At 39.4% G+C, this 144,179-nt stretch overlaps 1 protein-coding gene across 3 annotated transcripts; it reads right to left on the bottom strand.

Moving 5' to 3' along the window:
* Window positions 1–29,581: 29,581 nt before the first annotated feature.
* SPATA6 (spermatogenesis associated 6) lies at window positions 29,582–132,953 on the bottom strand. 3 transcript variants are annotated; one of them, XM_037043325.1, is made up of 13 exons: window positions 132,696–132,953; window positions 108,825–108,962; window positions 107,552–107,600; window positions 92,956–92,997; window positions 91,793–91,917; window positions 85,212–85,292; window positions 80,647–80,940; window positions 73,626–73,713; window positions 62,981–63,021; window positions 53,763–53,947; window positions 49,019–49,118; window positions 42,073–42,164; window positions 29,582–31,264 (listed from the first exon to the last, which is right to left on the bottom strand). In XM_037043325.1, the coding sequence occupies exons 1-13, from the start codon at window positions 132,945–132,947 to the stop codon at window positions 31,084–31,086; spliced, it is 1,668 nt and encodes a 555-aa protein (XP_036899220.1). In that variant the 5' UTR covers window positions 132,948–132,953; the 3' UTR covers window positions 29,582–31,083. The 3 variants fall into 3 exon arrangements, with proteins under 3 accessions (XP_036899220.1, XP_036899221.1, XP_036899222.1); XM_037043326.1 differs by having other exon boundaries at window positions 49,067–49,118; XM_037043327.1 differs by having other exon boundaries at window positions 132,686–132,763.
* Window positions 132,954–144,179: the final 11,226 nt, after the last annotated feature.

Genomic DNA, 144,179 nt, shown 5'->3' with positions numbered 1-144,179 from the left:
GGGGAAGGAAGCCCATGGTGGCACACTGGGGAGGGCTGTGCAGGAGGCAGAGGGGCGGACAACTGCAGCCAGGGCCCGAGCAGCAGCGCGGAGGTAGGCTGAGGGTGTGCTGGGGGTGCGCGGGGGTAGGCTGAGGGTGTGCTGGGGGTGCGCGGGGGTAGGCTGAGGGTGTGCTGGGTGTGTGCGGGGGTAGGCTGAGGGGGTGCTGGGGGTGCGCATCACGGGGGACTGATGGGAGCAGACACTGAGTCGTAGGTCCCCAAAGACCCCTTTTGGGGATCACTGGGAATGGAATCTCTACAGAAGTCCAAAGAATATCCTTCCTCCCTTCCCATGTAGCTATGAACTATTTGAGGTATAAGACAAACAGTAAGGCAGAGGGGAGCCCAAATATTGCCCTCATTACCGGTGAAGTGTAGGTGGAAAGATGTGGCTTAGATCCATGGGGAGGTGCACTGCCTAATCCTGAACCCCAGCATTATTCGGAGGGACCCATAGTCTCCTCCCCGTGAGCACTGCACTGCCCTGCCAAGGAGGAGGAGGAAAAGGGAGGGACTGAGCCAAGCATGCTCTCTTCATCCTCCTCAGATCTACAACAGGGAGGTCCCCTCACCTTTCCTGGGTTGAATGAACCTAAGGGCAGAAAATCTCAGGGTGTTACAGTAATTGGGCTCCATCCACATGCAAGGAAACATCAACTGTGGCAAAGAAACAGCCCCTCACCCACACACATATTTTATTATTTATTCCCCACTGGGCTTAGTAATCTGCCTAGAGTCACACAAAAGCCAGGCCATCCTTCCCAGGAAGAAAGCAGGTTTGTCCATAGGGTGCTGTCTGTGTTCATGAGGTTCCTTCAGCGCTACCACCCTTTCCAGGGGAACCCCTGGGGGCTGCTCAGGGGCAATATGAATGTTGCCTCCTGGAGTTTTCAAATGTGTTAGAACAGTGTATGAATTACATGTACTCCAAGACCATGTCGCATCTAAAGTTGACAAAGACATAATGTAGCTGTTTGAGATGCAATGCAGTTATAACCTTCCTGTATGTGATTGAATAATCATGTTAAGATATTCTGATTTCAGGACACCATAGAGACTGCCCAAAGTATAAAATTCCCAAGGAGAGACTGATGCTAAAAATGGTACTTCAGTTTGCAATTTAGTGCCCTACATCAATTTCTCTTGCCCTTGTGAGTTAAAAATTTAGTGAAATGTAAGTCCTAAGGGAACTTCCTGCCTCTGGCAGAAGGAGCCCCAGTGATCAGGTGGAGTTGGGGCGCCTTCAGTTACTGTCCCCTCCTATTGGGTCGGGCAGAGCTCCACTGGGGCCTCAGAAAGTATCTTAGTTCCACCTCCATCATCTGGTGAGCCAACCCTAATAACTCCAGCAACTTTAAACCTTAAGTAAGGTTATCCAAGCACCGGTTATTGGACCTGCACGGCTGGTAGCTACGCCCCTGAGCTCCACGTCTTTGCCAGGTGCTAGGAGCCTGGTGCTTTCCCAAGGGCTGAGGTACCTCCCACCTTTCTTGAGCCTTTCACCTTTGCTTAGGGCTCTGATTCCAGGGAAACAACCACTTGCCCAGGGTAATGACCATAAACTCTAGAATATGAGCTCCACCAATATCTAAGACCCCAAGCTTCTTGACCTGTTTGCACAGGGAAAAGCCAATGGTCCACTACATATATAAATATATATACATATATATTCATAATGGGGAATACAATCTTTTATAAAGTCCAAGGCCCACTTCAGAAAGTACCAACAGGACTTCCAGCCAAGATGGAGGCATAGGTACACTTTGCTTCTTCTCATAATGAAAAGGACAACAACAAATTTAAAGGCAAAAAATACCCAGAACTGCCAGGAGGTCAAACTGTATGGAAGTCCAATAACCAAGGAGTTAAAAAAGAAACATTCATCCAGACCAGTAGGAGGGGCAGAGACAGGCAGTTGGGTGGAGAGGACTTACGTCAAGGCAGTGGCTGACAGAGTAGGTGGTCCCACATTTGTATGCAGGTAAGCCAGGAGTAACAACTGGGGAGCAAGACAGACTGCGTTGCAACTCAGGGTTCCAGGGAAATTGACTGGGGAAATAAAGCCTCAAAACCTCTGACTGCAAAAACCTGTGGGGGTTGAAGCAGCAGGAGAAATTCCCAGACTCATTGGAAAATTCATTGGAGGGACCCACAGCATCCTAGAATGTACATAAAACCACCCACCTTGGAATCAGCACCAAAAGGGTCCAATTTGCTTGTGGGTAGTGGAGGAAGTAACTGAAAGCCAACCAAGAGCTGAACAAGTAGCATTGTTCCCTCTCAGACCCTTCACCCACACACAGCACCACAGCACAGCAACCTGGGCTGCTCCGCCCTGGTGAATACCTGAGGCTCCGCCCCTTACTACATAACAGGTATGCCAAGACAAAGACATATGGCTCAAATGAAAAAAAAGATCAAAGCTTCAGAAAAATACAACTAAGTGGCGAAGAGATAGCCTACCTATTAGATGCACAGTTCAAAACACTGGTAATCAGGATGCTCACAGAAGTGGTTGAATATGGTAACAAACTAGAAGAAAAAGTAAAAGCTATAAAAAGTAAAATAAAGGAAAATGTACAGGAAACCGACAGTGAAGGGAAGGAAACTGGGACTCAACTCAACAGTTTGGACCAGAAAAAAGAAATAAACATTCAATCAGAGCAGAATGAAGAAACAAGAATTCAGAAAAAATGAGGAGAGGCTTAGGAACCTTTGGGACAACTTTAAACATTCCAACTTCCAAATCATATTGGTGTTAGAAGGAGAAGAGGAAGAGCAAGAAACTGAAAACTTATTTGAAAATATAATGAAGGGGAACTTCCCCAATCTGGCAAAGGAAATAGACTTCTAGGAAGTCCAGGAAGCTCAGAGTTCCAAAAACATTGGACCCAAACTAAGGAAGCACACACCAAGGCACATTCATAATTACAGTACTCAAGATTAAAGATAAGGAGAGAATCTTAAAAGCAGCAAGAGAAAAGGAGACAGTTACCTACAAAGGAGTTTTCATGATACTGTCCTGATTTCTCAAAAGACACCTTGCAGGCAAGAAGGGGCTGGAAAGAAGTATTCAAAGTCATGAAATGCAAGGACCTGCAACCAAGATTGCTCTATCCAGCAAAGCTTTTATTTAGAATGGAAGGGCAGGTAAGTGCTTCCCAGATAAGGACAGGTTAAAGGAATTTGTCATCACCAAGCTTTTATTATATGAAATGTTAAAGGGACTTATCTAAGAAAAGAACCTAAAAAAACAAAAACAAAAATAAAAGCACACTAAGTAAACAACTAGAATAGGAACAGATTCACAGAAATAGAGATCACATGGAGGGTTACCAGCAGGGGCAGGGGGAAGGGGGAGAATGGAGGAAAAGGTACAGGGAATAAGAAGCATAAATGGTAGGTACAAAATAGACAGGGGGAGGTTAAGAATAGTATGGGAAATAGAGAAGCCAAAGGACTTACATATGTGACCCATGGACATGAACTAAGGTGGGGGAATGATGGTGGGAGGTAGGGTACAGGGTGGAGGGAATAAAGTGGGGAAAAATGGGACAACTGTAATAGCATAATCAATAAATATATTTTTTAAGAAAAGAAAGCACCAACAAAGCTCAAAGTCACCAGCCTTAGTCTAGTCAATTGCCCCAATGTTGCTTTGCAAAATGTAACTCCTTACCTCTTGTTTAAACTTTGTGGTCCATACACCAGATCCGGGGTCTCAAAACTGCTTCTCACCCCATGATAGCAAGGACCTGGTCCTGGTCCTGGTGAAAACTTACAGGGTGGAAGAAGCAATCTGAGAGCACGGGTCTTTGCACAGGTCAGGCAGCTACCAAGGGAGAGGAAGAGCAAGGGAAAGAGACTGCAAAACAGCTCCCAAAGCTGAAGCAGGGAGGGCACGGCTTATACTCTCCATGGTGGAGCCTCAGGACCAGACAGACTTACAAGATCACCAGCTGTCCTTCCTGGTGGCCCCCATGTCAAGGGCAGAGCCTGTCTCTGGAGAATCTGGGAAATGACTGCTCCCTATGGGTGGCGTGTGCCCAGAAGGGACCTAGGAGGCACTGACTCAGCCAAGTTCAATGAGAGAAATCCCTCCCAAGCCTGAGGAGATGGAAAGGGCAAGGAGAGGCAAGTGCTATAACACACAAGAGCCCCTTCCCTGCCAAGGGGAACATCAGAAATGGAGCACAAGCACCTGTCTCTCAAAGGGCAGCAGGCAGATGGAGACTCATTTGTGCTGTACTCAGTTAAAAAGCAAAATAGCAGTGTGCTTTTGGGTCCTGCAGAAAGGAAGTTCACAATGAATTTAAGGACATCAGAGCAGATCTGAAAGATTATTGATACATCCCAGGCTGTAGACAGGTTTAGGTTTATTAAGTCATTGCTCCCCAATAACTGCCCAAGTGACTCGGGAGGGAGAGCTGGAACCGCTGGTGGAAAGATAGAGCTTAGTGCAATCAGAGACCTGAAGTCACCTTACTGCTCTTCAAGCAGGCCTGCAGCTCTGTGACTTTAAGGAAGTCGCTTCCTCTCTCTGAGCCTTTCCCTCCTCTGCACAGTGAGGGAGCCAGACCAGGGTCACCACGGTGTCTGCAGCCCAGAGACTAGATAGTCGCACTGAACTCACCCAGTGCCAAGTGCCAGAGCCATTAAGATAACGAAGCATTTCCAATGGGCTGTGTTCAACTTCAGTGAAAGGATTTTTACTGGAATTTTATTTTAATATACTACTGATAATCAAAAAACCTTTAAAAATATTTACTCTATTCGTTCCTTTAAACTTAGTTTTTAATGAATCATGCTCCTTTTTAACCTCGGGGCGAGCCCCTTCTCCACTCTGGGACCTGCGTCCCCACTGCAGTCTCACGCACCTCACTGCTCCAGCGCTGTACCTTTATGGTGCTGTCAAAGCCGCATTGTAATTTGATAAACAAACCACCTGCAAACAGGACACACTCCATTAACTTGTTTGGGAGGGAAAGACCCCACTGCTCAGAGAGGTCATGTGATTTGCATGTGGCCTCAGTCAGGCGCTGGCTTGGCCAGAAGGCCCTGGAATGCAGCTTCCAGCCCATTGCCCTTCCCATAGCAGAGATCGAATGAGTCTGCCTGACCCAGCTGTTGCCTCCCTCCTCGGTGGGAGCATTATCTCCCTCCTGGGCGGGATAATGCTGCCCACTGTGTCCTCATGGGGGCGTGTGATCCGAACTGGGTTGAGCAGCATTATACACACCTCCTCACCTGCACCATGGAGAAGCTTCTGCTCCACGACTGTTTGGATGCTGTGGCCGGGCTCAGAGCTCAGGGCAGAGGCCCAGCTCGGCACCCACTCTGTGGCTGATAGAAGGCTAAGGGGATTATCCCACATCTCCCCTCTCTTCTTCGTGCACTTCCTCCCTTTCTTTGATTTCTCACCATCTCTCTCCCTTTCCTGCTCCCTCCTCACTCTCCTTTCTGCCCTTGCCTTGCCCCTCCCCTCCTCCTTCCCTCCTCCTTCTGGCTTTTGTCTCTCAGCCCCACGCAGATCCCGGGGAAAGCTGCTCTGGGGCTGGTTGTGCGGGCTCTCTGGGGCCCCGCTTCGAGCCCGGAGCCCAGCAGAGGAGGCCGAGCTAGAGCAGAAGCTGACCAGCCTGGAGGAGCCGCCGCTCTGGAGAAGCGTCTGCAACATCAATGCTGTCCTCCTGCTGGTCATCAGTGTTTTCCTCTGGGGCTATTTTGCGTGACTCTGGAGACCCGGCTTCGGCTGAGACAGATGAAACACAGCCCCAGTCTGGCCAGCCACGGACACTGGCTTTCCTCCCACCTTACTGTTCAAACCGGAGACCATGGAGGCTGAGGCTGAGGCTGCAAGAGTGCCGGCAGAGCCCCTCATCCAGCCTGTGCCCTTGACTGGGGGTGAAATGGAGGCCCAGAGAGAGCGCTGGGCCTGCCCAGGGCCACACAGCCGGATTCACACCAGCCTCCTGACTCCAGCTCTCTCCCCATTACATTGCCTTAAAGTCCTACCTCAAAAATGCTGTTTTCACCTTCTTGGTGAGTCTGCTCAGAGGCATTGACTCAACATGTGCCTTGAAATTAAAAAGTGGATGACACAAGCAAAGGAATAGCAAGCAAGTTGCAGAAATCCACGTGCATCTTTGCTCACCCATCTCCCTCCGTCCTCCCCCTTTTTCCCTCCCTCTACATCCCTCATTCCCAATCCCCCATCAACTATTTTTAGCAGGCATCTACCCAAAGGACCTCAAGCTTCCATTCGTGGCTCCACATGGTGACCACCACACCCAAAGGAGGGGCCCGGGAGGAATGTTGGCATGGTGACGGATGTGTTTGGGGCAGGGAGCACAGGGATAAGGGACTCTCACGGGCACTACTCAAATCTGTCTCTTCCTTCTCTCACATCCAAACACGTGCCAGTCTCCATGGCCTTGAGGAGCTGGGAGTCCAGCTGGACAGACGTGACTTGTTAAAAACAGCAGGGACTGAGACAGGCTGCTCTGCTTCATCACAAGAGCCACTGCAGCTGGGCCTGTGCCCGACCCTCTCCCTTTGCCTGCCAGCAGCTCCTACCCTGGAAAACACATGCCCCTGCTTAGCCATCCCTCCTCCAAGAAGCTGCCTGATGCCCCAAACTGGGTCAAGGTTCCACTCCTGCTCCTATGCCCTCTGGACTTGCTTCTGTGGCAGCTCTGATCACTGGACTGTGATGTTTATCTCCCGGCTAGACTGAGTCCTCCAAGAGGCAGGAATCGAGGCTGTGCTCTGGGGCTGGCTGCGTTGTGACTTGGGGAGCCTGCTGGTGCGGAGGACTCTTCAGCTGGTGTTTACACTCTGAGTCTCAAGTGGCTAGAGGGGAACCACCGTCCGGCCCTCTGGCCTGAGGCAGATGAGGTGCCCCTTCCTTTGTCTAGCTCCCTGTCTGGGCCACCCCTGGTCTCACCAGATCCACTATAATGCTGCCTTGGGTTCCCATAATCAATCATCATAATTAAATCCAGATAAAATTCTGGTTCTTTGAGGTTTCAATATAGCCGATTGATTCTATGACTACCTACTGTCACTGCTGCCTCCAAACTCGTGTCCGAGGACCCTTCGACCTCACCCGTGTCACCTCACACGGCTGCGCTTGCCCTCCCGACCCTGCCTGGGAACTCACTCTCTCCCCTGATTTCCCCTGAAACCACAAGTTTTTGTGATTATACTGAAGGTTTGGGGAGGGGAGAATTCTAAACCACAGAAGCACAATTTAGAATTAAGCACTGAACATCCCTGATTTCAAAAGCTCTTCCGCAGGCTGCTCTGAGAATTCCCACAGGTCTTCCCAGCCTCCAACCTCCTGCCACCTGCCGTGGTTCTTAGTCCCCCGCCCGGCAGAGCCTCTCACTGCTCCTTAGTCCCCCACTTAGGGGTCTCCTCCCCCATTCCCCACTCCCTTTGCTGTGTTCTCCTCTGCACCCCAGACTTACCTCCTCCCGCCCAACACCTCATGCGCATGCTGTTAACCACAGCAAGACTGACGCAGGGGTGGCTGCTCTCCTCTACCCTCTTTGCCTGGTTAATTCCTGCTTATTCCTCACACCTTAGCACAAAAGTCATGTACATCTTTATCATTCCTATGACGACCTTACCGTGGCCACCTGCACCCCAGAGCAGGTAAGTCCCCACACCCAACATGTAACCTCACGGTCCCCTGAATCTACCTTCAAAGATGATGTTGCCATAACATAGCTGTATACTGATTTCATGAAGACTCAGCTTGTCTCCCAGACTGGAAGCGCCCCTACCAAGTCCCCATCATCTAGAACAAACAGTACCTGACACAGGGTGGGTGCTAAGATGTACGAATAAGTGAATGAGTGAAAGAGCATTCTTAGTGGAGAGAAAACCCAGAGGGAAAATCATAACACAATCGGGAAGTGAGAAATAGTTTAAGACATCTGAATTGGAGGGTCACATGGGCCGGGCCACGGCCGGTCCATCTGTCTTCTTTGTGTGAGCGAGCAAAAGATGCCCTGCCTTCTTGGTGTGGCGCTCCTCAGCAGGGCACACGGTAGCAGCCAGAGCTCAAGTGCATTTGTGCAGGGAATTACCGGCACCCCAGGAGCGGCAGCTCTGCTGTGTTGGGGAGAGACTGCTGCGGGGCCGGGAGGTCAGCAGGGGTTAGCTCAGGGACAAGGTTCCCTGCTAAACTCAGGGCATCCTTGTCTTGTACCCGGATGGGTGCTCCCAGTCTCTTGGCTGTTATCTCTGTTCCCAGTTCTCCTCTTCCAATTCACCCCTGCCCAACGGCAAGAGAGATCTTTGTAAACACACACCTTGGGTCATCCACATGTTTAAGGTTCCCCACAGAGGCTGTTTTGTAGCCTGGCATGAGGCCCTGTGAGAAATGGCCCCAGGGTTCAGTCCTTGGGCCTGCTCCTGGACCCCACCCAAAGAGAGGCTGTTCTCTGCTGTGGTTTGAGCGGGGACTTGGACACCTGAGCCGCTGAAACCCAGTCTTCGCCCTGCCAATTGCTAACTGTAGCTTAACCTCTCAGTCTCCATCCTGCACAGTTGAGCTGGTCATTGAAGCTACATCGTGGAGTTGAGGGGATCAAATGAGTTATTCACATAACATATTTAAAACAGTACCTGGCACATAATTAAAGCACTCAATAGACATTAGCTGTATTACTACCCTTGATGGCAGGGGAGATGGGCACACAAGGAGGCATGAGCAGAAAATATGCTGTCAGAGTGCAGGGGATGGGGGAGCGACTGATTTTACCTGAGGTGTCAGAAAGTTCATATTGGGAGCTGGACTTTGGAGGATGAACAGGAGTTTTCCAGAAGTCATCCAAGGTAAAGGGGTAGGGATAGGGTGTGCACAGGTGGGTAAGGGGCAAAAGTGCACTCAGAGGCCCCACAAAAGAGGGATATTTACTCATTTGCAGGTGCCCTAATTTCCCCTCATGAACCATGTTTCGTTAGCTCTGCATCTCCAAGGCAGTGAGGCGCACTGAGCAGGGACAGGTGAGGAGCAGCATTCGGCTCCTGCGGCAGAGGTCTCGCTGCCCCACCCACGCCTCCTAGGCACTCACCAATCCTGAAAGCCCTGCCATGCTCCCCTGAGGGCTTCCTCTGGCTGTAGAAGCATTCCTGCCATGGAGCAGTCTGGAAGTGCTGGCAATTCAGTGCCTGGGAGCAGCCCTCAACCAGTGACAGGGAGCTGGTGGATGGGCACTGCCGGTCCCATGCCCATCTCAGGGGACAAACTCAGAGGCTTGTTATAAGCCATCTCCAGCGGTTCTTGGGGGATTGAGCCTCAGTTTCCCAGTTAGCCTGCTTCCTACCACATCCTGAATAGCTGCCTTCCCTTCCCTGTCTCATGCCGGCCACGCCGTCTCCTACTGGGTTTACCTAGGATCGCCTCCCAAATAAACCACTGAACTTGCACCTGGTTTCATGTACTGCTTCTGGGGAAACCAAATTGGAGAGTCTTTTACGACTTGTGTCCCAGCTTCAGTTTGCTGGGAGTTGCTTCCTGACACCCTCCCCATCCTCATAGCTCAGTTTCAGCCTCCCTAGTAAGAGAGTGCAAAGGCTGAGCTTCACTTTGACGAAATCCAGGAAGCCTTCTGGTGCTGACATTGTGTACTAGATTCATTTCCACATCTGCCTCCTGGGGCAGAGGGTGAGTGGGGGCGGAGGTGTACAAAGCGAGCAAGCCACACGCCAGCCCACGAGTGGAAACTGGGCAAATAGAAAATCTCTGGAAAGTGGTTTTTAGAAAACTGAAATGGGTTTGCCATGAGCAATAACAACATGAGGCAGTAGCTTTGGGCTGTGAAAGGGCGATGTTTAAAAACAAATAGTACTCTTAAAAATCCATGAAGGAATGTTTTTAGAAGTGATTTGCAATTGAGCTGGGACCACAGAAGCACTCCATTTAGTATGTGAGGCCCAGAACCACGTCCCTGGGTGTGAGTTCCCATCAGTTAGAACTGATGTCTCTCTAGACTCCCAGCCCTGAGTAAGATTATTGTCATTTTTTCTTTTCTCTAGGGTGAAAAGTTGGGAGCACTTTAAAGGTTATATATAAATATAAATCCTAGATACTTAAATTGAACTAGTTACAGTTCACTTTCATATTTTAAATCAAATATCAGCTTTCGCCTGAACTCACAAAGTAGAAATGCCCAATTTTGACTGTATGTGATCTTACATAAAATCTATAGCCTTTACTTAAAGAAGGAAAAACCCACCATTATACTTTATCCCCTGAGTAGAACACAGAAGCCCTGGTCTATCGGTCAGTATAGGTTGTATGTGAATTTTAGAATTGCATACAAATTGCATTTAAAATGGGAAGTGCCCTCAGGAGTCAGCGAGTCTGCCCCCTGTCCCTCCTCAGTGCGGGTCAGCATCTCCCTGAACAGCCCCTCTGACAGGTAAGGTCACCAACACTGGCTTGTACCCCTCCTCCAACCCCTGAGACACAGCATGGCCCACACTGATGACTGGGAACTTCTCTTTTATCGCCTAAACTCTGCATCCCTGCCTTTCCAACCACTTGTACAAATAAAGCAAACAATGTAAATATACTCAAATGAATGATCCACTCAAAAATTACATCCCTGCTATTTGTGATCTATTCTTAAAGGAATAATTCCAAAACTAGGAACTCCCTGCAGAAGTACAAGTTTATCTGTGATGAGACATACATGAAGACAAATAAAATGTAGACTTTTACAGGCCCTCGTGATTATTCTATAAATCATATAAAGCATTTCCACATCAGTTATCTTGCTTAGTTCTCAATACCACTCTAAGGTGTTGAATTATTGCAGATGAGGGGGAAACTCAGGGGAGTGAAGTGCCCAAGGCTTGCCACTCAGTAGTGGAGCTGGTCTTTGAACCCAGAATTCTGACTCCACCTCCATGCCTCTCCCCTTACACTGCTCTCACATACATATTTGTGAGTGCTGCATGTCTCCAGGCATTTGGAATTAGTGTGTAAATAATGTACAGTCCAATCTATCCAATCAGAAGCCAATCTAACAGACAAAGGCAGGCAAGTAAGCAAGTTAATGCAGTGCATTGCAATAAAGACTGAAATTAGAAACAAAATACTTTGGAAAGACAGGGAAAGGAGCAACAAATTCCCTGAAAGAGTGAAGGAGGGCTTCACAGGCACAGCATTTAACTTGGGCTTTGAGGGATGAGTAGCGACTGCTGGGTGGGAAGTGGGATGGGATAATATTGAGGCACAAGGAACAGCACCAAGCAAGACAAGTAGGTAAGAGGTCATGGCAGGTCTGGGGCAGAGATTTGGTGTGGCTGAAGCATCCGATGTGTAGGGGGACGAAGCAGATCCGTTTGGAGAGGTGGGCAGAGGCAGCCATAAGGACAGGGAGGGCCACTAGGAACTGAGTGCCACGGTGTAGCCCAGAATGGAATAAAGTTGGGAGGGCGAGTAAGGGCAATGAGCATATACCCAAGGAGCATCTTACTGTTTGTTTTAGAAAGATCATAATAGCAACAGGAGAATAAAGGGCTAGGGGCTGCTACTGGATGGCAGTTTATAAGATTGTTGCTATATCATGGGAGAGAAATGAGTCTATCAACAGATGAACAGTTAAACAAAATGTATATACCCACATTTGGATACTATCCAGCCATTTGAATGTGATACATGCTACAATGTGGGTGGACCCTGAAAACACTATAGTAAGTGATATAAGCCAGACAGGACAAATGTTGTGACGTTACACTTTCTAGAATAGACAAATTCAGAGACACAGAGTTGACTAGAGGTTACAAGGTAATGGGGAAATGGGAGGCATATTGTTTAATGGGTCCAGATCTTATGTTGGGAATGTTGAAAAAGTATGGATATAGTGATGGGTACACAGTTTAGTGAATGCATTTAATGCCACTGAACTGCACACTTCCAAATGGTTAACATTACATTGTTATGTGTTTTACCACAATACAAATAAGACTTGGTGGGTAGAGGGACAGGCTAAAGCAAATATAGTGAAATGAGAGTTCAGATCTGAGCACACTGATTTGTTGGGGCTCCTAGGGGGCGTCTCACTGGGCTCGCCTGGTAGTCATGTGTATCTGTGGGGGTGGAGCTTGGTGAAGAGGTCAGGGCTGTAAGACTACCTTAAAATTCCTGCTTGGGAAAGGCCACCTACCTCGCAGAACCAGTATTAGATCTGTTTTGGTGTTTGGGGTGGTGGTATTGCCCATCGGTGTAAGTAGTTCTGGGATATTGAGTTGAGATCTTATTTTGTGGGGGAAACAGGGAAGGGGTGAGGGTGAAGCTCTTTGTCCAGTCAGGTTTCTGGGAGCTGGTTTGCATTCCCGAACGTTGTAACAGAACTCCAAGGGGGAGAAGTGAGGACAGGAAGGACTGGTCCCAGCTGCGGGCGATTCTGAGAGGAGGCAGCCTTCAGCTGTCAGCCCCAGCAGGGGCTGCCTCAGCTGCACAGTCACCAAGCCCAAGGTCTCAGCACCTGCCCCCCCACCACCCACCAAACACAGCCCATATCTGAGGACTAGCAAGTATAAAGGCACAGCCATTTCAGCCCGATGTGAGACAACTCTGTAGGCCGTCTTAGCTCCAGAGGCCCTGGTAGGGGCGGCTGAGGCTGTGATCAGGCCCATCGCTGCCCATCTTCTCCCTTGCCCAATCCATGTCGTTCCTTCCAGGGTGCGGATCCAGAGCCCGCCCTAGTGAACATCCTGCACACTAACTCCAGTCTCAGAGTCTGATCCCACCATGACGGGGGTCTACACGAGGCTCTTTTCCTGCTACCAAGTGCTAGTCCTCACTGCAACCCCTAACTCAGCCAACGAGACCCCTGAAGACAGAGCCTACCTGAACCACACAGCTTTGCACATATACTGGTGAGTAGCTCATGGCTATTTTCTGTTCTACAAAAGTGTTAACAGGCTTCAGTTAATCCACTTGGACCAGTAACAAAAAAACTACCACATGTTCAGCAAGCAATTCCACCCAAGCTGCCCAAAGACCTCCAGAGCGAAAGCCATTAAACCTTGTGTGTTGTATTTTCTCCCTCCTGCCCCTGAAGTGTTTGCTGACACTGAAAGTCTGGGAAGAGTCACGGGCCCCATGTTTCTGAATCTTCAGGCAAATGCACGGCTGCCCCATTTTCTGAGTCCGATGTTCTAATCAGCCAATCCATTCTCAACATCCTTGTTTCTGGACAGAAAGGCAGAAGAAAAAAATAAACCTCTCTAAACTTCAAGGTCGCAAAAACTGTGCTAGAAAAAGCGCCCAGCAGAAAAACTCGATGGCCACAAAAGACAGGTTTTACTAGTAAAAAATAAATACATTTGAGACATCTATGCATTGGCATGAATTGAATGAACCAAGGTTGGTGACAAAACATCACTCATTCAAAACCTTTTCAAGGGATTTAATTTTTTGTTTTGCTTTGGTGTACTTGTTTTTGTCTTTGTATACTTCATTGACAACCAATCTAAAACCCAATTAAACAAAGTTGTATTCAACTTTGCATTGTACGCCAATTCCTCTTTGAACACATAGTTTGCTTAATAAGCATAGAGGCGCACACACCTTCGTAAGTAAGAGGATTTCAAATGAATTCCTTCTTTAAAATGCAGCTGCCAGAATGACCGCAGCCAACGGGAACTGAGCACCACGTGCCAGCCACTTTGCTAGGCATCTCTGGGAACCATCTTGATTACTCCTCCCAGCCCACCCGAGATAGGTAGGACCTCTGTGTACAGTGTGGTTGAGGCCTCCCTCAGCCGTGCTATGTGGCAGCCCCGGGGACAGGTGTTACTCTCGCTTTTTCAGAGGAAGAGGTACAGAATGGCTCAGCACTGTCACCAACTCACCCAGCTGGTGCCCAGCACTGACGGGCTGCTCTGACCCCGCCGGGCTCTTTACTGCCCTGCACTGTGTCTTCTCCTCTGCTGTTAGAGGACTGACTGGTGGTCGGAGAGACGGTCTCTATTACCACGACTTCCTTCGTTCCAGCTGTTCTCATGGCCCACACCATCCTGTGTGCCACTACCTGCTGAAATCCCATTCATCCTTTAAGGCCCCGCTCCAAAGTCTGCGAAAACTCTTCTGGACCCATCTTCCATCAGGCAGAATTAACCATATTCTCCCTTTGTCCCCACAGCACTCCAAACATGGGTGTTTCCTATTTCCCAAGATGGAACAGTAACAGCCTTCAAAAATGTCTACTAAGTGCAGCTCTAATGCTGAGGCGAGGGCAGGAGTTCCTCTTGTTGCTCGGGACAGGAGGGACCACCCTCTCCTTCCCCCTTCCCTGACAACCCCTACCTCTCCTTTTTTTCTCAACCCTTTCTTAATTCTCCAAGTTCACCGCTGGATTTGTTCATACTTGTTACAGTATTTTCAGGTCGAAGCGTAATGCCCCTATTTGTCCCTTTCTCCTTGGGACTCAAAGCCCCTCAAGAACAGGGCTGAAGTTTCACTCGTCTCTGTGTCCCCCTTTCCGCAGTGCCTGGAACTGTGCCTGGCATGTGCGTGCTCAGCAAGGGTCAAAGCAAGCCTTCTGTGACCTAGTCTGCATGTGCAGGTATGTCCTAGGCTCAGGAGAGAAAAGCTCTTATCAAGTGTATAAATGTACAGCATATAATTCAGAATGTATTTATTGACGTGAAGGTGAAGCATTACAAAGGAATAAAAAAATCTGTTGGCCCATTTAAAGTGACTGCCCAGCATATACAAAGTCCTATATTTTAGCTCTTTCACTTGTGTTGTGATTGAAGGAAGTTTTCCATTGCAGAGAGAAAAGGCTGTGAGCTTAAACAAAATGCATTATAACGTCTGTACTGGGGTGATGATGCACCTTGCATCATAGGCTATGTGATTCCAAGACATGCATCCTGGGACAGCAGTTGTGTGATACAATAAAGTCTCTTACAAAGGAATCTCAAAGGAGCCTAAATGCATTTGTTTCTATCATATGAAAAACTTATATGAAGTTAGAATGTTAGGTCAAAGTAACTTTATACTTAAATGTTTAATAACTGAATTTGGAGAGACGGTTGCCATACTTCCACTCTTTGGACATAGCAAGTTCGCCCACCTAGAAGGAATAGAGCAAAAACTCGTCCTAGTCCAAGGTGACGATACAGCAGCAACACTTATGAGGTCCCTGACAGGGCATTTTCATGCTTATTTTATAAGGTCACATGGTCATATGGTCATATGGTCATATGGTCATTTCCATATGGTCATATCAAGCCGACTCTAGATCATAACAGAACATTGGAAGAGGAAAAGGAAATTCTGGCATAAGATGATGTGTCGATTGCCAGCCAAAGGAGGAACAAACATCAAAGTAGCGTAATAAAAAATGAACGACAGAGCCCTGTCAGCGTGGAGGCATCTCTGCCGGCACACGGCTCTCCTCTGCCGGCACACGGCTCTCCTCTGCCGGCACATGGCTCTCCTCTGCCAGCACACGGCTCTCCTCTGCCGGCACACGGCTCTCCTCTGCCTCACAGCCCTGCATTTTACCAGCTGATGCAACTACTGAACCACAGAAAATGAATCAAGACGTGCATATATCTCAACATATATATTCATACATATTCAGTATCCTCTGTTTTATTGAGGTTAGGAAATATGTGATAAGTTTAGATGTTCAAAGTTAAAGGAACAAATATTTTGAAGTATAAAAATTATTTGAAAAATTCAGGGATTCAGAACTCAGGGTTCGGATGGTGGCGGTTTTACTATCCTGGGACTTCATTCTATGGAGAATGTAGAGCCTGTCGTGACTTAACTGTTCCATTAGTTCTCAGAAAGGCAAAGCAAAGTTTCTAATGCCATCACAGATACCACTGACGTTCTAACTCAGATTCAATGTCAACCTCATGTTCAACTTATTTCACCTCTGACTATACCTAACTTGAAATATAACACAAGTTACCTCAAAAACCACTTACACGGTGGGGACAATCCTGCAAAAGGACTTTCAGATGACAGGATGGTGGTGTGTTGCTGAAAGTAAAAGAATGTGACTTTAACGTTTCCTTCCCGCCCCACTGATATAGGGTGCAGCTAAGGGGGGGCCCAGAAAAGATTTGGAATGGTGTCCAGAACTCAAAGTGTACAGGAATATTGGAGGAAATATTAAGATGTCCTCACCCCACCCCCAGGTGTCAGTTGGGGGAAGGGACCAATGGAGCAGGGCCATTGAGAGCTGTTTTGCATAGCAACAGTTTTGCAGCTAACCTCTAGAATGGTCATTTAACATATCTATAACCTTTAACTGGTTTCATAGATATGTTAAAGAGCTGTGGCCAAGTTTTGGGCCAGGGAGAAGTGAGTGGCAGCTAACCAGGCTGGGAATTGGGGGCTGCTTCTCTCAGAGAGTGCCTGTGAGAGAGGCTTGTAGCTTTAGCAGAGTGAGGACAACCCTCTTGGCCAGGTGAGGGGGAGACCAACGCTGTTTTGGAAAGATGTAGACCCCTGTAGCCATTAGGAGAGAGAGAGCCACACGGATCTCAGCAGGGTACAGACCCCCTCTTGGCCAGGTGAAAGGGAAGACCACGCAGCTTTGCCAGAATGGAGATCCCTGTGGCCAGGTGAAGAAGAAAGACGCGCTTTGGGTGGAGTGCGGCTTTGGTAGAAGAGGCCCACACGGCTTTGGCGTGCTCCCTTTGGCTGAGTGGCCTGGAAAGCAGGAGAGACTTTGACTGGAACTTGGTACAAAGAACTCTTGCCAGTGGAAGGTGCCACATGACTTTGGATTAATTGGAGATCCTGCCTGGACAGCCGACACAGCTCACGTGCCAGCAACCTAAAAAAACGGCCATGTGCTCTTTTCCTGATTTACGGTACCCGGAGCTGGGACAGTGGGAGAAGGGAGCGCTGTGTGTGTATGTGTAGGTGTATACCCTTAAAGACTTTAATATTTTAAGGAAGGCATTAGGCCTGAATAGCATTAAATAAACATTTTGTTTCCTTTTCACAAATCTCTGGCATTGAGAGATGTCTTTCCAATTGGCGGCGGACAGAAGAGCCCTATAGACATTAGTGTATGGTCCTTGGGAGGGGCCCCTGTTTTCTGTAGCAGTTTTTGGCATCCCTCGGTGAGCCAAGTATTGCCCCCCCTCAGACCCTTGTTCGGTAACACCACCTTCACATTCAGCCTAATAATCAACACTAAAAACCGCACAGTATACAACATGTGCCCCCGCCAAGTAGCACCAGAAGTATCTTCACTGTAAGTATTTACCCCTGGCAAGACTTCAGATCTCACTGGACACATTTTCTCTCTATGTCCCATAAACATTAGGAGCCTAAGGCTACATCCTTTACCATCACGTCCAACCTAACCAGCCAGAGGATCGTCCGGCATCTCCGGTTTGCTCCTTTACCTCTGACAAGTTCTGTTGGAGAGAAGGGAATGGGCCGACTTGCATTCCATACAAGATGCTGCCTGCGCCGGTGCCAGGAAGGGAAGCAAAACGAGCAGCCGGAACATATGGCCGTGAGCTGACAGCAGAAAGAAGCGAGTTCTGCATGAGCAACGAGGCACATCTTGAAATGCACAAGACATATGTGTTTTAGGAAGAAGACTGAAGTGTTTCATAATAAAAACAGGACAAAGCGAACCATGGGTGCTGAATAAAGTTTTAATTAAAAGTGGGTTTTAGCCGTCACCGTGAATACACAATCTGCTTCACAGATGGGTTTTATATTTAAAACTTCTCCAAACCAAAAAGTAAGCGAGACAAATCAAGCTTCTGAAAATGGCAGAGGCTGAAATGTGTGTAAACAACACAGAGCGCGCCAGTACAAACAAACACGGAAGGAAGGGCCGCCTTCTGTCTTCCGCTTCTCGTGCCTGCGCGGGGCTCAGGCAGGTTGTATCACCTACCGTTGGTGCGAACACCATTCTCCGCAGTTTAAATACACGACAGACGCAAACAGTTAGGGAACAACCCAAGTCCACGCACAGAGATGTGGGTAAATTATCTCATAGTATACCAATGCATCATTAGATAACCATTAAAATGCATCATTTTGTGGAAAAATGTGTTTGCATTAACATTAAACTAGTAAGATACAAAATTTGTAAAAATCTAACAGCTTTGTAGAGGTGCATAAATATCACAATATACAAAACTATTGCTAAGTTATCTCATTTTTACTTTTATATGCGTACTCCTATAAACCTTCGAGTTTTATACACTATTGCTTTTAAAAAAATAGTTAACATTTGAAAGTCCAGTTAAAGCTGAAATAGCCACCTAGAAAAACTGTTATAAAATAACAATGAGTTTTAAGATTAAGTTTATCGGAAAATGTTTTGTCTTTGATGGGTAAGTTATAGTGGTCCTTATACATATATATATAGTTTCATTCATGATCCAAGGTGAGAAGGAATCTTCCCCAAAGTTCACGGACTATAGACAAACAACGAGAGGAGCAAAGACACACAGCAGATGGAAGCGTGGCAGTTACTCTCTGGGCACACAGGGCCAATGGCTGTCCTTTCCTATTTTTCCTTTGAGGGGAAACGTCTAAATTGTCTGAAGCTCTTTCCAATGCATTTAAACAGCACAAGTTCAAGCTGGAAAGTCTCTGGCAATGACTTTAGTGTTTGAAAACTATCTTAATGCCAGGAAATACTCTTCTGTTATAGAGTTATTTATTTTTTAAAGTTCAGTTGAGGATTGCATTTTATGTGAGATATTTAAGATGGATCAAAAGTAAATTCAGGAAAGCCTTTCTACTAGGTTTCCAGGATTCATTTCATTGGGCAGCTGTATTTATTATCAGTACTTACTGACATTCTCCCTACATGAAACCCGAACTCCAGGCGCACGATGTGAGTTGCCCTCAATTTCTTGCAACTGCTCAATTTTTTTTCCCTTTCCTACTTTTCTCTTCCTTTTAAGTACACTTAAAGTACTTTTCTCCTTTCCTACCTACTCCCGATCCAACCCATTCTTCAGATTGAACTCATCCCTCCTCCGTATTCATGAAACCTTTTCAGGTAAATGGCTTTGTTCTCTCCATCTTTTGAACTCATCACTCATTGACTCTTCAGCATTTATAAATTCCTTTGTGGTATCTCTTACTGTGAGCTTTTCAAGAATTTCTATCACATGTGAAACTGAACTGAATAGGTGGTCCTACCTGTATGGTGGATAAAATGAGGAGAGACGCCTTGGGAGTGAGTGATCCCAGCCCCGGGCCAGAGGGCACAGCCAGGGTTCCAGGGTGGGGGAAAATAAAGCCTCACACAACTTCTGGCAGCAAAAACCAGTGGGGGTTGGAGTGGCAGAAGAAACCACTGGTCTCTTGAGAGGGGCTGTTTAAAGGGCCCACACCCTCCTAGAATGAATGCAAACACACCCACTCTGGGAACCACCACTGGGGTAGTGGCTGGAGGGGCACTAGTCACATATAGGAAGTGGGGGAAGTGACTGGAAGCAGGGTGAGGGCTGAGCAAGACTCGATGGCACTGTCCCTTCTCTGACCCCTTCCCCACATACAAAGCCACAAAGCGGTGAAGTGGGTTGTTACATCCTGGCAAACACTAAATACCTAAGGTTCCACCCCATAAAACTTAGCAGGTGCTGTAAGACAGGGAGTCAAAACAGCTCTACCTATTACACAGAAACAAACACAGGAAGGCTACCAGATTGAGGAGATAAAGAAATATGGCTCAAATAAAGAACAGAAAAAAATAGAAAAAGAACTAAGCAAAGCAGAAATAGCTAAGTTAACAGAGGCCAAGTTCCATTTTACTGGTGATAAAATGGTCAGAGAACTCACCAAATACAGCAAAAGTATAAGGAAAGAAATGAAGGCTACACTAAGGGAAATAAAGAAAAATCTACAAGGAACCAACAATGAAGGGAAGGAAGCATTTGTCACATTTTTCAAGCCGGGTTCAAACCAATGATTTGGAACATAAGGAAGAGATAAACAACCAGAACAGAATGAAGAAACAAGAATGAAAAGAAACAGGAAAAAAACCCAAGGAGAGATGCACGCCTCTGGGGCATCTCCAAAAGTGCCAGCATCCAAATCATAGGGAAGGCAGAAGGAGAGGAAGAGCAAGAAACTGAAAACTTCTCTGAAAAAATATTGAAAGAAAATTTCCCTAATTTGGTGAAGGAAATAGACATAAAAGCCCCAGAAGCACAGAGTCCCAAACTAGTTGGACTCAAAGAGGACTACGCGAAGACAATCATAATTAAAATGCCAAAGGTTAAAGAGAGAATCTTAAAAGTGGCAAGAGATAAGCAGAGAGTTACCTACAAAGGAGTTCCCATAAGACTGTCAGCTGATCTCTCAAAGAGACTTTGCAGGCAAGAAGGGGCTGGCAAGAAGTATTCAAAGTAGTGAATAGCAAGGACCTACAAACAAGATGACTCTACCCAGCAAAGCTATCATTTAGAATGGAAGGACAGATAAGGGCTTCGCAGACAAGGCAAAGCTAAACGAGTTCATCATCACCAAGCCCTTATTATATGAAATATTAAAGGGACTTAAGAAAAAGATCAAAACCATTAACATTAAAATGAGAACAAACTCAGAACTGCCAGCAACTGAATCTAAAAAATAAAAACAAAATCAAAGCAACCAGAACAGGAACAGAATCATAGGTATGGACATCATTTGGGGTGTTACCTGCTGGGAGGGGGCAGGGGGAAAAAGCGGGAAAGGTCCAGGGATTAAGAAGCATAATTGGTAGGTATAAAATAGACAGGGGGATATTAAGAAACATATAGAAAACAGAGAAGTCAAAGAACTTATATGCACGACCCATGGACATAAACTAAGGGGGCAATTGGTGGAGAGAAGGTGGGTACCGGGTGGAGGGGGGCAAGGGGGCAAGAATTTGGACAACTGTAATAGCATAATCAATAAAATATACTTAATGACAAGAAATGGCATTACGGCACACAGATTTTTTGTTGTTGCTTTTGATGAGGATACAATTCAAACCTGTAGTAAAGGTATAGGAAGAAGGACCGTCTGTTGAAATGTGACTTCAACATACATTCCACCCTCATATTAGGCCCCAATTTCACCACAAACCCTCAAACTCTAACCCTTCCAACCTCCTGCAGCCCCTTGAGAACACTGTGCGTCTCTCACATGCAGAAGCTCTGATGCCCTGGCTCTTCTTCTGATAGAACCGCCCACTGAGACCCAGAGGAAAGGCTGATTCCTTTGTGGTGTCTTCCTCCACTCAGTAAGTGATTACTTCCTCTTTCACATATTTAATTGTATTGTACATATCTGCAATACAGTGAACATTTTACAATACACTGTATTATAAAGTGTGTGTGAGCGCTCAGGATTTACCCTATATTTGCCCAATGCCACTCATAATATCTAGTTTATAGTAGGTTTGCTTAATTGATACATAATAAATGACCTTGATATCTGTTGACACGAAAGAGAAAAATAAAACCCTGGTATTTAAAGGTGAGCCATGAATAACCCAAAAGCTATTTAATTCACATGGAAATCAAGAGCCAGTCATTATCTCTCTTGGAGCTCAAGGTATTTTGTGCCTAAAATTAAAAAAAAAATTCAGATGATGAAGAGATTAACAAAGTAAAAATGTTTTAAAAGGCAAAATTTAAATGAGGAAAAAAATCCCTCTATGGTCCTTACTATAGCAGAAGCCATACAGGAGGAGACCCCCGGTTCTCACCTGTGCAAGCATCACAGTCAACCAGAGACTCTTAAAAGTGCAGCAAAACTGACTGCATCAGGGACTCCATGGGCTGAGATGAGGAAACTATTTTTTAACATGAATGAGTCTGATCAGTCAGGCTTTAGAGCCACTGAACTGGAGCGNGTCTTCCTCCACTCAGTAAGTGATTACTTCCTCTTTCACATATTTAATTGTATTGTACATATCTGCAATACAGTGAACATTTTACAATACACTGTATTATAAAGTGTGTGTGAGCGCTCAGGATTTACCCTATATTTGCCCAATGCCACTCATAATATCTAGTTTATAGGAGGTTTGCTTAATTGATACATAATAAATGACCTTGATATCTGTTGACACGAAAGAGAAAAATAAAACCCTGGTATTTAAAGGTGAGCCATGAATAACCCAAAAGCTATTTAATTCACATGGAAATCAAGAGCCAGTCATTATCTCTCTTGGAGCTCAAGGTATTTTGTGCCTAAAATTTAAAAAAAAATTCAGATGATGAAGAGATTAACAAAGTAAAAATGTTTTAAAAGGCAAAATTTAAATGAGGAAAAAAGCCCTCTATGGTCCTTACTATAGCAGAAGCCATACAGGAGGAGACCCCCGGTTCTCACCTGCGCAAGCGTCACAGTCAACCAGAGACTCTTAAAAGTGCAGTGAAACTGACTGCATCAGGGACTCCATGGGCTGAGATGAGGAAACTATTTTTTAACATGAATGAGTCTGATTAGTCAGGCTTTAGAGCCACTGAACTGGAGCGTAACCAAGAATTTCACCAGCTTTACACCTGGATGCTATATAGTCACGTGTTTTGCACTTCTGAGTCCAAATTATGGCAATTTCCAACTACTTGTAGTACCCAGATCACTGAATTCTTGCAATCCCATAGCAGCCTTCACTGCTAAACATTTCTGGTAGGGCTGCTCATAAGTCACAGGTTGGCTGGCTTAATTTCCTTTGCTGCTCAGCGGAGCAGAAATGTGTTAATAAGTAAGTGAATTGGTCAACAGGTAGGACAGAGCAGGAAGTGGGGAAAGCCAATGTTTGGAGGTATTTACAAACATAGAAATATTTTCAATAATGGAAAACAGTCCTCCTCCAAATATAGAAGTGGATCAATCACTGAGAATAAGTATCATCTCTTAGCATGTAGTACCTTAAGAAAATCAGACAATAGGAGGAAAAAGTTCTACAGACTATTCATGAGAAAACACTAACATCTGGGTTGAAGTCCTAATTCAGCCACCTGCACACCCACTGTGCGACCTGCAAGAGACACTTAACCCAAACTTGAGTTTTCTCATTTGTAAAACTGAAGATTACAATCCTGCCTTCCCTAACTGGCAAGGAAGGAGAAAGACAATGAAATAACTTAGGTAAAATGCTTAAAAATGTTGAGGGGCTATGTAAAATACAGGCTACTATTTATCATAAGATATTAGTGGAAATTTCCAAGGCTTTAAATGTTTACTAGGCAAAAATTCACTGAAGTTAAAAGTTCTTTTTCTTCCATTTTCTCAACATAAACACTTGAAAATACTTTCTAATTCAAAAGCTGGCATCTTTTCTCTCATTTGGCAGAAACAATCCCCCTCCTTAGGTTTCCAGTGGAACTGAAATGAGTTTGACTGTTTTTGTTTAAGATTATCAACAAAAAGCTTTCCAAATGATGCAGTGGCTGTGCCAAGACACATTCTTTATGCAGCACAGTTGTAGCAATATCGTCTGTGAACAACTGCTGGGCCACAAAGGAGAGTTGGGACAGCTTATTTTTTTATCCTTTAGGAAACTGCAAAATGTTTTTAACACATTCTTGCTGAGTAGAGTGGTAGATTCCTTTCAATGTAACTTTTTATTTAATAGAATATTATTAAAAACAGGGTTTAGCCCTGGCTGGTGTGGCTCAGTGGATTGAGCACCAGCCTGCAAACCAAAGTGTCGCCAGTTCGATTCCCAGTCCGGGCACATGCCTGGGTTGTGTGCCAGGTCCCCAGGAGGGGGCATGAAAGGCAACCACACACTGATGTTTCTCTCCCTCTCTTTCTCCCTCCCTTCCTTCCCTTCTCTCTAAAAGTAAATAATACAATCTTTAAAAAAAAAAACAGGGTGCAAATCTTTAAAAAAAAACAGTGCTTGTTTTAGCAAACATGTTTCAGGTGAATCCAACATGTAATCCCTCATATACATCATCTTCATCATAAATAATATCCTTTATAGAGCCCTTACTATGTGCTAAGCATTGTTTTAAGCACTTTATATGTGTTTACTAATTTAATTATCATCATGATCCCATAAGAGGAGTAACAGTATTTTCATTTTACAGATGAGAAAACTGAGACACAAAGAAATCAGGTAACTTGCCTAAGATCACAGTTATTAAGTGGTTAAGGGGTGAAAGGGCAGTTTGAATCTCGCAGCGTGACTCCAGAAGCGGTGTGTTTATCCACTAGGCAAATTTTCTGGGCAGTGAATAATTTATATACAGGAAGATGCAATAGATAAAACATAATACTCATCAGCTGGCAATTTCTAAAAATACATAAACCTGAGATGGGTCTACTAAAAAAGGTATGCATATGTGACACACACAGATCGTCACGTGCCCCAGAAACAATGGTTTTGTCAGGGAGGGGCCAAATACACAACACGATCTCATAACATTATAATGGAGCTGAACAATCCCTCACTCAGTGACATCACAGCCATCGCAAGGAAATGCATTCGGTGTTTGTGGTGATGCTGACCTAAACAAACCTACTGCCCTGAAGTCAGATAAGTATAGCACATGCAATTAAGTACATTACACTTGCTAATGATAATAAACAGCTGTTACTGCTTTATGTACATACCCTACTATGCTGTTATCATTATTTTAGAGGGTACTCTTTCTACCCATAATAAACTCTGCTGTAAAACAATATGCCATGTTATGCCAGCATCTCTTGATGGCATCACTTCTGTGCTCGATTTAGTCTCCTGTTGTTTTGCACAGTAGCTCCACATGCTTGTCACTTAGGAGCCACAGGCCCCACCACACAGCCTCCGGGTGCAGTAGGCCAGACCATCTAGGTCTGTGTAACAGCACAAGGGGGAACTGCCTACAGACAGATTTCTCAGGGTCTGCCTCCATCATCAAGCAGCGCACAGCTGCACACATACCTCTGTGACTAGTGTCACACCATAGAATCTTCTGCAAAAGGTGGCGATTGCTCAGTGACATCCCCTACAAATCCTTCAGGGCTATCGAGACGTTCCCCCAGGCGAGATGGTCAGGGCTCCTTCTACTGCATTAGGGGGATGTACTCCAACTCCCACCTCCAACATCTCCCAAATCAAAGGAATAGGATTAATTTGTAAAATATATCAGTACAAAGTTAAAAAATAAACAAAGGACAAAATAAACTTCCCATGTCAAAACTGGCTTAACAGAATATGCTCCCAATTAAGTTTAGTTTTATTTTTAAGATAATGCCTTAAGAAGTGGGAGACATCATACATAAAATTTAAATAGATAATATTCTTGGAAACTGAAGCCACGCACTTAGTTTCATTTGTAAAATCTACATAAAACCTCTACATAAAACCTGTGCGCTCATAAGCGCACAGCATATGAGTTAGTAGCGTAGCAGCTGTCTATGTCCAGGTGGATTTACACACAAAACTATCAAACCGACAATGGGGGTGGGGCACTAAATCATTTTTGAGCATGTACTTCCTGTCAGGTACAACACTAGTCACTGTGCTTCATTTACTGAATACATCTGTGTTTCATAGTAACAATCCTAGGTAGGTGTCATTCCCATTTCATGAAAAATAAAATTAAGGTTCAGCACCCCCAGATAACAGCACAGCACAGAATTCAAACACCGGCTTTTTCCATAATTCTGCACAACCTACATACATTCAGTAACTAGCAAATTTAAGAGCCATGTCCAGAATCTAACTACCCTGATCTCATGACTTAACATAATTTTGAATTTTATACACTTATTCATACAACACGTATTCCATTGTTCTCCAGTCAGATCCTCCAGCTCTTTCGGAATTCCACCTGCACGTTGACTTGGAAGTTCAGTGTCAGCGACCCTTCACTGAGCACTGCGTATCACACGAGGCGCCGCACACGCACTGACTCCGCAAATGATCACGGCACCGTGAAAACGACTTTCATTTCACAAGTGAAAACACAAGTTAAGAAAGGTTAAGGAGCACAGGGGTGACAAATCAAAGAAAGAAACCCATGGTTTGTTCAACTCTAGAGCCAACAGTATTGCTATTATGCCAGATAAAATATTTTTGAAATTGCAAATTCCTTTTCCAGACCATTTCCAAAAAGCAATTATGAGAATGCCTAATACATGTCAAAGAATGTCCACATTTATTTTTCTCTTCAGTCCTAATACTTCTCTGAGGAATGGAGGACAATGTTTATTAACATCCTATTTCACAGGTACTGAAAAATAGGTTCAGAAAAGTTATAAAGAAGTGTTTTATCTCCTATGAAATATTGCTGGAAACAGAATTTTCTGAAAACCTATATATACATAAATTCTTCAACATTCTGTTTGCATGTATCACTACTTTTACTGAAAATCAAACACAGATAAAAACTCAGGTGAAGAATGAGTTTCATTGATAAAAAGGAGCCTCTAACACAGGGTGTCCAACTCATTTTAACCGGGGGCCACATCAGCTTCACGGTAGCTTTCAAAGGGCTGAATGTAATTTCAACTCCTTAACAGTTAAGAAGTAGTTACATTTATACAGTCCTAAAATTATTTCTGCCCTTTGAAGGCAACCATGAAGCTGACGTGGCCCCCGGTGAGAATGAGTTTGACACCGCGCTCTAACAGGATACACTTATTCTCAAGCCTATTGCATTGGTTCAAAGACACTAAAGGCTATCTCTCACCTTATTTCTGAACTATGTCATAAACTCCGAAGGCTACACTTCTCTAAACTTGTACTGCAACACAAGTCTATGCTTGTGATGTTTGACATAAAGTCTACTGTTTCTGGCACCCCTACAGCCACCTGTGCTCTCCCCTGCTCACTGTTTGCGTGGAAGGCCGTGTCCAGTTCTTTCACTTGCAGCCTGTGTGTCCTTGAGCCTAACGTGAGTTTTGTAGATAGCAGACCGTGGGGCCTCGTTTTATCATCCCTTCAGCCATTCTATGCCTTTTGAGGAGCTCACTCCATGTATGTTTAAGGTAATTATTTATAGAAAGGGGCTTGCTTGTGCCATTTTGTTGTTTTGTTTTGTAGGTTTTTTGTTCCTCTAATCTTGCTCTATTCCTTTATGTTTTGTTGATTTTTTTGTAGTCATGTTGATTCATTTTTCTTTTTATGTATCTTCCATATTTTTGTAGTTAACAGGTGGCTTGTTAAAATGTCCATACTACCCAACTGATCTACAGATCACTACCCCCATCATTTCATTGCTATACCCATCAAAATCTTAATGGCATTTTTTACAGAAATAGAAAAAAATCATAAAATTCATATAGAACCATAAAAGACTCAGAATAGCCAAAGTGATCCTTAGAAAGAAGAACAAGCCCTGGCTGGTGTGGTTCGATGCATGGAGCACCAGTCTGCAAACCAACAGGTCACCAGTCAGGGCACAGGCACGGGCTGCGGGCCAGGCCCCCGGTAGGGGGTGCACGAGAGGTAGCCACACACTAATGTTTCTCTCTCTGTCTTTCCCCTCCCTTCCCCTCTAAAAAAGAAAATACAACAAAATCTTTTTTAAAAAAAGAAAAAAGAACAAGGCTGGAGGTATCACACTTCCTGATTTCAAACTAAATTACAAAGCAGTAATAATAAAATAATATGGTCCTGGCAAAAAGATGGGCATATAGCCACAAAAAAGAAGAGAGCGCCCAGGAATGAAGCAACACACACACACAGTGAACTGGTCTTTGATAAAGGTGCTGAGACAACACAATGGGGAAAGGAGAGTCTGTTCAAAAAATGGTGTAGGGAAAAATGGACATCTACATGCAAAAAAAATTTGAAATTAGACCTCTACCTTACACCACACACAAAAATCAACTCGAAGTGGATTGAAGATTAATGTAAGACCTGAAACTATGAAATTCCTGAAAGAAAATTTAGGGAAAAAGCCTCTTCACATCGGTCCAGGCAATAATTTCTTGGGTATGACATCAAAAGCACAAGCAAAAGAAGCAAAAATGGATCAGCGGAATCACATCAAATTAAAAACCTTGTACAAAGGAAACAGTTGATGAAATTAAAAGTCAGCCTATGCCATGGGAGAAAAATATTTGCAAGCCATGTATCTGGTAAGGAGTCCATACCCCTTTTATTTGTTTGTAATAATAAAGTCTTAGTTATACAAGATGAATGAGTCCTAGAGAACTACTGCACAGCATGGCGCTTATAGTTAATGAACAAAAAACGGGACACAAAGAACTCCGGAAGGTGTGGAATCTATGTCACCTTGAGTACGATAATGGTATTACAGGAGTTTGTGTATGTCCAAAATATGCAAATTCATCAAAATGTACATACTAATTATGTGCAGTTCTTTGTCTACCCATTATACCTCATTAAGCTGTTAAAAAGCGCAGTGTTACGAGAGTGTGTGGTCACTAAAGCAGAGAGTAACTGGGGCTCCACAGAAAGAACTTCGCACTATCCCATACACCCACTCTGGTCACCCTGAAATCTTGTGTCAGTTAAAATAAATCTTCCGTGATACTCTTTTCATATACTTCCTCCAACTTCTTAGTTTACAAGGTTTCCTTATTCATTTTTAGTGTCTGAATGTTGGAAATCTGCCCCAGGTTTTACCGCATTAATGTGAGTTCAGTTTGTGATGTAATTTACTGAGGTTCTCTCTGTACATAACTAGCTGCACCATTTAAAAACTTATGAACTGTAACAAGCTTAGCTTTTAACCATGTATCTGGTTGAGAAGCAGGGTGGGGTTGGATTCAAATCCCAGCGTGACCATTTCCTGGCTGAGGTTCTCACTGGCCAGCTGCAGCAGTGTGACCCTCGGTCACCTGGCCAGTAAAACTGAGATCACTTACACCCATGCTGGTTTACAGTTGTGAAGATCAGATAAGATAATGCATGAAAATCAACAAGTACAAATGTGGATCCTTAATAAATATTACCTTAATTTTCTTGTTTTAAAAAATTTCCAAGATAACACTACGGTGGGGGTGGGAATAAAAAAAAATGTCCTCAAAATGCCAGTGCACATTCATACGCTATATAAGTATTAGAGCAGAATACATTTTCTCCCACCAGGCTCATTTACGTGAATTTTCAGAGCGTGAATGCAACCTACTAAGATTAAGACTTAGTAGAAAGGAAAAAATGCATTTCATTGAGACAATTTTGCTTAAATATTCACATAAATACTTTCATTATCATACTAATTCTTAATCAAAAGAACCATAGTTTCTAGGTCGTTTACATCTGAATGCTAGAAGACAGAGAACTCAAGCCCTCGGTCAAAAACGCACAGCTTTGTGAGCGGCAAAAAAGATAAAGATCCTGGGAAAGAAGAAATTATTTAAGGCTCATCTTGGGAACCAAGACATTTGCATTTCATAGGAGGGAGTTATATGTCATTGGAACATAAGGTGCCGGAAACAACAGAGGCAATTACGTTCTTGGCCCACTGCCCAACCCTGCACTTACCACCCTCTGCAGGAGCAGTGTGGGAGCTGGCCCTGGTCACCTGAGCACTTTATACCTGAGTTGGTTAGCCAAGTAACAAGCAACAAGGCAGGCCATCATATTATGACTTTTTTTTTAATTTAATAGTACTCTTTTAAAAAATAGATTTCACTACAGAAACACCAACTCTCTCAGCTGAGGAAGCATATCTCTCTTCTTGAGGACGAAGATACAGCTAAGCTTTTTCACTTATCTTTTCCATTTTTATCTCTCTGGCTACAGGTATAAATAAACTAGCTGACTGCTAGTCTTGTCAGGGCATCTTATTTCTTAGATACAGAGGGTTAGGCTTTGTATTGTTTTTAGTGGCCCTTCATGTATTTTTTTATTTCATGCAGTTATTTAACAAACATTGTGTATCTACTGTGTGCCTCAAATGCAGAGGAAAACCAAGAACGATAGAAAGAGACACAAAAGTCATGGATAACTCAGTTTTTCTTAAGTGCTATAATAGAGATATGCCTAGGCTGTGGTGGGGGGCTACAAAACTGATACAAAAATGAAGAAATATATAGCTATATAAACATAGAGTAGAACTTAGGAAATCCACAGATACTGCACGATAACTATTTATTTGCCTGAACTTTCATCGTAGTCAAAGTGAGTTCCTAGAATTCAAGAACCCTGGTTTATGTCACTCGCTGGTGCCTTCAGATCTTCGAAGTGTCACTGGACTCACACGTGTGTGTTTGGGGGTTGGGGAAGGAGCTAACTTTACCAACCGACGGACTTTCCTGTGCCCACTGCCAGAGTACTGCTACAGTACTTTACTCCCTTTTTGGTTCCAAGTATCCTCTAGAGTAAGGATGCTACTTTCTTGGGCCATGTGGTACCTACGAAAACTCTAAATAGATTACACTACAATATAATCCCCACCCATTTTTTTTGAGTCTCTACATGCTTACTACAAAGGCTATTTTCTGATGCTGTTTGCACCAAATGATACAGCCTTAGAAGAAAATCAGGCAAAGAATTCTATCTTCAAAAATAAGTTATTCACATTTTGAGTTATTCATGGCCTCTCCTGTTAACCGTTATGCATTTTAGGCAACTTAAAAAGTTCTTTTAGGGAAAATGAATGGTTATATAAACATTAGGAAGAAAGTGACTTCTTATGAGCTAAAAAGGAAAAAGTAGAAAATACCAGTTAAAACAGAGTTTCAACTGTTGGGAAATTCATTTCTGCATAGTTACCAAGAAAAGGGAGTTAATAGTAATTAAATCTTACTCAGACAAGATAAGCAGTTAAGTATATCAAAAGAAAATTACAATGTGTTTAAGGTGGAACATTTTCAGAGAAAACCTACTCTTGGATTTGTAGATGGTGATGCGATACCCATGTTACAACATCCTTGTAATCACAGTGGACATTGTGGTTTTGCTGCGGGGCTTTGACTTCTGGAACACAGCACTCTTTGCTGTGACTAAAAAGGCTTGCCTGGGATAATTTACCATTTGAAGTGACAAACTTATTCAAGTCTCACCAGTATACCCAATTAGAGCAACCTGGTTAAAAAAAGGAATACAGATATCGATCGCATCAAACGTTTTCATTGGGAAGTTGACACGGACATTCACACGGTTTATCGTGGGTGGCCTCAGAAGCTTTCTTGTGTATGAGAAGCAGAACTACAGGCCTTCTTGTACAAGTTCCTGTATAGCTTTTCCATGCTGTTCTCAAAGATGGGTCGGTGGGATTTTCCTTTGTAAGTGGCTGCCCTGTTGGACCAGTATTCACCATCATCCAAATGGATTGTGCCATGTGGCCGCTGAAATGAACTATAAGAAAGGATGCACACGATTAAAATCATGGTGAAACAGACGAGAGGCAGTACTATAGAAATCACACATTTATGGAGTACTCCACAGGTGTGTATGCTCTGTTTAGACAGTGAGAGACAAAAGACAATAAGGCCTGTGCCCTCAAAAAGTGATGCTATTTGCATGAAACAATCACAAAACAATAAAGGGAAAATTGTGATGAGACACAGAGCTAAAAAGGAATCAGAGAGAAGACACAGGTGGGACATGGTGAAAGCAGAGCACAGACAGTGTCAGGCTGTCCAGTGACGAGAGTGCCCGGCTTCCGAAGCCAGGCACACCTGGCACTGAATTCCACTCAATCCTCCACAGTCTGGAGACCTTGAGCAATGTTTCACCTGCCCGGGGTCTCAGCTTCCTTTACTGTATTTTGCAGTATTGTTTGAAATCAAAGAGAGTATACAAAAGTTGCGTAGTATAGTTCTTACCTTGCACACAGAAGTTATTAATCGTGGGGCATTGGACTACTAGGTATTTTATACATTTTTTATATTTTATCAAAAAAACCTCACAACTCTCTGAAATTAGTACCGTGGAAACTGAGACTTGGTGAAGTGAAGGGACTTCCTGAGACCGCTCAGCTGGTAAATGGCAGAGCGTCTGGGGCTCCGAAGCCGTCCTGCTCCGGCAGGCTACTGTCCTCGGGGCGGGAGGAACAGCAGATGCGACAGGGACCACTTTTGGAAAACGGGGGAAAAGCAAAGGAGTGTGTACCTAAGTGACAGGGATCCACTGTAAGTTTTAGAGTTTTGAATAAAAAAAGAGAAAATGATAGATAGGAAGCTACAGAAGAGTTGTAATGGGGATGGGGGAAAAGGCACCTCTTTCTGAAGGCTGATAGCACTTTGAAAAAACATACCAAAGCTCTAATTTTACTATCACAAACACTGTCAATTCTGGGCTTACCATGCCCTTCGCCAGAAATAAAATGCTGCCTTCTTCAAAGACTCAGTTGATTTTATTTTTTAAATACATAATTGACTTACTTCAATAAATTAAACACTAGTTATAGGTAAGACCTCTCAGGCATGTTAGAGATGGTTTGTGCATTATAAAACTACATGTCCTGATATTAAATGCTATAAATATTTTGTCCATGTATTGGGAATCTCACTCCACAAAAACAATCTCTTCCCGAACTTATCGGTCCCTGATGTCACCTCCGCTGTCGACTGTGCAGCAGGGGCTCTCGGAGCCGCACACACATGTAGTTGTTTTTTGGCTTGAAGTCGGTGTTAGCACCTGAACACAGCGACAGTGACAGTGAAAAAAGGCATGAGGTGTCTGTGTTATCATTTCTAGGGCTTGACACAGTGTCGGTGATGAGGTAGGGAAGCATTTATACACTTACTTTGGAAAACTGGCATGACCCAGGAAGCTTAAATGCGCAACTTCAACCCAGTAAATCAACTGCTAGCTGCCCCAGCAAGACGCCTGCCCATGCACACGTGTACCACGTGCAAACATGCTCGCGGTAACGTTCTTCGCAACGGAACTAAGAACTAGAAGCAACCTGAATATCCATGCACAGTAACACAGATAAATCAAATTGGGGTGTAGCCTACAATAATATAGTATGCAGCAGGGAAAATGAATAATCTGTAACTAACTATAAACATGGATGAAACTAAAAAATCAATTAAGGGGAAAAGCCAACTTCAAACAATTCAAAGTTATAATTACATAAAGTTTAAAACAAAGAAAATTAAATAATTGACTGATTAAGGCTAGATACACGTGTGGTATCACTGAAGAAAAAACGGTTAAGAGAAGAGTCACCACAGCCGTCATCCCCGTGGAAGGAGGTACCATTGTTTAGGGGAGTGAGGGGGCTTTGCAGGTGTGGGTTGTGGTCTACTTAGCTGGATGGTGAGTAAGTGGTTATTCACTTACGTTTATATTTATAATAATAATAATAATTATTATTATTATTTAGGATAGACAAACCTTAAAATGAATTCCTTTGTTATACTTCATACAATTAAAAATTAGATTAAATTAAAAAATTCACTTAGATTAAATTAAAAAATTCACTTCTATGAACCATGATAACAGGTCTCTCAACTTCCGGCTGGCTGGGCTGAAACAGGATCCTACTTCCTGCTTCCTAGCAGTAGTTACTAGATCCTGTCAAACTTTCTTACACTTAGCACTACTGCTGGAAAAGATTTGAAAATTATAGTTTCTGGTGTAACAAAGGTATTTTAAAATATGATTCTCATTACTTCTATCTTGTCCACTCAGTTTCATAGATGTAATTAAAACAGTTTCTAATAAGGTCAGCATAATCTTTAAAATTTTTCGAAAGTCCTTAGCCAAGCCTCAATATACTTTGATATAGTTAACTTCCTTCATTAGCTTTGGTCAACCAATTGTCTAGCCAACGGAATATATTTCATGCCATTTCTCACCAGGCCTAACTCCTGTTGTCACTTGAAACAGTTTTCTGGGGGGAGGGAGATTTAAGTCAAGTGATAAATCACACACACATATATTTTTCTTCCTCCCTCCCTCCCCTGCTCCCTCCCTCCCTTCCTTCCTTCCTCCCATCTTTTTTATTTATTTATTTATTTATTTATTTATTTATTTATTGCTTTTAGGTTTGCAATTAGCAAACCCAAATACACACACACACACACACACACATTTCTGCATGTTCTTCATATCTCTGCAAATACATCCACTAGACTGAGTCCCCGCAGTGGCCTCATTCTGCATACTACGCTAGGGGTCCCACATATCGTGTTTGTTTGGTTGTCTCTTGTATATTTTGATTTTGCAGCAAGTCATGCACTAATTGATATTTCACAACACACAGGTTTGTCCCTATCTCCCTACTGTACACAACCATCAGCTTCACTGCATTCTAATGGCCAGATAATAATGTCCTGAATTTTGTTTAGTCACCAGATTAGTTATACTACAGTAAACCTACTCAAGATAAATTTGAATTTCTAGCACACCATTACCAAACTATCAGAAAGGTAACATTAAAAATTAATGTGTAGGTTTGTCCAAGGTTGTAAACCAAATCCCTAATCCCTATATAAATTATTACATTTAATGTTATTGGGCACAGGTTTGCTACTGCTTTGGTTTCATTAAAAAACACTTTTTTCCCCATGTCTCAAAGCCACCTTAAAATACCACCACAATACCTTGCAATGAATAAATAAAATTCAGAAAGCTTTTTAGCTTTCTATTTACAGAACCTGCTTTGTAAACAAAAGCCAACATGGCCAAAACAGATACTCTAATGCTTTTAGATCCTGCAAATTTGGCAGGAAGTTTATTTCTATTTAAAATTGCAAAGTTTACAAGTTTAGTAAAAGCACTGTGGTTCTCTGGAGACAATTTGTAAATTGGTTCAAAATGGAAGTCAGAATTGCAAAACAGAGATATGAAGACAGAAAGGGTTCTAATGTGGACCATGGATAGGTAGGTGCAAACAAAAATGATCAGAATCTTAAAAGCAACATTTACTTCCAGACATGGAAGCACTGGCTCTCTAATTAAGGAACTGTTGACATACTGAGTCAATTCTGATTTTTCATTATTGGTATATTAATTAATTTAAAATGTGTAGATGGCACTGAAAATCTTATTATAGTTATGGGCTCTTAAAGACTATACTTGTGTTTTACCATGAGTATCTCCAGCTTTCATTCATCCAAAGCATTTATAAACTCCTATATATAAAATAAATACAGCTCCAATGCTATATACTATTAAATGGTTATCTTCACAACAGGGACAATATTGTTATTTTATTGAAATGCAATGCATTCTTTTTCAGCAACTTATACTCTGCCTACTTCAAATAGGGAGACTTCTATTTAATTACAACAATGCTATTAAGAAAAAAAGACAAAAAAGAACATTGAGACCAGGATAATATCTGAGAAATGGGCAGTTTCAAGTCCTAAGTGTTAAAAGGTATAAATTAGAATTTAAGTCTAGCATATATGCAAAGAAGAAACACATGTGTTAGGTAGCTTAGCATGGAGTAGGAGACAAAGAGCAAGACTCATTAGAAAAGGGTGAAACCCTGATGGTGTTTTCTCTGTCAGTATCAAGTGGAGGCCAACACATATTACTCTACACATAGACTTCAGATAAAATAGCTATAAGGTGATGTACACAGAAAAGAAGATCAGGTGGATATTCTACCCAAAGAACATTATGCTAAGTGAAGTAAGCCTGGCAGTGAAAGACAAATACTATATGATCTTACCTGTAAGTGGAACCTAATCAACAATACAAGTAAGCGAGCAAAACAGAGCCAGAGACACGGAAATAAAGAAGAAACTGACAGTGACCAGAGGGGAAGAGTAAGGGGAATAACACGGGAAAGAAGGGGAAGGGTCATCAAGGAACATGTATAAAGGACCCCCGGACAAAGACAATGTGGGGGGTAGGACTGAATGTGGGAGGTTGGGTGGGTAGGGCAGAGGAGGGTAATGGGGGAATAAGGGGAACAACTGTAACTGAATAACAATAAAAAAGATAATTGAAAGATTATGAGAATAAAAAAATTGGGGAACTGCTATTTTTGCTCAAAGAACCAGAGTTGAAAGTGACTTTAAAAGATGATTCATATTCTCTACTTTAAACTTGTGTGACCTAAGTGTCAATATAATGAGACATTTTATACTACAAGAGATGAATTCCTTTCCGTAACACTCACTAAAGGTTCATATCAAACAAAACTTTGGCTAACAAAACACGCAGAATCACATGGAGAATGCAACGTGTGTTCTATACATATTGGATGGATGGGTGGCTGGCTGGGAAATAGTAAGGAAAGTATTCAAAGTCTGGAAATTCAAATATTCAAATATCATCTGGACAGATGATACAAGTTATATTATGGTGTAATAAATCTAAAAGGCATTTGTATCTTTTAAGATACCATACAAAGATAAAAGTATCATTAAGGACATCAAATTTTATGGATAAATTATAGCAGTAGTTCTCAAACTTTAACATATGCATTAAAGTCATCTGGAGTGCTTACTAAATTAGTAATTCTGTAGTTGAGGCTCAATAATCTAAGTGGTAACTTACATTAGTTACCACAAATCTAAGAAGATTAGTAATCTAAGTGGAAACTTAGAGTATTGAGCCTCAACTACAGAATCACTAATTTAGTAAAGCCTCGGGGGCTCAAGAGTTTGAATTTCTAACAAGCACCATGATGCTGCTGATGCTGCTGGTCTAGAACCAAAGTGGAGAAAGCACTGAACTAGAGGGTTAGATTTGTAGAGGGAAAAAAATGTTTAAGCTTAGGGAAAAAATTGCATGTTATTATTTATCTTCTATTAATCAGGAGGAACTATATAGTAAACATTAAAAGAAACCTATTCAAATGTATTTACTAAAGACTGGTTATTTATAGCTTACTCATAGGTCATTAACTTCCATTCCTGGCATAAGAATGTGTAGAAATGAGCCACTGAAAACAAATAAGGTCTAGCATCTTTCATTATGAATTTTATTGCTGATCCTTACCTATCAATGTTATTAAATATCACTATCATGAAATGAGTTTACTTAAGCAATGCCTTAGAGTTTCATCAATACAACTGATCAATACTAATAAAGTGCCCTATTTTAACATTTGAACCTTAAAAAATAATGAGCTCCTAGTACAATTCAGAGACCTTGATGGTCAGTCAAAAAACAAAGATAAGTAAAACTTCCGTGCCTTCAGGGACTGCACAGTTAACAGAAGGAGGCAAGGCAGATGTATAATGAAATAGTTACCATTGTGAGATCAATATTGCTACCTGAAATTATATATATGAGAGGAAGGAGCAAGATAAAGAAGAAAAGGTCTAATAGTCTGCTGAGGTCATAAACAGTATCTCTGAAGAGGAATAACTAGAACTTAGTCCAAAACAATCACTAGGCATTCACTAGATAAGAGACGTGAGGATAAACAGGAAGATAAGGGTTATTCCAGGCATCACACTGTAGTAGAACCAAGGCACAACACAGTCTGGATTGTCATGAGACAGCAGGTATCTCTGCAGAGGTAAGAGTAAAGCGAGATCTAACTGTCAAGAGTTGAACAGAATTTTATTCTGAAGAGAATACGAAGGTTACAATGGAAGAATACAGAAAGAATTTCTACTGAAATGGGAGATGGAATTATAGATACAATATACTATATAGCCATAAAAAAGAAGAAATTTTTACCTGTCACGACAACATGGATGGACCTGGAGATTATTAAGCTAAGTGAAATAAGCCAGTCAGAGGACAACTACATATAATCTCAATTATATGTGGAATCTAATGAACAAAATAAAATGACAAGCAAAATGGAAAGAGGAGCATGGATACATGGAACAGGATAACAGCTGTCAGAGGAGAAGGGATTTGGGGGACTGGATAAAAGGAGGTGAAGGGCACACTGGCTGGTGTAGCTCAGTGGATCGAGCACGGGCCTGTGAACCAAAGGGCTGTCTGTTCCATTCCCAGTCAGGCACACGCCTGGGTTGTGGGCCAGGTCCCCAGTTGGGGGAGCACGAGAGGCAACCACACATTGATGTTTCTTTCTCCCTCCTGTCCCCCTCTGTAAAAATAAATAAATTTTTTAAAAAATGGAGGTAAAAGGATGAATAAAAAATATATATATATATAAGGTTTATCCAGAAAAACTCCAGCCACTGTTAATATAACCAGAACGGTTTGTGTGACATTGATGTAACCTGGCAGCCAAGGAGAGTGGACTGGAATGCGCACATGTGAGCAATGATGGCTTCACTGCACTCTTCAGTAGGGGCGGTACACGCCACTGAGTGAGCATGTGTACTGTGACTGTCGCATTCAAAATGACTGAGCGAGTAGAGCAATGAACCTGCATCAGATTTTGCGTTAAGCTTGAATATTCCTGTGTGGAAACTCTTCAGATGATTCAAAAGGCATTTGGGGATGATGCAATGAGTGTGGTACAAATAAAAGTGTGGCACGGGCCCTTCAAAGATGGTCGAGATTCTGTTGAAAGTGATCCCTGTTCCGAAAGGCCTGCAACAAACACAACTCCTGAGAATGCTGAATGTGTTCAGGCTGCAGTCACCAAAGATCAGCCACTGACAGTGTGACAGCTGGAAGCTGATCTGGGGATTCCAAAATCTGTGAGCACTATGTCTGAGATTTCCAAGATTTTGACGCAGGATCTTGGCATGAAATGTGTTTTGGCAAAATTGTTTCTTAGTTTCTGCTGACATCATGCTTCAGTTGCTAATGACTTAAATCAAACCCCTACCAATGAACCAGACTTCCTCAAGAAGGTCATAATTGGAGATAAACAGTGTATCTATGGCTATGATCCAAAAATGAAGGCCCAGTCATGCTAATGAAAGTCGCCTGGTTTTCCACGCCAAGAGAAGGTGTGGCAAAGTTGCAGCAAGATCAAGACCATTTTAACTGTGTTTTTTGATTGGGAAGGTAACGGCCCTCATAGTACACCCCTCCAGGCCGAACAGTTAATAAGGAGTACAACCTTTCTCGCTGGTCGAGAGATCAACATGATGAAAGCAGCCACAGCTATGGGCAGCTGGTGATTGGCAGCTTTACCTCAACAACACGCCTGTTCATGCATCACATCTTGTGCAGAGTTTTTTTGTGAAACATCAAATTACCCAGGTGACTCGGCCCCCCTGCAGCCCAGATTCAGTGCTCTGTGACTTCTAGCTTTTCCCAAAACTGCAATCACCTTTGAAAGGGAAGAGATTTTAGACAGCTGATGAGATTCAGGAAAATACGACAGGGCAGTGGATGGCAATTCCAACGAAGGATTTTGCAGAGTGTTTTGAACGATGGAAGAGAGGCGGGGAGAACTGGGTGAGGTCCCAAGGTGCCTACTTTGAAGGACACTGAGGTGTCATTGTCCTCTGTACAGGGTTTCTTGTATCTTCTTCAATAAACTCTCTATTTTTCATAGCACATGGCTGGATACTTTCTGGACAGACCTCGTATACATAACACATAATAGACAGGGGCAACAGTGTGGTGATGGTCAGAAGGAAAGGGGTGGGGGCTGGCTGGAGGTGGGCAAAGTTTGGGGTGGGATGACGATGGAAAGAGACTTTACTTAGGGTGGCAGGAGAACATTATACAGATGATGCCTTATTGAGTTGTACACTTGAAACCTGTATGGTTTTGTGAACCAATGTCATATCAATAAATTCAATTTTAAAAAAGATAAAATATACAGATGACATATTATAGAATTGTACACTTGAAACCTATATACTTTTATTAACCAATGTCACCCCAATAAATTCAATTAAAAAGAAAACAATTAAAAGTTAAAAAATTTAAAGTCTCCTTGACCTCAAAAATTATTTCTAAGAAGACAAATTGCTTTTATTTAAACACTCAAAAATAGTATTTTCACCCTGGTTGGTGTAGCTCAGTGGATTGAGCACGGGCCTGCAAACCACATGATCGCAGTTCAATTTCCAGTCAGGGCCCATGCCTGGGTTGCAGGCCAGTTCCCAGCAGGGGACTCACGAGAGGCAACCATACATTGATATTTCTCTCCTTCTCTCCTTCCCTTCCCCTCTAAGGATAAATAAATAAAATCTTTAAAAAAATAGTATTTTAAAGTTGTATTTTAAGTTATCCCTCTGGTTTCACTAATGCAGGTTAAACTCAGTGTCATTATTATGTCCATTGAGAACATCTTACTTGTTTTTATTATTCTACTCTGAATTCCTCCCCACACCTCAAGTGAAAAAAAAACACAAAACTAGCCATAATATGGAATGTAGCCTGAGTAGTTTCATAAATAAATAAACACTAAACATATTTTTTATTCCTAATGGCAGTTATCACTAAAGCAACTACAGTTTGAGCACAGTATCATGAGATACTACTTATTATGGCTCCCAAAGCTAACTTGAGTCTGCTGCTAATAATCTCCTATGCCATCATCAGCAGTCTATCTATCTAACAATATGTAGTCAAAACCATAATTGCCTACCTCTTTATGAGAATGTCGTAGCATCATAAAACCACTGTGGTTGCCTACTGGTGTTCTTTAAGGGGCTGCCAGGCATCAACATTGAGTAAGCTAGTCTGATTACCAAGGCATACTTTTGTTTTGAAAGATGAATATGACCCATGGATGTATTCTCCTTCAGAGCAAGAATGTTTGTTTTTTTCTTTTCTTGTTATTTTTTGCAACAACCTTGCTTAAATTCCTGATGCGGCTAGCAACTCTGTTTAATGCAGGAGCCTCATTTGATTTAGCTTATATGTTTCCTGTCTATTCTTTGTGACAGGGCCTTTTACGAGTCTTTTTCTTTTCGTACGTGTTATATGTTTGCTGTATTAAATAAAGAGGAATACACATTTAAAAAGTAAAGATGAAGCCAACACTTCCCTTTTCTAATCATCAGAAACTTTTAGAGCCCTAAGCCACAATTCTTTAAACGCTTTGAAAAATCACATAAACATGAAGCAACACAAATTTTCTGAACATCAATATACCCTCTAGACAAAAACCTTTAAAAAACCTAAATCTTAAATATTTAATTAAAAAGGACTTTATTATACTTGAGTTAATTACACAAGGTCCAATGAATTCAAATTGGAATTAAGCAACATTTTCTCACTTAAAAATTAAGGCTTATCCTTAGTTAAGAGATTTTAAGTCTCTTGACTTAAGATATATTATTTAGATTTGATATATTATTTAGATTTTTCTTCCATTTGTTAATACTCAAATGCCATTTAATAAATGGCTATTTATTAAATCTTAGCAAATTCACGAAATTAATCAGATAGTGCCTGATGAGGAAGAGATGGAAACTATACTCAATCTTGTGTTACTTAAAAATAAATAACCAAAATTTAAATTACTCAGTTTGAGATTTTGTTATAATTGCATAACTAAAGCATTTATATTAAGCATATTCCTACCATTAGTAACCCGAAAAATACACATAAGCAAACAGAAAACAGTTCTACCAACAGCTAATTCCAGAATGTGGCTAAAATTTTGGGTAACAGTCATGAAAGGCAAAGTGATATTCTAACATGGACTTCAAATTATTTTTATTCTTACTTCGCTCTTTTTGTGGCCAAACCCCATCTATATGAAGCATCACTTCATGCCTGGTCTTTAGTTAGGACTAATGCTCAAATAGATGGGGATGCTAGATGTACTGTGGAAATCTGAGACATACACAGAAGGTGCTGATAGGAGGAAAGGGCATCGCGAGGCCCTGATGCCACAGCACGCGTCTAAAATTTTAAGAGCGGCAACATGAAACTGAGAAGGAAGTATGCATGGGTAGTAGATTCTTTCCCCAATCTAGCTCCCAAATACCGCAGTGTTAGTAGTAAAAGGTCACTTAGTAGCTCCTTGCTAAGAGAATTCTTCCTAATTAATTTCATACTCAAAGCTGGTGGGAGGCACAGGACAGCTAACATGGATAGGTAACAGCCTGAAATAAGCCCTGGATATGTGGGTTTGCAGGGACATCAGAGAGACAAAAAATCTTAAGTAGGATGAAAGCATCACCATTAGTTGGCTACATTTGTTTTCATTGAAAAGTTTCATTAATGCAAACATTAAAATATTTTAATAGGATTTTACATAGTTAAATATTTTAAATATATAAAATATAATTAATAATTGCTAATTTGAGTCTAAATTTCCCACAAATCAAGCGCATTCAGAAGCAGGTTATTTTTATATCAATTATGAGGAAGATCTCTATACTGCACAGAATTAAGCAACCTCATACCTGTACTCAGGGTCACTGTCATAGGCATAGTCTCTGCAAAAAAGACCTCTTTTTAGTTCTAGTTCTTCTTCTTTCTCTGTATCTCTCTCATCCTGAAAAAGTAAAGATTATTATTAATTCATTTTATAATTATAATGACACTCAACATCTCGTTGAGAAATGTTCTCCTCCTCCCCTATTATAAGAAATTGAATTAAATGTTTGCATGTCTTAGGAAAGAAACAAAAGAGTAGGTCAAAATTTATTATCTTGTTCAATAAGACTAACATAGTTTTATTGTATTTTTGTTAACACTGCTTATCAAAGACTGGACACCTAGTAGAAGTTTCTTGAATCAGTGAATGAATAGGAATGGATACCATGTACTAAGATACATAATAAGATGTGTAGTAGCATCTTACGCATTGTTATGTGGAATCAAAATGCATGGCTACTTCTCCTTCTATAGGCAGATTGTTCTTCCAATAGACACATTCAAGAGCTTAAGAAATAGGATTCTAAAGCAATAGTTTTGTAAACTGTATCATTCACAGTAACTATGGTTTTAATATATGGTACTTTATATAATTTGGTATCAGATATCTTTCTCACCTACTGGCCAATACCCTTATTCCTTAGTCAAACTAGATAGAAATAAAGAAATCTGGTAACAAAAGGAACCGGTTAGCACAAATAGACTACTATAAAGAATAGTGTTAATAATGAATTCACTTTATGTGAAAAGTCAGCTGAAAACCAATTATGAAGAAAATAATTTTAAAAACTTGCTGATAGCATGAAATGCAGAAGAAAGCATTCAGTTAAAAAATGTAAGCAGTAAATAGTAAAGCAAGTTAAGAAATAATAGAAAATACAAATATATATCTAGAATTATTAAAGCTTGTTGGTGAATTGAAACCTTTTATCACTATGAAGTAACTCCATTTATTTCTATTAATGCTTCCCCCTCCTAACTTTTTTTGGTTCACTATGAATATAGCTACAATGGTTTTCTTTTAGTTAGTGCTTGGATGGTGTACATTTGTCCTTTTATTTTCAACTTTCATTGTTATTAGGTTATAAATATTTGTCTTAAATAGCATGTAGCTAGATGTTACATATTTTTGCCCAGTTTGATAAATCAATAAAGTGAAGCATCTAATAATATCCCAGAAAAATGCAATTGGCTGTAATATTCACAAAGACACTACAAAAAAGTGTAAGAAACAAAAAAAATGTAATGTTTTCAAATAAGAAATAGATTATGTGCAAGAAGAACTAAATGAAACAAGTAAATAATATTACATATAAAAATTATATTCCTGGGAAAAGTGATTCATTTCTAAATCATGTAAGTGATTATATGAATCATAAACATAAATCAGTATTTCTTACTTAATTTTATCAATACAATTGGAAAGTTAATTTTTTGACACTGTAAAAAATGTTGACTAAACTTTAAAAGTTCATATGTGAAAAAACATACAAAAGTACTCCTTAAAAATTTGACCCTAAATTATTCAGTACACAAAACCCATGTTTTCAGCTGGGTAGTTACTCTTCCAGACTGAGGACAGAAAGGTGGCTAAGACGTGTGCCTGCACACACAAGGAAGGAGGCTAGTTTATTGTATGAAGCTCTATGGATGGGATGGACCAAGGGTAGTATTATTAGGGGACGTAGCAGAGAACAAAGGAAGGAAAACTTTCTAACTAATAGAGAAGCATCCTGAACATGGATCGGCTGTCCTGGAGGGAGTGAGATCACAGTCACTAGAACTGCTCACACTAAGCACTAATACCCATTTAGGTCAAGGATTTCATGGGGGGAGTTCTGTCCTAAGAAACAATAAGGACTAGATGACCTTCATAGCTTTTCCCATCAAAGTTTAAGGCTCTATTTTGCAACATTTTATATATATAATCAACACACACATCTCTTACAAAAGTTTTTACATCAACTTTTTTTAAAGGTCAGGATACGTAAAAGCAAATAGCAACAAACATCACATCTTACTGTAAGTTACTGACTAGGGAGCAAGCAAACGTTTGAAGAGATGCATCATTCTCGTCAGTGCCAGAAAGTCCATTCCTAGGGCACAAAGAAGTGACTCACCTCTTACTCCTCATCAACATCCCCATTTGCCCACGTGTAAATACAGAAAAAGATGGACAGTACCAACATTTGTTGAGCACCTTCAAGGTATCTAGGTACTTTTTATATAAATATCATTTAAGCCTTCAATAACTTTATCAAAGGTTCTGAAACTCAGAAAAATAAATAATAATAAATGAAAGAACTTGCTCAAAGATATAAATTATTAAGTGGCAGAGCTGGAGTTTAAGTTCAACTTCAACTTGATATACATCATATGGCTTCCTAGAAGGCAAACAAGCTGAACTACAAAATCAAAACTTCCATCCCAAGCCATTAGATCATTCTCCTATATGAAAATTAGGCATGGCCCTGGCCGGGTAACTCAGTTGGTTAGAGCATTGTCCCAATATGCTGAGGTTGTGGGTTCAATCCCCAGTCAAGGCGTATACTAGAAACAACCTATAAATGCATAAGTAAGTAAAACAACAAATCACTTCTCTTTCAAATCAATCAATAAATTAAAAATTTAGGCTCAAACTCTTAGGCCTCCAATCCATGAATACAGTGTTGAACCTCTCCACTTAGGTATACCTCTCTTGAGTTTTTCAAAAGTATTTTGTAGTTCATAAAATGCAGATCCTAAACATATTTTGTTAGAATTATACCTAAGCAATTCAATTTCTGGTGCTATTATTACATGTAGCGTGGATTTTCTAATTTAAAATTTCAGTTGTTCATTGCTGGCATATAGGGGGAAATGACTTTCTTGCTATACTGTGACCTTGCTAAAGTCACCATTAGTTTTAGGAACTCTTCTGTAGATCCTTTGGCATTTTCTAAAAAAAAAAGCAATCATATCTTCTGCAAATACAGTTTTGCTTCTTCTTCCTTTCCAACCTGTATGCCTTTTATTTCTTTTTCTTACCTCTCGGCATCATCTAAGACTCCAGGTATGATGTTAAAGGAATTGAGACAGGAGGCATCCTTGCCTTCTTGCGAAACTTAGGGGGAAAGCATCCAATCTTTCATAAGAACAATATTAGCTGTAGGTTTTTAAAGGATGCTCTTTATTAGGCTGAGAAAATTCTTTTCTCTCTCAACTTTACTAAAATTATCATGAATGGAGTTAGATTTTTTGGATAACTTTTCTGTGTCCATTGAAATGACACAGAGAAGAAATACATTATTTTTCTTATTTAACCTATTAATGGGATGAATTTACTTTGTATTTCTAGAATGAGTCTACTTGATTATGACATATTTTCATTTTTATAAATTGCTAGATTTGATTTGGTAATGTTGCTGTTGAGGACTTTTGCATCTTTGTTAATGAAGGATTTATGTGAGTTTATACATATATATATATTAATGTGCTTGTCTGGTTTTCACATCAGGGTAAATGTTGACCTCATAAAATAACTTGAGAAGTTGTCCTTTACTTTTCAGGAATACATAAGACTGATATATTTTCCTTAAAGGTTTTGTAGAATTCATGAGAGAAGCCATCTGGGACTAGTATTTTCTTTTATGGAAGATTCTTAATTTCAAATTCAATTTCTGTAATATATATACAATCACTGAAATTATTCCTTCTTGAGTTAGTTCTGGTAGTTTATGTCTTTTTCAAGTTATATCTTTCAAAATGTTTCAGATAGCTTTGACAACAATGTCACCAAAGCAGAAGACAGGATTAGCAATTTGGAGGACATTTCAAAAGAAAATATCTGAACTTGAGAAAAAAATTAAAAATATCAAAATAAGTGTAGGTACATATGAGATACAGCCTAAAGGTTTCAGGGAAGTGTAATGGGAAGTTCCAGAGGGAGAGTAAAGAGATATCGGGGCAGAAGCAATGTTTCAAGAAAGAATAGCTACTGCTTTTCTGAAACTGATAAATGATAACCTTCAGGTTTGAGAAGCTCTAAAAACTTAACACAGAGTTAGTCCAGGAAAACCACATCTAGGTATATAATGGTAAGATTGCTAAACAAAGAGGGTGAGAAAGCCGCCACAGTATTTCGAAGAAATAACATCTGGCTTTTCAACAGGTACAAATGAAGCCAGAAGACACTGGAATGGCTTCTTTGATACACCCAAGAAGGTAATTGCCAACCTAGAATTTTACATCCCATTAAACCAAATTCATAGAATTAAACTAAGACATTTTCAAACAAACCAAAGCAGAACTCACAGCCAGGAAAATGATATAAAAACAAGTATCACAGGGAATTCTTCAAGCAGAAAGAAAATAATTCTAGAATCCAGATGGGAGCATGAAATTTCCAGAAAGAATAAAGAATAATAGAAAGGGTAAATATGAGGTTAAAATAAATAAACATTACTATACAAACCAAATTTGTCCATTTAATATATGTAGAATTTAAAAGGCATAACAAAAATAGACATACAAAAAGAATGTGGATTACAAAGAGTTAAATGTTTTTCGGCCCTAGTATAATTGGGGAGGTCAACAAAGAAATAATAAGTCAGCTAAGCATGTTGAAATCTTTCGGGCAACCAATGACAAAATAAAAAAAAACCAACAAGTTAGTAAAAAGGAAAATGAATGGCAAAAATACTTATTAATCAATTAAAACCCCCATCAATTGATATAAAAATTCTGGATTTTCATTTTTGCAAAAAAATTTCATGTGAGATTTTTTATTATGAGATAAAATCTCTTTATTATGAGATATGCACTTTAATTCCAATGATAAAGAGCAAAGGATGGAAAAATACACATTGCATATGTTAGCCAGAAAATATCGCAATAACTAAAATATCACAAAAATAACTATTTTTTTCTGATGTTAGCATCAGAAAAAAATACTGTGAAACAAAGAACAATGCTAGAGATAAAGAGGAGCATTGCACAATAAGAGGTTCACATAACAGTCTGAAATCTGTATCCAAAAATGAGATAGCTTCAAAATAGATAAAATAAAAATCAACTGAACTAGAAATACATAGTAGATACATCCACTATCATAAGACTTGAACATTTCCTGAATCTTGAAACCTAATTACCACTATACAGAAAAAAATAACTCCAACCAAATCGCATATTCCTGAAAGAAAACAAAAAGCGTTTAGAAAAAAAGGACAATGTCTTACAGACAAAAGTCCTAAAAATGCTAATAAAAAAGAAAAATGATAAATTGGACTTACTAGAATTGAGAACTTCTTTTCACTAAAACATACCATTAAGAGAGTGAAAATGCAATGCACAGAAAACAGAAAACTGCAAAACATATACCCAATTGAGAACTCCAATCAAGAATCTATCTATATGGAAGCCTAACAAGCCAAGAAAAGAAAGGGAGACAATTAGTACAAAAATGAGTGAGTGGATGACTCACAAAAGAGGATATCCAAATGGCCAATGACCATATTCACTAGTCATCAGAAAACAGCAAATTAAAACTACTATGTGATAAAATGCTAATTACTTATGAAAATGCCAAGTGAAAATGCACACAAGCACACACACACAACTAATCGGACAGTTGTGAGGATGTGGAACAAGCAGAATTCACACAAACTGGTGGTGGTAGCACGAATGGTCCCTAGTGAACTGTTAGAGTCACCAGGAAGAGTCTTTGGCAGCATCTACAAAACTGAGTGGGCACATTCACTGTGACTGAACAGTCCCCGGGTAACTATAGACCCAAATAAAATGCATGCAGTGGGACCCAAGGACATGCATAAATCGCTAACAGTGGCTCTATAACAGCCCAAACAAGAAACAACCCAAATGTACATCATGAGAGGAATCAGTGAATCAATGACAGTATCTTCATGATGAAATACCATTTCAGCAGCGAGAGTGAAGAACTACTGCTAAACGTAACAAGATGTCTGCATTGCAAAATGCCTGAGTTGCAAAAACAAAGTGAAATAAGTTGAGTAAAAAAAAGGAGCAGGCATTTTTTGTAGGATGTCATTTATATAAAGATCAAAACCCATAATGCTTACTTATAAAACACAATTGCTATTAGAAGTCAGAATAATGTTTACCCCTGGGGTGGCCTCAGCTACGTGAAAAAAGGAGGGACTTACGCAGAGCTGAAAACGTTTTGTTTCTTGATCTGGTAGACAATTTACATAAGGCGGTTCATTATATTTCATGGAGCTGTTACTTATGGTGTGTATATATTCTGAATGTATGTTATACTCTGAAAACAAGTTCAATTAAAAAGCACCAAGCATATAGAAATTTAAAATGGTACAAACCGATGCCAATGTCACAGAATCCAGTTATGTTGCCAGGACTTAGCTTTGGGCCCAACATGACACTTGTGATAAGTAGTTGTTTTTAAAGCTAATAAATGAAACAAGGAACCAAGCACCAAAGAGCACACAGGAATTATCTCTCAGCTGTCCTTCTACATGTATACACTTTTTGTCTCATCTCAGAAAATATTCTCATATTGATGTTCTCTAATATTAAACCTGGTAGACCTGACCAGCTCTTTTCCTCTTTTAAATATTCAATTAACATAAAAACCAGCTGGCAGGTTTCTTCAAAATATGTATTTCATCACCCCTCCCTCATTCTACATTCAAAATGAAATCTATTTATAAGACATGGACTTTCGTTGTACTAGACCAAAAAACAAGAGTTCCCATATTTTGAAGGCTGTGAGAAACTTACCATAAAGTCACTATTTACTGGCTCTTTATGAGGTAACAATCACTAACTTATGTTTACATCCAACATTTTGCACAATGACTCAGGTCAAGCAGGAAGTTAGACACAGAAGCTGTATTTTTTCCTTCCCAATGATCAAATATTACAAGTTTTAAGCATCTTGGGTGGTTTTCATGTGCAGTTATGAAAAGCCTTCAAGAGAAAATTTTAGAAACTAACATATAAATGTCTTTGATGAGCCTGATGTGATTTCAAGACATTTTTTACCCGGTCATGGATCTCATCACAGTTTGAAGGTGAACACCAATCAGAATGGAATCTGTAGGCATAAAAAACAAAGGTGACTTGTAGCCAGAGGGAGAGAAAGAGAAATCTTTCCAAATGACAGACACAGAAAGTCATTTTTCTCTTATCCCTATGTAGTAACATGTAAAGATTAGAACAACATTTCTCTTCTTTCAACCAAGGGTGAGTGGCAGATACAAAATCAGGCACTAATCCCCAGCTGTAGTATTACGTACTCACACTGTGTTCGATACATAGTCTTAATGATAAACTTTGACATAAATTTGGAAGAACATACCCACATATCTGACCCCTTTAATAATTTACATACACAATTCTTTAGCGCTTTATCTCTACATAAAGATATAGATTTTCATTTCAGAATAATAATTCCATGTAGAATGCCTTTGAAATTAGCTCTCATTTTCCAGTAATTGAATCATATCCAAACTATGTGGAAGAAATTCCTTTCCGCATCAAAAAAGAATATAACTCATTTTATGAAATGACACAAAATATTGGTAAGAGATTAAAATATTATTTATAATCCAATCATGTTCTTATACCTTCAGAATACAGGGGAACAACACAAATACTGAGTCATTATGTTGTACATCTGAAAGTAATATAATGTTGTGTCTCGATAAACAAATAAACAAGAAAGAATACAGGGAAACATAACAATTGAATGACCCCTTCCCAATACCACTTGAAAAAGTAAATTGTGGTGGAGTCTGCCTGTTGTGGCTGACACCAAGAATGAACGCACAAGCGACAGCAATCTTGTGAAGAAAACGGGAATGGCATGGCTACTCTCGTAAGGGGAGAATACTTATGGACGCCTCGGCCACTCTCTCAAGGGGAGAGCACCCTGACCCTTGCCTAGACAGGCTTTTATCGTTTTCCTCGGGTCTTACATCAGAGAAAGATTTATTATCTATTACCTAGAATATCATTGTCTGCATCTTAAGGACAACCAAGGAAATGAAAATAACATGCAGAGGGGAATGGCAATGAGCTGATTAGATTTGTCTTTGGGAAAGTTTATACAGGCTTTGGATATTACCTTGAAGGTAAACAATACACATTTGTTGTTTCAGACCAGGGTGATGGAGTTTTAGCAAGAGCAAGCCATAACAGTCTGTATGCATTTTCTAGGTTTGATTCCCACGGGAAAACCCAGTTTGAAGGTCTGGCTCCTGCCCACCACTTCGCTTCTGTAGGTTTTCCATACAGAGCTGAGTCACACTTGCCAGACCAAAACAAGCCAGTCCCCTACAGTAAATATTAAAGAACAGGAAGGAAAAATATGCCTTTTTTTTAGAGTCTGAAGGTTGGACTTAAAGATGTCAAAGAAGAAATAAATCAAACATTCTTCTTTCTTATGCCTTTTCCAAACTCAAAACTAGCATTCATATAATTAAGCTATACAAGTAAATGAAATTGTCTAGCTCTGATTATAATGCATCTATATGAAACGCTATTGATAATTCCTTTATAAAGGAATGGGTACTAAAATACTAATAGGTTGCTTAAAACTGTCTTTTTATCTCACAGTTTGTTCTTTAAAAAGTTACAACTTTATATGTTTACTCAAAGTACAGACTATTAAGCATGCAGCTATAGGAATTTATGCAGCTATAGGAATTCTTTAGCTATTTTAAAGAATGTAATCAATAATGGATGATGAACTATAATCTCCTGCATTAATGAGGGAAGGTGTTATTGCATTTCTGCAAATACACTGGCAGACTTGGCTACACTTGAAACACACCTTGAACCTGAGATCCATAGGTAGCTCCAACAGTACACACTGTGGTATCTTTAATGAGACCACGAGAGGATCCACTAGTCTGTGCTGTGGTATAAGAAATGATTGCCCAACGATCTTTAATTCCATTTACAAAAATAAAAACCTTGAACATGATTTAAAAGAATATCAGTTCCTTTTTAATTAGATTGGCTAGTATTCCTCAGTCTTATTTCAGCAATAATTCTACAGCCTACTACAAACTGTAAGTCATAATATTAATATTTATACTTGGAGGAGAAAACTGCTTCTGAACTATAACACATCAAAATTGAAACCATTTTCTGGTGTGCTAACTCTATTGAAGGTATTTTTGAAATGAGCTTAAAGCAGAAAGAACTTACACTATCAATAAAAAATTCATTTGCTTAGAGTCACTGATAAAGCTTTTAAAAGTCTGTTTAATACATATACATGATTAAGGAGTCAGCATTTTACAGCAAGATTAGAGAAAAGTTCATTAATTTTAATGAATACTTACCCAGATAAATTCCTATAGCTGCATGCTCTGTCATACTCCCTTTTTTTTCCCTGGGACATATAATCTACATTTACATCAGTTTAAATTGCTTATTATTCCAGTGGATTCTATAAACACCCTATAAATATACTGCTGAGTGACCTAAAAAGCCAGATCAGAGATGTCTTATATTTAAGGATGTGGTACTGAGCATGCTAAAGAAGAACATGATTTCGTTCCTAGTAATATTTCAAAAAAGTATTTTATTTTCCTTTATGGACTAAATCTAGAATCTTTTTTAGAAAATACACTCAAAATAGAGGTGTTTCAACTTAATGAAAGTAAAAAATTTTATCTACCCTAGAAAGTACCCCCTAAATTTTATTGTTTTAGATGAATTAAAAACTAAATTCCCATCATATTCTCGTATTTTAGCAGTACCTTAACCTTCCTCAAGTCTCAGAAAAGATAGGTAATGTTTAATATTAGAATCACTCATTTTCTTCTGGCAAAGAACTTACCACATCTACCATCTAGCATCAAAATAAATGTGTAAATGCCACTCTCTACTCTGAACCATCCCTTGCACTGAAATATGAAGGGAAAAAAAAGACAACAGGCTTTAGTGATTCTCAATGAAAAAAAAATATGAATACTGCCTCAGTGAAGGATTTATCAACCTTGAAAGGAGAGGCTTCAAAAGCTGGGTCAAAATCATATACAAGGATAAAGTAATAAAAGGCTGAAATTGATATTGTACCACAATGGTAAACAATTGGAGAGTTTTGTAAAATATGTGAAAAAAGTAGAAAAATAAAACAATGTTTATAAAACATATACAAGGAGATACAGGCCAAAAAAATCTTAAACTACAGATACAGTAAAGAACCTACTCTACAAATCAGAAGCCCTAAATTCTCAAAGTAGGTAAAAAGAGAATAACACCAACTCTATGTCTAAATATCTGAGCAGATATGGAATTCAAAGAAAATCCCTTGATACTGAGAAGCAAGTTACCAGACTTCAGCAGAAAAAGCTCTCAAGAGCTGCTCTTGAACTTTGAAAGCCTATAGGTGTAGAGGTTATCTACCTATCTGTGGGTCTATCAATCCGTCTATCCATCCATCTGAACTCAAGGATCCCCATCGGCATGACTATAATGGACTACAAGCAACATTGATCAAGACCCCCACCTCGGGGTCAGGGTCTCTAGCCTGCCTCCATGTGTTCTTTTGAATGTTTGTCAGATTCATGGGAAAACAGACAAAGCTGTTTGTTCAGAACAGGGTGTTTTGAGCCCTGGCTGGTGTAGCTCAGTGGATTGAGCACGGGCCTGTGAACCAAAGGATCCCGGTTTGATTCCCAGTCAGGACACATGCCTAGGTTGCGGGCCAGTTCCCAGCAGGGCACTCACGAGAGGCAACCATATTTTGATGTTTCTCTCCTTCTCTCTGTTAGGTATTCAAACTTCTATAAACATTTTTTAAATACTAAAGTCTGGGTGTTTCTGTTTTTTAATTTATGACAATGATTGTTTTCTATGTTACTCTGTGAGAAAAGCAAGAAATCTCCAGTTTCAATTCAACAGTAATAATGAAAAAAGATGAAGAGAAATTACTGTATTTTTCAGACTGTAAGACTAATTTCTTCCCAAATTTGGGAGGAAAATGAGGGTGCATCTTATAGCTTACCTGGCTCACCATGGGGGAGTGGGGGGCAGTGGCCTATGTTATTTTATGTTATTAAATATTTTACCACATTTTCTGATTCATAATTTTCCCCCTATTTTCCTCCTCTAAAACCTAGGTGCATCTTATGGTCCAGTGAATCTTAACAGTTCAAAAAATTCAGTACTTCTGAATTTTACACTCAAGTTACACTCAAGTTATTACTAGAGGCTAACTTTGGTTGCAAAAGCATTTTTAGACGGAGAGCTAGAATCTTTACATGATTAACATTCTCTTAGGGAATTGAAAGGAGGTTATTTGAGGAAATCAGGTATCTTATACCAACAGTATATACTATCATCATTATCACCAAAAGAAAAATATAGCCTATGCTATTTTTATACATAAGCCATGCCTATAATATTAAATATCTATGAATCTACTAAAAACAAACTATCACATACAGTTTTTCTCTTTTAAGAACTGAAGGACTTAATTAGGGTTAAAGTCACCCTGATGAATAAACTCACTAATAATAAACTCACTTTAAGAAAACTGGGTTGAGGAAGAGTATCTAACACTATTGTAACATGTGATATGTTGTAAACAAAAACAATTTAAGCCTCTGAAAATGGAATCATACACTTACAAATAATCACTTCACGTACATTATTGCTGCCTTCTCTTTTCTAGTGATTACTATTCAAAAACAGTAGTCCAGAAATAGGGACTAATCATTACCTTTCCCTGAGAGAAGCGCGATTTAGCACAGGGCTTGGAGAATGCTGCAGCATTGTTGAGGGTGCCGAATGGACATGTATGGTCCTCGCGGAATGCTGGGGCTTGCTACATGACCTTGGGCTCAAATACTCATCACACCTTTCCAAAGAGTCATCGAAGTCTCTCCCATGGGGTGTCCTGATAACCTAATTCAAAAATTACATATGTGTACACATAATATACAGAGTAACATTATACAAACGCACACACATTTTGCAAAAGCTGAAAAAATAAAGTGCCACAGCCATTTTTGAAAGTAAATTTCAGAATGTAGTAATCATTATTACTATAAGAGTAAACATAAATGCATCCGTTCATTCCACATGTCTAAAATTTCCATATCTAGAGAGATACAGGAATTTAAATTCACAATCCAAATGAATAAGGGCACAAACAAAAGATAACTGAGAATGAAATATGCTAAGTGTCAGATATACCCTAATGACAGTAACTGCAGGAGGAAACCCAAAGACTTCTAATGAGCTGAATGGTTGAGGTCTCGTGGAGGAGGAAAGATGGTAATTAAAACTGTAAGTAGAGAAAGAGGTGGAAAACGCATCTGAATGTGAAAAAGGGCACAAGGACAGATAAATAATGACTATAATTATTTGGCTATCTCCACAGGAAAGTAATATGAGAGAATATGATAGAAATGAAGAAGGGTACATAGTAGAGAACCTTAAATGCTATAACTCAATACTATTTGACATTTATTAAGCATCTTCTATGTACTGTATAAAGTACTGAACAAGGTAGGAGATAGCAATTACAGATAAATATAACAGGGGACCTCAAAGATGTTACAATCCAGAATGGGAAATGTGGAAAAAAATAATGATAAAACACTAAGAAATGAAATTAAAATTAAATACACATACAATAAATAATTGTGTGATGGAAACATCTGGAAATGCATTCTTTCCAGAGAATTAAAATATTTGTTTTGGAAAGTTTTATATTTATTTATTTTTTTATCTTTTTTTTTTTAAGATTTTATTTATTTATTTATCTTTAGAGGGGAGGGAGAGAAACATCAATGTATGGTTGCCTTTTGTGCGTCCCCTGCTGGGAGTTGGCCTGCAGGGAACCCACCTGCAACCCAGGCATGTGCCCTGACTGGGAATCGAACCGCGATCCTCTGGTTCGCAGGCTTGTGCTCAATCCACTGAGCTACACCAGCCAGGGCTGGAAAGTTTTATATTTAAATGGAAGACTGGGAGGTATAAAGAAGGGGTAAGTCTTTGATAAGAGTCTACTTCAAACTTTCACCCTTAAGCCTTAGCTTAGAAAACATTTCCATAGCTCTTGTGAGTTTTCCACAGGTTACTTATTCACTTCCCAAACCAAATGAAATATAATCTCTTTGGCTCATGAACCAAATCTCTCAATGGAACTCAGAAGAGTTCCATACCTTGGATGACTCTTCAAGAACAATGTGTAGAGTCCAAAGACTCGAGCTCAAATCCCTCCCAGTTATGTGACTCTGAGTGAGTCATTTACTCTATCTGAGCTTTAGTTTCCTTATCTATAAACTGGGGAAATTGCCTTATAAATTTGCCACAAATAAAAATGAAATAAAATTAATGAAAACACAAAGTAGTGGGCTTGGTTTATAAAAGACAGTAATATTTATATCCTCTGTTAACAGCAATCTTCATATGTCAGCATAAGTGCTTTCAAAGCCTTTTCTATGGAAATAGTTCTTTCAAAGGAAATAGCTCTTTCAATGCCTTTTCTATGACCTCAGAAATGTAACAATTACAACATTGAAAATATTGAAAGAAAAAAAAGAAAATATTGAAAGACATCAAAAAAATCTAATATTTTAAACCAACCTGAAACTGTGAAAGGTAGAAAAGAAAATTTCATATTCTAAATTCATTGCAATTCCATAAATGTAATATGATTATGTAAATAACATACTTTTCAAATCTATGATATACAATGACTTGGTTCTAAAAACTACAGGGAAGCTACAGTGAACTCACTGCAAACTATCAACATGAAAAAGGAAATAGAAACTACCAACAAAGGCCAAGAGGAAATGAAGAAAAGAATTTCTGAATTGAAGAACACAGCAGAAGAAATCAAAAGCAGGATCAATGAAACAGAGGATCATCAGCAAGCTGGAGGACAAGGTAGAAAAAACCTTCCAGAAAGAAAAATAACAGAAAAAAAGACTAAAAAAGAATGAAGAGGGGTTAAGGGAACTGTAGTACAGCAAGAACCATAATAATATCCATATTAATAGGGATGCCAGAAGGAGAAGAAGGGGAGCAAGGAATAGAAAACCTGTTTGAAAAAGTAATGATAGAAAACTTCCTTAATTTGATGAGAGAAAAAGTCACACAAATCCAGGCAACACAGAGAGTCCCAATCAAGAGGAACCCAAAGAGGCCCACTTCAAGACACATCAATATTAAAATGGCAAAATTGCAAGACAAAGAGAGAATCTTAAAGGCAGCAAGAAAGAAATAGGAAGTAACATAGAAGGGAGCCCTGATAAGACTAGCAGCTGACTTCTCAATGGAAATGCTCCAATCCAGGAGAGAATGGCAAGGAATATTCCAAATAATGAAAAAAAAAACCCTCCAACCAAGACTACTCTACTCTGGAAAGCTCTCATTTAAAATGGAAGCCAAATAAGAAGCTTCCCTGACAAAAGAAGCCTCAAAGAATACACCTCCTCCAAACACCAGCAATACAGGAGATGCTAAAGGGTCTGCTTTAAGAAAAGGAAGAAAAAGACAAAGAGAAAGGAACACAGGTTCAAAGGGAGTAAAACAGCATTGAATAAGTACCTATCAGTAATAATCTTAAATGTGAAAGGATTAAATGCTTCAATCAAAAGACATAGGATAGATGAATGGATAAGAAATCATGACCCACAAATATGCTGCCTACAAGACACCCACCTCAGAACAAAAGATCTACACAGACTGAAAATGAAGGTCTGGAAACAAATATTCCAAGCAAATGGACAGGAAAAAAAAGCCAGGGTAGCAATACTGTATCAGACAAAATAGACTTCAAAACAAAGGCCATAAAAAGCGACCCAGAAGGCCACTTCATAATACTCAAGGGAAGAATCCATCCAGAAGACGTAAACATTGTAAACATAGGAGCACCCAAATACATAAAGGAACCCTTGGAGGACTTTGGGAAAGACATTGACAGCAACACAATTAAGGTAAAAAATGGACAGATCTTCCAAACAAAATATCAACACAGATACTGAGGCACTAAACAATGTCCTAGATGAAACAGGCTTAATTTTTATAGAGAGAGCCTTTTATCCGAAAGAAGCAAAATACACACTATTTTCAAATGCACATGGAACATTTTCAAAGATAGACCACATGACAGTACACAAAACAAGCCTCAAAAAATTCAAGAAAACTGAAATCATATCAAGCATTTTCTCTGACCACAAGGGACTGAAACTAGAAACCAACCTCAAGAAAAAAAAACTAAAAAACGCTCAAACTAATGGAACATGAATGGCATGCTATTAAACAATGAATGGGGTAAAAATGAGATTAAGGAAGAAATAAAAAAGTTTCTGGAAACAAATGAAAATGAACCCGCAATAATCCAAAACTTATGGGACACAGTGAAGGCAGTCCTGAAAGGGAAGTTCAAAGCAATACAGGCCTACCTAAAAAAGATAGAAACATTTCAAATAAACAACCTAACCCTACATCTACAAGAACAAGAGGAACAACAACAAACACAGTGCAGAGCAAATAGAAGGAAGGAAATAACCAAGATCAGAGAACAATTAAATGACATAGAAACTAAAATCACAAAAATCTGAGGATCAATAAATCTAGGAGCTGGTTCTTTGAAAAAATAAAGAAAATGGAAAAGCCTTTAAGAAGACTCAACAAGAAAAAAAGAGAGAGGACCCAAATAAACACAATAAAAAATGAAAGGAGAGATTACAACAAATACCACAGAATCACAAACAACTGTAAGAAATTACTACAAAGAATTATATGCCAAGAAATTTGAAAAGCAGGTGAAATGGACAAATTTCTAGAAAAATACACTCTTCCAAAAGTCAATGAAGAAGCAGAAAGCCTGAACAGACCAATAACAGATGATGAAACTGAAGCAGTAATCAAAAAACTCCCAACACACAAAAGTCCTGGACTGGACAGTTTCACAGGAGAATTCTACAAAGCATTTAAGGAAGAGCTAACCTCTATCCTTCACACACTACTCCAAAAACTCCAAGGATATGGAAGACTCCCAAACTCTTTTTATGAAGCCAGCATCATCCTAATTCCAAAACCAGATAAAGACACAACAAAGAAGGAAAACTTCAGGCCAATATCACTGATGAACATAGACGCCAAAATACTAAACAAAATATTGGCAAATCACATTCAGCAATACATTAAAAAGACAACAAACCATGATCAAATGGGATTCATCCCAGGGATGCAAGGATGGTACGATATTTGCAAATCAATAAACATAATACATCACCTAAACAAAACAAAAGACAAAAATCACATGATCATATCAATAGATGTGGGAAAAGCATTTGATAAGGTACAGCACCCATTTATGATAAAAACACTCAGCAAAGTGGGAATAGAGGGAGCATTCCTCAACATAATAAAGGCCCTATATGAGAGACCTACAGCCAACATTATACTCAATGAGCAAAAACTTAAAGCTTTCACACCAAGATCAGGAACAAGATAAGGATATCCACTTTCACCACCTATTGAACTGTATTATTACAAGGCCTCTGTCATCAAAACAGCCTGTACTGGCATAAGAACAGACACATAGACCAATGGAACCGAATAAAGACCCTAGAAATAAACCCAATTTTCTATGGTCAATTAATATTTGACAAAGGGGGAAGAAGCATAAAATGAAGTAAAAATAGCCTCTTCAACAAATGCTGTTGGGAGACCTGGAGAGCTACATGCAAAAAAACGAAACTCAATAACCAACTTACATCATACACAAAAATAAATTCAAGGTAGATAAAAGACTTAAATATAAGTTGTGACTTCATACAAGTCCTAGAGGAAAACACAGGCAGGATAATCTCAGACATTCCATGCAACAATGTTTTCACTGATATGTCCCCTAAAGTAAGGGACATAAAGGAAATAACAAATGGGACCTCATCAAATTAAAAAGCTTCTCCATGGCTAAAGAAAATAGCATTAAAATGAAAAGAGAACCAACTATATGGGAAAACATATTTGCCAATGATACCTAGGAAAAGGGTTTGCTCTCCAAAATATATGAAGAAATCATAGGACTCCATTCCAGGAAGACAAACCACCAATAAAAAAAATGGGCAAAAGACATGAACAGACACTGCTCCAAGGAGAACATACAGAGGGCCTGGAGACATATGAAAAGATGTACAACATCACTAGCTATCAGAGACATACAAATTAAAACAACAATGAGATACCACTTCACACTAGTAAGAATGGCCATCATAACCACATCAACAAACAACAAGCGTTGGAGAGGATGTGGAGAAAAGGGAACCCTAATGCACTCTTGGTGGGAATCAGACTGGTTCAGCCACTGTGGAAAACAATATGGAATTTCCCTAGAAAACTAAAAATGGAACTGCCTCTTATCCCAGTGATTCCACTGCTGGGATTATATCCTAAGGACCTAGAAACACCAATCCAAAGGAACTTATGCACCCCAATGTTCATAGCAGCACAATTTACAATAGCCAAGTGCTGGAAGCAACCTAAGTGTCCATCAGTAAATGAGTGGATCAAAAAACTATGGTACATATACACAAAGGAATACTACGCAGCTGTAAGAATGAAAGAGCTCCTACCCTTTGAGACAACATGGATGGAACTGGAGAGCATTATGCTAAGTGAAATAAGCCAGGTGGTGAGGGGCAAATACCATATGATTTCACCATTGAATGGAACCTCATCAACAACAAGCAAGCAAGCAAAACATAACCATATACATTGAAATTAAGAACAATCTGACAGTAACCAGAGGGGAGGTGGAAGGGGATAATGGGGGGAAGGGAGAAGAGTTTTCAGGAATAACTAGAAGGGACACATGGACAAAACCAAGGTGGGGGGTGGAAACTGGGGAGGGAGGGATGAATGGCTGGGGTTGGGGTAGAGTGGTGGGGGGTAAATGCAGACAACTCTACTTGAACAACAATAAAATAATTTTTTTAAATGGTTTGGTTCTACCATACTTATAAGATTCCTGAGAAGTTAGTTACAAAGTAAGTTAATAAGTTAAGTCATATTAGTGGCTATATCATTTTTATACTACAGGAACTCCAAGGTCAAGTTATTGAAAGAAAGAATTAACTACTAATTATAATGAGAACCAGGGAATTCATCTACACAACAAATATTTGTTGAAATTGTACTTACTGCCTGTTACTACATGCTCTAAAATTTCTCCTTTGTAATGGGCCATAAAATTTAACAAGTAAATATAAATAATTCTAATGAAAATAGTTGGAAGCCATTGAGAATAAGGACTGTAAGAAAGAAACACAGTGGAGCCACTACTTCCAGGATGGTAAAAAGAATGTATGGTTCTGATTCAAAGGGAAGACAAATAAGTCTGGTAACTTAGACCAGTTTCTCAAATTTGCCAGAAACAGTCCTCAGTGAATCCTACAGTAAGTTAATGACTGACTCTATCTTATACAATTTAAAAATTCATAAGCTAAACTATCTGGCTTGCTTTAAAGATGATGTACTTTCTTTATGCTGGTGAAGAATTTATAGAATTCCAAAATAATGCAATAAAAATAAGTAATTCTATTGAGGTGTGGGAAACCCTCCCTTCTTAGACCACTGTTCTTATGCACTTACATGAGTAACTTTAACCCATACAACAATATTATGAGGTATTTTTATTATCTACACCAGGGGTGTTGAACTCACTTTCACCAGGGCCCACATCAGCCTTGCAGTTGCCTTCAAAGGGCCCAATGTAACGTTAGGACTGTATAAATGTAACTACTCCTTAATAGTTAAGCAAGAGATCGGCACTGCCACCAGGTAGAAACAAGGTGCCGGGCTGGATAAAACAAGTGGAAGGCTGGATTCAGCTCACAGGCCTTGTGTTTGCCACCTGTGATCTACACTTTACAAGGAAGAAAACTGAAGCAAAGTTAAAAAGCTTTGTGAGGATCCCAGGCCAGTGACATATGAGAGGTCCATGACAGAAACAAGTGGAAAATTCCCATAGATCAGGCCTCACTGGATGCCTATATGGAAAGTACCACAAAAGATGGGCTCACCACCCAACTTACTGACAACCCAAAACACAGAGTTAAGGGACTTGATTCCCAAGAAAGAAAAGAAAATATTCCTCACCTAATTTTATGTGATCGTAATAGTTCTACCAAACCCTTTAGCGAAAGTAGAATTCACAAACTATCCTCACTGGCATATGTGGGAAAAATCTTATATAAAATATTAAAAATTAAATTTAATAATGTTAAAATTATAACATGACTAATTTGGGTTTATCCAAAGAATACAAGAATGGGGTACCATTAGAAAGTCTATTCAATTAACTACAAAAAAAATCATTGTCAACTCATAAGATACCGAAAAAACACATTTGATAATATTCAATATCCACTCATAATTTAAAAATAGATAATCTTTGCAAACAAGGAATTTCAAAGGGAACATCCTTAACTTGCTAAAGAATTCTGAACAAAAATCTACTGCCAAAATCATCCGTAGGTGCAAAGCCCTGGACCTGACCCTGTCAAAGACAGGACTGAGACCAGAACACACACTTCATTAGTCTAGGCTGCAACACATTAGGCTACACTGCAGTAGAAAATTGAGTTTGAAAATCAGGGCTTAACATAATAAAAGTTCAGTGTTCCCTGTGCTTTGCTGTAATACAGGTTAGCAAGAGAAAATTTACATTTCACAAAACTGCCCAAGAGACACTCTGAAAAACTTAACAGCTGTGCCATCTAGAACACAAGGTCTCATTGTCACTGTAAAAGAAAAAATTCAAATTGATTCTTCTATGCTTCATCCTGGAAGTGATCCACATCCCTTCCACTCACAGCTACTGGCTAGAACTAGGCCCCCACATACCTGCAAGAGGCTTGAAAACATGACAGGGCACAGAGAGCCAATAAGCAATAAGTGCCTGTGCCACATCCACTATGACCACTTTTATTTAATACTGTATTGAAGATCACAGTAAGTTAAGACAAAGAAATAATCTGAGAGACAGTATGAAAATTCATTATTTGTAGATGATATGGTTTCCTCTATTAAAATATCGGTACCTATGACAGGAATGTTACATGCAAGTCAATTTCAAACCCATGCATCAGTATCACACAAGAAATGTAATTTTACATAAAATATTATTTGCAACAGGAAACAACTATGAGGTTTCTAGGAGTAAATCTAACGATGTGTAACATTAATGGGAAAACACATATAGCTTCAGCGAAACAGGAGAACTGAGACCCACTGCATTCATATGGTTTAACTATCCACCAACAACGAACGGAGGCCCACCTACCTCAGCTTAACTTTACCATGAATTACAGAAAATCCTTTCCCAAGGAAAAATGTTACAAATCAGTAAATAAGTTAATTATTTGTGTCAGGACCTTCCCATAAAACATTTATCTGAACAACAGCTGGCTTGATCATCAATCAGTTCCCTTCTTAAAACAAGAGATCTTCAATCTGGACAAACAGCTCCTTTCTCAGGACAACAGATCAGTCAACTAGACAAATCCTTTCCTTATCAAATAACTGTATTTATCCAGACTTGTGCCCACTAATCCTAAACTTTTGTATTACAGACTTTATTATGAGGATGCCCTGTGAGTGCTGAAAGTCTATAAATAGTTCTGTGCAAGGTACTACTAAAAGTGACAACCAATTTCGCCATCTCTCTCTCATACACATATCCACACAAACACATTTAAAAAAGTAACTAAACCAACTGAACAATCAAAAGCCACAAAATACTTGTAGGAAGACATGTGATGAAAAGTCTATTCTAACACTTGACAATGTAGCCAAAACAATGATATTCATGATATGACAATTATTGTTGGTATATATTTTTTACTATGATAATCTCCAACTTAGGTTTTAACTGAAAGAAAGGATAATTATTACTCTATAATTTATACTACATACCTTATAATCCTTGGGTCGGTAGCTGCCAAGATGAGAATGATCTGAAAAGGATGTACAAAAGAAACTATAAATATTTCATGTAAAAAATTGGTTTCATGTTTGCTTTTTGCTGCTACTATCACTGTTCCTATGATTTTAATGCATATAGCAGATTTCGAAATGTCTTAAAACCCTTCAATGTTACATAAGCAAAGATGGTAAGCAACAAATTAAAACCTGTATTAGTTCTTCAATAATTAAATGATTTCATAAATACTAATTTCATTAGAGTAGAAAATATCTGAATATAGATCAGAATAATTTTTAGTTGATTAACCCATTTGTTTACATAAATGGTTATGAAATTGATATGGGTAAAACAGATAGTTTTTAGTTGATAGATCAGTTTATGATGACATGTAAATTGAATATACAGATTTAATAGATATTGTCAAACGTTCTAGGAGACAATGCCAGAATCAGTCTGTATAACAAAAACAGGCCAGTTTTAGAGGCAGTAGTATCCTTCCGCGTACAGGCGGCGTTGACAGCTAGACCTACACTGGTCTAGACCTACAGTCTGGTCTAGTTGACAACTAGACCTACACCGCAGTCCGACCCTGGCACTTCTGTACAACTTCAGTCAAACTGAGCTCTCTGAGGCTTGTATTCCTCATCTGGCTGATGTGCCTCGTTCAAAATCTGTTTTAAAGATTAAGTTTGACCGTACATGCAAGGTAATAAAATAAATGTTAACTCTTAATACTAACACCATCGTCAACATCATTACTATTGAATTCTAAGTCAGACAAGCCGGGGTTCAATTTCTAATTCCACCACTTACCAAATATGTCACTTTGGTCAAGTTATATAATTAATCTGTTTCATTCCTCTTTTTAAAAGTATGAAGGCAATGCTTACCACAGTGATGATTATATTATACAGCTTATCAAAGTCCCAAGCACAGTATCTGTAACAAAGTGGATTAGAAAACTACTCTAAATCTCTCCCTAAGAGAAAGACCACTACATTGTAGAGGCAGATTTTGGGTTTTACTCACCATTATTTAAGTAACTTTCAAGAATCAACTTGTATGTATTATAATCTCTGTTACATGGGCAGTTATGCAAATTAGAGCCATAGTTCACAATTCTACTTCCTTACTCACACATTCTGGTCAAAAGTATCCTAATTTTACCTTCTAACCTGCTCTGTCCTGAAAAAAAAAATGGCTATATAAATAAAGACCTAGGATAGTCTGTATTCAGTCAATTAATCAGCTTTCATTAATGGCACAAAATGTTGTCTGTTTTCCAAGTACACTGAACAATAATAAAGAATTGCTAAAATGCTAATGTCTCTCACACAAGGAAACTTTCACCATTTAATTCAGAAAGATTCGACTTACTTCAAGTGCTTTGCAAAATTATAAAATAAATCACAGCCCAACCCCTCTCCTGTAAAGTCTAATGCACAGCATGGCCACAAAAAGCAGAAGAAATAAAAGAATTATAAGGATACTGAGCCTAACTCTCCAAACATGCTATTTGAAAATTAAAGTAATAATTTCTGGATGTGGTATCTATTACTTCTGGCCACTAACCTAATATTAAAAATATCAATATATTAAAATACTTGTATGTGTTCTGCATTCCAGAAACCATTTATAAACTCACCCTAATTCAGACAGATTTATAATTTTCTTTCATTTTTACAATTTAATCTGTTACTTTGATCTGAGGTTTTTCAATGTTCACATTTAATCACCCTTACCAGTAATTACTACTGTATTCTAAATGCTGCCGATAAAGGAGATAAGACTCATGGCCTGTGGCTGCTAAGTGCTTATAAATTACATTGGTTAAGTTGTACAAAATTGAGTAACAGCAGCATAAAAGATGAGACTAAATCAGAATGATACAGACAATTAATACTATTTAAAAAGTCTTATCAAGACCAATCTCTCAACGTTGAAAGAAATCAGAAGAATTTCCTAAAGGAGGAAAGAGGTGAGTTGGGCCTTAATGAATGGGTCACATTTGAGGAAAGTTTGAAAGAACTAATTCAGATTGTGTATGTGTATGTGATATTGATTAATATAATTGATTTATATCTCAGGTTTCTTTAGAATAAATGACAGTGTCTAGAATTCTTGGAGTTACTATGAGTAATTAACCAATGAAATATAAGTATTTAGAATAGCAACTAGCAGAAAATACATTCAAGAAATGTTAGTGATTATGTGATTCTCTAATAACTCCAAGAAATAGGTATGATGAACTGAGTGTTTTTGTCCTCTCAAAATTCAAATGGTGAAGCCCTAATCTCCAAAGTGATGGTATTTGAGATCAAACCTTTGAGAGGTAATTAGGTTAGACGAGGTCACGAGGATGGGGCTCTCATAATGGAAAACATGACCTTAGAAAACGAGACATCAAAGAGCTTGCTCTCACGTACATGTTCATGTTCAATCTCTCCCTCCCTCCCTCCCCCCCCCTCTCTCTCTCAATTTCTTTCTCCATTCACACATGAAGAAGAGGTTATGTGAGCTTACAGTGAGACGGTAGCTGACTGTGAGCCCGAAGAGATCTCAGAATGAAACCTACCAGTTAGTTTAGCCTTCATATGTTCCTCTAATTTGTGACTATAATCAACCAGTTCTGTGAGCATCCTGATAGTCTCTTGAATTGTGCTTCTGAGAGGCTGGCAATTTCTCGGTCGCTTAGAGTTATTGGCTCTGGGACTTTGAGTTCTTCTTGCACCATCTTTTGGGCTGTTCATGCCTGTTCCCTAGCAGGATCGGAGCCCTAAAGTGTTCACTGGAGCAGGGCAACTAAGTTGCTGGGTTGTGACGTTTTATGTGGGGGTGGGGTCAAAGAGGGACAGCGGATTTCTCAAAAGAGACCTTACAGGCAAGAAGGGGCTGGAAAGAAGTATTCCAAGTCATGAAATCCAAAGACCTACCACCAAGATTGCTTTATCCAGCAAAACTTTCATTCAGAATGGAAGGACAGATAAAGTACTTCTCAGATAAGGTCAAGTTCAAGGAGTTCATCATCACCAAGCCCTTATTATATGAAATGCTAAAGGGAATTATATAAGAAAAAGAAGATGAAAAATATGAACAGTAAAAGGACAGCAAACACACAATTATTAACAACCACACCTAAAACAAAAGCAAACCAAGAGGACAGCTAGATCAGGAGTGGAACCATAGAAATGAAGAACACATGGAGGGTTAGAAACAGGGGGGTGGGAAGAGGAGAAGAGGGGAGAAGGCACAGAAAATAGCATAGATGGTAGGTAGAAAATAGATAGGGGGAGGGCGAGAATAGTGGGAGAAATATAGAATCTAAAGAAGTAGAGACACATGGTTATAAACTAAGGGGGGGGGAGAATGGTGAGGGAGGGAGTGTGTGGGTGGAGGAGAATGAAGGGGGGGAATAGAACAACTGTAATGGTATAATCAATAAAATATATTTTTTTTAAAAAAGAATGAAACCTACCTTGCTAGTCCTTAAACTTGGACTCTCCAGCCTCCAGAACTGTGATAAGATAAATGTCTGCTTTTAAGACCCCAGTTTATGGCATTTTGTTATGGCAGCCTAATCAGACTAATACAATACGTAGGACTGTTATTTCTACTCTACATTTTAGGAGGCTGACTTCCTATATAGCTAACAAGCAATGGAACTGAGGTCAAGTTAAGTGCTATTTCCACTAGTCCCAGAATGGTAGATTTCCTTGCAATACAACAAAAGCGCACAGAATAAAAATGACTTGTCTCAAAAATAACATCACACTATGGATTTTTTAAGCAAAAGGATATGATATATAATCAATCAAATATGAAGTAGTGACTAACAGCACAGGTTAAAAACAAAAAGCGGCAACCAGTCATTAAAACATTTCCTTAGCAACTATCTAATGTAGAAATTAAAATCCATTTTAGTTTAATAACTTAGAGTCTCTGCATCCTTCCTCTCTCCATAGCTAGCTTTCACTCAACAGGTTTAGATATGACTCAGTCCCAAAGGACCAATCCTGACTTTAAGCAAGAAGGACTTAAAGCTTTAATCTAAAATTCAGCAGCTCTGTATCAATCCATTGTTTCTATCAAAGTAATTCTTGAGCCCCATACTAATAGTTATTACTGCTATGTGTTCCCCACAAGTCAATCCTGATCTTGGTAACCTCAATTGTACCCTAGGTAAGAAGGGTACCATTGTCTTCCCTTTTCCTAACCTCAAGGAATTACATCCCATTCTGGTATATAGAGTTATTACCACTGCAAAACACCTAATGCTGAATGTATATACCTATTTGAACCTTCAAAGAGCGGGGCCCTGGTGTCCTTTATCAGCACTTACCCTACTGCTATCTCAGTGCCCAGGTAACACTCTAAGGCCGGCCGGCTCTACTCTCCTGTGAATCCCACGGAGAGTCGGGCCAGTGCACTTCCTGTATCTCAGTCCCTATAACTAGCAACAAAGCTAAGATGTATGTACAGCTTGGTAAAATAAAACCAGGGTTTAACATCTCTCAGGGGATCAACCTTCTAAAAAGTAAAGGCACATAATAAAATGTTTTCTATCTCCCGATCGCTTGTGATGTATTCACTTGAAACTAGTTATTCTGACCTCTAATATTTTCATCTTTTCTATCGACGTCTGTCAAAGTCTCAGTAACAAAGGTCTCAGACTTTCCTCCTCATTTTTTTCTGGTCTGAAGTTTAGGAAACAGCAAGTTCCCTACGTACCAATTACTAGAAAAGTGATGATCATCAAAAAAGACATCTAAATGACTAACAAGCACATAAAAACACCCAATGCCACTAGTCAAATGCAAATTAGAATTGCAGTGAGAGAGGACTGCACACCCACCGGAACAGTAGTAAAAAATGGCAGCTACAGTGCGGACAAGGATGTGAAGGAACTAGAAACCCCATACACTGCTCCTGGGAGGGCGTATGGAGCCACACTGGAAAACAGTTGGCAACTGCTTAAAACGTAAACAAGCTTTTAAGCAACAAAGAACCAGCAATTCCATTCCTAGGTGTCTGTCCCACAGAAAAGGAAGCATGTGTCTATGCAAAGACTTCAATGCAAATGTTCACAGGAGCATTATTCCTAATAGCCAAACAGTGGAAACAGTCCAGGTACTTCGGTGGGAATGCAGATTAATGCAAATGGGTATATGGAAACTCTTCTGAATAAGGGAAATATCTAAAAATGGATTGTGCAAATTTATTAAAAATCATTTAATTGGCCCTGGCTGATGTGACTCAGTGTAATAAGTACCGGCCTGTGAACCAAAGGGTCACTGGTTTGATTCCCAGTCAGGGCACATGCCTGGGTTATGGGGCCAGGTCCCCAGTAGGGGGCGTGTGAGAGGCAACCACACACTGAAGGTTCTATGCCTCTTTCTCCCAACCTTCCTCTCTGTCTAAAAATAAATAAATAAGATCTTCAAAAAAAATTTTAATTGTACACTTAAAACAGGTAAACTTTATGGTAGATAAATTTTACCTCAATAAAACTATAAAAATGTTTAGTAAAAAGCAAACACAGAAATTAAGCTGTCTATTGCTAAATGGAGGAGGAACACATTTAACTAAAAGCTGAAATAAATTAGATATTTTGCCAATAAATATTTATATGATGACTACATGCAATAAGTTTTACTATGTATTTCTATCTACTCAAGGTATATTAGGATTTGAGTATTATTGCCAATTTACTAGCTGGGGCAAAAGTAGGTTTACAATTGTTTTATGGAAAATAAGACAGTAATTAATAAATAATAATATAACAATAAACTCTATTTCATGTACTCAGAACTATAAACCTAGTTTTTCCTCACCCCGTATTTTACTTTACAAATAATAACCACCAAACAAAAGAATTAGTAGAAGCTCATAACAGATTACAATCTTCTGTAGAAATGAAACTCATAAAAGAATCTTCAAATGAGAATAAGACAAGTTTCCTACAAGGGGAGACAGAATCTAACATCTCTCCTAAATTCTAAGCAAATAAATGAGGCTGGGATGACACCCTTGATTTCCTCTTTGAAATACACAAATGACTGGGTAAAGCTTCCAAACATAACTAGGGTAACAAGACATACTGAGTTTCTTCAAAAAGACTGAACAAATTACAATTAGAATTACACACCATGGAAATTCCAGGAGAGAACACGTACTCGAAAAATTTAACTGAATAAAATACAGCTGGATGAATGTGGAGAAAGTAGCAGGAGGGAGCAAAAGAAGGAACTTGGTGTTGGAAGACTCGCATCCTAGACTGAACACGGCTATTCTGCAGAATACATGTTGGCTCTCCAGCAAGTCAAACTCTCTAAGTCTCTGTCATTTTTCTTAACTGAAAATGGTTAAATTCATCTTCATATGGTTATCACAAGGACTAAAATAATCAATGGTGATAAAAATGATATCCCACAAAAATTTAAGAATTATTAGGCATAAGGTAGAGGGTTTGATCCCCAGTCAGGGAACATACAAGAATCAACCAATGAATGCATAAATAAGTGGTGAAACAAATCAACATTTCTCTCTTTCTCCCCCCGCCTTCTAAAAATCATTAAGTAAAAAAATAAATTTACAAAAAAGATTAGGCAAGATAATTTGGCAACAAAGTGTTCAAGAAGAATTTATATTAAAGTAAGATAGTCACAAGTGAAAATTCACTGCTTTAGAGATTTTTTTACCATAAGAAATCCTCACATGCATTCAAATAGCTTATGAAAACCCAAATCACAACTGCTTGGCTGCCAACCAGGAAAAAAAATATGAGGCAAAGAACAGAGGCAGCAAAATTAAAGAAATGAGAAAGAAACCTCTTTATAGTGTAAGAAGGTGCAGCCAGGGGGTCCCCCAAAGGAGGATTTGTAATGGGGTCCAGAACTCAGGGTGCCTAGGAAATATAAAAAATATGGGATGCCCTCACTGCCACAAGTCTGAACTAGGGGATGGGACACATGGACCAGGGTCTTTGAGAGTTGTTTTGCATAGTGACAGTTTTGCAGATAACCTCTAGAAGAGTTATTTAACATATCTATAGCCTTTAACTGGTTTCATAGATATGTTAAATAGCTGTGGCCAGGCTTTGAGCCAGGGAGATGGGAATGACTTCCACCCAGGATGTAACTGGGAGGCAACTCCCCCTGGTTACAGAGCCTGCATAAGAGCTTGGAGATGACTGGCTCCACACCACAGGGCCACTCCTGCTCAGACTTACTATGGCAGCCCAGTAAAGCTGGAAAAATATGGGAGTGCTGGCAAGTGTAGCTGATTGTGGGAGGAGTCAGAAATGGGGCTGCAGAAGAAGATTGCTGCTGGGATTTAAACCCAGGCATGGCAGCCATGACAGAATTACCAAGTGGCTTTGGGAGAGAAGAACCACGTGGCTTTGAGTCTCTCTTTGCCACGGAGCTTAGGAAGCCAGAAAGCAAGATGTAGCAGCGATGCAGAGCTCGCTCTTAGCATCTCTGAAGAACGCAGGAGATCCTATGGGAAGGAAAGGAGTTTCTGAAAGGACTCTTGCTGGTGGGCCAGGAGAGGGTACAATGCGGTTTTGGATAAAGAACTGGAGATCCTGGTGACACAGCTGATGGTGCTGGGAATCGAGGGAGGCCTGCCAGCTGAGCATGGATTGCAGGGAAGAACTGGGGGCTATCTGAGTCACAGGCTTCTATTTCTTTTCCTGAGATACAGTACCCCGGAACAGGCAAAGGGAGGAAGGAAGGACTGTGTGTGTTTGTGGGTGTTTTAAGGGATTTTGGAATTTTAATGAAGACATTAAGTCATTACTCTTAAGTCTGCATAATTTTGAATAAATAATTCCTTTCCTTTTTACCAATCTCTAACATGGAGAGCTATAGCTCCCTGGCTGCAGGCAAGGCAAACCTAGTACAAGGCAACCCCAAGAGAAAGGAGGGTCCACTCAGTAACATTATGCAACCCCTTCTCTGGTGGCCAATCAAGGAAAATCATGGGAGACCACATGCGCAGTAGCTTTAAAGTAAAACAACTACTTGTACATGTGCAACAAAAGCCCTCCAAAACTAGCCAGGAAGGATCCACCCCATGAGAACAGAATGCCTCCAGGCCACGAGGTCAATTTCTGTTTGGAGTTGAACAGCCCATGTTCTCAGCTACAAACTCTGGGTGTTTGGTTCAATTCTTTGTCCCGATCACCAAGAACCTGGTTCCCTATGCCCGTCTGTGACAATAGTAGAAAGGCAAGTAATAAGTGTAGAAAGAATAAGGAAATACTTTAAGATCATTATTTGGCAAACATCATAGAAATAAATTGTTTCAGGCAAAAATCATCAATGTGTGCTAACAGGGTCAAAGTTGAGGAGTCACAGGATATTACACGGTCTCAAGGTATCTCCCCATAATAGAAATGAAATAGCACTTTTATGATGGAGAAACCAAGCATAAACCATCTTGATCAAATGAGCAAATTAATATCACCAAATTAATATCAAAAGCAACATCACATACCCCCTGACATTATGCACCAGGAGTAACACATCACTTCTGTGGTATTCTGAAGAAAAACAAATAATCTAAATATAACTTATGAAATTAAAATCAAACAATCCCAAATTGAGGGAAATGCTACAAAATTACTGGCCTGTATTCTTCCAAGTTATCAATGTCAAATACAGTGTCAATGTCAAATACAAAGAAAGTCAAAGAAACTGATCCATGTTAAAGGAAACCAGAGATATGGCAACTGAAGGCTATGCATGATGTGGGATTTCTCTTGCTATAAAGATATTATTGAGACAAGTACCAAAATCTGGTTTAGATTTACAGGTTAGTTATTGTTCTTATACCACTGTTAATTTTCTGCTCTGATAATTGCATCACAGATGATATCTTTTTGGTCTCCTCGGACTGCCATTACAAAATACTATAGACTGGGTGGCTTAAACAACAGACTTTCATTTCTCATAGTTCTGGAGGATGGAAGTCTCAGATCCAGGTGCCACTACAGAGGTTCTTGTTCTGGCTTGAAAATGGCCGCCTGCCTTACAGCTGTGTCTTCACATGGCAGAGGGGGAAAGTGAGGTCCCTGGTGTCTCTTCTTACAAGGTCACCAGTCCTATCAAGGGAGCCCCACACTCATAACCTCATCTAAACCTAAGTAATTCCCCAAGGCCTCACTTCCAAACACCATGCCAATGAGGTTAGAGCTTCAACATACAAATTTTGGAGGGACACAATTCATTCCAGAGTGATATCCTTGTCAAAAATGCTTATACACAGGCACACACACACACACAGATGAAGGCAGGAGAGGAAAAGAGATAAAGAGAGGGAAAGAGAACAGCAAATACTAGTATGCGTGGATTCTGAAAGGTACATGAGAATTCTTTGTACTCCCTCAACTTTTATGTAAGTCTAAAATTCAGCAAATATATAACTGTCAAGAAAAATCAGACAATTAAGTGCATTCCAAAAGTATCTTCCAAATAACATCAATATTGAAGTTGTTCCTGATTTTTTTGTTCTTAAAGCTTATTATCTATGTCTGTAAATTTTTTCTAAGGAGAGAAACAGTATTACATCTGTTCCAAATTTCATTTAATCTGACGTTCTAGGTATAAAAGACACTGATTACCACATCTATCTCTCTGTTAGTGCTAAAAAGTAAAGAAAAATAAATGAGCTCAAACTCTGAATGTTCTTTGAGATCTTCATTTCCCCACTTAATAAAAAGAGATTATACACTACAGTTTAGAAAGAGAAAGGGACAAGCTCATGACATGTCACAATTATATTTTTTCTCTATCTCATTTTTCTTTCTGTCTGCCTTTATCAATGTGTAGTAAATTAACTTAAGGGCTGTTGGTGAATGCTTGCTGAACTGACTATCCAATGTCTATAGATATTAAGACTCAAATATCCTTAATTACATAATACCACTTAACCTTCATAAAAATCATCTTCATACTGAATTTCAGAAAATGCTTATCTAACCATTAGGATCAGGACTAAAGTTTAGAGCTATATTCTTATATAAACCTGAAGGATGTTATCTTTTCAGAAATAAAAATGATAGTATTTACATATTACGTTGACAGCTGATATTTGTAAATCCAGTGTGCTAGGGCAGTTCACAGGGTAATATTAACCATGTAATCTTCATTCTTTGATAAATAAACTGATTACCAAAGTAGTTAAGGATTTATTCAAGAATGCCTACTTTGTAAATAAGTGACAGAAAAAATATTCTAATATATGTGTAAATGTCTGTCCAAAATCTACAATGTGAATTCTTTTTCCTGAAGTATTCCCCAAAGTCTGTTCTACATCTAACCTATGTTAAGGAAAGGGTTTCAGAGTTAAATAAATTTAGAAACTGTTGAGTAAAACAAAATCAAATTGTTTTTTTATTAGAAAGGAATACACATTTTGTATCTCAAAGAGGAAGATGGTTTATAGCAGCACAGAAATTCTATCGTTTTTACAGAGGACCTATATCGGTATCCCACAAGTTATAAAAAGTAGCACTATATCATATTATCCAATAATGCAGCAAAGATTCTGTTTCTGTTAACTGATGCCAAGTTAAAGGCCTGACAGTAGCCATGGCAACAAAGCAATAGAGAGAGAGAACTTGCAGCTTACCATTGTGCACCCGGGACCATCCATCTCTTTCACAGTCTCTGCCAGAAGACCCAAAAAAGTGATCGGCCCTGGGACTTGGGGGATCGATCTAGAAAAGAAGAATTCAGTGTAAAAAAAAAAAAACAGCTTAAATCTCCTTTCAGTCCTATGGCACCAGAAAACCAGCTGAAGTACACAGACCATGTATCTTCAGGTTACCACGACAGTGACCATACAGTTTAGGTGTTTCAAAGTCAGAGCAAAGAGGAGTGTTTGCTGTTCATCTTTAAACAAAATTGATACTAAACTCCAGAAATGCTTAATTATATATTTGAGCCTAATTTTAAATGACCAGATATACATGCCTATTACTCCATTGCCTAGTTTGCTTTTCATTACGAAGCTGGGGACAGCTACACAACGGAGTACCACTCAGCCATAAAAAAAATAATTTTACTGTTTGCAACAGCATGGATGGACCTAGAGAACATCATGCTAAGTGAAATAAGCCAGTTAAAGAAAGGCAAATACCATATGATTTCACTCATGTGGAATCTAACGAACAAACTGAACTATGAGGAAAATGGGGACAGACTCATAGGTGGGGAACAGGATGCCAACTAGTGGGGAGGGAAGGCCAGGGGGTGGAGGGACTAAGCAAAGAGGGAAAAGGACTCATGAACATTGATCACAGTGTGGTGATTGCTGGGAGAGGGGATATAAGGGGACTAAATGGCAATAGAAAAAAAACAGTGAAGCTTATATGAAATTTTAAAATACTTTTAAAAGTTTAGCCATTTGCTACTTATCTCCTTAGCAAACAGATTTTGAATTCAAACAGCATCTTTATTTGGCTGTGTTCAGAGCTCAGAATACTGAGTGCTTTATAGCTTACAGACAATGAGCAAAATAAAAAGTCAGAGTGTTATAAATCTGTGTAAAAAAGACAGTTCTAATCATGAAAATTAAAAACTTTGTGCATTAAAGAACCATATCAAGAGAGTAAGAAGACAACCCATAGGAGAAAATATTTGCAAATTATCTGATATATAGGCATTAACATACAGAATATATAAACTTCTACTAATTAAAAAACTAATTAAAAGTGGGCAATAGACTTAGACATGTCTTCAAAAGATATAATAACCAATAAGTACATTAAAAATATCCAACAACACTAATCATTAGGTAAGTGCAAATCAAAACCACAATGAGATAATAATTCATGTCCATTAGAATCACTATATAGAGTAAAAAACAAGATAATAAGTGTTGATAAGGATATGGAGAAATTGAAATCCATTTGTATTGTTCGTGGAAATGTAAATTAGTGCACCTACTATGGGAAACAGTATGGAGTTTCTTCAAAAAAATTCAAAATAAAATTACAATATGACCCAGCAATTCCACTTCTGGGTATGGACCCAAAACATCTGAAAGCAGGGAACCGATACTTTCACATCAAGTTCACAGATACTTTGACATCAAGTTCACAGCAGCATTATTCACAATAGACAGCAGGTGGAAGCAAGCCAAGTGTCCATCAACAAGTAAATGAATACAGTGAGGCACATACATATAAAAGAATATAATCCCACTGTAAAAAGGAAATTTCAACAAATGCTGTAACATGAATGAACCTTGACGACAGTATGAAAAGGGAAATAAGCCGGTCACAAATGGACGGACCCTGTACATTCCACTTCCATGAGATGCCCAAAGCAGTAAAATTCATAGATCATGAAAGTAGAATGGGCAGTTGTCAGGGGTTGAGGAAAATGGGAGGGGGGGGGGCGGTGGTTACTGCTGAATGGGCAGAGTTTCAGTTTAGGCAGATGAGAGAAGTTCTGGAGAGACAGTGGTGATGTAAATGTACTTAATCTTGCTAAACTGTACACTTAAAAAATGTTTAAAAGAGTAAATTTTATATGGTGTATATTTTGCAATTTTTTAAAATTAAAATTAAAAAAAAGAAGAGTCAAAAGACAAGTCACAGAATGAAATCACAAAATGAGAAGAAAATTTACAAACCACCTGATAAGGTTCTAGAATCCTAAATATAAAAAGAAAACTCACAATGAGCAACAAAAAGATAAACAACCTCCTTAAAAATAGGCAAAAAAAAAGTTGAATAGACATCTCTCCAAGGCAAATACACAACAGGTGAAGAAGCACATACAAAGATGCTTATCATTAGTCATTAGGGAGATGCAAATCCAAACCACAATAGACACCATTCCATATCCCCCAGGATGGCTGTGATGAAAAGGAAACAAATGGAAAATAACAAGTGTTGTTGGGAATGTGGATAAATTGGAACCCCCATACATGCCTGGTGAGAATGTAAAATGGAGCAACCCCTGCAGGAAACAATTTAACAATTCCTCAACAACTTAAACATAGTACTCAAGGCCCAGCAATTCTACTCCTAGATAGTAAAGCAATTAGGAATCAAAATAGCTATTCAAACAAAAACATGTGTACAAATGTTCACAGAAGCACTGTTCACACAACCAAAAGGTGAATACAACTCAAACACTAATCCGCAGGTGATGGATAAACAAAATTTGGTATCTATGAGGTCCCTCCAGAAGGCATCCAGCCATGTAATAGGAAAAATAAGGACATTTATTGAAAGAAATACAAGATGCAAGCAACAATGTACATAGGACAATGATGCTTCTGACCCCTTTAAAGTAGGCCCCTTGGAACCTCACACAGTTCTCCCAATTGCCATCAGCTGCCCTCTGATGTTTTCCTGAATCTCATCAAAAGTCTGAAATCTTGTCCCTTTCAAAGGTGATTCTACTTTTGGGAAAAGCCAGAAGTCACACGGTGCCAAATCTGGGCTATAGTGGGGCTGAGTCACCAGGTGATTTGATGTTTTGCCAAAAAACTCCACATGAGAAGTTATACATGAGTGGGTGCATTGTTGTGATGAAGCTGCCAATCACCAGTTGCCCATAACTGTGACCTTCTGAATCACCTGAGTAGTTTCTGTAGAGGAATGTTTAACTTAATGCAAAATTTGATGCCTAGTCGTTGTTTTACTCATTCAGTCCTTTTGAATGCAATGGGCACACAGTACACATGTTCACTGCACAGCATCTACCTCCCCCACTGACTAGTACAGTGAAGCCGTCATTGTTGACACATGCGCATTCCAGTCCACTCTCCTTGGCTGCCAGGTTACACTGATGTCACCCAAACCTTTCTCATTATACTAACTATGGCTGACTTTTTCCAGATAGACCTCGTACATGTACAATGGATTGCTCAACCATAAAAAGAATCAAGCACTGATGCATGCTACAACATGGATGGAAACTCAAAAACACTGTGCTAAATGAAAAAAGCCAGGTGCAACATCCCAGATATTGCACGATTCCACTTACGTGAAATGGCAGAATAGGAAAAGCCATAGAGATAAAAAGCAGATTAGTGCTTGCCAGGGGCTGAAGAAACAAAGAATGAAGAGTGAATGCTTAATGAGTAGAGGGTTTTGTTTAGGATAATGAGGAAGTTCTGGAACTAGATAGTTGGAACAGCTGCGGAAAAATATGAATGTACACAGTGCCACTAGAGTATATACTTTAAAATGACTGAAGTGGGACTTCCGCCAAGATGGAGTCATAGGTGGAAACACTGTGCCTTCTCCCACAACCAAGTTTGAATACAACAAAGGTTTGGAGAAACAAAGACACAACCAAACGACAGAAAATTGAATTATACGGAAGTCCGACTACATCTAACCGTTCAACGGGGACGGTAAGAGGGGCGGAGCCAGCAGCGAGCAGGGTCGGGCAGGACAGGGCCCCCGACCCAGGCGCCCAGGCAGACGGGAACCAGTTGGGGTGCGGGGCAGACCGCGGGTGCATATTCGCGCACGGTGAGACAGACCACGCAGGCCACAGGGGGCGAGGGCTGACGGCGGTGGCACACTCGCGTGCAGTGGGACGAAACATGTGGGCCCAGTGACTGACGGCAGCAACTGCGGCACCGGTGAGGGCCGTGGCGGAAGGCGGCGGCGGACAGGACACCATAGTCCCTCTTTGACCCCGCCCCCACATACATCGTCACAACCCAGCGACTTAGTTGCCCTTCAGCACCGGTGAGGGCCAGGGCGGCAGGCGGCAGACGGGACGCCAGAGTCCCTCTTTGACCCCACACCCACATACAGCGTCACAACCCAGCGACTTAGTTGCCCTGCAATACCAGTGAGAGCCATTGTCCCTCTTTGACCCCGCCCCCACATACAACGTCACAACCCAGCGACTTAGTTGCCCTGTTCTAGTGAACACTTTAGGGCTCTGATCCTGCTATGGAACAGGCACGAACAACCCGAAAGATGGCACAAGAAGAACTCAAAGTCCCAGAGCCAATAACTCTAAGCGACCGAGAAATTGCCAGCCTCTCAGAAGCACAATTCAGGACACTATTTATCAGGATGCTCACAGAACTGGTTGATTATAGTCACAAATTAGAGGAACAAAGTTACAAATTAGAGGAACGTGTGAGGGCTGGACTGATTGAAATGAAGGGAGATGCACAGGAAACCAATAGTGATGGAAAGGAAACGGGGACTCAAATCAATGGAATGGACCAGAAGGAAGAACAAAACATCCCACCAGAAAGGAATGAAGAAATGAGAATTCAAAAAAATGAGGAGAGGCTTAGGAACCTCCAGGACATCTTTAAACGTTCCAACATCCGAATTATAGGGGTACCAGAAGGGGGAAAGAAACAGCCACGAGTGGAAAACGTATTTGAACAAATAATAAAGGAGAACTTCCCCAGTCTGGCAAAGGAAATAGACTTCCAGGAAATCCAGGAAGCTCAGAGAGTGCCAAAGAAGTTGGACCCAAGAAGGAACACACCAAGGCACATCATAATTACATTAGCCAAGACCAAAATGAAGGAGAGAATCCTAGAAGCAGCAAGGGATAAGGGGACAGTCACCTACAAAGGAGTACCCATCAGACTGTCAGCGGATTTCTCAAAAGAGACCTTACAGGCAAGAAGGGGCTGGAAAGAAGTATTCCAAGTCATGAAATCCAAAGACCTACAGCCAAGATTGCTTTATCCAGCAAAACTTTCATTTAGAATGGAAGGACAGATAAAGTGCTTCTCAGATAAGGTCAAGTTCAAGGAGTTCATCATCACCAAGCCCTTATTATATGAAATGCTAAAGGGACTTATATAAGAAAAAGAAGATGAAAAAGATGAACAGTGAAAGGACAGCAAACACACAGTTATTAACAACCACACCTAAAACAAAAGCAAACCAAGAAGACAGCTAGATCAGGAGTGGAACCATAGAAATGAAGAACACATGGAGGGTTAGAAACAGGGGGGTGGGAGGGGGAGAAGAGGGGAGAAGGCACAGAAAATAGCATAGATGGTAGGCAGAAAATAGATAGGGGGGAGGGCGAGAATAGTGGGGGAAATATAGAATCCAAAGAACTTGAGACACGTGGTTATAAACTAAGGGGGGCAGAATGGTGGGGGAGGGAGGGTGTGGGTGGAGGGGATTGAAGGGGGGGAATAGAACAACTGTAATGGTATAATCAATAAAATATATTAAGAAAAAAAATAAAAAATAAAATAAAATAAAATAAAATGACTGAAGTGCTAAATTTTGTTATGTGCATTTTATCACAATTTTTAAAAACCCTATTCTGCATAAATGAAATACTATTCTGGATAAATGAGAAAAAACATTGTTTAACTCTTCTGCAATGGTTTTTCCAGTTTGTTTGGGAGCATAGTAGTGATTTCTTAAAACTGCTCCATATTCTTTAAGGCTATTTTTCATATAATGTATCTAAAACTAGAATGCTTTTCCTAAAAGTATTAATATTTTGCATATGCATGGACCAAATAAAAATTTTGTTTGGTTATCAATTTCTTAAGTGCTTTTAAAATCATGAATGGCTATGGGGGGTGTTGGAGGGAGGACATGTCTATCTTTACAAATACTACTGGAAAAATCCAATTTCTTATACAATAAGTAAGCAATTTTCAAACTACAGGCTTAGAAGTATGCATTTCTTTCTATTCATGAAAAACTAAGAGGAAAGTCACTTTAATAAAAATGTCAAAATTTATAAAAGCCATATTAGAATTATTCTACTTTGAACACTGATGTGAAAAACAACATAATAAACATTTTAAGAGCAGTTTATTTCCCTACACAATTTTTATGTGGCTAACCTCCAAAACATTCCTGGTTATCTTTATGCATAGGCACCTAGTATGTCCCTTCTTTTCAATTTAATTTACAATTGAGGACAGATATAAAATTAAAAGCATTCTGAAACTGCTATCAAACAAGCAAGTAAAATTTGGATATTTGTTTACACAAACAATCATACACACAAGAACTCTAACCAGAACTTATAAATTCTACAGAACTTAGACAAATACAATCACAATAATTTAAATGCAAACCATATCAAAAGCAGGTTTCTGTATAGAAAGATTAAAACTATGCTAGCCTTAACTTTCCGCACTTCCAAAGGTTTGGAACATCCCCATCAAACAACAATTTCCTCCAAAGATCCATTCATTACAAAAGGCTGACCTGACCCACAGGACATAATTTCAACAGAAACTCACTTTCCATGATAATTTTTAAAAATCTGGGGGCAGAGGGGGTGGAGTCTTCTTTTTCATTAAGAAAACTTGGTCCTCTTTTAAATCCCTACTCTGCCAGAGTACTAATGTCGAATCCATCTAAGTTCAGTGTGCAGAGTCGGAATGCTGTACACTGCGTAAGGAAGGAAGGAAACAGGTACTTGGAGGATTTCACATGCCACTCACAGTGGTGCTTGATCTTTGTGGAGCTTGGCCTTTGCCAGGTGTAAAGGCTGGCAAAAAATGTTCTTTTATTCTAAGTTAATTTTCTGTTTTAGATTGCTAGGCTAACAGTTCAAGAAAGAAAACTATTAACATAGGCTAGAAGTTGAAGTTTTAGAATAATGTTTTTGTGAAAGAAAAGATTAAATCAGTTTCAAATGGAAATGTTTAAGAGAACACATACATGTCTAATCACAAATGGAGGTTTATCTGTTTCTTTTTTGAATTCATAGGGTCCCAGATTTAAATGTGCCAGCCGCCGCCTGGTGTCTTCTGATAGCTCACACATGCGTCTTTTTGTGTAGGGAGATGGAGAGTGTGACTTTGATGATATCGTAGGCTGTTCGTAGTTTTTTGCATTTACACAATATTTATTTCTCTCAGGGGACTTGGATTTCTTCTTTTGTGATCTTGACGACCTGCTTTGAAGTCTGCCGTGTGATTTTTCAACTGGAGCTGTATGGTACATATACTTATCCTAAACATAAAAAATAAAAATTAACTTGGATAGAAGATAGGTAGGTAGATGGATAGACAAACAAATAGACAGAAAGAGATAATATACTTTTAAAAAGCAATAGATGGCACATATAATTTAACCCAACAACATCAGGCTTTCCTGTTTGTGCAGATCCTTGGAAAAGTCCAACCCATATTCTCTCAGATAAAGCTTTGTCTAGTAGTTAATGAAATATACCGTATCAAACTTCCTTCCTAAGTCTAACAAGCACTTCATGAAAATGAAAGCCCAAAATTTAACTGTTTGAAAAATCTAAGAAACAAAGCCAGATCCAAGTATTCAAATAATTGGATATATAATTTAAGAGGGCTTTGTTTAATGATGTTACACATATACATGTCTAATTGATTATGAAAACTTTATTAATAAAACTATTAAAATAAGTCACTCATACTGCTCTGATTATAAACATATGTACACAATGTAAAAGTCTGAAGAAATTTATACATATTTTCAATGAAATATATTACCTGGATTATATCAAATGATTAGAATTTTAAGCTCTCTTCCACACTACAACTTTATAATTTGATGACAGAAAACTGTACCATCTTAATTCTGGTTCAATATTGTTATAAAACTAAAAATGTATAAAATATATGTTATAAACATTAATGACTAGTATTCTAACTTCTAAAGTATGGTTAGCAGTCTAAAATTTTGAAAAACAAATGTGATATTTCTAAAGTGTTTTGCATTAGGATACAATTTTATTTAATTTCAACCTTATAAATGCATGAAAAGCTGAATTGTAAGTAAACAAGACTTCACTCATTATGTAGAATTACGAGCTTTCCAATATTAGAAAAAATGGGCAGTTAAGAATCTTTGAATATCCTCCTAACATTAATTCCCTTTAAAAACCACCAATTCTACCCCACTCTCTACTTTCTCAATTCTTTTCCCTATTCTAAAAATAAATAACTAAATAAAATAGGAATGTGAAATAAAAGGAAGAAGAGCCAAATATTTTTAAGAAAAACAAGAAAGAAAATGTTTTCCTAATTGAAAAAATAAGTCCATGAGTTTTACACAAACCAGCAGCACCCGATTATTCTATCATCTTTCTTCTTTAGCTTTTGACATGCTCCTGGACCTTCTCCCACCTCGTTCAATGATGTCAATAAGTAATTGAGAGTTTTTCCACCTTACCCCATTTCATCTCCCTCTATGACATCACACTGACTCACAAAGGCAGGAATGTTAGCACATGAAGGGATCTTAAGGTTCAGTAAAATGTTCAAGAAATGAATTTTTCCAAAACCTTGGACCAAGACTTACTATTTTGCAGCTTTAATTAATTATCACCTTGCACATTGTCTTAGATTTCATCTTCATGCAGATCCACTGCATCCCAAACTCTGAAGAGCCTCTGCTCACCACAACTTTCCCTCCACCTGCTCCCTCTAGTCGCACGGACTCTGTGACCTCTCTTGCCTCAGTCCCTGGGCCGCTCCTGCAGACGCTCACACACCCTCAGTGTCTCTTACGCCAGACCCAGGTGCACCCATTACTGCCCACTCCAGCAATGCTGTCAGGTTCCCACTTATCCTACCTCTGATCATGCCAAACCTAAAGTAACTAACCCCATCTTCTTTCTTCACGTTTTTGAAGCTGAGTACTACCAGAGGAAGTTATAAACTGTGGTGTATCTACTCAGATACATGTCGTCTAACTCTACTCAACCCTTAATGCATCCTATCACTGCCAGTGAAACTCCAAGCAGGTGCGGTTTTATAACTGCTGCTGCTTTGGCCAAAGGACAATAGCACACGCGACACCAGCGGAGACCTGAAAAGTACTTGCTGTCTTACACTCCTGAGAAGCCTTCCTGCCTGGCACTATGTGATAGAGCCAAAATGAGTCAAATTAGCCTACTAGATGAGAGACTGTGGCCATTGCCCCAGCTGAAATCAAGCCAGTTACGAGAAATGTAAAGTCCTTCCCTGAAACAAAACAGCAGCCAACTGCAAGACCTGCGAATGAAGCCATCCCAGGATCACTCAGCCCTGGCCTAGCCAGTCCAGAGCAAAAGGCTCGCCAGCCAATCCGCAGAACTATGAGAAACATTTTGCTTTACACCACTAACTCAGTGTGGATTTTTACACACCAAAGGCCACTGGATACGGCAGATTAACAGGCATATTAATAAAGCTACTATTGACATTTAATATTAAATTCTACTTCGCATTCTAATTTGCAGGAGGTAAAAAAATAAGTAGAAAGCTAGCTTTATTACAGAAAAATCACAATAATATACTTAATTTTTTTCAGTCCATTCAGTTGGTCACAAAACATCCAATTATTAAAGTTCCAAAAGAAATAAAGATCATTATAGGTATTATAAACATAAATAATCTCAATACTTTTTATGATTTTACTGACTCATCTCTTAACATCAGAAATGGTTTGCCTCATTCTTATATTTGAATCTAAAAATGTTGCTTTTATAGCCATTAAAATTTTAATGGCAACTAATATTCACTTTTAAGTAGATTGATCGCATTCTCAAATAAGGTCAAATAAGATTAAAATTCTGGCTTTTAATATTTAGAATTTTTGTGTAAATGTATATACTCTGCTGTGCCTATTTGGACATTTTCTATTTTATATTTCGACTCTTGCCTCTGATCTCCCCTAATTATCTTAATTAAAATAGCCTAGTAATAGCCACAAAATTCACTAACTAAATGTTATGACTCAGGTACGCTACACATATTCTCTAATTTAATCCTTAAAGCAGCCTATGAGTAACTTGAACCCAAGTCTATCTGACTCCAAAGCACATTTTCTTAAACCCTGTCTGACACCAAAGCCTATTCTCTTACATCTCTGTTCAATAAAGAATGAACGACAAACACTGAAATAGCAAGATAAAAAGAGTCTTGCCAAAAGTTTACAGAGGAAAACATTATTTCATAAGTTCAATGACATTACTAATGGGGAACCAGTTTAACATTTAGGAAGGACTCTTCCACCAAGCTGTGTACACTTAGAATGTGCACTTTTCTGTGCACATTGCTATACTCCAGACAAAAAGAGACTTCTTTATCCACCCACTAGAAGGGCATAGCCTAATGGGGAGAGAAAAATTTTGTCGGAGCCCGGGTAAGACATCTGTAACAACTTCCAATTTCCAACAAGCACGCAGCGTATATATTAAATGATGCAAGTCGGAAACCTATCTCTGCATTTGGGAAGCACAGGTTGTCGCAACTCTAGCAGCTGTCCTCCAGTTTGCATTAAAAAAAGGTAAATAACCGTAGCCAAACTGTGATCTATTAAATATCTTGCTAAATAAAATGATTCCTTTGATGATTTTATAAATCCATGTTACCTTTCTTAGCTTAGGTCAGTTATCATCCTCAGCAAATTGACCCTAGAACTGATAATGCAGTAAATTAACACTCCCCTCTCTCCATCGTAGGTCCAGGCTTGCCCTCTTTGGGCCCTCTGGGCTTTATACACTACTGGCTCTTCATCACAGGCTGGTCATTGTCACCTGGTCATAATGCAACCACATGTGAGTGATACATTAGTAGATGTGCTGTGGACAAGGTAGCAAGAGGATCTTGGTGACTCAGTGGGAAGTTAGACCAGAACAGAATATTAGACCCAGGTACCTCAGCTTACTAAAGGCAGTTCTTGAAAATATTGAAGGCACTTTGGCTAGAGTGTCCAAGCTTTCCTTGATCTGACAGTACCAGAGTGCTTGCCAAACTGAGCAACAGTCCCTTAAGGAATCAGAGACACTGAAGACATCATACTTGCTAAACACCAATGTCCAGCCTGACAAACTCTGGCCATATTTGCTAAGCAGGTACCCTTTGAACTTTCTGCAGTCACCTGTAATTCCTTTAAGACTTACAGAAGCCTCCAATCTGGTTTTTGTGGGAAGTCTTGATCCCAACATACTTCTGACAGCCTGACTTCCTGCACTGAAGAAAGGCCCCACCAAGTTACACACACACACACACACACACACTCACACACACACACTCACACACACACACTCACACACACACACGATGGCACTGCTCATCACACATACCGAACTCTTCTTCCATTTATCAAGATGGAACCAAGCTGCTAAAACCTATGATAATTGCTTTACCTAAAGACTGACCAAAAAAGGTCAAAACAGCTGAAGCCAAATTAAAAAAATTATGCTTGCCAAATGCCCGTAACTATGAACAAATAAACCATTAAATGCTTTAAATGACTTTAACCTGAGTGCGGCACTTCCTTGAACTTATCAGACATTCAGTAATCACTGAGGTTGTAGAAAATTCCAGCTTTGGAGCAATTCCCTGAGGGGAGAAAGAGAAAATTGTTAGACATTTCAAGTTGAATAAAGTTATTTTAGTGATGTAAATGTGACCTAAAATAACAAAGCTGCTTCATTTGTCGGTTTGCACTTCATATTGAAGACGGACAACATGACATGTAGCACGAGACTTTCTAGCTAAATGTCTGCTAGAAAGTTTTGTTGTTGATTCACTCATGAGTTGATTATGTTACTTTTATGAAATACTTAATTTTTTTCATTTTCAAGTATTTTCCTGTCAAATTCTTTTAAGATTTTTCAACTGTGATACAGTATTAAAGTCATAAATACGTGAAAATACTTCATGGATTTCAGCTCCTTTTATTTTTACAACTAAAGACATATCTAACTACATATCAAGAAATACTTTGTACAGTCTCCTCATTTTAAAAAAATCACAGCTCCTGTATATGTAATTGTTGAAAACAGAGGAGGGAGACGTCTCTACCAATACCTCCAACATTTTTTCCCACACTGTAGCTTACACTCAGATCTATGAGTGAATCTTGCTTCTATTCCTTACAACATTTCAATCACCAGCTTGAATGCTGTTTTGTGATGGGTGAAGAAGACACATGGTAAGATTCAAAGGAACAGTCACAAAGCACCCAAGTCACGTGCTCCCCAAAACATTAAAAGATAGTGCCTGTCCTCAGGGCGGCTTCACTCTGGTATCGTGGAAGCCAAACATCTACAAGCCTGGCCTGTGACCTACCAAGTTTAAAGTTTCAAGCATCGCACATGTCACAGAAAAACAAATCTGACTTGCCTAAAAATGAACTGAACAATTGTTTTTCTGCAAACATCTCTACTATTAATGATCCCCACTATGCCTCTTTGTTAGTTATCCATTGCTGATAACATAAAACATCAGTAAATACTTCTATCTCACACAGTTCCCAAGGGGAAGGGATCTGACAGATACTAAACTGAGTGGATCTGGCTCACATCTCTCATGAGACTGCCATCAAGGCGTCATGTGGGCTGCAGGCACCCGAAGGCTGGACTGCGCCTGGAGGGTCTGCTCCTGGAGAAGGCTCATTCCCGCGGCCTTGGCTGAAGCCCTCGGTCCTTCCCCAGCTTTCAGCGAGGACTCAGTTCCTCGTCCAGCAGACGTCTCCACGGCGCTGCTCGAGGGCCCTCAGGGCAGGGCGGCTAGTTCTCCCGACGACAGCGATCCAGGAGCAAAGCAAGGAGGAAGCCACACTCCTTTTGTGATGTGATCTCAACGCTGCAACACACTTCTGTCATATTCTATTCATTCGAGTCACTAAGTGCAGCCCGCGGATAAAGGATTTAGGCTAACTTTCCAGAAGAGGAGTACAAAAAAATTGTGGACATGTTTTCAAGCCACCAGAGTCTACGCTCTGATCACAAACCACCTTTGTTCCTCTCGTGTGTAAACTATACTGAGGTCCTATGAGAGAGAGAACGAACCAGGCATGGCTCCTGGATCCACAATCTGGGCCCCTGCTTCCAACCTGTGAACGACCATTCCTTTGTAGTGAAAGGCAGACCATGTCTGGAGCTGCACACGTTCTGAGCCTTGGTCCTGTAAACAGAATTCTGGGGGCCAATGGCCTTTTCATTGCTCACGTCTCTCTCCTTTGCACACCAAGCTGGTGATGTTTCTGCTAATGCAATGTTCCAAAAACCATTTTGGATCTCTCGTGAGAAGTGTGATTCCCGTTCACGCCTTCAGACAAAAGCCAGACTCTTCTCCATCATGGGATTCTGCTGAGATTGCTGAGGGGTAATGCCCGTAAGTACAGTTGAAAACCTATGACTGACTGCATTATTTTCCAGGGCAACATCTTGGGTCTTACTGAGATTTGAACAAAGAATTTTACAGTCACACACTTGGTTTCCCTCTCAGACCACAGTTTCCTAAAAGTGCCCGGGAATGATTTTTGCTCAGAAGACTGGGTTGCAATTTATCATACTGGCCACTGGGAAAGGCTGGGAATTCTCAGAAATAGTAAGTTCTGACTTCTTTATATTTAACCGCCTTTCCTTTGTTTTTCTCTCCCCTCTCATATTTTTCCATAAACAGCAAGGAAAAGCCTCTCTGAATGTCTCCTTCTACAGACCCCCATTTCATTAGGTGTTTTTCTATAGCCGCACTGCTGCAGGGGACTCTACTGCTAACCTTTCTGCCTTCCCATCACCAGAATTCTTTTTTCTCCTAGTTCCCAATAACATCTACCTCACTTTCCTGAAAACAGGCATCTGAGTTTTTTCAAGGCTCTTCAATCTTTCACAAACACTCCAGCAAAGCTGTTGCACTTTTGTCCTCTGCAGAACATTCAGAGTTGCTTGAATATCCTCGTACATGGCAGCTGGCTATCCACGGCACAAGTGATACCAACTGAATGCAAAGAGAAAGCCACGATGCATTTAATGACCCAGCCTAAAGTCTAATACTGTCACTTAACCATGCCATATCTGTTAGCACCATGTTGTCCACAGAAGTAGCTCTGCCTTTGGAAGAGAGGAGTGTCGAATCATTTATGGATGTATCTTGTAACCACCGTAGCCTGAATTGTAATTTATCACTTTACCACACTCCATATACTGCTGGTCACAGAGTAAATAATGTTTTAGTCATTATTTTCATTGATCTTTCAAAACCCATATGTATCAATTTGGGTTCTCCAAAGAAACAGAACTAATAGAGCGTGTGTGTCTGCATGAAGACAGAGGGAGCACGTTGTCTTTTAAGAAACTGTCTCTCGCAGCTGTGAGAGTGGCAAGTCCAACCTCCACAGGGCAGGCTGGCAGATGGCAAACTCAGGCGAAAGGTGACACTGCAGTCTTGAGTGAAAAATCTGCAAGCAGCCAGCAGCCAGGGAACTCGGGGAGTGTTTCTGTGTTATAGTCCAGAGGCAGAACCCTTTATTCTGCAGGAAACATCAGGTTTTGCTCTTTGGGTATTCAGTTAACTGGATGAGTTTTACCTATATTATCAAGGGTAATGAGAAACCTAAACTTAAAGTCAACTGTTTGGAAATATTAATCACACCCACAAATATCCTCACAGCAACACCTAGACAAGTGCTTGACCAAACAGCTGGGTGCCATAACCTAACCAAGTTGACATGTAAAATTAATCATCACACCATCTCAAATGGCGGTCACTCTATGAAGCCTAAAATAAGAGGTAACTCATTCATTCAATTCAATCAAGAGACATTTAACTTCCCACTCCAGGCAAACCACTGTGCTAAGAGTTAATTTCAAAAATGAGAGAGAGACAGATTCTGCTTCTATGACATTCACAGTCTAAAGGAGATGCTATCATCATCTCCACCAGCGTCATTACCACTGTCCTCATCTCCACGGCCATCGTCATATCACTAACTTTAATCCATCCTACGACCCTATGATGTCTCCGTGTTATAGTGCTTTGCTCAGTTTACTCAGGTGGTCTGTGATTGCCAGACTTTAATCCTAGATGTGAGTTGAGTCCTGGCCACAGTGATGGGTTCATGAGGAGAGCCTAAGAGTCAGATGTCTATGTAGAACACAAGAATTCTGAGGAAAGGTGAGCTATGTCATTTATCCCTAGGATTCTGACAGCAATTTCAGCATGTAGGTTTTCCAATGTCACCAAGCCATTCTCTGTGACACCAGTTTGGTACCCTACAATTTAACTCAGTTTTGACACTATCTACCTGGCAACAGCACCAGATCCCACAGGTTAGTACTACAGAACTGTCCCCAACCCACTTTAGAAGATAATCACTAGTTTACTTTGTCACCTTTGCTTCTGACCAGTGGCTATAAATTGAAGGTTCCCATGATCCCCTCCTCAGGCTCAATTAATTGGCCAGAGTAGCTCACAAAACTCAGGAAAACAGTTTACTGTTTGCCAAATTAAGGATGCAGATGAACATCTAGATGGAAGATACCTGCCGGGCAAAGTGTATGGGAAGGGACAGAGAACGTCCACGCCTCCTCTAGGCACATCGCTCTCCCGGCACCTCTCTCCACATGCTCACCAACCTGGAGGGTCCCTGAACCCAGTCCTGGTGGGTATTTATGGAAGCCTCACTACATAGGCAGGAGTGACTGTATCGTCCATTGGTAACTGAACACAACCTCCAGCCTTGCTCCCCTTTCTAGAAGTCCAGGGTAGGGCTGGACGTTCTAACCCTGTGATTGCAAGGTTGGTGGTTCCCTTGGCAACCAATCTGTACCTGAAAGGGGATAAAAACGAAATGTATATGTATGTTTATTATAAATCACAATGTCACAGTCTCACTGCCCACAATTAATTTTGTCCCCTGCAGTACAAAAGCTACTGATTTTTCCACCCAGCTGCAGGTTTGGTGAGGCCACAACTCTCACTGGCCATGCAGGGTGTGGGGAGCAGTCCCAGGCAAGAAGGCCACACAATCCCATTTTTACCCAAAGCTTTAGCAGTTATTCAAACACAAACATTCTCAATTTGTCTTAATTGTCTTAACTGCCAGCCAGCTTCCAGTGTCCTGAAACTGTTGTTTGTGACAATTTTGTCCAGTTTTATACTTATTTTGCGTGGAGAGAGGAATTGGCCAAACTTGCTTTCTATACCACTATTACCAGAAGTCCCATTCATATATATAAAATGCCTTAGCACACTGGGTGGTGTAGCTCAGTGGATTGAGCATGAGCCTGCGAACCAAAGGGTCGCCAGTTGGATTCCCAGTCAGAACACATGCCTGGGTTGTGGGCTAGGTCCCCAGTGGGGGGCCCGTGAGAGGTAACCACACAGTAATGTTTCTCTCTCTCTCTTTCACCTTCTCCTTCCCTCTCTCTAAAAATAAATAAATAAAATCTAAAAAAAATAAAATGCCTTAGCAAAGCAATATCTTCTGAATGTACGTCATATGTAAAAATAACTCAAATTAAATGAAGAAAGATAACTGTTAATGGTCCATATTGTTTACATTTGTATTACTGTAGATTATTTGTATTACTGAGATTTGTATTACCAATTTGGTATACTGTAGCATTTTAAATTACTTTTATTTTTTATTATTTTTTTATTTATTTATCTTTAGAGGGGAAGGGAAGGAGAGAGAGAGAGAAATATCAATGTATGGTTGCTCCTTGTGTGTTCTCTGCTGTGAATTGGCCTGCAACCCAGGCATGTACCCTGACTGGGAATCGAACTGCGATCCTTCGGTTTGCAGGCCCACACTCGATCCACTGAGCTACACCAGCCAGGGCTAAATTACTTTTAAAAGACCCAATTTAAAATCAGACATTTTTTTTCATTCCAAGTTTCTAGACAGTTACTGAAACTGTCTACTCTTTGAAGTAGAAACTCTTTGAAGACTTTCATAGTAGAGAAGGTGGCTAATGGATACCAAAAATACCCCAAAGGAGGTTCATTTTCATTGATTCGCTAGTTAGGCACCTTGTATATTTCCAGCAAGCTGGTGTTGTTACATCCCAGGCTAGAGCACATGGCAAGTTCAGACCTGCAGGAGAAGCCACTTAGCTCAGCGCACTGGCTCACACCGCCCCACTCTCTGTACTAAGAGGACTCTGTCGTTCACAAAGTTAGTAAAATATGTCCAAGTTGCTTCAAGCTAGATAAGTTTTGCTTTTTTTCTCCTTTGAAACAGCAGAGGCTTTTCTCAGTTTCTCAAAGTGGAAGACATGTTCAGAGATGAAAATATTTTGAAATCATCTAACAAAAGCAGAAGGAAGTTGGAAGGACTCTAGGGGAGAGCCTGCGGTCACAATGCGGCTTTCACTTTTAGGTGTATAAATATTGATTTCTTTCCATGAGCACATAATAGTCTAGCCAAATCCTACCAATGAACATTTCAGTTATTTCCATTTTTCACCATTACAAAAAGTGCGACAAATGAACACGCCTAAAGAGGCTTTCAGGGTACCAGTGGAAATACGTCGCTGAGATGTCCACCTAGAATGTCACAGGCTACGAGAATCTTTGCCTTTCCTAGATAATTCTGCACTGTGGCTGTTCCCAATTTACATGGCCCGGCAGCATAAGAGACTTTCCTTTTTTCACACTTTTGATATTGTCAAATTAATTTAATTTTACCATTTTATGGCTATAAAAATGAAATGACATGGTTGTTTTAATTGGATTTTCTTAAATGTTACTGAGTTGAGCACCTTCCAAAATGTTTATTGGTCATTCTTTGAGAAAAATACAGAAGAGACAAGAGATCCAGAGAAAGACAGGGTGGTGGCGAGGAGGGGTAGGAGAGGTGAAGAAAGGAGAGAAATGTGAAGAACATAAGACAAAACAGCATTTGTTAATTTGGGGGTAGATAGATGGGTTTCGTTTACTTATTTTCATTTAAGTTCGGTATGTTTAAAATAGCACACCTTCAGAAAGCCATTATGATTAACCCAAATTAACCTCGGACGCGGCTCCTCACATTTCAGACGCCGAGGGCTCCGCAGGGGTTAAACAGTGCCTCGGGTCACAGAAAGGTTCAGAAAACAGCAGGCACTTACGCGAAGGCCAGAAATCCTGCTCATGGTGACCTGGCGGTTGGAGTCGTGGTGCCCAGAGAGTTGGTTCGGACCCGGAAACATGAAATCGCGTGTGTTTTCATCATATGTAGACAGTGTTTCACCCACTACAAGAGAGATATCCTGTGATTCAAATTATAACAAAATATTCTATTTAGGAACCAAATCGTCAGGTACAATATACATAATGCCTGATGCCTTAATGAAATACCTGTTTCAGGGTCATGGTTTTTTCTATGAAAGGAAAATTAAAGTTATGTTAAATGGATTAATGCACTTCCTTATTTAAACATGGAGCACACTTTACTAATTGTCATACTTCCTTTTGTAGAAGGAGGAGGAACGAATATTCATCTAACTTTGGTGGGTAGCTATGAATTCCTTAAAAAAAAAGTCTTCGAAAACGTATCAAGTTGCAATGACATGTACACATCTGAAATTTAATTACAGTCTCCACAAATTTCTCTGTCTTCTGTTCTTTCTATCTGCATTATAAGGTATCAATTATATGCTGAAAAAAAATATAAACATTTTCTGGAATTTGTGGTTATCTGAATTTGGTATATATTTAATGTTCAACATTTTTCAAATTACCAGTTTTCAATAATATAGCTCTTTTTTTTCACAAAAACAAGTACTTAAGATAAATTTCTTCTATAATCATAGATATCAATAACAGAAATAAAACTATCCTCCATATTCGAACTCCACCTGTTCTAGGGATCCGCACTGCTTGCTAAATGGGTAAGGTTTTATTTTCCTTCCCTCTCAGTAACAGTCCACCCACAAAAACAAAGATACCTGACTACTTTATCAACAAAGCATATAATTTTAGAAAAATCACAAAAACCTAACAGTCATTTTTTTATGAATGTCAGAAAATACATGAGAATGGAACCAGGTTAGTTTTCACTTTCTTTTATTACTATTTCTTCAACTTTAGAACTGTGTGTTCAAACGCCACTTACGTAAACTTTCCTGTGTGTATTATTTTGATCTATTGACATTTTACACACAGTGGACCAATAGTAGAAACTCCAAATTGTTCTTAATTTCAGAAGAAAAGAAAAAGATGAGGTATTTAAACAGCATTTCACTGAAATGGGTTCGCATGTCACTTACTTTATCAAAACATAATACAGTACCTGGTGGAATTAGTTGAATCAACTCAAACAATGCTGTATCATCTGAAAGTTTAAAGAAAAATTTCCTTAAACAAATTATTAACAAACAAATGCTAGTTACTTTACCATAGAAGTATCTACAAATCAAAGTAACTACTGAATATACTATATATTACATATATTTATATCTTAGTATATAACAGGTGTATATGCATATATATGTGTGTGTGTGTGTGTGTGTGTGTATATATATAATGTTTTTGTGCTTCACTGATCTACAGTGAAGAAACAAAACTTTCCACCTCTCTGAGGTTTTCTTTCTGACTTTTTGAAGACTACATTTTAGTGTAGTTTTAGGTTTACAACACAGTAAGTGACAGGGAGGTCCAGAGATTTCTGTAGTATCCCCTGCCTGTCCCTGCCACCTCACATGCCCCAGTATCAACATCGCTCCCAGGAATGGTACGTTTTTCACTAAGGGTGAACCTATACTGACATATCATAATCACCCAAAGTTCATAGTTTGCCTCACGGTTTACTCTTGGTGTAATATAGTCTGCGGGTTTGGACAAATGTATAATGATATATTTCCATCATTATACTATCATACACAGTATTTTCACTATTTTGAAAATCCTCTATTCTCTTATAGCTTTTAATAAGCTCATGAAGTTAGAGGAACAAAAACTGGACTACCATGACCTTGGAAAGAGATGGGAAGGGGTCTGTGGATAAGGGACAATGGCTGGATTGACTGGCTAGACTACAGAACTGGATCTTAAAAAGATACACCACAAGAGTAAAGAGTCAACTACCACAGGTAGCCAGTGCTATATACTGAATGTTTGTAGCCCCTAAAACTCATATGTTGAAATCCTAACCCCCAATGTAATATTTGGAATTCAGACCTTTGGGAGGTAATGAGGGCAAAGTCCTTATAATAAACAGAATCAGTGTCCTTATAGAAGACATTCTAAAAAGCCCCTGTGCCCCCTCCACTATGTGAGAACACAGACAGAAGATGGTCCTGGGTGGACAGAAAAGGCACCGACACAGACACGGTCTACTGATGCCTCGATCCGGGACTCCCCAGCCTCCAGAACTGCGAGAAACAAATGTCTACCTTTTAATAGGCCTCTCAGTTTACGGTACTTGTTATAGCAGGCCAGACCTACTAAGACAGCCAACTAGGAACTGAGGCCTAAATCTGCATCATATAAAATGCTGTCTGAATTAGGGCATTCCAGAATTGCAGTGCTCACTACTAATCTGCTAAAACAACCATAAGTCTGATCTGAAGGAAATTTCCTCATTGACAGTATAGAATGATTTCTAAAATTTTTACATTCAATGAAAACTGACCAAGTAAGTAAACAAAAAATTATTGGGATTAAAAACTGAGAGAAATAACAGATAAAAAAGGAAACACACAGGAAATTGAGAAAAAAAAGTTATAAGACTAAGACTTAAAGTTATAAGACTATATTTGATATGCTCAATAAAACATAATTTGCATTTCTCTGATGATTAGTGACATTGAGCATCTTTTCCTATGTTTCTTGGCCATCTGTGTGTCCTCTTTGGAGAAGTATCTATTCAGATCCTTTACCCATTTTTTTAATTGACTTGCATTTTTTTTTAGTGTTGAGTTTAGTAAGTTCTTATAAATTTTGGATATTAATCTCTTATCAGATGTATTGGCAAATATGTTCTCCCTTTCAGTGGGCTGTCTCTTTATTTTGTTGATGGTTTCCCTTTCCATGCAAAAACTTCTGAGATGTCACCTCATACCTGTCAGAATGGCCATCATCAATAAATCAACAAACAGCAAGTGCTGGCGAGGATGTGGAGAAAGGGCAGCCCTTTTGCACTCTTGGTAGGCATGCAGATGGGCATAGCCACTATGGAAAACAGTATGGAGATACCTCCAAAAATTAAGAATGGACCTGTCTTATGACCCAGTGATCCCTCCTCTGAAAATTTATCGGAAGAAGCCTGAAACACTAATTCAAAAGAATGTAAGCACCACTGTGTTCATTACAGTTTTATTTATAATCACCAAAATATGGAAGCAGCCCAAGTGTTCATTAATAGATGAGTGGATAAAACAACTATGGGACATTTACATAATGGAATACTATTTGGCCATAAAAAAGTATTTCATTGGCCATGAAAATTTATCATGCAATAGCACGGATGGACCTAAAGAATATTAGGCTAAGTGAAATAAGCCATTCAGAGAAAAACAAATACCATATGATTTCACTCATATGTGGAATCTAATGAACAAACTGAATGAACAAGCAAAATAGAAACAGACTCACAGAGAGAAAGCAGGATGACAGCTGTTGGTGGGGAAGGTTAGAGAGTGGAGAGAAGCAAAAAGGAAAAAGGACTCGTGGACATGGACAACCCAACCGTGTGGTGATTGCAGGGGAAGGTAGGTATAGGGCAATAAATGGGAATGAAAAAATACAATAATAAACAAACAAACAAAATTTATTTAAAATAAAATGCAAGATTGAGAATGTTTAACAGAGAACTGGAAACAATTATAAACAACCAAATGGAAAATTTTTAACTTAAAAATAAAACATGATGGATGGATTTATCAGCAAATTACAAATGACCCAAGAGAGATTTTTAGAATTGGAAGACAAATACATACATTTGAGAGAAGCACAGGAAGTTAAAAGGATGGTGAACATATAAAGGAGAAAAAAGGGATAGAGTAGGAGGATCTAACACTGTGTAACTGGGTTTACAAGAGAAGGGCAGGAAAATACTCATTTGAACAAAGAGCCTGTATTTTAGTCACTTCTGAATCCCCCATCAGGGGTGTCCAACCTTTTGGCATCTCTGGGCCACCCAGAAGAAGAAGAGCTGTCTTTGGCCACATATTAAATACATCATGATCTGTAATTGAAAACAATTCCACAATGTTTTAAATAAATTTACGACTTTGTGTTGGGCTGCATTCAGAGCCATGCTGGGCTGCGTGTAGACTGCAGGTCACGGGTTGGACAGCCCTGCCCTACATTATCTCATAGTGACAGAGTCTACACAGGCAATAGAAGAGTTTAAAGAAATGGCAAATCTTAATTCTAATCACAGGTCAGTGGAAAAGCAACTTTCTATAACCCCCTGAATTGCACAACATATTTCATGAGTACATCGTGGCTGTTTCTCATCCCATTACCAATAAATGGAAGAATATAAAAGAACTGATGTTAAAGATGGTAGTGAAATAAGAAATAGGCTCTTAAAGGACAGCCCTGTCTTTTAAAAAAGTACCTGAACGCAAAATAAAATTTCATTAGAAATCAAACAAATTAAGCAAACAGGATAAGCTCAGTGTCATAATTTTCTATACATACTAACACTGTATTTTTCCTGAGGTCACTTAATCTGCAACCCCAACTATTTGAAAAACATGTTTACAAACAAACTAGAAAATACACTAAATAATATGGGTTGCCAATACAATAATATTAATTACTATCATTTGGAGAATATCTTCGTGTCAGGACTGAGCTCCTATAAGCTGCACACAAATCCTCAAAACCACACTAGCAAGTGATTATCTCCATTTTACATATTAAAAAAAATAAGGTTATGGTTAGTAAAGACAGTAACTTCCTGAGCTGAGATTTGAGCTCAGCTATAACTAGCTGTCTTCAAGGCTTGCACTGTTTTCATTAACGAGGCTGCTGGAACTAAAAAGTAGTGATTTACAAAATAAGTGTAAGGTGAAGAAGTTGTATTTTGAATGAGGGGTAGGATAAAGAAATAGAACAGTAGCTAGATGGAAGCAAAGATGAAGACAGGTAATACTTCTTTTTAAGATGGGAATGTACAGCATGTTTGTATGGAGTGGATATAACAAGAGAGAAATGGGAAGACACAGAGGAAAAAAATTAAAATACAGTAACAAAGGCACTAGGAATAGCATGAGGAGATGTGTAATGGAAACCAGTATCCAAAATGACTTTGAGCAAAACAGAGAAACTTCATCCTCTAAGACCAGGCAAATGAAGATAAGAATGAGGGGTGACTTTTGGGACAAAGGTACGTATAGGAAACGCGGATCACTACCGGGGTCTCAATGTTTGTCAGTGACGTAGGAAATAAGGTCATCTATTCATCTGAAGAATATGGGAGTTTAAACAAAGACATCCGATGGCAGAAATGAATATGCTTAGAATGTCTACACAACAAATCAGAGAGGAAGTTCTCCAGTTCTCCAGAGGAAGTAAAAGACTAGAAGGTAACACTGAGAAGCAAACCACGGTGGCACCTGTCTGAAGTTCACGAGTCCACCAGCAACACCGAACGAATGCTTGCGAAGTAGAGGTCTGCCAGGTAGATCAAGGCTGTGACCTACTGTTTAAAAAATAATAAAGTAACACCAGAATTTGAAGGACTATGTCAACGCAATTTATAGAAACTAAAGTGACATAGTTTGACTCAGGAAAGAAGTAGAAAGAGAAGAAGTCATTTCAAAAATTAATATCAAACTGTAGCAAAACCAAATAAGCACAACAGATAATGCCTTAAAAGGAATTTAACAAAAAATGGGATTTTTCTTAATCATGAAGAGACAAAATATTTAAATATGAGGGAAAATAACAAACACTGAACAGGCAAAAAAGATTCAACATACAACAGTTGAGTCTGTTGAAGAAAACTAAGGAAAAGGAAGGCAATAAATAGTAAACAGGAAACTTCAGGAAACTTTGCAGACATAAAAAATAGAACCTATAAATGAAAGAGAACACATCATATCTAAGAATAACAAGCCATAAAAAAAACTACTTTAGGACATATTCTAGTAAAATACTAAGACTTAAAAAATGCATACCTAAGAAAAAAAATGACATATAAGTGAAAGAACATTAAACTTTGAGAAAATGATTTAAATACCTGAGAGAGAATTGGGGTTAAGGAAAAAATAAAAAACTAAAAGTATAAAAGCAAGCACAGGGGAAAAATTATTAATTCAAGCAAAAAACAAAATCCTTGCAGGAAAGTAATCATAGCAAATACACCACATGGTTCAGCTATAAATACTTTTAATATGGTCATAAAATATAACTAAAAATTGGAATATAACTATATTAAAAGGAAAGACAGAAAATGGGCATGTATATGTTTCGAGAGCAAGCAGAGAATTTATGAAAAGTATTTATATCCTCATTTTCCATAAGAGAAAGTAGAGATACTATCCAAAATCAAAAATAAAAATGATTCAAAGGCAATATAAGCATGTTAGACATATGTAGGTGAATACAAAGAAAACCAACTTTTAAGAAAATGAAAAGTAGTCTACAGGGAAGTGGGAAATGACGAAGGAGAGGGAGGTTACAGGACTGCTGTTTTTGTAATAAGCATTGAATGCTATATATAACTCTGCTATAAAGTAAAATAGTGTAATTCTATAACCAATTAAGAATAACATTTTGATATATATAAAAACAAATTTAAAAAGGCAAGACATTAGCATTTTTACATATGTATACATAAATATATACATATACATACATGTAAACGCAAATGTGTTACCCACATGTATACACACATATACATGTATATCTGGTCTAAAAGCAAGTCCCATAGAATATTAAAATTAATGCAAAAATTATTTCATAAAGAAGTGAAAGGCTAAAATAAAGCCAAGGAAGGAAACAGCCCTTTCCTAAGACTAAAGTAAAATGAAAATGGCCCACCCCAGCCAGCGTGACTCCGGAGAAGGAATGTTGCTGGACTTCAAATCCAAGCTATGTAAATCACATCTACTGGAATATGTAATGGAACTGACCTCGTTTGTAGTTGCCCTTCATCTTATAACTAAGTAATGACAATTTTCTTCCCTCCTCTGAAGAAATTTCATTTTCACGTACTTTTAATGTGAGTTACAAAGTTTATGTACTGCAAAACTCCAGAAATCCTAGTCACGTGTAGCAAATCAAAAGCTACAGGAAGTATCTTGAGAGAATGCCAGAATGCTGTTAACTCTCTGTATCAGCAAGAACAATTGCTATAATAATTTTCCTAAACACTGATTTACTTGTCCTAACTACAAAGGTGAAGGTTAATTCATTAGCATACATTTGTCATTACACATTTAAAATATACAATAAAGGTTAAATTTAAAAAAACAAATAAAATATGCATCTGAGTCCTATAAGCTCTCCTGAGGATCCAGGCAAGGATATTCACACCCATAGACTCTGAGGACTTATTCTCAGCCTTCAAATCTACACCTGAAAGCATTTAAAAAACTGCAAACACCAGGTGAGCACTAATTCCCAGAAGCTGAAAAGCAGGGGCTCTCGTGAAACTGCCACTTTTCCCTACAGGCAAGAAAAAGCAATAGAGACACCAGTAATCTACTGCAATATAAGATTATTAACTTCTCTTGATCCAAATGTGGAAGGGAATGAAGCCAGAGCAGCTATTACAAAATTCCAAATACAAAATATTTTTGCTAATCAAAGGATTATATGACTACAAATAGGTATCGCAATAGGATAGACCCAACACTCATAAAAGTAATAACGAGAAGCAGGTATTATAACTCCTTGGATATCAAATTTCTAGCATATAACATATATTGCCATATGCACTAGAGATATAGCAAACTAATCAGAAACAGTCTCTGCTATTATAAAACTATCATTCTAAAGAAAGGAAATAAAGAATAAACAACAGCACCAGTAGAAAAAGAGGAGGGCCACTCATCCCTATTTGCCGGGAGGTGCTATTTGCCGGGAGGTGCCCTTTTACACCTGCTGTCCTAAGAGCATATGGTATCCTGGTGTACAAGATACAGTAACTCTTCAAGACAATGGGATAGAGGTTGAGATGCTGAGCAAAACATGTTGCTCTTTTAGATGGATACACTGTGAGCAAGGCTTCTCGGTATAATGATAAATTTGAGCAGTGACTGGAAAGTGAGGGAGAAAGCATGATGTTTATCCATATGAACAGCTTTTCAGACAGTATATTTGTATCAGTACACTGTGTGTGTGTGTGTGTGTGCATATGTGTGAGCAGAAGAGAATCGAAACCTTCAATGAGAAAGGATGTAAACCCCCAGTTTCAACAAAGAAGCAGAAACTTTTCATTCCTTTTCTTGCTTAAAAATGGTTCACAGAATATAGTTTTAACTATACCTAATCTTATTCTGGTAAATTCCAGAATTAAAACCATCTCCCTAAAGATAATACATTCTCTATGAGTGTAAAATATCCAATTATGCCTTTAATATCATTGGCACTTAATATCATTTTCTATATCATAAATATACGAGGTCTGTCCAGAAGGTACACAGCCATGTAATATGAAAAATAGAGACATTTATTGGAGATAAACCATACAAGGAGCACTGTACACAGGACAATGACGCCTCAGTCCTCTTCAAGTAGGCACCTTGGGACCTCACACAGTTCTCCAAATCACCATCAGCCACCCCATTGTATTTTCCTGAGTCTCACTGGAGGTCTGAAATCTCTCCTTTCAAAGGTGGTTTTTATTTTGGCAAAAGCCAGGTATCGCAGGGCACCTAATCTGGGCCGTAGACGGCCGAGTCACCTGGGTGATCTGATGTTTCGTCAAAAAACTCTTCACAAGACGTGATGCATGAGCAGGCACACTGTCATGATGAAGCTGCCAATCACCAGCTGCCCATCGCTGTGGCCTTCTGAGTCATCTAAACAGTTTCCACAGAGCAACATTCAAGCTTAACCCAAAATCAGATGCAGATTCATTGCTCTACTTGCTCAGTCATTTTGAATGCGACAGCCACAGTACACATGCTCATTCAATGGCATCTACCACCCCCACTGAAGAGTGCAGTGAAATCATCACTGTTCACACATGCACATTCCAGTCCACTCTCATTGGCTGCCAGGTTACATCGACGTCACACAAACTTCTCTCATTGTACTAACAATGGCTGGAATTTTTCTGGACAGACCTCACACACTTCCCCAGCACCTTAGGTGATTCTGGGCCTCTGGAATTTCCTTAGGGGTGTGAAATGGAACTGGTAAGTTCTCCACTAATAACAATAGTATTGGGTTAGCCAAAAAGTCAGTTTAGTTTTTTCCATAAAATAAAAGACACATTTTTTCATTTTCACCAGTAACTTTACTGATTTGGATATTTGAGTATGTTGGCTACCTCTCAAGTGGCAGAACGTTGATTGTTCTCAGTTAATGTCTCGATTTGATCACTATCAACTCCAACTGGGCTGCCCGACTGTGGAGCATCGTCCAGCGAGCAACCTCCGGCATGAAACCGAGATCCACTTTTGACACATTCAATCAGTCACAGCACAAATCATTTATTGAATTCTAATTGCATCTTTACCTTTCTTAAAATAATAAAGCATACTATGCCAAAATGTTGCTTACTTCTTCCATCTTTAATATTAAAGTGGCTACACAAAAATTCACCAATTTTGATAAGTTTTTTAAATGCATGTTAATATGACAACTGTCACAATATAACAAAATTATTTCAAATGAAGGGAGGACAACTAAGCACTGCGAGAGCCGTCTTACAGGAAGAAAACAAGTGAACTTCTTGGCCAACCCAACAATAACACACCACCAGGAGCAATAACCAAGGTATATTTTTAAGTTTTACTGTGTGCCGAAGACTGTTGTAAGCGTTTTACCCGAGGTTACTCAAGGACTATTTATCAGACTGCCCAGTTAAGGGGATCCCAGACTCTCCTTCGGCATGCAGCCCACATCCAATTTGGTTTTAGACAGCATACTTTTAATTACTGAATTTTGGGTTTTAGACAGTCAGACAGACAAGCACACACTAGTTTTGTATGTTACACATGGGAAATGATATATGTCACTCACAATTCCTGTAGAGAATAGGCAAGTGGAAATTCTGGAAGAAACCACATAGATTCAGAGTTTCCTTACTTGAAATACTTCCCTTTACATTCACTGACACAAAGCCTGCTTTCTTCTTTATATTTCAAAGGGCTGCTTCTACTATTTCTACTATCACTCTATGTTTGAAGGCTCAGAGCTGTGGAGGCTCACTGTAGGGACATCTATGAGCTGTCCCCACACTATTTGATCCCTCTTTCCCCCCCCCTCCCTTTAGATACCTATGTAGTTCTAACAAAGGTGAATGTGTACCATCTGAAACAAAGGAAGACATGTTCAAGCTAAGCCAAGAGCGTACTATTCAATACATCCTCCATCTTACTGTGATTAGAATACATCCAAAGACCTGATGGAAGTTATAGAACACAGACCTCTTATTTTTAGAACATGATAGGGAAACATGAGGCCTGAAGCTATAATTTTGCTGCCATGAATTCTTCCCACCATAAATGAGGTTAAGATTGAGGAAGATATCAAAATTATAAAGGTATAAGCTATTAAAACAGAGGCTCAAACTGATATCAGTCCAGGTCCAATTAGGAGAGAGAAACCACACAGGGAAAGTTTCATATAAAGAACTATTAACTACAAGGGGGGGGGGGGTAGTAAGGTAATGAGGGATAGTCTAGGAGGAGGTAAAGAGAACTTAAAGAATATACAGATAGCAGAGAGAAGGAGAGCTATCTGCCCTGGGCGCAACCCAGGAGCTCGGAGAAAGAGCTCTCTCTCCCCAAGCTCTCAGCCGCAGTGGGCAGATCCAGAACTTGCCAGAGAAAGTGCAGCCTTGGCTCACTGAGAGAGAGAAGCTACTCTAGTGCTTGCCAGTAGAACTTACTGGAAATCTGCCTTCTGGAACTTGTCACAGATCATTCTTCTAGGGTGCCAGGGAGGCACTTCACCAGAGGCACTTCACTACAAAACCACCCGGGGGGACAGTTAAGGGACGCTGCTGTTGGCCACCGTGTATAGAAATATCTGGGCACCAGATAGGCTGGAAGAGCCACGGAAGTCTGGTCCTGGGGATAAAACAGGCCCAGTGCAGGAGCCTGCCGAGCAGGCTCACCCACATTCGGAAGCAAAACTCTTTCCCCCTGCAATGTTACTCCAGGGCCCTCTACTACACAGACCTTCAGTGCCAGCTGGAAAGAACCAAATATTTAAAGGGCCAGATAAACTTCCACAGATCAGGGAGAAAGATTCAATCGGAACTGTGGGGTAGTGAATCAATAACCAGCACATTACATGAACCAAAAACTGATAAAAATGAAAGGAGCAACAGAAAATTCAATAATTATAATGGAACATTCAAATGTCCTTCTTACAGTAATTGATAGAACAACCAGACCTCTTCTATCCCCCAAGAAATAAAGTCAGCAAGAATAGAGAAGCCTTGAACATCATCAGCTAACTTCACCAAATGATAGAAATAGATTAATATAGAATAATTGAACCAACAAGAGCAACATACTCATTCTTTTCAAGCATACTTGGAATATTTTCAGAAAAAATCATGTACCAAGTGGTAGGAAAAAGGAATAATAAGGATTAAAATTAAAATCAATAAAATAGAAAAGAAGAAAATAAAAAACAAATCACTGAAATAAAGAATTCTCAAAAAATAGGAACAAAATTGACATGCCTTTAGGCCAACCGCTGAAGAAAAAAGAACACCTGTGAGAGTGGCCGTCATAAACAAATCAACAATCAACAAGCGTTGGAGAGGCCTTCGTAACTTATTCTTCAAAAGACACCACTAAGAGAAGAAAACGACAAGCCAGAGACTGGTAAAAATATTTACAAATCATATATCTGATAAAGGTCTAGCATTTAAAATATTTTTATAAAAGAAGAAAACCTTGCAACTCAGTAAGATACACCACCCAATTCGAACACGGGTGAAAGATTTAAATAAGCATTGTACGAGAAAATACATATAAATACCCGCCAACCACATGGAAAGATGTTCAACATCAGTCAGTCATTACTGAAGTACAAGAAAGCACTAAACACCCACTAAAACAGCTGTGTTCTAGACGACTGAGAATATCAAGTCTTGGGGATGACGTGGAAAAACTGAAACCTCCATACACTGCTGGTGGGAACAAAAATGGTACAGTGACATGGGACAACCTGTTGACGGTTTCTTAAAAAGTGGACCACACTTGCACACAAGCCAGCACATAGCCGTGTATTTACAGCAGTGCTGTCCTTGACAGCCATACGCCAGAAACAGCCCTACCGTCTACCCAAATGGCCAGAACTAGGAATAGTGTTAAATCTAAAGATAAACTTTGGAAGAACTGTCCTCAAAGCTCTGATCTATGAACACTGTGTATCACTGCACTTTTTAAAGATGATCTTTCATTTCTCTCAGCAGTGTTTTGGAGTTTTTGGAAGGGGAAGTAAGTCCCATACAACAAAATAATATTCATCAATAGAAAGGAATGAACTACTAATACAGAAGACAACATGGATAAATTGCAGAAGCATTATTCCAAGAGAATGAAACCAGACACAAAAAACTACATATTATATGAATCCATTTATATGAAATTTCTAGAAAAGGCAAATACAGAGACACAGAAAAAACACCAGTGGTTCCCGGGGACTGGAAGTGGGTACAGAGAATGACTGCAAATAAGAATCAGGCAGCTCCTGGGGGTGATGGGGGTTTCCCAGCCTGGACTGTGAGGATGGTTCACACCTGTTTAGATTTTCTGGAAATCACTTAACTGCAGTCACAATGGGTGAATTCTGTGAGATGTGAACTATCACTCACTAAAACTATTAAAGGAAAGGAGAGAAGAATGGCTCTGCCTTTTCTATAAGAACTGTATTCACAGGAACCACACTGCAACAAAGAAAAAACACTTCTAAATTGAAGCTAATAAATACAGAAACAACAACGATATCACTTTAAAATATCACATTTGGTAACTCGTAATGAAAAGATGGATCTCCACAAGCGCTGCAGGTATTGGAGGAAAGGCTGATGAGGAACTTCTAATGCAGGAGGGAGCCCATGCTGCCTGGAGCCGAATGACCAGTCTTAGCGTCACTAAACTTAAGGCAGTCAGACGTTAAATGCCACTTGACACAAGGCAATAATGACACATCACCAACTATGAAGTATTCTTACCAAAAAACACAGTAAGTCGGAATTTAATCAGTTCTCTAGGGCCAATTTCAAATTTATAATAAAAGTAATAAACAAGCTAACTAGCAATTTAAGAAAGCAATTAGTCACATCCAAATTGTGGGCATTCTAAAGGGCCTGGCTTTTCAATCAAATGCACAGCATTAAAAAAGAAAAAAGTGAAGAACAGTATCACAAGGAAAAAAAGAAGCTTAAGAGCTAAACAGTCATACACTGAATGTGTGAACCACGCCTTCACTAGGTCCTGATTTTAGCACACCAACCTTAAAAGACATTTTGGTGACTATTGGTAAAATCTGCATAATGACTACATATTTGACATTATTGAGGAATTATATTAATTTTGCTAGGTGTAATACCAGCATGGTGTGTGTATGTGTGTACGTGTGTGTGTGTGTGTATATATATATATATATATATACACACACACACGTACACACATATATCTTATATATTATACATATCTATATGTATCTATATACATATAGATATATAGAGAGAGATCTTTATCAGTTAGAAGTCATGCCAGAGTATTTGCAGTGAAAGAATATACGTGTAGAATTAACTGTCCCAACACTATTTTTAAGCACCAGGGTGAACGTGTAACAAGACTGGCACTACGTCAGACTTTGTTGAAGCTGTGTATCAGGTATATGGGACTTCAACACTCTCTTCTCCTACTTTTAGTGTGTCTTTAATTTTTCATATTGATGAGGGTAAGGGATGATGAAAGACTGCAAAACTGAGAGTAAAAAAAGTCAAAGAAAAAGGGGCCCAAAGCTCACAGAAGAGCTCAAAGATAAGGACTGACGTGGAAGTCATCAGAAAATAGGTAAATCTATATAAAACCAAGTCTTTGAAGAGTACGTAAGGAAAAAGGAGAAACTAAGGAAAATGAGATCAAAGAAGTGAGGTCAGTGGAACACCAATATTTAAAGCCAGGACAGAGGAAGGTGAAGTTCAAAAAGAGAGCAAAACTAAAATATCAATGATGGGCAGAAGAGACCTAGGCAAAAAACTGAATCAAGGAAATCTAGGCATCAAAATTTATAAATAATGATAACAACGAAGTACTCTTTCATAGCCCCAAAATTTCAAATCAAAGAGAAAAAAGTTTTTTTAAATTTTTTTGCTCTAAATAATTTTTTATTTTTCAATTACAGTTGGCATACAATATTGTATTAGTTCCAGGAGTACAACCCAGGGCTTAGACATTATAAACCTACTAGCTGATCATCCTGATAAATCTAGCACTCATCTGACAGCACATACAGTGTTACAATACTATTGACTACATTCCCTATGCTGTACTTTACATCCCCACGACCATTCTGTAACTACCAATTTGTACTTATCAATCCTTTCATCTCTTTTGCCGATCCTCCCAACCCCCCTCCCATCTGTCAACCATCAAAGTGTCCTCTGTATCTACGTGTTGGTTTCTGTCCTGCTTGTTTGGTTGTTTTTGAGATTCAATTATTGATAGATATGTATTTTCATAACAGAAGAACTTCAGGACAATGATATAATTATACTCATACCTTCTAAGATACACAATCTCCCAGACACTGAGTAGAATGTTCAGGGAGTGTTAAAAGTCACACACCCACTGGCACCAAACTGCCACCTAGTTAGTCTGCTGCGGTGAAAGACAGAATACCAAGCGACAGAACAGCTATAAAAAAATAAGGTATTTCACGGGCCACACAGAATTCCCTGGAGAAGATTCAGTACACTGGAAAAGCCCTGGATGAAAGACAATGAGCCAGCCCCGTCCCTGCCACATGCCCAGATGCTAGTGCAGCGCCAGGTTCCGTGACCCTGCATCGCTGGAGTCCCAGTGGGGAGTGGACGGGTGGGGAGGGGAGGTGTGGAGGAGATGACTGGCACCCATGATGCCCAAGCCTGCTGGCCTTCTGATCCACACCACGTATCAGACCAACCTGGTGGTCCCTGATCCCTTCTAGCTACGGGCGGAAAACGGAGATTTTCATTTTACATCCAGTAACTCTTCCCAAGTGTATACCTTTGCACTGCTGCTCTCACAAACAGCTGTACCTTTTTACGGTTGACTCCTAGTACCCTGAAGAATTTACTGTTATCCTCAGCCGTGAACATGTTACATCACAAAAAATGCAAAACTTATACTTTAAACTACCATTACATCAATCTTCTATTACTTACTCTCTTGATTTGCAATAGACTGAGAGTAAAGATACATTTTTGCTTGCAGGGCAGAGCCCTACCTAGCAAGAATCTCTGTTCTTACATTATAAACAATTTACATTATCTCAATCAGTAAAAAGTTCCAATAAGTCTTTTTGTTTTCCCCAGACTAACCCCAGAGAAAGAAAAAATTCCCAGCCTCTCTGCAGCACATGTATTTTTTTATCATTTCCAGGTATATTCTGAAATTCCAAAAAAACTGCTTTGCTCAAGATTTTTAAAGTTTTTATTAAACCCTTTTTAACTTTTATTAATTCAAGATTAAAGAGTATTAATTCTAAAATGTCTTAGAACCTGGACGGCAAAGTTAAAAACTTACATTCCAGCTGTGCAACCACATCTCCAGGGTCCACTGCTTCTGGGAAGACCTACAGGGGAGCGTGGGGAGGGAAGTAGGAGGGAGAAGAGGACGTGAAAGGAACACACATATAACATGGTCTTTGCTTTTTCCCTCCAGCTCCCAAAATACTCCTCTCCCAAACAAAGAAACGTTTGACCTTACTGAGAACGGGCCCTTCCTCTCTGCTTCCCATGATCAAATCACTACGGAAGATTTTACAAACACTGCAGCTGGCTCTGCCTCCCTCTCCAACCCGTCTGCCAGCATTCTTCCTTCGTCTCCTTACCGTGGTCACGTTGGCCTTCTTGGTGTTCCTCCAACTCATCAAGCTCGTGTCTAACAAGAAGCCTTTTTATTTGCTATTCCTCTGCTTAGAATGCTTTTCCCCTAGACCTTTAAAAAACTGATCCTGCCCCATAATTCGGGCTCAGTTTAAACGCAGTTGCCTTCTCTGATCCCCCTTTAAAATAGACAATGCCCCTAGCCCTCAGTCCCCCTCTGTCCCCCTCAGTCCCCCTCTGTCCCCCTCTGTCCCTTACCGCCCTTTACTCCCTTCGTGACACTTACCACTATCTCAAATCCTATTATTTCTGTGTTTACTTAATTATTGCCTCCGATTTCTCCCATTAAAATGAAAGCTCCAAGAGAAGAAAGATGTTTGTCTACCCAGTGCTTTAAAAAGTGAATGGAACAGAGCAGGTTCTTAGGTAATTAATTGTGGAGAAAAGGAAGAAAGGAGGAAGGGAAGGGGGAAGGGAGGGAGGGAGGGAGGGAGGGAGGGAGGGAGGGAGGGAAGGAGGAAAGGAGAGAGGGAAATAGAGAACGAAGGGAATTTTAAAAGTAAGAAATACAACTGATAATAACCAAAAGCGGAGGTTTTAGAGAAAGAAAAGAGACTTATAAATAGAAGTATCACAAGACAGCCACAGTAAAATATCATCTGTCCTTATCTATTGATATTTCCTGTTCATTTTTATGACAATATTAGTTATAATTCAGGGTGCTATATTTTACATAAAGTCCACTATCACGATTTTAGAAATAAATTGACCCATCATGAAAAAGAAGAAATGGATTCAATGTATAACATGATGCATATGTACTTTCAAGCCTCTAAATTTACATGACAAATCTTCCTTTGAATTACATCAAAGTACATAGTCAGCAATAATAATTGCATTCTGGAATTTTATTCAAAATTTGTAATTATTTTAATTTTGTTTGTTACTTTTGATGTGAGATTTGAACTCACCTTTTCAAACACCATTCTGGCATTGAAGACCAATGGAAAAGTGGCTGGGACACATTGTGTCTTTTTGTACTGGCCAAACACACAGATGCTAAGATAGATGTCCTCCTTGTCTTTCAGCACCACTCCTGGACAGGTCACCTGAAAGAAATTAGGTAGATGGATTACCTGCTTTATGAATTCCCTGATCTATCGTGCTAAAATGACCCCAAACAACATAAAAACACAAGTCTGCTACTAATAAAAATATACATGAATAAAAAGACATAGATTCTAGCATTTACAGAGCTAAAGAAAACATCTTTGTAACTTTCATCCCTCTGAAAAATCTTTGATTTTTCCATGCGGTTGTTTGTGCCACCTTTGAAGCTTTATGTACTGGCTCTTGGGACAGACACTCATAGTTTTAAAGAGTTGGCTTTAGGCGTCCACTCTATGCTGGATGCCGACATAAACTTACTTAGTATTATCTAATCATGAAGGATTAAAAATCAGCAGAAATACAGCACTATACTAGAAGACAAAAAATACCAATATAGAGCACAAACTTGACCTGTATCACCCTAAATGGCAGCCTATGCACCCCCTCATCAACACTAATATGACAAAGTATCAAAGCAAGTGAATTGCAAGTTTCTAGCCCAATATTTTTTAAACAAAAAAATTTTACTTAAGCATCCTGTGGATGACAGAAAGCACGCACATAAAATGTGGAGTTTCTAAAAAACTACATTGCACAGTCTTTCCATTCTCTGCCACATTTCATTGTCAGTGATAAACATGCCCTTAACGGGATCTTAAAGGCTACGATTTGAATGAAACCTACCCTCATAGAACTTTTATCCAACATCCCCCAATTACATGATTGAAGCATACTTTATTGTTTTCTGAACACACACATGGCTTTCTTGCCCTGTATTCTCCCATCACCTGGATACTATCCCTCGCTAGTCCATCCCACCTTCTCCTCGTTTACTCCCACCCTCTGCCAAGGCTCACACCAACTGTCATTCTCTAACAAAGAAAAAAATACTTCTCTTGACTCAGCAGCTATCAGTATTAAATTCAACCCAACTCATACATTTACTATGAATTTACTATGTGCAAGTAAACATGTTTTAGATTCTCAGAGGATTCTGTAGCTCTCTTAAAGTCCTATTTACTGTCACCATGCATTTTAATTAAATGGCTATATCTCACCTCTTTTATTTGACTATACATTCCCTGAGGACAGAAATTTTATTTTCCTCATCAATGTCTCTAAAAACACCAACTTTCAGTGTTAAGAAGAAGCTCACAGATTATCTAGTATGGCTTTTGATTTTTTTATGTATGAAAAAAACAGAGTCCCAAGAAAGAACAGGTGACTGACTTATTTAAAATCACACAGTAAATGACTCAAAACAATACATTCGAAGTGCTGAGAGCAGTGCCCGACAGAGCATTTATTCGGCGTAGCTATCACTGTTAGACTGAAAACCATTATCTGCCACATCAATACAGACTCCTGCATCTCATGAATGATGGAGACTTCACGTCCCTCCATACACAGCAGTTAAGATTATTTTCTATGCCAGCTATTTTTTACTCATATCTACCTCTTACTCTTTTCTGCTTTGTTCTAATGTAACTCCAACTGATGACTCAAATGAAGGTGCTCAGCAAACTTGATTCTGTCAATCAGCTTCTCTGCCTCATTAAAACCAAAACTGTCGGAGAGTTGCTCAAATATGTGTTCTCCAGAGTGGCGCCTACTGGCCACTTCTGCCTCTAGACGAGGCTAGTTCAAACTGAAATGGGTTGCTATTCTTGTAACATACAAGATTTTGAAGACTTATTACAAAACATGTAACCACCTCATTAATAACTTTCATATTAATTACATTTTTAAATGTATTTTATTGATTATGCTATTACAGTTGTCTCATTCCTCCCCCTTCATTCCCCTCCAACCTGCATACACTCTCCCACTCACATCCCCCCTTTAGTTCATGTCCATGTGTCACAAGTTCTTTAGCTTTTACATTTCCCATACTATTCTTGCCCTCCCCCTATTTTCTACCTACCATCTATGCTACTTATTCTCTGTACCTTCTCCCCTCTCTCCTCCTGCCACTCCCCTTTTGTTCTCCCTCCAGGTGACCTTCATTTCTGTGGCTCCACTCCTGTTTTAGCTATCTGCTTAGTTTGCTTTTGTTTTGGGTGTGCTTGTTAATAATTCTGAGTTTGCTGTCATTTTACTATACATGTTTTTTATCTTCTTTTTCTTAGATAAGTCCCTTTAACATTTCATATAATAAGGGCTTGGTGATGATGAACTCCTTGAATTTGACCTTATCTGAGAAGTACTTTACCTGCCATTCCATTCTAAATGAAAGCTTTGCTGGATAGAGCAATCTTGGATGTAGGTCCTTGTCTTTCATGACTTGGAATACTTCTTTCCAGCCCCTTCTTCCCTGTAAGGTCTCTTTTGAGAAATCAGCTGACAGTCTGATGGGAACTCCTTTGTAGGTGATTGTCCCCTTATCTCTTGCTGCTTCTAGGATTCTCTCCTTTATTTTTATGTTGGGTAATGTAATTATGATGTGCCTTGGTGTGTTCCTTCTTGGGTCCAACTTCTTTGGGACTCTCTGAGCTTCCTAGATTTCCTGGAATTCTATTTCCTTTGCCAGACTGGGGAAGTTCTCCTTTATCATTTGTTCAAATAAATTTTCCACTTGTTGCTCTTCCTCTTCCCCTTCTGGTACCCCTATAATTCTGATGTTGGAATGTTTAAAGATGTCCTGGAGGTTCCTAAGCCTCTACTCATTTTCTTGAATTCTTGTTTCTTCATTCTTTTCTGTTTGGTTGTTTTTTTCTTCCTTTTGGTCCACTCCATTGATTTGAGTCCCAGTTTTCTTCCCATTGCTATTTGTTCCCTGTGCATTTTCCTTTGTTTCACTTAGCATGGCCTTCATTTTTTTCATCTAATTTGCGACCAAATTCAACCAATTCTGTGAGCATCCTGATCACCAGTGCTTTGAACTGTGCATCTGATAGGTTGGCTATCTCTTGGTTGCTTAGTTGTATTTGCTGTGGAGCTTTGATTTGTTCTTCCACTTGGGCCATTTTTTTTGGTCTTGTCGTGCCTGTTATGTATGAGGGGGCGGAGCCTTAGGTGTTCACCAGGGAAGGGCAACCCAGTAGCTGGGTTGTGATGCTGTATGGGGGGCGGGGTCCAAGAGGGAACAATGGCATTTGCGCTGCTCTCTGTCAGACCTCAGTCCCTTCCACCTTTTCCCCCAAGCAAAATGGGCCCTTCTCTTGCTGGTTCCAGGGTGGGTGGGCTTGTGTATGTTCTAGGACCTTGTGGGTCTCTCCAACAAACTCTTCCGTGAGGCTGGGAGTCTCTCCCTGCGCCTCAACCCCCACACGTGTTTTCAATCAGTGTTCTGAGGCTTTATTTCCAAGCTCTGGAACCCTGGGTTGCACAGTCTGTCTCACTCCCCAGTTTCTGCCTGGTTTATCTGCCCACAATGTGGGACCACCACCTGGCCAGCCAGCCACCTTTCATGTACTGCCTCGGTTCATAATTACCACCCTGCACCCAGGGTTTGCCAGCCGCCGCCTGCGCGCCCAGGATTCAGCCGCTGCTGTCTTCAGCCACTGCTGTCTGGATGCTGTGCAGGCCCAGTGTCACCACTTCTTGTGCCACAACCCCTCTCCACTCAGCTGCCCAACTCCGCCCCACCTACCAGTCTGGATGAATGTGTCCATTTTATCTCCTTGGTTGTCTGACCTCCATACAGTTCAATTTTCTGGCAGTTCTGGCTGTTATTTTGTTTCTAAATTGTTGTTGTCCTTATTTTGGTTATACGAGGAGGCACTGTGTGTCTACCTATGCCTCCATCTTGGCTAGAAGTCCTAATGTTAATTACATTTTGAAAGAATATTTTAATATATTGATTTTAATAAAATTACTGTTAAAATAAATTTATCTCTTTCTTTTAATTTTATTAACATGGCTAGTAGAAAATTTTTAATTACATACATCTATGACATATACTATATTTATGTTGGCTAGTGCTTCTCTAATTGTTCCCACTGAAAAATAATGTCTCTTTCCAACTTGTTATATATGCAAGAAGGCATGGCTTTTTTTCTCATCTACATTTCTACAGATTCTGCCAATCTCCAAAGAGATAGGCAGCATCTTTCCAAAGAGAAAGCAGGAAGAAGGAGGGGAGTTAAAGTAAATAAGGCAGAACAAATAGAATATAAGTGAACAGCAAGGTGGTTGACTTAAACCAACTCTATAGATAATTTTATAAATGTTAATACTATTCTAAGTATTCTCATTAAAAAGGCAGAAATTGTCAGATTGGATAAAAAACAGGACACAAATACGCTGCATCTGAAAAAAATCCTACTTTAAAGACAAAGACCCACATAAAGTACTTTTGGAATGGTGAAACAAAACCCTTCCAAAATTGGCCCATCTATAAAAGCAAATGAAACACTACCAAAATCTGTCAAAAACAACTTGTTAGAGCTCTGGAAATTAACCATAGTCTTACAACAATCTGAGGAGTATTTATTCAAGAAAAATATTTGAATTCTGGTAAAAATAATACTATTTTAACATACTCCACTCCCAATCCTTTATACCCATGTGTTTCATAGCCTTAAAGATGAACACTCCTACAATCATGGTAGCCGTGAAACCAGCAGCCCACAGCCACTGGAGGAGAAGAGATTTAGAGCCAACCAAAAGCCCTATCCCCAGGGAATTGTAACTGTCTGTCCCACAGAACCATGGAATCCCCCATTTTATGGAGCTTCTCTTTATTTGCCCTGAATCAGAGCTGACTTATGACAAACAGCCTTTCCCCTCAAGGTGTTTGTCAGAAACAATCAGTAGCAATTATTTAACATCACAGATGCCCAAGGCAGGGGNCTTTGAACTGTGCTTCTGATAGGTTGGCTATCTCTTGGTTGCTTAGTTGTATTTGCTGTGGAGCTTTGATTTGTTCTTCCTCTTGGGCCATTTTTTTTTTTTTGGTCTTGTCGTGCCTGTTATGTATGAGGGGCGGAGCCTTAGGTGTTCACCAGGGCAGGGCAACCCAGTGGCTGGGTTGTGATGCTGTATGGGGGGGCGGGGTCCAAGAGGGAACAATGGCATTTGCACTGCTCTCTGTCAGACCTCAGTCCCTTCCACCTCTTCCCCCAAGCAAAATGGGCCCTTCTGTTGCTGGTTCCAGGGTGGGTGGGCTTGTGTATGTTCTAGGACCTTGTGGGTCTCTCCAACAAACTCTTCCGTGAGGCTGGGAGTCTCTCCCTGCACCTCAACCCCCACAGGTGTTTTCAATCAGTGTTTTGAGGCTTTATTTCCCAGCTCTGGAACCCTGGGTTGCACAGTCTGTCTCACTCCCCAGTTTCTGCCTGGTTTATCTGCCCACAATGTGGGACCACCACCTGGCCAGCCAGCCACCTTTCACGTAGTGACTCGGTTCATAATTGCCACCCTGCACCCAGGGTTTGCCAGCCGCCGCCTGCGCGCCCAGGATTCAGCCGCTGCTGTCTTCAGCCGCTGCTGTCTGGATGCCATGCGGGCCCAGTGTCACCACTTCTTGTGCCACAACCCCTCTCCACTCAGCTGCCCAACTCCACCCCACCTACCAGTCTGGATGAATGTGTCTATTTTATCTCCTTGGTTGTCTGACCTCCATACAGTTCAATTTTCTGTCAGTTCTGGCTGTTATTTTGTTTCTAAATTGTTGTTGTCCTTATTTTGGTTATATGAGAAGGCACTGTGTGTCTACCTATGCCTCCATCTTGGCTAAAAGTCCTAATATTAATTACACTTTGAAAGAATATTTTAATATATTGTTAAATATTGTTAAATATTTTAATTTATTGTTAAAATAAATTTCTTTCTTTTATTTTTTTTAATTTTTTTATTTAATTATTTTTCAAGTACAGTTTTCTGTCTATTATTCCCATCCCATCCCACCCCCCCGTGCTCCCCCCTCCCTCCCATATCTCTTTCTTTTAATTTTATTAACATAGCTAGTAGAAAATTTTTAATTACATACATCTATGACATATACTATATTTATGTTGGCTAGTGCTTCTCTAATTGTTCTCACTGAAAAATAATGTCTCTTTCCAATTTGTTATATATGCAAGAAGGCATGGCTTTTTTTCTCATCTACATTTCTACAGATTCGGCCAATCTCCAAAGAGATAGGCAGCATCTTTCCAAAGAGAAAGCAGGAAGAAGGAGGGGAGTTAAAGTAAATAAGGCAGAACAAATAGAATATAAATGAACAGCAAGGTGGTTGACTTAAACCAACTCTATAGATAATTTTATAAATGTTAATACTATTCTAAGTATTCTCATTAAAAAGGCAGAAATAGTCAGATTGGATAAAAAAACAGGACACAAATATGCTGCATCTGAAAAAAATCCTACTTTAAAGACAAAGGCCCACATAAAGTACTTTTGGAATGGTGAAACAAATACCTTCCAAAATTGGCCCATCTATAAAAGCAAATGAAACACTACCAAAATCTGTCAAAAACAACTTGTTAGAGCTCTGGAAATTAACCATAGTCTTACAACAATCTGAGGAGTATTTATTCAAGAAAAATATTTGAATTCTGGTAAAAATAATACTATTTTAACATACTCCACTCCCAATCCTTTATACCCATGTGTTTCATAGCTTTAAAGATGAACACTCCTGCAATCATGGTAGCCGTGAAACCAGCAGCCCACAGCCACTGGAGGAGAAGAGATTTAGAACCAACCAAAAGCCCTATCCCCAGGGAATTGTAACTGTCTGTCCCACAGAACCATGGAATCCCCCATTTTATGGAGCTTCTCTTTATTTGCCCTGAATCAGAGCTGACTTATGACAAACAGCCTTTCCCCTCAAGGTGTTTGTCAGAAACAATCAGTAGCAATTATTTAACATCACAGATGCCCAAGGCAGGGGTCTCAGTGGGGCAAACAATAAAGTGACCAAAACACTCAAAAAGGCAAAGCTTGAGAATCATTTGTGGGTGTATGGAGAAGGGTGATGACTTTGACAAGTTACGATATATTCTTGGCAATTTAGTCAGTTACGCCCATGTGCAGGGCTGTGCACATGACTCTAAATCACCAAAGCCTCTTCTCTCACCTCAGGTTGACCTTGAGGTTTTAGGCAAGTTGGAAGTGAAGACTCAGTGTTGTACACTGCCTGCCAGGGTATACTCGAACTTGCATAGTGTGATCCTCATTAAAGGCTGGGATACTTATTGGTACAAGGCTTTTAAGAAATATAAATACAATCATTAGCAAACCATGAGGTATAGACTTCAGCGGTCATACACAACAAAGAATACAAACTTCAGTTCAGGAAAGTAATGAAGCAAACAAAAAGCAACAACAATGGCAAACAATAGTAAACCCTAGGAAGTAGAGGGAGTCTGACTTACAGAATTTGGTATTATATTATATAAAATGTTGAGTTTTCAACAAAAATTATCACATGCAAAGAAACAGGGGTATGGCCCTTACATACAGAGAAAAAAACAGTCAATAGACACTATCCCTTAGAAAGCCCAGAGCCTCTAAGTTATCTTTTGTAAATACACACAAAGAACGGAAAGAAACCTTGTCTAAATTACAAAGGGAAGTATGGCAGTATGGCAATATGGCAACCATGTCTCATCAAACCACAAATATCAACAAGTAGATTTTTTTTTAAAAATTTAAAGGAACCATATAGCAATTCCAGAGTTGAAAAGTACAAAACTGATTTCAAAAATTCACTATAGAAGATCAAGAGCAGATATAAGCTGGCAGAAAAAAGAACAAGTGAACCTAAAAATATGTCAATTAAGGTCACCCCGTCTGAGAAACAAAACAAAAAAAGAAAAATTAACAGTTTCAGAGACCCAGGGACACCGTCAAGCACAACAACATGGATATATTGGGAGCCCCAAAAGGAGAGGAGAAGGCCAAAAAGAATGTGAAGAAATAACGAACAAAAACTCAAGTTTAAAGAAAAACAATCTACGCATCTAAACAAGCTCAAAGATATCCAAGTCACACACATCTCATCAAATAATCAAATTCTCCAGACAAAGATGAAGAGAGAATCTTGAAAGCATCAAAAGAAAATGATTCAGAAGACACCAGAAATTCTCAACAGGTTTGACACTGATTTCTCAACAAAAACACCAAGTCAGAGATACATGGGAAGCCTTATTCAAAGCGCTGAAAAACTTTCAAACAAGAATTCAGTATCTAGACAACTTTTCCTTTAATAAGGAATAAAAATTAAGATATTTTCAGATAAGCAAAAACAAATACTTTGTCACTAGCAGAACTTCCTTACAAGAAATACTAAAGAGAATCTTTCAGGTTGAAATGAAGGGGCACTAGAGAGTAATTCATATCCCCATGAAAAAATAAAGAACACCAGCAAGGTAGCTACTAAGGCAATATAAAGTATTAATGTGTCTTTTCTCTCATTGCTCCACTTATTCAAAATAACATTTCATAAAGCAACAATTAAACTATTTTATGTATAAATATAAAGAAGTAAATTGTAGGACAATAAAGAAGGGGGGATGCAACTAAATAGAAGCAGAAGTTTTGCATACTTCTGAAATTAAATTATTAATCCATATTAGATTGCGATAAATTAAGATGTTAACTGTGAACCCCAAGACAACCACTAAGAAAGTTAACTTTTAAAATATTGTAAGAGAAACAATAGAATTAAAATGGTACTTCACAAATTAGTTAAGACAAAAGAAGGTACTAACACAGGAAAAGAGAAGCAAAAGAAACAAAGAAAACTACAAACATCACTGAAAGAAACTGAATACCTAAATAGATGAAAAAAATATACCAGGTTCATGAATGGAAAGACTCAATATTGTTAAGATACCAATTCTCCCAAAATTGGCTATAATTTCAGTGCAATCCCAGAGCACAAAGAAAACCAAGAATATTGGGTATCATGAGATAAATTCCCTCCAAGTGAAAAATTAATTTGCACAATTTGAAAATAATTTAAAAATAAGTATTTTGGATCTTTCACCTAATTAGGGAGAAAACCTCCATTAAAATTATAAAATTTAAAAAGGTAAAAATATTTGGCATATATATATGGAGTGCAACATGAGAAATCATGGAATATTTAGTCAATGAAGTGAAAAATTTCAATAGAGGAGACTGAAAATTAACTTACTGAGTAAATAAGACTGTAATGCTGATGAATTCTTCTGGAACAAGAAGATATAAAAATATTCCATCAACAAAAAGCACTTAAGAAACATGGAGAACATAGATAAAAGTTTCCATACAAGTCTAATAGTACTGTTAGAAGAAAGGAGAGAATATCAGAAAACAATATTCAAAGATATAATTTCTAAGAATTTTCTATAATTGAAGAAATCCATTAATTCTCAGATGAAAAACGTATACCCAGTGCAAAACGGAATAAGTATAAGCGAATCCACAGTTCTATACATCACAGTGTACTGGAATACATCAAGGATAAAGTGAAAACACATAATAATTATGAAACTTGAAGGAGATTATACAGATAAACATTTAATATGAAGTTGAAGATTTCAGAGAAAATAAACTTGGTAAGAGCAGCAGATAAAGCCCTACATCCAAATTAAATTATATATTATTTTCAAGTAAACAGAGAACATTCACAATAATAGGGTATTAGGACACAAAGAAAATACCAAGAAAATATCATACTAACCTCATTCAATATCCCAGTTAAATGAAATTAAAATGCCACAAAAGACATTATTATGTACATGTGTAGGTGTGTACGTATGAGGAGGTATATACACACATATAAATTCTATGCATCTGCAAACTCCTAAATATTTCATAAACTAAAGTAGAAGTAACAATAAAAATTATAAAATATTTCAAGCCAAATAATTTAAAAACAATATTAGCAATGCTTTTAGGGTGATAGTTAAGCAGCACTTAAAGACATATTAAAATGAGAACTACATTGAAAAATACAGAGGAATAGTAACACAAAATTCATCCTAGTGATTAGCAAAAGGTAAGAAAGAAGGAGGATTTCTTAGGGAGGGAGATACACGGGAGGCTTTACCTTTACTGTAATGTGTTATTTAAGCTGGTAGGTGGGTATATGAGTGTTCATTACACACTCTATAACTTTTCATTTGTCTGAAATGTTTCAAAATAAACATAAAACTGAGTGAAATAAGTATTTGATTCATAAATACAAATTTCATCAATGAACACAAATGAAAGATCCTAAATAAAATATTATCCAATAAAACCACCAAAATATAGTAAAATAATATCCTGACCAAAAAGAATTTATCATAGAATTGAAAAGGTACAACATCACAAAATGTGTCCTTTTTATAAATATGGAAACCATATTATATAACAGTCTCATTAGATTGAGAAAAATCACTCAATATATATCAATTCTCAGAATATTTCTGAAATTAGGAACAGCAGGAAACTTTCTTAATTCAATAAATGAAAATCCTACAGCAATATCATACTAGGTTGAACTATATGAAATTGTTATGTTTGTTGCTCTGCACTAAAAATGTGGTCCACTGTCAGCAATTTCATAAGATTCAATCCAATACTTAGGGGTAAAACAACAGAAGCATAGCTTAAAATAAAATTAAAAGACAAGTGTATCTACTATTATTCTTGCTATTTAACATGATACTGGGGGGAGGGGTCGCAGAAGATTAAGTAGAAGTGCCACTGGCCTCCTCCCAGGACCAATGTGGAATTGCAACTAAATAACAGAGAAATCATCCCGAATAACCAACTGAACACTAGGTGAAGAGAACACCTATAGCCAAGGACAGATGAAGGAAAACACTTCACCACAATGAGGCTGGTCGGGAGAGCAGAGGTGGCGAAAGAGGGCTGCCTGGGCTCCCACTGGCAGCAGCTGAAGTGGCAGATGGATAATTCAGTGGCCAAGGGGTTCCCCCTGAGAGGTGTGGGGTCTAAACCCAAGCTGGGCTCCCAGCCTACAGCACCAGAGCTGGAAAGGAACCCAAATAACATCCAGCTATGAAAAGCAGCAGTGTTTCTGTGCACTAGGGAGGCAGAGATAGCTAAAGATGCAAAGAGCCTCTTAAAGGGCCAACACACAAACTTTCATTTGTACCCACTTACCCTGTGCTCTGGCAGTGGTAGGGAGGAATGGACTAGAGACATGTGAGGAGAGTCTAGGGATGGTGGCTCTGGAGAAAGAACTGAAAGAAAGGATACCTGCCAGGAAAGCTGCCAGGATACCTGTGCTAGGTCATTCCCCATACTGCAGAAGCCATTTTACTCAGGGAGAGCTCTTCTCTCCAAGTGGCAGCAACCTGAGGGGAAGCAACAGCCCTGCCTGCAGGAATTACTCTGCCCCACCCTGTGGTTCTTAAACCAGGCTGCCAACTACAGCTTAAATACAGAAAATATATGGGTCTCAGTGATACAGGCTATATCACTGATTGGTTTAACAACTAAGGTAGAAAATACAAAGCAGAAGCCAAAATGGGAAGACCAAGAAACAGATCCCAAATGAAAGAACAAGAGAGTTCTCCAGAAGAAGAATTAGATGAATTGGAGGCAAGCAATTTATTAGAGAGAAAGTTTAGGGTAATGATTATAAGGATATTCAATAGCATGAAAAAAAGACACAGAAACCATAAAAAATAAAAAATGCAATACTTGAAATATTTCTGAAAAACCATTCAGAAATAAAAAATGCAATACTTGAAATATGTAATACACTGGAAGGAATAAACAGTAGGTTAGCTGAAGCAGAGGATCAAATTAGTGATTTGGAAGACAAAATAGAAAAAAAATACCCAGGCAGAGCAGCAAAAGAAAGAAAGAATTTTTTTAAAAATGAGAAGAGCTTAAGAAACATTTTGGACAGCATGAAGTGTAATAACATCTGCATCACGGAATAACAGAAGGAGAAGAAAGCGAACAAGGAATCGAGAACCTATTTAGAGAAATAATGACTGAAAACTTCCCTAATCTGATAAAGGAAAAAGACACACAAGGCCAGGAAGCTCAGAGAGTCCCCAAAAAGTTGGACCCAAAGAGGCCTACAAGGAGACATATTACAATTAAAATGACAAGGCTTAAAGGCAAGGAAAAGATCCTAAAAGCCACAAGAAAAAAGCAGGTAGTTACATACAAAGGAGCACCAATTAATCCATCATCTGATTTCTCAACAGAAACATTCCAGGCCAGAAGTGTGTGGTGTTCAAGGTGATGAAAAACAAGGACCTACAATCAAGGACAATTTACCCAGCAAGGCTATCATTTAAAATCAAAGGAGAAATAAGGAGCTTCCCAGACAAGAAAAAGCTAAAGGAGTTTGTTAATGCCAAACTAGTGCTGCAGCAAATGTTAAAGGGCTTGCTTTAAGAAGAAGAAAAGGAGAGGAAAAAAACAGAGGAAAATAGTCTAATAATAAAATGGCACTAAATACGTATCTATCAATAATCACTTTAAATATTAATGGATTAATTGCTCTGACCAAAAGATTCAGGGTAGCTGAATGGATAAGAAAATGAGACCCATATATTTTCTGCCTCCAAGAGATCCATCTCATACTAAAACATACACACAGACTAAAAGTAGAGGGTTGGAAAANATAAAAAATGCAATACTTGAAATATTTCTGAAAAACCATTCAGAAATAAAAAATGCAATACTTGAAATATGTAATACACTGGAAGGAATAAACAGTAGGTTAGCTGAAGCAGAGGATCAAATTAGTGATTTGGAAGACAAAATAGAAAAAAAATACCCAGGCAGAGCAGCAAAAGAAAGAAAGAATTTTTTTAAAAATGAGAAGAGCTTAAGAAACATTTTGGACAGCATGAAGTGTAATAACATCTGCATCACGGAATAACAGAAGGAGAAGAAAGCGAACAAGGAATCGAGAACCTATTTAGAGAAATAATGACTGAAAACTTCCCTAATCTGATAAAGGAAAAAGACACACAAGGCCAGGAAGCTCAGAGAGTCCCCAAAAAGTTGGACCCAAAGAGGCCTACAAGGAGACATATTACAATTAAAATGACAAGGCTAAAAGGCAAGGAAAAGATCCTAAAAGCCACAAGAGAAAAGCAGGTAGTTACATACAAGGGAGCAGCAATTAATCCATCATCTGATTTCTCAACAGAAACATTCCAGGCCAGAAGGGTATGGTGTTCAAGGTGATGAAAAACAAGGACCTACAATCAAGGACACTTTACCCAGCAAGGCTATCATTTAAAATCAAAGGAGAAATAAGGAGCTTCCCAGACAAGAAAAAGCTAAAGGAGTTTGTTAATACCAAACTAGTGCTGCAGCAAATATTAAGGGCTTGCTTTAAGAAGAAGAAGAGAGAAAAAAAACAGAGGAAAATAGTCTAATAATAAAATGGCACTAAATACGTATCTATCAATAATCACTTTAAATATTAATGGATTAATTGCTCTGACCAAAAGACTCAGGGTAGCTGAATGGATAAGAAAATGAGACCCATATATTTTCTGCCTTCAAGAGATCCATCTCATACTAAAACATACACACAGACTAGAAGTAGAGGGTTGGAAAAATATACTTCATGCAAATGGAAAAGAAAAAAAAAGGCTGGGTAGCAGTACTTATATTCTGGCAAATTAGACTTTAAAACTAAGGTTAGTAAGAGACCAAGAAGGACACAATATGATGATAACGGGAACAATTCAACAGGAGGATATAACCCTAGTAAACATTTACACACCCAACATAGGAGCACCTAAATATGCAAAACAAATTTTGATGGACATAAATGGAGAGAGGGACTGAAATACAGTCATAGTCAGGGATTTTAACACCCCACTGACTTCAGAGGATAGATATTCCAGGCAGAAAATCAATAAGGAGATAGTGTCCTTAAACAACACGCAACCATCAAATGAGCATTTCACCCCAAAGCAGCAGACTATACATACTTTTCAAGTGCACATGGAACATTTTCTAGGACAGACCACACGTTGGGACACAAAACAAGTCTTGATAAATTTAAGAAGACTGAAACATATCAAGTATCTTCTCTGACCACAATGCAATGAAACTAAAAATCAATCACAAGAAGAAAATTGAAAAACATGCAAAACATGGAAGCTAAACAACATGATATTAAACAATAAATGGGCCAACAATGAGATCAAGGGAAAAATCAGAGATACCTTGAAAAGAGTGAAAGTGAGGACACAACAATCCAAAATTTGTGGAATACCGGGAAAGCAATCCTAGGAGGGAAATTCACTGCATTGCAGGCCTATCTCAAAAACCAAGAAAAATCTCAAATAATCTAATTTCACATTTAAAGGAACTTGAAAAAGAACAACAAACAAAGCTCAGAGTAAGTAGAAGGAAGGAAACAATTGAGATCACAACAGAAAGAAATGAAATACAGTCCTAAAAAGTTATACAACATATCAATGAAATCAAGAGCTGGTCCTTTGGATAAACAAAATTAACATACCTCTAACCAGACTCATCAAGAAAAAAGAAGGTACTCAAATAAATCAGAAATGATAGGGGAGAAATAACAACTGACAGACACCAAGCAAATACAAAGGATTGAAAGAAAATATTATGAATAACTGTATGCCAACAAATTGGGCAACCTGGATGAAATGGATAAGTTTCCAGAAACACACAATCTTCAAAACTAAATCAGGAAGAATCATAGAATCTGAATGGACAGATTACACCTAGTGAAATTGAAACAGTAATCAAAAAACTCCCAAGAAACAAAAGCCCTGGACCAGATGGTCTCACAGGTGAATTTTACCAAACATTCTCAGAAAAACTAACACCCCTCCTCAAACTATTTCATAAAATTCAAGAGGGGGGAAGGCTCCTAAACTCATTTTACAAGGCCAGCATTGTCCTCATTCCAAAACCAGGTAAAGACACTGCAAAGAAAGAAAATCACAGGACAATATCCTTGATAAATATAGACACTAAAATCCTCAACAAAATGTTAGCAAACCAAATACAGCAACGCATCAAAAAGATCATACACCATGATCAAGTGCAATTTACTTTGAAAATGCAAGGTTGGTACAACATTCACAAATCAATAAGTGTTATTCACCACATAAACAATATGAAGGATAGAAACCACATGCTCATATCAATAGATGCAGAAAAATCATTGGACAAAATCTAGCACCCATTTATGATAAAAACTCTCAGCAAAGTGAGATTAGAGGGAAGATACCTAAACAAAATAAAGGTGATATATGACAAATCCACTGACAGCATCATACTCAATGGGCAAAACCTACAAGCAATACCCTTACAATTGGAAACAAGACAGGGATGTCTGCTTCCACCTCTCTTACTCAACACAGTACTGGAAGTCCTAGCCACAGTAATCAGACAAGAAGAAGAAATAAAAGACACCCAAACTGAAAAGAAAGAAGTAAAACTGTCATCATTTGTAGATGGCATAATACTGTACATAGAAAAGCCCACAGATGCTACCAAGAAACCACTATAACTGATAAATGAATTCAGCAAAGTAGCAGGACACAAAATTAATATCCAGAAATCAGTTGCATTTTTATATGCCAATAATGAATAGAAAGGGAAATTAAGAAGATAAATCCATTCACAAATGCTTCAAAAAGAATAAAATACCTGGCAATAAACCTAACCAAGGATGTAAAAGACCTGTACTCAGAAAATTATAAGACACTGAGAAAAGAAATTGAAGAACATACAAAAAAGTGGAACATATACCATGTTCGTGGATAGGAAGAATTAGCATCATTAAAATGTCCATACTACCAAAGCAATCTATAGATTCTTGTAATTCCTATCGACATTCCAATGACATATTTCACTGAACTAGAACAAATATTTCAAAATTTTATATGGAACCACAAAAGCCCTGCATAGCAACAGTGATCCTGAGAAACAAGAACAAAGTTGGAGGAATCATGCCAGCTAATATGAAACTATACTACAAGGCCACAGTAATCAAAACAGCATGGTACTAGCAAAAAAAAAAAATCAGACACATAGATCAATGAAACAGAATAGAGAGCCCAGAAATAAACCCACACCTTTATAGTCAATTAATATTTGACAGAAGAAGCAAACATACAATGGGCTAAAGACAGTTTATTCAATAAATGGCGTTGGAAAAATTGGACAGATACATGCAGAGAAATGAAACTAGACCACCTTCTTACACCACACACAAGAATAAATTCAAAATGTATCAAAGACCTAAGTGTTACACCCTAAACCATAAAAATCATAGAAGAAAACATAGGCAGCAAAATCTCCCAACAGTGCTTGTAGCAATAGTGTATTGGATACATATCCCCAGTTAAGGGAAACAAACAAACAAAAATAAGCTAATGGGACAACATCAAACTAGAAAGTTTTTGCACAGCAAATCAAATCATCAACAACATAGAAAGAAAACCCACAGAATGGGAGAACATATTCACCAATACATCTGATAAGTGATTAATATCCAAAATTTATAAAGAATTTACTGAATTCAACACCAGAAAAACAAACAACCCAATTAAAACATGGGCAAAGGAACTGAATAGAAACTTCTCACCAAAGAGTACATACAGATGGCCAATAGAAATATGAAAAGATGCTCAACATTAGTAATCAACAGAGAAATGCAAAATAAAACCACAATGACATACCATCTCACACCTGTCAGAATAGCTATCATCAATAAATCAACAAAACTGCCCTGCCTGGTGTGCCTCAGCGGACTGAGCGGTGGCCTGAGAACCAAAGGGTCACTGGTTTGATTCCCAATCAGGGCACATGCCTGGGTTGCAGGCCAGATCCCGGCTGGGGGCACATGAGAAGCAACCACACATTGACATTTCTCTCCCTCTCTTTCTCCCTCCCTTCCCTGTCTCTAAAAATATACAATAAAATCTTTTTTAAAAAATAAAAAGAAAACAAAAAAAAATCTTACACACCCAAAGTACAAAGAAATGAAGTGGCTATTAACAAAAAAGGAAGCCTCTAGAATTGGAGATTGCAGTTATGCAGCCACAATCCAAAGAATACCGGGAGCTACCAACAGCTAGGAGAACCAGGCAGTCTCCTCCCTCAGAGCCTTCTGAGGGAGAGTTGCCCTGCCAATACCACTGTTTTGGGCTTTCTGCCTCCAGAAATGAAAGAGAATAAATTTCAGTTGTTTTAGGACACCAAGTTTACGGGAATTTGTTATAGCAACCTAGGAAACTAACACGATTCCTGAAGACTCAATGGTTCCATTTTTAAAGCTATTCCCCAGAGCACTGGGTTGCTGTAAGATCCAAAACTCGCTTCTATTACAACAAATATTTTACTATTTACCTACACATGTAACTAAAAAATAAGCCAAAACAGAAAAATACAGAAATTGTATATAACAAAAAACATTTCTACATGTAAATGCTCAGACAAGACTAAGGTAGAAGATATATTTGTACCTGTGGGCCCTGAGGAAAAAAAAATACCTACCAATAAGGGCTCCTAGGGGCTAACTTGATTAAAAAAAAAAACAGAGCCCAGTAGCAATTTCTAAACAGGGGCCTCTCACCAAAGTACCAACTACTTCAGGGAGAGGCCTGCAGTTCTACAGTCTGAGGCAGACTTTAAAGCAGTTTCTGGAATTGAATTTCAACCAGCAGGACTGAGACTGTCCCCATCAATCAGTGCTGTGCAGCTATACCTTTGTTGGCATCTTTACCCACCAATCAGAGCAGCTCCATTCTGCTCATCCAGAACAGTGCTCTTTAGACCAATCAAACCGTGAGGATTTGGACTCTTCATTTGCATGAGGACTGACTACTCACAAACCAGGGGCAGAGTCCCTCTGGCTTAGAGAGCACAAATGTGCTCACAAATTTTCCTTTTCCTTCAAAGACAGAAGGCTTCATTTCTCCCATGTCTCCAGAGCACAGAAGAGACAACCAAGCAGGGCTGAGCTGTCCAGCAGGTCTCTGAGCTGTCCAGAGGGGCCACTGCTGAGGTCTCCCTTACTCCAGGCAGCCTCACACCCTCGCAGTTCCACAGCCATGCTGTTTCATAAGTAAGCTAAAACAATACAGAGCTGTCTCAGGGCAGTAGTGTTCTCACAGCCCTGCCCTAACACAAATGAACTGTTTGCACTGAATAGTTTCCCCCTTCGCCACACCCCAAATCGGGAGCTCCTGCTGTCATTGAACTGGCACCAGTTACCAACAGAGGACATATCAATACCCAAAATCTACATGAAACGGACAGCTTCAAAAGGATAACAATGGGTGTCACATATTGTCAACTCAAACACAAGCAGTGGTACCACTGGTGACGTAATTTTTCATAAAAAGATCTCTTAGCAGAGTTCCAAACAAAACAGAGCACACTCTCTCCTCAATCTAGGTGGAGATTGTATTTCTGAAAAATTCACTGCATTTTAAAAACTTTTTAAAAAATAGTTTGTGTTTATACATAAAACAGAATTAAGTCCTTAATCTCCAATAATTATAAACAGGTTTTCCTCTACATATCCAATGGAACCTTCAAGTCATGCAGAGTAGCAACTAACATCAATAGGACCCCAGCCACTACGGCAAACAAACATAGCCAACCAATTTCTAAATTGTTTCCTTTGGTATATTACTTGACCTGGAGAAAAACTGACATATGGACAAGAAGAGATATGTACAAAGTACACTCACTGCACACCGTGCTATTAAAATATAGGAAAACTCTGGCATTTAGAAGTTCCTGAACAGGGAGATAAAAATGAAATCACTCATCCAAACATAGAGTATTACAGAGCAAATGAGGAAATGAGCTAGATCCGCAAAACAAACTAACAGACTTCAAAACAGTGACGTGCAAAAACAGGTTTATGGAAGGACACACAGAGTATGATTTCATTTGTGTAGAGTTTTAAACAAAACAATAGTAAGGTGGTACATAAGCAGACACAAATATGTAGTAAAAGTACAGAAAATAATACACTCCTACTTCAGGATATTGATTACCTTAAATCTAGGAAGAAAGGTCAGGAAGAGGTACGAAGGGGCCTTAACTAGATTTTTTAATTTTATGTCTTTAAAACAAAAAATTATGTCTTTAAAAGAAAACATTTTGCCCTGGCTGGTGTAGCTCAGTGGATTGAGCACGGGCCTCCGAACCACACAATCGCGGTTCGATTCCCAGTCAGGGCACATGCCTGGGTTGCAGGCCAGTTCCCAGCAGGGGACTCATGAGAGGCAACCATACATTGATATTTCTCTCCTTCTCTCCTTCCCTTCCCCTCTAAAGATAAATAAATAAAATCTTAAAAAAAAAAACATTTTTATGTCCCTAAAACAAAATTTACAGCAAACATGTAGAATGTACTATCTGTTAAATTGGGGTGTAGGAAATCACAGTATTTGAGGGTTTCTCCTGTAAATCTGAAGTATTTTATAAAGTATTTTGTGAAGTCTACATATTCCAGGGAAATGTACCACCAACTGTAGCGTAACAGACACCACCCATAGAAATGTGGATAAGAATCACATTCAGATGAGTACTGATCGAAAAAGACCCAGGTATTTTTGTCCCTATGCTATCAATAACTTGAGGAAGTGATGAGGTGAAGTGAATAAAAAGAAAAAAATATATACACACAAACTAACCCCAAATTGACACTATTCAGGTAAAGCAAACTGGCCAGTTTCATTGCTCAGGCTTTGGGCTTTGCTGTTATATTTCCAATTCTTCCATCTTCTCAAATAATGTCATGAAAACTGAACTAGTGAATAATAAAAAGAGAGAAGCAATAAAATACTTTTTTATACCTCAGATGTTTCAAATATTAAGTGTGTAAGGGATAGGAAATACAATTCTTTTGCTGCTCTTTAAAAACCAGCTACTTGGCACATCATATCCTTCTCCAAAGTCTCATTGAGAAAAGTCACACTTTCTTCATAGCAATACATTTTCTCTCAAGTCATATGGCTCTGCTGAGCAACACAAAATGTTGAGATTACCACTAATACAAGACTGTAGCAAAATAAACATGGAGGGGGATGAGAGGAGAGAAAAATAGAGTGCCATACTTTCAACAGGCAAGCAGAGATAAAACATCTAACTTCCAGTTTATTTGAAGAACAAATTAAATGTCACTACAAAAATTCAAACAATAACACAACAAGAGATATTCTATATCTGAACCCTGTCTCTTCAAAAGGTAATGACTACATAAAGATTTTTGCATAAATGGATGTTTATAATAGCTTTATCAATGGCAACCACAAGCCGGTAACAATCCACGTAATCTCAATAAAGAGAATGTATAAACACGGTACGTGTATATAACAGAATTCTACTCCACAATCTAAAGGAACCACTGATAAATTCAGCAACAAACAAGGATGAATCTCAAATATATGCTGGCCAAAAGAAACCAACACAAAACATGACACACTACATGGCTCCATTTAATATGAAGTTCAAGTACTAGCAAACTACAGTGACAAATGAGAATAGTAACCCCTCTGCATGGGGTTTAAAGGGGCCCAAGGGAACTTCCTGGGATAATCGATGTGTTCTGAATCTTCACAAGAGTAATGGTTGCACACATGTATGAATTTATCTAAATTCATTGAGGGGGGAAAAAGGAAATATCAGGAGAATGAAAAAGTGTAACCGCTCTATATTAAAATGGACTAAAAAGACCTGAAGAGGAAATGCAATATATAAACTTTGATTGGATCTAGGTTTGAAAAACTTAACTACACAATTCATTTTTGAGAGAACTGGGAAATTTGAATAGGGACTAGACATTAGGAAATTATCACTAAGTCCTGAGTTGTGTGATAATGGTTTTGTGGTTATGTAGAAATATGGCCTTTATTTTTAGAAGGTGTATACTTAAGTATTAAGGAGTGGACTATCATGATATCAATAATTCACCTGAAAATTTTCAACAAAAATATGTATTTTATATATAGGCATATACATATGTACAAGTAAATCAAATTAATTGTAGTATCCTTCCAACTACTCAGTGTGTTTGAAAATGTTGATAAAAAGTTGAGGGAAGAGAAAGAACCATCTTTTATGGACAGAGAATGATCCTCTGGGTATATTAAATGAAAAAAAGCAAAGTGCAGAACAGCTTATGTAATATACTATCAATTGTCCAAGAAGCAAAAGTAAAAAGAATATGGAGGAGTTTATTGTACATGTATGTATACCTATTTAATTATATTACAAAATACCAGAAAAGTAAATAAAAAATGAATAAAAAGTTACCAATAGCAGACAAGTATACATAGGAAATAGGTTTGAACAAGGCCAGCACTGAGATTTTTCTGAATATATCTTATTTTTAAGATTTTATTTTATTTATTTATCTTTAGAGGGGAAAAGAGAGAGGGAGAGAAACATCAGTGTATGGTTGCCTTTGGTGGGTCCCCTACTGGGAATTGGCCTGCAGGGAACCGGCCTGCAACCCAGACATGTGCCCTGACTGGGAACGGAACAGTGATCCTCTGGTTCGCAGGCCTGTGCTCAATCCACTGAGCTACACCAGCCACGGCTGAATATATCATTTTATATAGCTTTAACTTTTATGCCATATAAATGCAAGAAATAAAACTGAGAAGAAAAACCTAAATTGAAAAGAAGATATTAATATCTATGGTCACCCAATTCTGCTATTCAATCAAAGCCAAATTAACTAAACTTGTTAAACTTGTAGAGTTATTACTAGTCTTTTTTGCTACTTCTGACTATCAGAGCCATTTAACAGGGTTTGTGCTGGTCAGGAAACTTAACGTAGTGTTGCAGACATGCCCCTTAAAAGTTGTGCAACCCTAGAAAATAGTCATGCTATGCCTCAATGATTTTCTCACCTGTAAAAACTAATAAATGCAATGACAGCTAAGATTTCTTAAAAATGTAAAGTCCTGTGACTCAATCATTTGGTGAAAAGAAATGTAAACAGGAACGCTTCCACCTGCATAATTAATTTCTAAAGCTTCCATGAAGAGCAAAACTCCATTGTACAGCCATTCACTTTCTGTAGTGCGGTTAATACTGAGAAGAAAGAAGACTGAAATAAAATGCGTTTCTCAGACTCCTTTAGGCAGTCACCAGGTACAGGACAGCAGAGCACTTCCTCTCTCAAAGTCCGCGTGGGCCAAGGACGGGAAGCAGCTGCGGCCTGTCAGGCGGCTGCACTCAACAGGCTGCAAAACCCCATTGGTTGGCTGGGACAAAGCAGCAGCCAGTAGCCAGGTCCGCTGATTTTTACTAACGGCCCAGGAGGAGCGGTTCAGGAACCTTCATGTATTCTTTTGCTGAGCTAATCTTACTTTCCAGATAATTTGCCAACTGTGGAAGGAAAACATCTGAAGCTAGGGATATCGTTTCCAACAGCGCAGAGAGAAAAATCTCTGCTGGCTTAAAGACAAACTTGGATCTCCTCCACGCTTGCTTCACACTCTGCCCTAACCAGCCTTCCTTCTTTTAAGACTTAACAAAAGACCTCAAGTAGTCTTGTGACTTACTTGGAGGTTTCCGGGACTGTGCTGCAGCAGCCTCATTCTACTGTGAGGAGGGAAGGGGGGACGCCGAAGGGGTGGGGCTAACTGGAAAGAGAAGCCTTCCCGCAGGGTGTGCAGGAAGTGAGACGGCTGCTCGGTGCAGCACTCAGTGGAGCACTGTTGCAAATTTAAGTACCCTCCCCACCCTTAACCCCCGGTTTTGATGGGAGAGCAAAGACTGAATTGAAAGATAAGGCTTAGAGAGGTGCGGGGAGAGAAAAGGAACTGAAGAAAAAAAATTGGTTCCAAACTGCTTGCAGATCTAAAATGGGGGTATGGGAAAAGCTCTTTGGAGATTTCCTCTGGAAGAGAAGCTGGAGGCTCATCTGAAGAGGAGAATGAGGGGGTTCTCTAAAGAATTAAGGGGAAGAAAGTTCTCTCGTGGCATGAAGAAGTCCCCGTCCCCTCTGCCTGCACTGGATTTACACAGCAGTTTCGGGGAAAGGAGCCTGCTCAGCAAGTCCGGAGAGCCTGGATGGGGTCAAAGGTGCTCCAGGAGGAGTTCAGAGACTGAGCAGTTTCTCTCTAAAAGCTGACGCCTTTCTTAGGGTAACAGGAAGGATTAGGGGCACCTCTCATCGTCGGGGGCGTTGGAGGCTTGGAGGGGCCTGAAATTATTTCTGAGGGATTGGCTCCAGGAAGGGAGAGGGTGATGGCAAGGTGGATTTTTTGTGGAATGAGGACACGCTTCAGTTGCTGGGTGTGGGAGTTCGACTTTTTCCACTGAGAATAAAAGGTCACCAATCAGAAGGTTAGAAATTTTATAAAGTCTGCCTGCAGTGATTTGGGAAGAAATGCTCCCTATCCTACCCGCGTCCCCCGTGCCCCGCCCGCCCCGGCTCCACAGAATGGAGCGAAGCGGGCCAATAATACTCCAAGAGGAGCAGAAAAGAGGAACTTAAAGAGAAGCCCACCTCCCAAAATAACTCCCTGGAAAGTTAGGGGTGGGGAGAGGATCTCTGAAGCGGTTTGGAAAAGATTAGAAGGAACCGCAAGTGGAAGTTGGGACGAAGCCAGGAGAGCTGAGGAGGGGCTCAAGCCTCTCCGAGTGGGAGGGACCTCAAGCGTTTGAGACCTCAAGCGGGGATGACCGAGGTGACAATGGGTCTAGGTTACCTAAGAATGATTTGGAGGGTGACGGATGTTTGGAGGGCTCTCTGAGTTAAACAGAAGAAGCGCCCCGAGTAAATTCCGGGGACTCACTGACACCAGGCAGCTGGGGCTGGGAGCATGACCTGTACTCACAGAGCGGATCTCCAGCGCTAGGGCGCATTGCAGAGCCTTCACCTTCGGCATCCGCGCAGGGTGGGGCGGCGGGGAGGGACCCCGGCCGTGGGCCCGAGTGAAGCGAGGAGACGCGCGGCGGAGCGGGGACAGGGAGGAAACGAGGTGGCGGCTGCGGTGGCAGCTGTGGCCCCCAGGCCGGGGCCCGCGGTCCAGCCTGGGTCCGGCCGGAGAAGCAGCAGTGCGCGGGGCGCGGACTCGTTGCCATGGCATCCAGGAGGGCGGGGCCGGAAAAGAGGTGGGGCGGGACGCACTGGAGCCGAGATTGGGGACGGGCTGGGGGCGGGGCTTGGCAAATGTAGGACGGGGTGGAGCTGCGTGAGGAGGCGGGGCCTCCTAAGGGGTGGGGTGAGGTCGGGGCAGTTCTGTGACATCAAACTATGGGCCCAAAGGCAGACAAAGGGGAGAATAACTGTTTGTGTAATGGAACAGTGCACAAGTAGAGAGCTGGACTCAGGAACCCTGAGTTCCAACGTGGAAATGATACATTAGGCTAGTGGTGTCCCTCTGTGGCTTCAATTTCCCTGTTAAAAGAGTGATTATTACTAGTTCTCATTGGAATTTCACTTACACAGCTTACAATGACAACAAGAGGAAACTGAGGATTAGAAGAGACTTGCCCAAGTCAAAGGCATAATCATAGTTTTATAGTTTTACCTTTCATATTTTGGTGTTTAATCCGTAAAAACTCAATCTTTCTACGCGATGTTAGATAGGAATCTAACATGGGATTCTGGGGTTTTTTTGGGGGGTGGGGTTTGTTTGTTTTTTTTGCTCTAGAGAGTGAGCCAAATTTCCCAAAAATATCTTTTAAACTTTCTATACTTCCTCTTATTGATTTATGGCACCACATGTGTCATATAATAACTACCTAAGGTTCTGTCTTCAAGCTCTCTATTCTCTTCCAGTACTGTATTTGTCATTCTTGAAACATTAACATTAACTCCTTACTATCCTGCTTGGCAAGTCTCTTTTTAAAATGAGATTGATGTAGCTATTTGTGATCCTTTATTGCTTCATTTTATTTTTAGAGTAACTTCATCAGTTTCCTCAATCAGTCCAAATGGAATTTTTATTATGAAGCATTAAATTTATAGACTAATTCAGAGAATTGACATCTTAGAAATATTACATCATCCTATCCAAGAAGATAAAATATTTGTCCATTTATTAGCGCATCTCCTATGCTCTTTACTAGAGGTTTCAAGTTTCCTGCCTAAAGGTTCTGCTTAATTCTTAGGCATTTAATTATAGTTTTTTTCTTTAACAGTTTCTTATCTTTTAGTATATTTACTGGTTTGTTATTGCAACTCTAGGAAAAATTATTTTTGTAGTTTTAGCTGGCAAATAGCATTAAAACTAAAATATGGTAAATTCTTAATGAATGGAATAGTTTCTCTGTTTGTCCCAGTGTTTCTGTTGATATTTTTCTCATAGAGATGATAAGCACCGTGTTGGGTTTCCATTGCTGCCACAAAAAATTTCCACAAACTTGGAGGCTTAAAACAACACAAATTTATTACCTTACAGTTCTGTAGGTCAGAAGTTCAACTCAGGTCTTGTTGGGCTAAAATCAAGGGATGAGCTGGGTTCCTTTCTGGAGACTCTAGGGGAGGATCCGTTTCCTTGCCTTGTCCAGAGGCCACTAGCATTCCTTGGCTCATGGTCTCCTCCCTCCATCTTCAAAGCCAGCAGTGGCTTATCAAGTTCTCCTCCCAGTGCATCACTCTGACCGACTCTCGTACCTCCCTCTTCCATTATTAAGGATGCTTGTGATTACACTGAGTCTACGAGGCAATCTCCTTTTCTGAAGCTCAGCTGATTAGCAACAGAAATTCCATCTGCAACCTTCATTCTCTCTTTGATACACGAGAGGACATATTCACAGAATCAGGGATTGGGATATGAATATCTTTGGGGGTCATTATTCTACCTATCGCAGGCACCAAAAAAGAGTAGTAATATGTTGCACCAAAACAAATCAAATATGTTAAAAATCCATGAGTTGTTAACTCAAGGGGCAATAAAGCACTAGTCAGCTGTGGATGATTTAAGAATCAACTTATGCCCTGGCTGGTGTAGCTCAGTGGATTGAGCACAGGCCTGCGAACCAGAGGATCGAGGTTCGATTCCCAGGCAGGGCACATGCCTGGGTTGCAGGCTGGTTCCCTGCAGGTGAGCCTCCAGCGGGGGATGCATGAAAGGCAACCATACATTGATGTTTCCCTCCCTCTCTCCTTACCCTCTAAAGATAAATAAATAAATATTTTTTAAAAAAGAATCAACTTGTTCTGAAAACCTATAAATGAAAAGATAGAATCCAGCATTCACTCTGAACTTCTTGTTTGAACTATACCTCAGGATAACCAAAGAGTTGATGAGTTTTCTTTGCAGAAAACTTCCAGGTATAAATGAACAAGAGTGAAAAATTAGAATATATGTGGCTGCTAAAACCATCAGTGGAAAGCTGATGAGGAATTTTAATAATAGGTAGGTCAGCCTGATAACACTCAAACACACTGATCAGTCTTAACATCACAAAAAGAGACAAAAAGACACAGTGTCCCTTCTGAGGTAATGCAGTTAGGAGTACACAGCACCGCCTTTCATGCCAAAAGTCAAAGTGAAATCTGGCCAAGGATCCAAATCTATCACCCATATTGTATTGCTGGAATACAATATTCAAACTAAACTAACCTGCTAAACAAAACTATGGTGACGCAAGCAGCAAAAGAAAGACTGTGATTTTTTCAACAAATAAACCCAAAGGAAAAACACAAGAAGGGAGACCCTATGTGATGCAGACACTGGCCCACAGTGTCTGCATCATTATGGATGAAATGAGACATTCACACAGACTACTGAGTCCTGTGGAGGAAAAGGGTGGGCATGGCTTTCTCTCAAGGGGAGCAAAAGCTGCAGCCCTTGCTCTGACTGGCCTTTATTGGGTTTCTCAGCACATTACCTGATAGTCTTCATTTAGTTGTGCAGGTTCGCTTTAGGTGGTTACCTTTTACAGAAAACAAAGGAGATGATGCTGTTAATCACATCACAGAAGAGGGATATTTGCAAGTGAAATGCAAAAGTGATCGAACCGGTTACACTCATCCTTGGAAGGTTTAGCATGGATTTTAGGAAGTTACTTTGCAGTAAATGTTGGCGTGAGCCCATGCTACGCAGAATGGTCTCCTATACCTATGGATTAAAAAAAGTCAAAGCAGACATAACCTAATATAAAGTATTTGATACCATAGGGGAAATTCGAATGCTGACTGGACATATGATGACCTTAAAGAACTTTCATTACAATATTTTTAGAAATAATAATGATACTGGGGTCTTGTTCTTTAAAAATAGAGCCCTTACATTTTAAAAGGCCATACACACTGAAGTATTTGTGGAAGTTATATGATGTCTTGGATTTGCTTCAGAAACTCCAGCAGAGGTGAGAGGCGGAAGTGATGGAAATTGGGTGAGGGTGTGAATGAAACAAATCAGCCATGTAGTTCTTGGAGTTTGATGATGCGTAGGCTGGAGTTCATTACGCTATCATTCCTACTTCTGTATATGTTTAGTTCCATATAAATTTATACAAAAATAATAGGTGTTAAACAGTGTCAAATGCTTTTTCTGTTTATTGAGAACATTATACGAGCCGTGTAATGAAGTGAATGACACTGATTTGCCTGCTGCTGTGCCGTCCTGCAGTCCCATACCATTGTTTTTGAGTGTGCTTTTGTATTATGTTAACCAGTGTTTTATTTAGGTTTTCGCATCTATGTTCATAAGGTAATTGGACCTATAACTTTCTGTTCCTTGTTGTCCTTTCCTAGTTTTGAATCTGGATTACATGGTCCTCATGAAATGAGGGTATGTATTAGACCATTTGCTTACTCCTGTCCACAGGTTTCCGATGTTCTCTTCCTTTGTCTTCAATCTTTTTTCCTCAGACTCTTTTGTTTGTATGTTTTTTATTCATCTGTCTTCAAGGCAATGGACTCTTTTTCTACCATTCCTGATCTTCTTTTAAGCTCATCCAGTGAATTTTTCATTTGAGTTAACGTGTTAATCATTTCCAAAATTTCTTTTTGGAATTTTGTCTTTTAGTTCCGCATGTCTTCTGAGATTCCCTATTTCCTTACTCATTAGGACCAATTTTCCTTTACTCTTTGCATATGTTTTCCTTTAATTCTTGAACATTTTGCAGTAGCTGCTTTGAAGTCTTTGTATCCTCTAGTCAACATCTGTGCCCTATCAAGTTATGTTCCTACTAACCTCGTGTTTTTACTACTATGGATCACATTCCCTATTGCTTTGTATGTCTAATCATTTTTTAATTGAATACTGGATATTCTGAAGAACACGTTTTAAGACACCAGATGCATATGCAGTCAATGATACATTTGTCAGTAAAGATATGTGTAAAACCCTAGATAGGATTAAGTTAACTCTAACTTGCCCCTCTAACTTGAGCCCCTCTAACTTGATAGGACTCAGCCCCCAAACTCTGTCTCCCCTGTAGGTTTTGTTGGGCTTGGTTATAGATGTTGTTAAGGCAATTCTAGTACAGGCCTTACTGTAGGACATAGTCCTTTCTTGTAACATGCAGCCTTTCTGGTAACATGCAGCCTTTCTGGTAACATGCAGCCTTTCTGGCCTATCAGTTGGAATCCAAGAGTATTAACAAAGTATTTAAAAAATCGCTTCACAATGGAACGTTCACAACTCTAACCTTCTCCAGCAGTACTTGATCTCAAGGAACTCTGTTCTGCTCCCAACTCTGTGGCATTTGTTAACTGGAAGGCTTCAGGTGATCTTGCCCTGTGATTATAAAGTTCATCCCTCAGCCTTGAACTTGTGGGGAAACTGCTCATAGGTTTTTAGGCTCTCTTGGCATATCTCCTGTCTCATCAGCTTGGGTAGCCACTATAACAGAACACCATAGAGTAGGTAGCTTATAAACAACAAATATTAATTTCTCATGGTTCTGCAGGCTAGAAGTCAAGATCAAGGTGCCAGTATATTGGGTTCTGGTGAGAGCCCTGTCCTGGGTTTCAGATGGCCGTTTCTTCTTTGTGTCTTCACATGGAGAAGTGGGCAAGGCAACTCTCTGGGGTCTATCTTGTAAAAGCACAATCTCATTTTTGAGAGCTCCACGCTAAGAATCTAATTGCCTCTCAAAGACCCCACCTACAAATACCATCCTGTGAGGGTTAGGATTTCAACATAGAAATTCAGGGAATACATTCACTCCATAGCAACTATGGACTGATGTCCCCTTTGTCATAGCCTTCAAGTTTCAGCCTCATACAAAAATTCAGCTGCCAATTTCTAGACATAGAATTTTGGTAAAAATTCTAATATGCATGAGTAGCAGCAGTGTAATTGCACCACTATAATTAATGCTATCTCAGGGAGATTTATAATCATGGGTAGCTTCTGTACTTCCCCTCTTTCTAGCCTCTATAACATTTTATGGGAAATAGTCCAATAAAAAATGTTAGCTCTTAATCTTCCCCAGAACTACTACCTCATTTGATGAATATTTTGAAGGAATAAATTAGAGAATTTTTTATACAATCTACTTTTCATTTATGAAGTGAGGTCGGGCACTCTGGGTTTTTAGCCAAATGGTCAGGTGGTCAGAGGCATTTTTAAAGACCTCTGTTGTTTTTCATTCATGTTCAGTATCCATAAAGGAATTAATTTCTAATAGTCAGTGTCTTCATTTGTTATAAGATGATTAATAATAATAATAACCATAGTAACCATTCAGCAACACTACACCATGTATCAGAGATTGTACAAGGTACTTTACGTACATAATTACATACCTCACATATCTCTGCAAGGTAGATGTTTATATCCCATTTAACAAATGAGGAAGTGAGCTCAGAGTAACTTAACTTGCCCATGCTCCCAGAGCACCTGGCCTAGCAGGAATTTTAACCTAAATCTGCCTTACTCCAAAGGCAGACTTTTTTCTGCTATAAAATGCTGCCTCTTATTATTATTTTAATACTGTTAATAACAAACATGCCAATTAGTTTAAGATACAATACAACCAAATAATCATGATGACAACAGTAACTGTTATATTAATAGGACAGATGCTGTATATAATATGTTCTTATGATCTTGCATTTGAATGTAATTTTTTTTCTCTCAATTTGATTCTCAGAATGAGCCTACATATTTTAAAGTAGAACTATTTCTAAACCTCTAACACTAGACTGTAGGTATGTTTATCACTGACAATGGTGTCAAAGACTTAAGAAAAACAAGACATAAAATTTCTGATGTAGTTTGGAATGAAAAGATAAAGCAAACATCACCTTGCTGTAAGAATTTTCTTACACAGAACAGCATGAACTGTACCCCCTTGCGGGGGAGGGTGTTTTGGCTTAAAATATACTATGCAACTATAATAATAAATACCCAGGAGAATGTTTTGTTTTATTAATATTGCCTCCCTATGCAAGATATGTTTGTTCAATCAATAATAACTAAATTGTCATTCCTCTGACTGAGTTTTAGAAAGAAATAAGCAACAAGGAATCACTTTCAATTTCTCATGTAATAGCCTGGGGAAAAATGAAAAAGTACTAGATAAGCTTGCTTTTGAAAAACAAGAGGTGGGCATGGGAGGACGCACTGTAAAGTCCTGAACCCTAGTTGCAAACTGGGTCTGCTGGAAATGGGCACAACTTCCTTCCTGGTGGGTGGCCTCCTGAGATACCACCCCACGGCCTCATTTCAGGAAGGATAAGGATCTGGGCACCAGCCAGTGGCGGTGCATTGACTGCCAACTGCATCCACCCTGGGGGAGAATTTCTGAATGGGGAAGGGTCCTCTTTCAGTGTTGACACGATAGAGCTGTTGGGAAAAGAGGAGGATTCTCATGTAAATAACATTTGTTTTATCCACAAAGACCAAGCTCTAAGCGCCTGGGACGCTGGATACTTGAGGTAAACTGAGTGATAGCCTCACAAAGATGGCTACATCCTAATCCCCAAAACCCGCGAATATTACATCCTACGGCAAGAAGGACTTTGTAGATGTGCTCAACCTACTGGTCTTGAGAGGCAGAGATTGATTATACTCCTTTATTTTATCCAGGTGAGCTTATGGGATCACAAGGTGGCAGCAGGAGTCAGAGTCAGAAAACAGTGCGATGTGATCCTGGAGGCAGAGGGAACAAAGGGGGTGTGATAGGCAGCCCTGGGCTGAGAAACGAGAGCAGTCTTTAGAAACTGGAGGAGACAGGGAATGGATTCTCCCCTAGAGACTCCAGAGGAACCAGCCCTGACAACACCTTGATTTCAGACCTGTAAGACTCACTCCAGACTTCTGGCCTCGAGAAATGTAAGATAATGAATTTGTATTGTTTTAAGCCACTAAGTGTGTGGCTGAAATAGGAAACTATTCTTGATTTGGTCAAAAGCTGCATGTGGGTTAGAAGTTAAACAGGCTGAGTGCAAATTTCTTAAACTAGTCTAGAGTTAATTTTGCAACAACAATGGCGAGTTTAAAAATCATGGCACAAATGGAGGCTTTTTTAAGTCATGCTGTCAGGAAACAAAAAACATCTCTGCAGGGTCTCCTGGGGATGGTTGCTTAGCATGCTAAGTAATAAACAGCCCCTTTCAGTCCTTCCCAGGCCACCTGTCAGTTTCAAAAAAAAATAAATAAATTCTAATAACAGTCCCTGAAAAGCAATCAGGCCTATTAATTGAGGGCATGAACAAAAAACATGAGGCCATACTGGCACCAAGTGACTGCCCTTCCTCCCCACATACCCCTTAATATTCCTTTCTGGGTCTTCCTCCTCAAGTGGATATGGCTGCCAATGCCACTGTGAGTCTTCATTTCTCCCTGATCTTATGGAAAGAAGAATGGAAGAGAGTTGGGTCTCTTCCTATTTTCTGAAATAGACAATGTAGCCTGACCTCTACCCTGAAGACTCCCTTTTACATTGCTCCTCTCTCAGCATCTATTCATCAGAACAAGATGGATTTCTCATCTTTCCCTCAAAGTTATGGAATTTTTTTTTTAGTTAAAAAATAATAATAAAGTAAGAAGCGTTTCTGTAACTAACTTTCAGATAAATAATTGTTCATAATACCTAAAATTATATATCTGGTCCCATTCAGATCAAATTAAATTAGTACTTTCAGATTACCCGGAATTCCAGTCAAGATATAGGCATAGCTAAACACAGCTCTTCTCCTTGCACAACAACAGCAAAAATTACAACTAACCTATAAAACAAATATCACCCATAGTCATCAGAAAATCAAGCTGTATGGAAGTCCGACAACCAAGGAATTATAGAAGCCACATTCACCCGGAGGGGTGGGAGGGATAGAAATATGTAGAGATGCTGAGATGCAGGACAGGTGGTCTCACACCAGCATGTGGTACATAAAAATTGGGAGGGATACCTCAGGAACAAGGGATCCCAGCCTCGCACCAGACCACGCAGCCCAGGGTTCTAGTGCCAGAAAGATAAGTTCCCATAACTTCTGGCTGAAAAAACCGGTGGGGGTTGGGACAGCGGAAGAAACTGTGGGATTCTTAGGTATCTTCTCTTAAAGGGCCCACGGTGGACTTAGGACTTATGCAGACTCACTCCCTCTGGGCTCCAGTACCAGGGCAGCAGCTGGAAGGGCACCAGTGGTGCATGGGGAGGAACTGAATTGTCTGACCTCAGGGTGAGTGCTGGGAGACAGCTTTCTCCCGGACAGAACTCTAAAGGTCGGGCAGTCGCACTGTCCCCTTTCTGAGTCCTCCCCCACACAGAGCCACAGAGTGGTAACACCATATCTGAGACTCCATTAACCTTGTTGCCCCCCCCCCCAAGCAACTACCTAATGCTCTGTCCCATCCAATTTACTGGTGCACTTTTCTATAATAGGCCACACTCCTAAGACAGAGAGTCAAAGCAGCTCTACCTAATACACAGAAACAAACACAAGAATGTTGCCAAAATGAGGAGACAAAGAAATATGGCCTAAATTAAAGAACAGAGCAAAACTCCAGGTAAAGAACTAAACAAAATGGAGATAAGCAATTCATCAGAGTCAGAGTTTAACGCTGGTTATTAGGATACTCAAGGAATACATTGGGTACTTCAACACCATAAAAAGACCCAAGCAGAAATGAAGATTACACTAAGATAACTAAAGGAAAATTCACAGGGAACCAAGAGTGGAGTCAATGAAACCAAGAATCAAATCAATTATTTTGAACATAAGGAAGAAAAAAACATTCAATCAAGAGGAACATCAAGAAGAAAAAAAATCCCAAAAAACAAGTATAAGCAAAGGAACCTCTGGGACAACTTCAAACATCCCAACATTCAAATAATGAGGGGTGTTAGAAGGAGAAGAGGAAGAGCAAGAAATTGAAAACTTACTTGAAAAAATAATGAAAGAAAACTTTCCTAATTTGATGAAGGAAATAGACATACAAATCCAGGATGCAAAGAGAGTCCCAAACAAAATGGATGCAAATAGGCCACACCAAGACACATTATAATTAAAATGCCAAAGATTAAGCTAAATGGAGAATATTCAAAGCAGCAAGGGAAAAGGAGACAATTACATAAAAAGGAGTCCCCATAAGACTGTCAGCTGATTTATCAAAAGAAATTTTTGTAGGCTAGAAGGGACTGGCCTCAAGAAGTATTCAAAGTGATGAAAAGCAAGGACTTACAACCTAGATTACTCTATACAGCAAAGCTGTCATTTATAATCAAAGGGCAGATAAAGTACCTCCCAGAGAAGGTAAAGCTAAAGGAGTTCATCATCACCAAGCCATTATATATGAAATGTTAAAGGGACTTATTTAAGAAAAAGAAGATCACAACTATGAACATTAAAATGGCAATACATTCACAACTACCAGCAACTGAATATAAAAAACAAACTAAGCAAACAAGCAGAACAGACACTGAATCATAGATATGCCGATCTTTGGGAAGGTTATCAGTTGGGAAGCAGAAAGGGGAAAAGGTGCAAAGATTAGGAAGTACAAATTGGTAGGTACAGAATAGACAGGGTGGTATGAAGAACAGTATAGGAAATGGAGAAACCAAAGAACTTGTATGCATGATCCATGGAGAGGAACTAAGTAGGGAGATTGCTGGAGGGTATGGAGAGTACCAGTGGAGGGGGGCAAAGGGGAAAAATTGAGACAATTGTGAGAGCATAATCAACAAAATATATTAAAAAATAAATCAGTATCTTTTGGTGAAAGGCCTAGTCATCTATATTATATAAATTCTTTAGGTATAGTCAGGATTGAGAACCACGGGTCTAAGACAGTTGTGGACATCCTATTCCTGGCCAAATTTTAATCACCAGTAGTATGAGCTGAATTGTGTCCCCCATTACCTCAAAACGTGACTATTTGGAGATAGAATTTTTTAAAGGGCAATTAAAATTTAATGAGGTTATTGGCTGGGCACTAAATCCAGTGATGTCCTTATAAGAAGAGGAGATTAGGACATGGACTCACACAAAGGAAAGATCACACAAAGAAATAGAGAGAAAATGGCCATCTATAAGCTAAGGAGAGATGCCTCAGAAGAGACCAACCCCGCCAGCACCTTGACCCTCCAGGACTGCGCAAACACAAATTTCTGTTGTTTACACCACAACAGTCAACCTAACACAACTTGTTAAAAAAAAAAAAACGCACTCAAATCCATTTTACATTTTATCTTAGGAAGACTCATTCTCTGAACTCTGAATATTAGCGTGGGCTGTGCTTCTGGTTTTTTCCATCAAAACAGCTTCCACCTTATAGGAAAATAATAAATGCTTGGGTAGATTGCTTTTACTTGCAAATAACAGGAAACTCAATTATCATTGGCTTAAAGAACAAAGACATTTAATTATCTCTCATAACAAGAAGCCTCGAGGTGGTCAGGAGAAGGATGCTACTGGAGCTCACCTGGTTTGAAAGCCCCAGGGCCTATCTTCGCATTTCACTGGCATTTTTACATATTTTTTTGTTTTTTTTGTCTTCAGGCTGGTTGTCCAATTTACACCAGGAAAGGGACAAAGGAAGGGAAGCACCAACTGATGAGAGAGCCATGCTTGTCCCTTTTTGTAGGGAAATAAAGACTTTTTAAGACGCTTCCCAGCAGACTCCTTTGCTAGGTCGCTGGGCCTCCTGCAGCTGTAGGGGAGGCTAGAAGTGAAATATCTCACAGCTGAGAAAAGGCTGTTTGTGACTGAGGACAAGTGGTTTTCAACCCTGACCGGAATCACCTGTGGAAGTTAAAAAACAGTGGGGACCTGGGCTTCATTCCCAAAGGGGCAGATTACATAAACGAACTGTATGAGTGATTCCATTGTGCGAGCAGGTTGAAAACCACTGGTGTACACCAATGATGCTTCACCATGGTACCACCCAAAACAAAACTGGGACTCAACT

Source organism: Sturnira hondurensis, unplaced genomic scaffold, assembly GCF_014824575.4.
Source record: "Sturnira hondurensis isolate 20B ecotype Veracruz unplaced genomic scaffold, ASM1482457v3 Scaffold0004068, whole genome shotgun sequence".
NCBI lineage: Eukaryota > Metazoa > Chordata > Mammalia > Chiroptera > Phyllostomidae > Sturnira > Sturnira hondurensis.
This window is presented reverse-complemented; position numbering and strand designations above follow the sequence as displayed.

What these genes read in the sequence shown, in the direction of transcription:
- SPATA6 (XM_037043325.1), bottom strand. Translation starts at nt 132,947, where the DNA reads ATGCCATGGCAACGAGTCCGCGCCCCGCGCACTGCTGCTTCTCCGGCC. An exon ending in GCAGGATTTCTGGCCTTCGC is followed by an intron (nt 85,293 to 91,792) that starts GTAAGTGCCTGC and finishes TTCTCCCCTCAG; the next exon opens with GGAATTGCTCCAAAGCTGGA. An exon ending in CGCGCTTCTCTCAGGGAAAG is followed by an intron (nt 49,119 to 53,762) that starts GTAATGATTAGT and finishes TTATGCCTACAG; the next exon opens with ATTCCATTCTGATTGGTGTT.